Here is a 137,466-nt window from a genome sequence, read left to right as displayed (position 1 = left end):
TTCGGCTCAGGTTATGATCCCAGGGTCCTAGGACTGAGCCCCACATCAGGCTCTCTGCTTCACGGGGAGCCTGCTTCTCCCTCTGCCTGCCACTCCCCCTGCTTGTGCTCTCTCTGACAAATAAATAAATAAAATCTTTAAAAAAAATGTCCAGCAAGAGGTTGAAACTCAAGGAGAGGAGTCATGTTCCATTCAAATTCACGTTTCTTTACTAAATCATTGAGTTCTGTGTGAAGCCCATTAACAAAGTGGGCACACAGGACAAAACTAGTCCCAGGGTCTTTGTGACCAGTGTGTTGTCTAAATACTAACTCTAAATGAATTCAGAAATCTGCCACTGGCTCACCCATTTTTGTTTACAGGGTTACATCACAGCCCAGTATATTCTCATAGGAAAAACTTTGGGATTTACTTCAAGAAGCAGTTGACTTTTTTTTTTTTTCTCTTTCTATTTATCTCTAGATAAATAGTGGGCTTCTTAAAATTTTTAGGTAGGGACTTCCCAATATATTTCTTGAAGGCATTTTTTTAAAGATTTTCATTTATTTATTTGAAAGAGAGAGCACGAGCTGGGGGAGGGGCAGTGGTAGAGGGAGAGGGACAAATAGACTCCCCTCTGAGCACAGAGCCCAGGGTGGGGCTGATCCCAGAACCCTGAGATCTTGACCTGAGAGAAAGTCAGATGCCCAATCGACTGAGCCACCCAGGCACCCCTTGAAGCCATTTTTGAGCATCTTCTGGGGTCACTATCATGTTAACAAACCAGTAAAAATCAGGTAGTCTAGGTACACAGTCACCAAGGAAAATTTTAAGTTCTTCTATAATTTTAATTTTGTCCTTTTCAGGGTGTGGAAAATCATTTATAATAGCTCAAAGTTTGGTTTGAGACCAGAGTTTAAATTCTGCTGGGGCTAGGATCCCTGGTTCACTAGAAGGTCTTATCTTAAAGGACAGCTGATATTTAGGGGGTTTGGAGGGAAAGGGCAAAAAATCAAAGTGGTTAGTGGTTTGGAATAATCAGGTAGAGAGGATAAAGAGGAGCAGAGGGACTAGCTGGAAGTTGCTTAAGTCACTCACGTCAGAGGTTTGGCCTTCAGTTTTTCACTGGCTTGTTGTAATGATTCCTCTAGAGAGGCTATTTTAGAGTTGTTTTGTCTTTTGGAGGCCTCTATACCAAACAAGAAATATATTCCATTGTTTTTCCAAGGTCCAGGAACATCTCTTTCGGGGTACCCCAAGGTGGACCGTCTTATTTAAGTTAAAGTTTCCCCAAAGTGGCTACTGAAATTCCACGTTATCCTATGTAGGGTGCACCCATTTTTCCAAAAAGGGACAAGATCCTGGCTGTTAAGTAGATATACATATAGGAAGCGAGAGTTTTTGAAAGAAGTGGGTAAAGAGTTTTAGACCACTTGGAACGAATCTCTGCCTTAGATTCTCTAAAATAGCTGTTAATCTATAGAGATCCTGAGAATTTTACTGCTGTCTAGAAACACAGGTAGTCATGGGTTTTTCTCCTCTTACAAACAGAAGGGTAACCAAGGAGGTTGAACAAAACACAGATATACACAATAAAGTCAGAGAGCTCAAAACAGAAAGAGAATGGAGCTCGGATCTAGGAGAGACTTGGCCTGGAACTCCATAGTCAGTGAGAAAGCAGTGAACCCAATGGGCTCATTAGGTATTGGCACCTGGTTCCTCACCCACCTGGGGGCTCTCTAGGGGTCTTCTTCATATCCCATTTCTGACACCAAAAACTGTCAAAACTAAAATCAGATCAAATTAAAATGTTGAGTTTATTATACACAAAAGAACAGTTTGCAAGCTGGGAGACTTCACACCAAAAATGGCAAGAAGTTCAAAGGTGTGTCATTACAAGATGGCTTTTAACAGGAGACTAACTTTGCAACGATGCATTATTACAACGGGTGTTTCACGATGCCAGGGAATTGGTTAAAAGTGATTAAATTAGGCGCACCTGGGTGGCTCAGTTGGTTAAGTGTCCGACTCTTGGTATTGGCTCAGGTCATGATCTCAGGGTTGTGGGATGGAGTCCCGCATGCAGCTAGTGCTCAGCTCAGAGTCTGCTTAGGATTCACTCTCTCCCTCTCCCTCTGCTCCTCCTATTGCTTGCATGTGTGCACTCCCTCTCTCTAAAATAATAAAAATAAAAAAAGTCATTATCTTACACCGTTTTAATAAAACAATTTAAGTTTTGTTTATGATTATCAGAGGCATTTACAGGACAGAACCTAAACTAAATTTTGCTCACATTCATGAAATAAGCGAGGTTTTGCTTACATGGCTTACCTGGTTTTGTCTGCCTGGGGGATTTTTAAGCCTAGTCTCCATTTTATTTCAACAGACCCAATCTGACCTACAAAGCCCTTCCTCATCCCCTCAGCCAAAAGTAATTATTTGGTGGTTCTTTTTAGCAAAAGATAATTGGTACCATAGTGAGGGAAAATCTCAAAGAGAATCTACTTAACACAGGAACCAAAATTCCATAGTTGAGAAGGATAAAAGGACTGACTGTAGGGACAGCCAATTCAGGACAAAGCCAAAACAAACTGAAAAACATACACACACACCATGATATAATGGAAAATAATTATACGGTAAGTATTATTATTTAACATAAAAATATGAAAGACAGGTGTTTGCTTGAAAATACATATTCCATTATTTATCTTTAAGTTACATATATGCCATTATTTAAATAGGACTAGTTAACACTGACAATTAGTAATAATAGGACTAATCAAATAATGTATGAGAAATATATAATATTTTTATGCCTTTGTCTCCTCTGATACAATAGCTAACTTTTTTTAAACAATTATTTAAATTTTAAAGGCTGTATTAATTTTTACTCTTAAGATGCAAAATATGTGACTTTTTTTTTAAAAGATTTATTTATTTATTTATCCTAGAGAGAAAGACAGAGCATGTGAGCAAGGGAAGGGTAGAGGGAGAGACAGAGAGAATCCCAAGCAGATTCTGCTCTGAGTGTAGACCCCAACTCCAGGCTTGATCCCACAACCCGTGAGATCACGACCAGAGCCGAAACCAAGAGTTGGACAGTTAACCAACTGAGTCACCCAGGCACCCTCAAAATATGTGACTTTTTAAAAGGAGAACATAAATACAATAAGATGAACTAAACAGATGTTGCTGTATTTCTTAAAAATGACAATGGCATGTTTCTTTCTGTCTCATAATACAGGATATTTTTACTCTTTCTGTTTCCTTTTCCAATACTTCTGTGAACTGCCTGCAGCCTTTAGGACATCCTTCTTCTCTTTTATGTAGTGGTAAAACTGAATACGGTCAAGTATAAAATTCTCTTTGACTTGCAACTGTGCTCTTACCAAGCCTGCATTACATCGATTGCTGGTGTCAGTCCAATGTGATAACATCCACTGAAACGGCCTCTTGACAAAAACATCTGAGCATGGAATACTCTGGATTTTACTTATGAGCAACAGCAGGTTTTTAGACTTGTAGGAAATTTGTTTCCAGCTCTCCAAAAACGGCCATCCATTTTTTTTATCTATAGGCTTCTTTTGGGAGACCAGCTGTTTATCAATCAGGTCTAAATTCTATAAATCATCAGAGAGGTTGGCCGTGTCTCAAATGTCCATCATTTTTTTAAAGATTTTATTTATTTGAGAGACAGCGAGAGAGGGAACACAAGCAAGGGGAGTGTGAGAGGGAGAAGCAGGCTTCCCGCCGAACAGGGAGCCTGATGTGGGGCTCAATCCCAGAACCCTGGGATCATGACTTGAGCAGAAGGCAGACGCTTAACGGCTGAGCCACCCAGGCACCCCTCAAATGTCCATCATTTTTAAACATTCTGAAGTACACTGGATGTCACTGTAAGTTAAACCTTCTTTCTCAGGGAAAATGGTTTTCAAACACAGACATAATTTGATTGTGAAACTGAAATTGGATTCCAAATAAGTTACCGTTCTAGGAAAGAAATGGAGAAAGTCTTGTTTAATTTAATTTGGTTGCCCTTTTCTGGTGACATCTGATTCAGTTCTGAAGCAGTCTTCTTTCCAAAAAAACCGAGTCATTTCTTCACTGTATGAGTTTTTGTTGCAACTTATACATAACATCAAATAACTTGGGTGCAGGCAGTTTATCTTTTTCTAGGCTCCTGATGGCTTCTTCAAAGATCAGCGGGCAGGTCTGGAGAAACAGCATATAGATTTCTGTCGTATCCTAATCCTTTTCTCCATTCTCATCTTCAATGTATTTCCAAATTAGAGAAGGACCTTCATCTTTTCCCACACTTTGAAAATAGGATGTTATGGTTGGCCAACATTTTAACATCTTTTCTATGGCTGGCAACAGTGACACCATTTTGTAGGCATAAGTCTGAGGTGTCTATCTCCTTCCATTTCTAAAAGTAAAAAATCTCATTAAGTGCTTCTTTTTTTTTTAAAGATTTTATTTATTTATTTGACAGAGATAGAGACAGCCAGCGAGACAGAGAACACAAGCAGGGGGAGTGGGAGAGGAAGAAGCAGGCTCATAGCGGAGCAGGGAGCCTGATGTGCGGCTCGATCCCATAACGCCGGGATCACGCCCTGAGCCGAAGGCAGACGCTTAACCGCTGTGCCACCCAGGCACCCCTCATTAAGTGCTTCTGCATGTTTTGGGGAAACTGAAGTCACCAAAAATTTTCATCATGAAAGCCTCACTGTCACAAGAAAGCAAATCACACCCCTTTTTAGCAGTCTGTGGTGTACAAGGTGTGCAGGATGTTTAACAGATGAGATGTTTTCATTTTCTTTGGTAAGAAGTTTATAGACTGAATGGAATTTGCTGAAATTTACATCTGTATATCTGCTGAATATGCAGATAAGTGAGCCAAATCTAATTTGTATTGCTACTGTATTGTTTGTTTGATCTTTTGTTTAATGTTTTCTAAGGTTTCATTTAAAATCTTCATAGCCAATAAGAAGAGGATCCGAAACTTCATTTTTCAAATCAAAGTACCTAAGAGCTAGGGGGGACATTTTTTTTTTTTTAAAGATTTTATTTATTTATTCGACAGAGATAGAGACAGCCAGCGAGAGAGGGAACACAAGCAGGGGGAGTGGGAGAGGAAGAAGCAGGCTCCTAGCGGAGGAGCCTGATGTGGGGCTCGATCCCATAACTCTGGGATCATGCCCTGAGCCAAAGGCAGACGCTCAACCGCTGTGCCACCCAGGCGCCCCGGGACATTTTTAAACACATCACTTGATATACTGTACAAGGCATGATGATCTGACAGAATCAGCCAATACAACTGTGATCAAAATTTCTCCTTTTGTTTGCCCACAGGACATTTTAGTTGCAACCTCTGAATCAAGAAATCTACCTTTACTCAGTTTCATAGAGCAATCAAGGGAGCGAAAAGATAAGGCATGTTTATTCATGTGGTATGTCCATGCTAATTCAGCAGCTGGTTGTTTTTTTGTTTTTGTTTTTTTAAGAGAGAGAGAGCACCTGTGAGGTATGGGGGTGGGCAGAGAGGTAATCTTAAGCAGGCTCCACACCCAGAGCAGAACCCAACTCATGGCCTGGTCCTGAGATCCTGACCTGAGCCGAAATCAAGTGTGATCCTTAACCGACTGAGCCACCCAGGTTCCCTGTGGCTGCTATTTTTGATTGAACACTGGTGTCTTTTTGGGAGAAGACACTTTTCATTGATTCGAAAAGTACTTGCTTGTCTCCTTCCAGACTTGTGGTACTCAGTCTCTACATGTTTCCATATCCCCTTCTCCACCATGTCCAACCCCAAATTCTTTTCTGCAAATTGTGCGGTATGCTCTCTTTGGATCATGTGCCTCCCCAATCCAGTTGTATGTGTCCTTCCATCTGTCATTAAAATAACACAGCCATTGAGTCTTCTTTTTTTGGTACTGTCTGGGTCATGCTGGCACTGCTTTCATACTCACTCTCATTTTCATTAGCTCAATTCTTAGAAAACATAGTCACAATATTTACAAAGTTAAAAGTTAAACTAGCACTATCTCCTTCCAAAGCACAAGAGTTAACACTCATGATTAGACTGTTAACACTCACGATGAGAATTTAAGTTGCTCTGAGAGAATGGTACAGTAGACACATTATCGTGAACCACAAATCATGGCTGCCAATGTCAGCGGTCAACAGAAGGCGGATAATCACCCGATTCATTTGTCACTAAAAACGGTGTTGTCTTCTTTTTGGCGGGGGGTAGCATAATGTGGGTTTTGTATCTCTTCCCCTCCCCCAATCTATGGCACTCATTGCTAAAATCAGGACTTTTTACATCCAGGAAGGGTTTCTTGGAGCATAGGACTTCCAGGGCTAGTCCCAATCTGGCATGGTTGGTCACCACAAATAGAGTAGATTACTCTCCCATTTCCATGAGTCAGAGCTTGTCTAGGATTTTCAAATCTGCTATTTTGACATGAACAAATTATATTTAGCTAGACTTTCTGAGATGTGTAGTCTAAGGTAAATTAAATAAAAACGGTTAACCAGATCTTTCCGGCAATAGTTTTTTTGGAAGGTTCTGTTTGGATAAATGGCTTATTTAGAACTTTGTATTATTTGGTATAGTTGTTCCAAAATTCCATTCTTTAGCTACAAGAACAGTTCTGAGACTGGGTGGCAAGTCAAGGTTGGCTATTCCCGAAGAGTCAGCTGTGCTAGCTTTTGCTATTTCTAATGGCTCCACTGTACGCAGAAAAGATAAAAACAAGCACTCATTAATTCTACAACATATTCCAAAAAGGCTAAGGATGACAAATTAAGCATGTACTTCATTATAAAAGCAACATAAATGTGCTTACTTATGTTTATAAACAGCTGACAATCATTGTTAACTCCTGTAAATGTAAAAAAAGGGTGGAGACAAAAAAAAAAAAAAAAGAGAAAGGAAAAGTTAATACCATTCCTCCCAGTCATTAGTTAACTTACTACAAGCTAAAGGCAAGGGGGCCCGGGGGGCTCGGTCGTTAAGGGTCTGCCTTGGACTCAGGGTCCTGCTCCTTCTCCCTCTCCCGCACCCCCTGCTTGTGTTCCCTCTCTCGCTGTCTCTCTCTCTCTCTCAAATAAATAAATAAAATCTTAGCTTAAAAAGCTGAAGGCAAGATCTGTTAGCAGCTGCTCAGAGCTGCTAAACTAACCTTAAGTCATTAACAAGCATTAAAAAGGTTCTACTAAGAACTGCCAGCAGATTCCCCCACCCCGAGCCATTTAACAGTCACAATTAATCTTTAATCCTGAGGGGTAAGAACGATGTTCATTTAAAAATAGGCTATATGGATTATATTGTCCAGTTCTGCCTACTAATCAGCTAATGCCCCCTCCCCGCCCCAAACCACAAAGCTACAGATGTCATGCATCAAAGGAAGTCAAAGAAATTAAACGACACAACCTTGGTTCCTAGCTTACTCATATACTGTAGCCTCACGTGTAAAACCTTGCGCCCCTCTTCACGACAAATGACCCATGCAACCTTTAACTTAAGCAAAACGGGGTTCTGCTCTGCGACCTCTTCCTGGGATCTCTTCCTCCAGCCGCTGCTTTCTCTCGGGTTCCCGGGCCGGCCCCGACTCCGGGACCACGCCCGACTCCAGCAGCTGGAGCCGGACCGAGAACTTCTGAGCGGGCAAGCCGGGCCACAAGTCGTTCACGTAGGCAAGACTTCATTGCTTCCGGCCTTTGAAAAGGGTCACTTCTCCAAAACCCAGATTGTCTCTTTAAAGCGGCTCCAACATGGATGACTTTCCCCCAGAACGGGATATTTGGCCTCCTGAGACATTTGTGCCTGTCCCAACAGCCGGAATGACCCTAGCATTCGGTGGGCAGAAGCCGGGGATACAGATAAACACCCTACAATGCACAACTGGACAAGCCCCCATAAACAGAATTATCTGGCCCAAAATGTCAGCAGTGCCTTTTTCCCCAACGGGAAAAAAAGTCAAGTCCTAGAAGAGGGTCAGCGAAAGGCGATTAGAAGCGCACAGCACCCCGGACGCTCACGCGCGACCTCCCCGCCTCCCGGGAGTGACTCCACCCCTCTGGAGGCGGAGCTACAGGGAGGGCGGGGCCAGGCGCTGGGAAAATAAAAAAGACTTAAAAAGTTGGAGCTCGGAGGCCATGAACCCAGAACCACTTTTTGCACCACACGGCACTTTTCCTGCCACCTACGCCTGAGAAAACTGCGGGGGCGACCGCAGCACTAGAAAACTTACCACCTCACACTGGACGGATACAAAAGCCCAACAGACGCCTTCCTTTCAAAGGAAGAGCGACTTCTCACACCTCCCCTTGGCAGGTGCACTCAGACTACCACTCCTGACGTGCAGACGCGAACTGACCGCCGCGCAGAGCTCCAGCCGCCAGCGCCGCAAGCTCCCGCAGACTTTGGCGCGGTGGGCGTGGCTCCCTCTGGCCCTCCTTCCGTTCGTCCCCTCCTCGCGCCGCTTCCTCAGCCCCGCTCCCCGCATGCGCAACCGAGCTCCGGGGGCGGTGCTGTTTCATCCGGGTACCCGGTGGCCGGTGGCTGTTTTGTTTTCTTGGTTAAAAACTAGGAGAAAGTGAGGCGGCCCCGCGCTGCGCGACACCGGGCTCGGGACCGACTGCAAGGGCGGGGCTGGACGTAAGTGCCGGGCGGGAGTGGGAGAGGGGGTCGCCGCCACAGGCCGAGAGGGCTCGGGCCCGGGGCTCTCTGCCGGGCTGGTGCTGACAGGGTCGTGATCTCCACCTTCTGGGAAGCTGCGGGCTCGGTCGGTGTCTCCCTGGACCCTTCCCGGCCGCTTCCTCCGGACTGCCGCGTGCGGACTCCGCCGGGCTGCCGGACAGCGTCTCTCCCCGGGACGTCCCAGGATCCCTGGAAATTACCGTGGTCTCCTCCTTGAGGGTTGGAGAAACAGCCCCCGAGAGGGAGTCACCCGCGGGTTCACGGCGGGCGGGTGGCCGAGCTAGAAGGAGTTCCCACATCCTCTCAGCCCGCGTCCACTCCAGACCTGGAATCCCGGGTCTGGGGGCGGGGTTTGCGCAGCAGGGTGCCGGTAATAAACCCGAGGAAAATGGACTCGGATGGGTTGGGGCGGGGGCACAGAGATGAACCGAAAGTAACACACCCTGGATTGCGCTTCCTCCCAGGGAAAATTAAAGGGGAATTTTCAAAACTGGGCTTGTCTCCAAAGCATATTAGCCCTGGTTATACTCACAGATGTTAATATTTAATGTTTAAAAGAGATGTTACGATTGGACTCCTTGCTCTTCTTTAGAATATCATGGTTTTGGGCAATCAGGATTGCTGACTACAGAGTAGTTTAACAGACGGATTCAGATTCTCTGTAGGAGTTTGGGTGTGTCTTGATAATTAGCAAGGTACACGTAATCCAGGCTTTTTCAGTACTCTGAAATAGCGATAGTCCGGATATGTTTTAGCCCAGGTCTGCATAGCTGGGCTCCGAGGAATGTTTTATGTAATTTGTTAGGTCGGCTGTGGTAATTCATCTATGGTAATTAAGCAGTGGATTTTTTTTTTTTTTGGTCTGAATTAATATTAGCTTCAATTTTGTGCTTTTTTTTTTTTGGCTGGAAGACATCTGTTAGAATCAGAGACAGATATTAAAATGAAATGGGTGTTCTTTACGTAGAAATGACACCAAAACTCAGGATTGTTTCTGGAAAAAATAATGAAGTGAAAGGAAGTGATGTGAGTAGAAGACCTGCAGTGCAGTGTTTAATTTCCTAATCTGAGTGTGAAGAAACACATGTTCTGTGATAAAATGTGTAAATTCCCAAGACAAATATTTTTTCATCTGAGTGCATGCTTTAACTGAGAGCCAAAGTTTATCTTTTGTCTCACCACCGTGTTAGTGCTCCTGGATTGTAAATGTTAAAATCACATAATTTAGTTTGGAATTAAAATTAATAACCACTATAAAATTTTTTCCATATTTGGATACCCACTTTTGTTCATATTTCTTAAGTATATCCAAAACCACCTTTTAAATTAAATTAAAAGGCTAAATTCCAAATTTTGTTTTCCAAGGTTTTAATGTAGAAACTGATCAAAAATTAAATATTCTGAAGAAGTATACGTAGCCAAGATAAAGTATTTCACTTTTATTAAATTATTCCTGAACTGTTAATTATTTTCTAGGAACATAACTCATGTTTGAAGCAAGTATATAGAAGTACTTTAATGGAGTTGACTTTTTTTTTTTTTTTTTTTAAGTGACCTGAAAAAAATGTCTGGATTTCTAGAAGGCTTGAGATGCTCAGAATGTATTGACTGGGGGGAAAAGCGCAATACTATCGCTTCCATTGCTGCTGGTGTTCTAGTAAGTGTCATGGATAGTTTGGGCCTTCATTATTTTGTTGTGTTTGTTTTTATGTGTTTTGAATTCTGTATGATGTTTTTAAATATGTACTATTTATCTTTGACCACTAAATTTATTTTAATAAATGTTGATATTTTGTTTACGAGGCAGTTGAGTTACTCCATTTTATGAGTTGACATTATGGTTTGAAAAATGATTAGTAGAGTGATCAGTTTTCTTTAAATGCATGTTAGAAGTGGTATATAAGATAGTATGCTTTATACATTTATTCATTATATGGATAATGCCTCCTTTTTGTGAGTACATTAAGATACTAGGAAGTGTTTAAGAAAGAAACAGGTCAAAACCAGTGGAGAGATACGGTTGTATTTTTTCATAATCCAGAGATAGCTTTCTTCTCAATCTCATTAAAAAGCAAAACAAAAGAAAAAAAACACACAGGAAGCTCATTAAAGTGTATTGCCTAGAAGTAATTTATAGTATAAGATTTTTATTTACATTGCAAATCCCTCAAGGCATCTGACACTTGTGTTTTATGCTCTTATGTTGTCATATGCTCTAAATAGTGGATTTTAAATAAACAAACAAAAATCTAAGATTAGGGCCTCCTGGCTGTCTCAGTCAGTGGACCATGCAACTCTTGATCTCTGGGTTGTAAGTTCAAGTCCCAAGATGGGTGTAGAGGTTACTTAAAAATAAAATCGTAAAAAAAAAAAAATCAAAGTTTAAATGTCTCCTCTTTGCTTAGTCTCTGACATTTATAATCTATGAAAAAAAAATTTTCCTAAAGTAAAGGGAAAATATAAAACTACCATAGAGGGGCGCCTGGCTGGCTAGCCCATGGAGTGTGGGATTCTTGATCTTGGCATCATGAGTTCGAGCCCCACGTTGGGCATAGAGATTAGTTAAAAAGAAGATTTTAAAAAGAAAGAACAAAACTACTATAGAAATTCTGTTCTTACAAACATCCAAAAAAAAAAAAAAAGCTTTAAATTTTAGTCTATGAGGAAATATCTTGGATATATTGAGGTGAGGGTTTAAAAAAAAAAAGGAGTACTCATGCTAGCCAGTAAAAATGTCATTAATAGAGTATGGAACTGTCTGTAACCTGATAAAAATAATTTGATTAGCCTAAAGTAGTTATTTTTAAAGAATTGCCAGAAGCTGGCAGTTCCCAGAGCTAACTGGGTCATGGTTGGGAGTGGGGGTAGGGCAGGAGGTTACTTGTATTTGTTTTTTTTAAAGGGTTTATTTTATTGATTTGTCAGAGAAAGAGAGAATGGGAGAGAGCACAAGCAGGGGGAGCAGCAGGCAGAGGGAGAAGCAAATGCCCTGCTGAGTGGAGAGCCTGATGTGGGACTCGATCCTAGGACCTGGGATCATGACCTGAGCCGAAGGCAGACCCTTAACCCACTGAGCCACTCAGGCGTCTCCAGGGGGTTACTTTTTTTTAAAAATTTCTAAGCTACTTACCAGAATTTGGTTAATACCTTACTCTAAGCTTGTGGTCAGATGGTATTTGTGCAGTTTTAATGTTTTTTCATTATATATTTGCCCTTGATGACATCCAGAACCAAATTCAATTAAGATAAATTATAATTTAGTGTTTAAATTGAATTTAGCATCATACCTAAAACCATCTGTAAACTGCACTGTAATCCATCAAAAGGCAAAGCAAAACTGCACAGCCATTACTTGTTTGACAACACCAAGAGAATAGCTAAAATTCTGTCAACAGTAACTATTTCCACTATTATTTTGAATACTTTTTTTTTTTTTTCATTTTCAGTGGTAACCTCTTTCTGGAGGCTTATGTCAGCAACAAGCCACTCTCGTCAGTCGGAATCTGAATCCCTTTTTTCCTTTCTCCTGCCATGAGAAAATAGAACTTATTTCTAGTTCACAAAATAAGTTGACAGACTTTATTACAACAATATAAAATAATGATTGAAGTGAATTTAGAAAAGAAGTTCATCTTAAATAGTGATTACTGGCAGGCTTAAGAGTATCTAATATTTACGCACATATTAAGCCATGTTCAAATTATATGCAAGAAACTGCTAGAACATTTAAGAGAAGTTTGAAATTCATTAGAAGGGATCTCTTCACTTAGATACCTTGCTTTCTTTTTAGCTAGTAAGATATGAAATTGCTGTAACTTCTCATTAGTGTTGCTTTTTTCTGTCTGTTTTAGTTTTTTACAGGCTGGTGGATTATTATAGATGCAGCTGTCATTTATCCCACTATGGAAGAGTTCAACCACTCATACCATGCCTGTGGTGTTATAGCAACCATAGCCTTCCTGATGTAAGCATCATTGTTCAGACACTACTTAACATAGATTGCCACAAAATAAAAATGTCTTCCATATAGTTGAGTAGAGTTCATATTTTTCAATGTCAATAATGTTCTAGACATGGTTTAAAAGTCAGCTTGCAGAGAAGGACTTATAAAGAAAAGCAACAGTTCTCTTTTCTAGTCTCCCTTCCAGCTCTCCTGTCCCACTTCCATCCCCCAGCTCCTCTATTTATTTATCTCAGCTCTCCTTTTATTGCTACACTGCTCATGTTGCAACTTTACTTTTAGATCAGAAACCATGTACTTTGTCTAAGTGTTCGTTTATTCATTTATCCAACAAATACTCATTAAGCTTTTATATTCCCAGGCTTTGCTCTAGGTACAGGAAATATAGTAGTGAATAAAACAGGGAAACATCCATGCACTACAGAATTTATACTCGAGTGAGACAGATAGTAAGCAAGGAGAAATAAATTATGTATATAGCATGCTAGATATCAATAAGTATTACAGAGAAGGGAGAGAGTTAATGTCAGCAGGAGGTACAAAAATTTTAAGTAGAGTCAAGGAAGGCCTCATGAAGAAGGCACTGTTGTAGTAAAGACTTGGAGAAATGAAGGAGCTGACCATGGGCGTATGTAAGAGAAGATCATTCCAGACCTATGAAACAGCAAGGACAGAGGCTCCATGACAAAGGAGACCAGGATGGCTGGAGTAAAGGGTCAAGGTCATAAAAGCCAGAGAAGACTGAGAGGACTAGAGAGTCATGAGAACAAAATGTACCTCATAATTCTGCTTCTTTGCATGAGCGGATGCTTTTGTTAAGAGCATTATTGGGCCAACCGAGGAACTTGAATGAGGTCTGAAGAGTAGATGGTGGTAATGGATCATTGTTAACTTCCCAGTCTCGGTGGTTGTATTGTAGTTCTGTGGAACTGTCTTGTTTGTAGGAAACACATACACATTTCTGGGGTTACAGGGCATCAGTTTGGCAACTTCCAAATGTTTCAGAAAAAAAAATTTTATTTGAACTATACTTGATAATTTTTCTGTAAGTTTGAGATTATATACAAAACTAGTAATGCTAGAGAACAAATAGAGATTGTTCGTTTCAGAATGTGCCTGATAGTGGAGGCTGACAGGACAGGCCATGGCTGTTTGACAGAGGGCTAGAAAGTCTACTCAGAGGGCTCAGCAAGGAAAAAACAGGAGCAAAGAACAACTAACCTAAGAACATCTGCATTTTTTTTTTAAATACGAATCTTGTTTTAAAATGTATTTATTTTGTGTACCAAATAATGTGGTTGATACAGAGAAAACTGAACATAATTATGAGTATTTTGATCATTCTAAAACTTATATTTGAATGAATAAATTAAGACTTCATATTATTATTTAAAAAGTCCGGGTGCATGTAGTCAGCATGTTTATTGGGCACCTGCTATGTGCTAGGCACTGCAAATAAAAATGGGAAACAAGATAGACACAGCCCTTGCCCTCACGAAGCTCCCAGTGTAGTGGTAGGTGCACGCACATACACACACAATTGAATGGATAGATATATATATGTATGTATGGTATGTATGAAGTTCTGTAACTTTTTAACTTAATATATTGTGAACATTTTCCTGTGATATTTAAATTTTTGAAAAGGTACTTCTAAAGAAAGGCTATTCAATTAGAATGGTACTCTGTGAGAGTCAGCGAAAGACTCCCTATGTTTGGAACCTGTGTTAGGGATCGAAAAACAAGCTTTTACCACTTGAATCACTTTGATAATGTCTTCAGAGCAAAAAGTTACTGTTTTGCTTAATATTTAATCATTTCTCCAAACATTGGACATTGGTACAGAATTATCACGAAAAGTTCATTCCAAAGCCAATTTTAAGTAGTTTTTGGATTGTCCAGGGACCTTTTCCTGTGTTTTGTCATGCATGCATATTACATGTTGAGTATGTCCCATGTGTACAAATGGAAAGTGAGGTAGGACCAAGCTAAAGATTGTTCCATCTCAGCAAGACGTAATTTTGAGAATTACACTCTCAAATTTTAACAAGCGAGACATCATTTTGAAAAATTATCTCTCAAATGCTACCAAGCATCAGAATCACCCGAAGGACTTGTTAAAAGTCAAATTGCTGGGCCCCATACCCAGAGTTTCTACCTTAGTAAGTCTAGGTTGGGGCTGGGGAGCTTTCTTTCTAATCGGTGCCCAGGTGATGATTCTGCTGCTCTGGGGACTATCACCACTGCTTAGAGGGTGTCTAGTTGAAGGGACTTGCTTAAGTTTACATGAATCCGTTACTCAAGACTCTTGAGGCCTAACCTTAAGTTTGAGGAACTCTGGGTTATTGTATCTGGTAATTTGATGTCATGGGTATTTTCTCTTGGAGTCAAAGACCGTGATATCTTGGCTTTATTTTATTCATACAGGATTAATGCAGTTTCAAATGGACAAGTCCGAGGTGATAGTTACAGTGAAGGTTGCCTGGGTCAAACAGGTAAATAGGTGTAAACAACATCTTACTATGCATCCTTAAAAGTGAGAATTATACATGGAAGGGCCACCTGTCGAACTCCTCCGGATCAGAGATAGGGTGGAAGTATATCTAGAGCAGAGGTTCTAGGTTTCAAGGCATAAGGTACAAGTCACGTGTAATCTCGGCTGGCCGTAGAGCGCAGTGTACGCAGTCCTGAGTTTATAGCCCTGTGCAGTAAGACGTAGGTATAAGTGTGTACAGTATACAGCACAGGACAGTGTGTAACAAAGAGTACATGTGCAAAATAGACTTTAGAGTACTTCAAGCTTTACCATATAAATTATTTTCTTCTCTTTTTTGCCAACTTTATTTGATTGGATTGGCATCTTGAAATAGCTTAGAATCATAGTCATTTGGGTGTGTCTTGAAATATACAACATAAAATTTACCATCTTAACCATTTTTAAGTGTATATACAGTTCAGTGGTGTTAAATACATTCACATTACGGTGTAACCAGCCTCCAGAATTCTTTTCATCTTGCAAAATCAAATAGAATAATAGAATTTTGGCGCCTAGGTTCACCGAGTCCCTTCCTCCTCAGCTGAGCATCTCCCGTCCCCTGGCCTCCATTGCCATGTCCCTGAGTGACGTGGGCTGAGTACAGGAGGCCTGGGGCAAGCTTCCTCGAGGGTCCAGCTTACACAAAGACTTGAGGGGACGTTGATTAAGCAACTTAAATGGTAAACTTACATTACACCCGTAGAAAAAATAAATAGGCAAAATTCAAGTGACTTTTTTTTTCTTTTTCTTTCTTTTTTTTTTTTTAATGAAACGGGAGAAACTTCAGTAGTCAGCCCTGAGCTACACTTTCGGACTCTTCGGTTCACTCTCTTTGTAGATGAACTGAAGTAGAAGAGATACAGAAACACTGATCTGCCGTGATCGTAAACTATAAACAAATAGACAAATGTTAGCAGTTGGTGTTGACAGCAATAAGCCAGTAATAGCGAGGGCGAGGACTAGAATATGGCCATCACATCTCTAACTAAAATTTGTTAGCTAGCACAGCATTGGGGTTCCAGAGCCACTTGTATTTAATACCACCTCGATGACTGTCAACTTATTATTTCATAACTATTGTTTTGTTTTCTGTTTTGGAGATGAAATCAGAAATTAAATATAGTATTCTCTTTGCTTTGCTTTAGTGAACAAGGCAGTGTTTTTATTAAAATATATTTGTGCTAATTAAACTCACCTCAATTCATTTTAGGCAGTCTAAGGGACTGTTCATTTTATAGCAGATCTTCATAAATATTCTATAAATGTGATTTAAAATTTGTCCTCCTCTGTTAACATAATTTTAATGTAGCTTTCCCAAGTGCCAGTCACAATAAGTTTGAATTTATGTCGCTGCCTGACTTACCTGAAAGTGAAGTATGGATTCACTTTCAGTGTGTGTTTGGATTCACATATCACTGAATATGAATTTCTTGTTAGCTATACCTGTGTTATTGCTTGGAAGTTCTCTTGGAGAAGTTTAAGTTTTGGAGTACACTTTCTAAAAATATATGGAGAATCAGCCTGTAAATATGTTGAAACATATTTTGTGAGATTTTTATAGGATGGTTGAGGAATTTTTCACAGTATACATATTTAAGGAGATTAATTATAGGCACTTAGAATGTACAGACCAGCCAACAAGAAAAAGGCCAACGTCTGCACTGATGAAGATACTCAACATATCTTCCATTCTTATTTTAGACTTTAAATGGCAACTACACATTTTTTTCTGTTTTGGTTTTTGCTTTCCTTTTGAAAAGTTAATTAAACTGCTGCCATATGAGAAACAATTCTGGTAAAATGTTATTTCTTTGAAGGTGCTCGCATTTGGCTGTTCATTGGTTTCATGCTGGCCTTTGGGTCTCTGATTGCATCTATGTGGATTCTCTTTGGAGGTTATGTTGCTAAAGGTAAGAGAGAACAGTTTACATTGTACTTCGGTGGAATACCGAGGTTGTGCGTTAGAGTGGGTTATTCTAGAGTAAAGCTTTTTTTCATGTAGATGGGTCCGCTACTAGCTGCTAGCATGTATGCCTAGGAGCTCCCTTCACCCTGTCAGTATTTGGTTTTGTTTGTTTGGTATGTTTTTACTATTCTTTTCTTCTGTATTTTTTCTTCTAATCTAGAGCCTGGAAGTACTGGCACATAGTTCCAAACCTTGCTTCTCTTTGGCTCCCAAAAGCCACAAAAGCAGAATATGTATGTTCTCTAGCTATTTGGCAAGTTTTGACTTGGTGAATGATATCCATGCAAAACTCTAACATCCTAGAATTGAAATGTATTGAGGTACTAGGACATCACCTGCGTTTAGATAGAAAGTGAATTAACACTCCCTGTGCATCTGCTGTATAAGGCCTGTGCGTCCAGCAAGGCCTGCAGGACAAGGCCTGCTCTTCGATCCCTGTTTGAAATTTCACCTTTAGGGACCCCAGAAAAATACGAAGACGCCTTACTGTTCCAGGTGAAATTAAGTTATGGTTCTTACAGTAAAAATATGATATTAATGATTTGCAAAAACTAAACCAGCAGAGATCTAATCTAGCCCATATTTTAACCCTTTATTTCTCTGAACAAAATGTAATTCTTGGATTAAAATCACGGGTTTCCTGAATTTTTATTAAGATCATTTAAGTCTTATAGACAGGAATGATAGGCATTTTAAATATGTGTTATTGTTGTTTATGTAATTTATTACTAAAGCCATGTTCCCAAAAATGTAGAAGAAACTGTAATTACTGCTTTTAAATGTTTGGTGTATTTCCTCTGGTCTCTTATGTTTTTGTGTAGTTACAGTATGAATACAATTTTGAACCTAGGCTTTTGCATTTTACATGATACCCTAAGTAGTTCTTTTGCTGCTACAAAATCTTTATCACCATCATATTTTAAAAACAAAAATGTTACTTTTTATCATGTGAATTCCATACTTGTTCATTGTAGAATACTGAAAATATAAAAGAGCTCAAAGAAAAAAATAAAATTATTGATAATTCTCCTCGCCCAGATGCAACTGTTACTACAGAGCCCCTTTTTGTAGAAATGTGTTTATCTCACAGAATTTTTAGTTATTTTCCTAAAGACTTCTAGAGCCAGGTTATGCTTCGAGAATTATTAGCAGGAGATCTGTAATTTTAAAAGTTGCCTTTCTAGTGGTAGTAGTTACCACTAATGTGGAATATTTAATGTGGCCTTGTAGTAGTGAAGCCTGTGCAAACCAGTTGTTACGGTAATCAGATTAATTTAAAACTATTTTGAGAAAAAGTTGATAATTCATCTACTTATCATGCTTGGTTTGTCAATTAATGAGTACTCATTGACAGCTCCGATAGTAGAAATTTATGAGGATATCAACTTCAATCTGGGATAAATTGGAACAAAATGTTCCTCTGGCAGTCTTTCCCATCCTAGCTAGCGGCTTCTCTGTCCCTCCAAATGTTCAGGTCAAAAACTGGGTGATTAAGGCCTGTCAAAGGTGATACTTCTCTTTCTCTCATACCCTACGTTCAGTGCATCAGCAAACCTGTAGATTCTGCTGCTAAAATACATCCTGAATCCCACCCCTTTTTTTGAGAGAGAGAGAGAGGGCATGCGCGCACTTGGCGCTTGTACGGGAAAATATGGGGGTAGAGGGGCAAGGAGGAGGAGCAGAGGGACAAGAGAATCTTAAGCGGGCTCCACACTCAGTGCAGAGCCTGATGTGGGCTTCGCTCTCACTACCCTGAGATCATGAGCCGACATCAAGAGTTGGACGCTTAACCGACTGAGCCACCCAGGTGTCCCCCCACCACTTTCTTTAATATATATATATATATATTTTTAAGTAATCTCTACACCCAATGTGGGGCTCAAACTTACAACCCCTAGATCAAGGGTTACATGCTGTACTGACTGAGCCAGCCAGGAACCCCCTGAATCCCACCACTTTTTACCATCTCCATTGCCACCACCCTGGTTCTGTTAGTCTCTTGTCTGATTTCCTGGAACAGCCCCCCTCACTGGTTTCCGTTTCTCCCCTGACCCCCTTTTGTCTTCTCCCCTTGGCAGCCAGGGGAATCCTGGTAAAACATGTCATTACTTTTCTGGTCAGAACCAGTGGCTTCTCATTTCCCTCAGAGTGAAAAAGCCCTCACCGTGACTGCGAGACTCCATATGCTCTTCACCCCCCCCTTCTCTGATCAGTGTGCTGTTTTTCTCTCTTTGGCCCACGCGGCCATTCCTCTCCTGTGCCAGCCCGCCCCCACCTCCAGGCTCACCGCGCTCGCTCTTCTGCTGCTTCTCCGTGGTCCTGCCCTCACTGCCTTCCTGTCCTTTCACCACGGTCACCTTCTCATGCGGTCTTCCTGGCCACTTGGATAAAATGTCATCATTCACTGCACTTCCCTTGCCTTTTCTTTATTTTTTCTCCTCACTTATTCTCTACGTTGTTTGGCTTCATGAAGATGAGAAATATTTTGCCTGTTTTGTTTAACTGCCATATTCTCAGCACATTACAGTGCTGAACATGGTATGCACTTGCTAACTATTTGTTAAAGGAAGGAAGGGAGCTATCACTTACTAAACCAGTGCTGGACCCTGTCACACGTAGTGTGTCATTTAATACTCAAACCAACCATGGGTACCGGAAAATTCAAGTATGTAAGGCAGGAAACCTGTTCACCAGTATATCAGAAACTAAATGTTTTGGGACCATAAACCTCTAAATATTACAACTATTTTTTTACAGAAAAAGCCATTGTATACCCTGGAATTGCTGTATTTTTCCAAAATGCCTTCATCTTTTTTGGGTAAGTTTCTTTTGCATTCCTTATCCTATTTTTTTTAATTCTTTTTTTTTTTTTTTTTAAGATTTTATTGAGAGAGAGTGAGAGAGAACATGAGCAGAGGGGAGGGGCAGATGAGGGGAGGGACAGACAGAGAGGGAAAAGCAGACTCCCCACTGAGCAGGGAGCCCAATTCAGTGCACGATCCCAGGACCCTGGGATCATGACCTGAGCCAAAGGCAGCCGCTTAACCGACTGAGCCACCCAGGCGGCCCTGAATGCTTTTTTTTTAATAATTGTTGATGTTACTTACTATATTTAGTTGATTGATTTACCCTGTCCAGTGCCCCTCCCCCATGTTATGTCATAAAATATGAAGAATGAGACTGAGAAAGATATTTTAATACACGGGTTGGTTGTTACCAACCTTGGGAACATACGCTAATTTTTTTAAACTGCCACCACCTCCCCTTTGATGAAGAAATGTGATTCATGTAGTGTAGTTACATAATACAGTGTTCATTTTAAATCTGTATTTCTAACAGTTGCTTTCAGTGAAAGCCTGCTTAAAACCTTTTCTCCTTAAAATTTTGTTTCTAAGTGCATTTTATAGTTTTTTCTACCCTTGGTGTTGGAACCTATGCATGAGATTTGAAGTGTGGTGGAGAAGCCCTAATATTTTTTATTCTTCTGATGCAATGACAAATTAAAAGATTACTAAAACCCCTAAAAACCTTAATACTTTTATCAATAATCATCTCTAATGTTCATTCTTCCCTGGATACTAAGGGCCTGCCCTTTTCCCTACCCTTAGCCTTCCACCCTTGCCACTGCCCCCCGCACCCCAAATCTTCTCTTTATCCTCTGCATTAGGGATTCTTTTTTTTTTTTTTAAGATTTTATGTATTTATTGAAAGAGAGAGTGGGGGCGGGTGGGCAGAGGGAGAGAGAATCCCAGGCAGACTCCACCCTGAGTGTGAAGCTCGAGCCCAGGACCCTGAGGTCATGACCTGAGCCGAAACCAAGAGTCAGACGCTTAACCACCTGCACCACCCAGGCGCCCCTGAATCAGGGATTCTTAACCGTCATCCTATGGGTAGGGTTCTGAAGATGGGGAAGCACCAGACATTTCTCTTTGCAAGACACTGGTGTTTCTGCTTGTTTCTAGGAAAAGAGTCTATAGCTTTCATGATTTTCAAGTCCCTAATGCAGAAAAAGGTTAAAAAACTGCTCTGCATTCTAGGACAGTCTGTTGTAGGACTTCTCCTTTTCTATCCCTTCCTACTGACCCCCCAAAACAAAATCGAAGCCCCATATCTACTTGAGCCACTCATGAAATGCTGAAAGTTGCCCTTCAGTAACATTCAGCAGTGGTATTCAAACTTCTTCCTCCACCAGGAATTCTTATAGTTTTTTAAAATCAGTTTGGAAATAAGAAAAAAGTGAACTTAGGTGTGGCAAGATGCACAACGTCTTTGGGTCTTTCCTTGTGTCCTGAAACTAGTGGAGGAAACCAATAGAGTTTAAGCAGCAGCAACAAAAAGTTAAGCCACTGATTTTATGCAGAAAACAATAATGACCAGAGTTTATTGAGCAATTACTGTGTGCGAGGCACCGTTCTTAGTATTTTACCTGTATGCTCTCAGTCAATTCCCGTAACAACTCTGAAGGTGGTCCCATTATTATCTCCATTTTATACGTGAGGAAGCAAGCACAGAAAAAAGAGGCCCCTTGTTTGAGATCACGTGGCTAACACTGAGGCTGTCTGACTCCAGAGTTCAGTCTCTAGCTACTAGGCTGATGATGTTCCGGATCTGGGGTGAATTTAGTCGATGTTTTCTCCTTTTGCTGTCCTCAGCCAGTTGTTTAGTGTGAGTTCTCTCCCCCCCCCTTTTTTGGGAGTATAACACTGTACTTCAAAAATACAGCAGGAGTCAACCTCATTCCTCAGCTTATGTAATAAAATTCGGGTGCATTTGTGATTTTGTAGGGTAGTATAGCATGCGTCTGAGAAGGACAGTGTGGACGGGGAGGATTTCTTTTCCTTCCAAGCTGCAGTGCTGAGGCTTGGGCATCTGTACAGAAGGCCCCCTGAGCTCCCCGCTCCAGTGTCTCCACGGGGTGGGAGGTACTCGGGGCACTCAGGGCCCCACAACTTCAGCCACGGGAAGGTAGCGTGAGGTGTAAGAAAAGCTTCAGGATGCAGTTGGGGAGGGGATCTACAGAGAAGCAGCCAGGGAGGGGCAGACAGCAGCCTTCTTTATCATTAGTTACTCTGGCTGAGAGAAACGATAAAGCACGGTCCACCTGGAGATGCTGCTGTGGCAGAGAAGTCGCTGTGTCACAGGAGGGAGGAACAGAGGGTAGAGGGGGCAGATTTGCGGGCAACGTGTATCTCTTCCAGTGAGGGAAGAAACACATGAGTTCACGTAGCAGTTTTCCTATGTCACAAAACCTTGGAAACCGATCATTGACTTCTTGTCTCTAATTAGTTACGATAAATTCCTTGTATATGGAATGAGTTTGGTTAGTTTCTCATTTGGTACTGTTGTCCCTATTAAGACTAAAAACTATGTTTTTTGAAAATATAAGCAAAGTGAAATTAAATTCAACTAATAAACACTGTTACTAGAATAGTTGTAGCAGATTGCCTGCCGTTCTGATTCTAACAGAATAATACTTAGCAGCAGCTGACAAATTACTGTTCCAGAAATCGGACACAGATGACGGTACCAAAGGTGACCATCTGACAGTGTAGGAGGGACTGGCTTTTGCCCAAGAAACTCTTCAGATTACAATTTACATCTGTTGACTAGTATTCTGAAGTATGTCTCATCCAAGCTATCTGGAGGGTAAAGGCCTGCTATTAACCAAAAGGTCAGAGGTCAAATCACTTTTTGGAGCTTTATGAAATCCTTTATAAAGAGAAATTAACATACTTGCAGGAGGGAGGACAATTTCCTGGTTGCATTTTTGTTTTCATCAAGAAACACTCAAGTGTTTACCTCTAGAAAGGTTTATGAAAGCCGTTTTAAATTGATCATTACCATTGCAGGCTTAACCTTGAGTAGACACTGGGGCCTGAAAAACAGACGAGAAAACAAACGCAAACCAGCCCATGCCACTGCCTACCGCCATCTTCAGGTTCTCCCTCACACTTTGCCCCCCACACCCAAGGCCTCTTGAACGGCCTCTGAGGGGTCTCAGACTTGTTCTCTTTCTGTCTGTTTCTATCGTTGGGCCCCCATCATCCCTTCCTGAGCACTTCACATCCCTGATGGTTCCTCCCTTGGATCCAGTTTTCCTGTGTCACTTTTTCTTCTACAACGTGGCCCTAGTCCTGTCATTTCCCGTCTTAAAATTTTTCAAAACTTGGAGCTGTCTACAGAAGAACTCAACAGTAGTAGCCATCCAGCCAAATTCTGTCCACAGTTCTGTTTTATTAATTCTGTACAGTATTTTCTGTTTTATTGAGCCAACACTTAAAATTCAAGAGACTTAATATTAAAATCTGAATTTTTGGCTTTTCCTCAAAAACTGGAAGATCTGACCATCCTGAGCCTTGCATAGAGCAACAATCACCTGTTCCTTTTAAATAGGGGGTGCATCTCTGTGTAACCCCATTTCACAAATTGCCTGGGGTTGACTATCAGGTGCCCCGTAGTAGAGCACCCAGGCTGGCACCTGCCCTCTTGATTCATGTAGGCATGTAAGGCCCCCGTGGGCAATTAGCCACCCTGGTCAGTTGGTTTACCAAATATTGGCCGCCTCCAATCCCTATCTTCCTTGTCTCTTAGGCTATAATCTAGCCGTATCGGACTCCTCCCTGTTCTAACGCACGTCAGGTATCTTTACGCGTATCTGGAGATCTAGATCTAGACAGACCGGTGTGGCCTTATGCACGTAATTGGCGTCTTGCCCTCTTAAGTTGAAACCATGAGAACAGCCGTCGACAGCTGCCCACCTAAACCCTGGATTGTAAGTTCTTTGTGGGCATGTTCCTGACACAACAGTCTCTTGGGCTTTTCCTGAGGCCCTGTGGTCTTTATTCCTCTTTGCCTTTCGATATGTTGATTCCTCTCTCTGAAACCTCTTCCTTCGTCACACTAGCTCCTGTTCCTATCATTGAAACTCCTGCTTATCCTTCAAAGCCCATTCCAAATATTACCACCTCTGTAGCTTCTTTTCTAACACATTCAGGCAGAATAAATTCTATGTTTCCATGTTCTCTTGTTACGTGGTAACTATACCTCTTCCCCCCGCCTTCACGCCCCCTCCGCCATTACCACATTGTGTCACCAACAATGTGAAACGTGAGCAGCTTGAGGGCAGGAGCGCCGTACCTTACGTAGTTTTATAGCCCACGCATCTAGCACGCTATATTCAGAAAAGGTTTGTGGAATGACTATGATAAAATTAGACATACAACGGCTACATACTAAACATTGGTTAACTTTTTAAGAGTGGCATAGGTCTCCAGTCCCCAGAAGTCAAGGACGTGGGAAGCACGTGATCAGTTTCTGTTCTGATATATTCCGTGTTTTTTTTTTATACAAGTCATCAATCCTTTGTTGCTAGTTTCCCACTATTCTCCCAATCTCACATACTCTTTCCCCCCCCCCAACTCAACTAGATGTGATGTTTCTTATTATATTTGCAGAGGACTGGTTTTTAAGTTTGGCCGCACTGAAGACTTGTGGCAGTGAAAACATCCGGTTTGCTTCCGCACAGCAGCCCAGCATGGGTTTTTACTACTCACTCCCAGTTTTTTGTAATGCCATTTTCTAAACTCATTTTTGAGTGTAGTCTCAGCCTCAATTTCTGTAATACTGAAATCATGAGAACTTCCTATGTAAACAACAACAAAAATCTGTTGTGGTGTGCATTGGATTAACTTATAAAATGTTAAAAATATGCCACATGAGTAATTTGTATTAAGTTTTATCATGATGTAATTTGTAAAAATAAATTACAAAAGGAATTATGGATGCATCTTATACGGGCATTTGTCATATCCAAGGTCCAAAACTACAAATTAAAGTGCTCTGAAGAGTTCATGTGTCTAAGTGTGGCCTCTTCTGTGTCAAATGTTAAGTGAAATATAAACATTTTCTTGTTTTTAAATCGAGGCAATGGTCAGAATTCTTTCTCGTGATACTCTGTGTTTGGTTTATACAGTTTTGCCAAAAATTCTGCAAACATTTCAGTGTAAGTAGCCGGTGAGGGTCTCCCAAGGGGTGAGTGACCGTGTCGGAAGAGAGAAGCTTCTGATTCAGCCACCAGGCTGCTCAACAGTGTCCCTTCGGTGCCCCTGATGGGGGTGTGGGGAGTGGCAATCACTCAACCATGACACGTGATCCTGGTGGGTTGCTGACAGTCACTCTACATCCACCATTGAAGGAAAGAGGAAAAGGATAGAGACTTGACACTAGGCTTTACTCAGGCAACAAATTTTTGTTGTTGGTTTGACAATAAATTGGATTCCAAGTTTCTTTTTTTTTTTTTTTAAAGATTTTATTTATTTATTCGACAGAGATAGAGACAGCCAGCGAGAGAGGGAACACAAGCAGGGGGAGTGGGAGAGGAAGAAGCTCATAGCAGAGGAGGCTGATGTGGGGCTTGATCCCGCAGTGCCGGGATCACGCCCTGAGCCGAAGGCAGACGCTTAACCGCTGTGCCACCCAGGTGCCCCAATGGATTCCAAGTTTCATTGTATCTCTGTACCAAACCACTAACCTCAAAATAGACCAGCAAGGTCAATTAAAATTACAAACATTAACTATGAGAATTCTTATAGTCTGTTCCTTTCGGAACCCTGCTATCTGTCAGGAACCCTGCTATCTGTCAGGACCCCCCGCCAACCTTGGCAGAATGGGAATCTTTTTTTAAATGAGCTAGCTATGGGGTACATGTTCTTTAGAAATATAGCTTGAAATGTTTTCTTTCATAAAACTTGCTACGTTAGCCCTTCCTGAAACACAGAATATCTCCTAGATGATTTAAATTCGTGGTGCTCTTGTCCACACCAGCCACCTGGTCTTTCACCGTGTACATCTGGAATATCGCCTGGGCGTTCAGACACACCCAAAGAAATGGCCATTTTGCTGCCATCCCACAGCCAATCACTCACGGTGGGTTTTCAGAGAATTTGAGGGCATCTGAAAGGTTGAAGGTCCACCTTCTCTTTTTACAGATGACGGAACCCACACTGTGGAAATGTAAATGGTTTTCTCAAGGTCATAGAACTAGTTTTTTAATCTTGAGACACTGTATCGCCACAATTGACCGTAATGTCTTTCTCTACAGTTAAATCCAGAATGCACCCAGGGTATAAGAACTACTTTGTGAAACTGCTGGAATAGAAACGCAGTGTCACATTATAGGACTAAATATAAGTGAATCCTTAATTTTTTCCTATTTTATACTCTGCTGATGTAGACAAGAGTTCACTGGTTAGCATAGCACACTTTGTTAAGCATGAGAAAGAATCTAAGAATTGTCAATAAAATTGAACCAATACTTTAATTACATGTCTGCACCAAGAAAATACTGATAGCATCGTCTTTAATGAAACCAAACATTTATTTTAAACTATTAGGAAATTACCATTCAAATAAATTCTTAATCTTATTTTTTAATATCAAATTCATCTCTTTGTTCCATTGTATATAAGGAGACTTTGCTGTAACGAGTGTCTGTCATCCACAAAAAAAAGGGAGGCAACAGTGAAAGGAAGTTGTCTCATTTTCAGACAGGCCTTGTTTTTCTTGGATGCTTTTGCTTAAAATCCAATAGCCAAATGAGGAAACTGTGAAAGCAAAGCAAACATTTTTATTACAGATGAACCCTGATAGTCTTAAAATTTGGACACATATTGACTCTGGCTTGAGCTCTGGAAACTGACATGTTGACCAAAATGTGGTCTCATCACAAAGGTCTTAGAGGGTCTTTCACAAAATCTGAATTGGAAAACTCTTAGATCTCATTTCTTACAGTTCCTTACATGAGTCATTGATAAATAGTGATCTGGTTTTTGTTTGAATGCCCCCAGTGACAGAGGACGTACTACCATTTGAAGTAATTCATTCCATTTTGCAGACGAGTTCAAACTGTTAGCAATTTATACAGCCTCGCCCACTGGGCCTAGTTACATTCTTTGGAGAAGCATGGGAACACACATTTGTCCTTCTCTACATGACAATCTTTCAAGTATTTGAGGATCGTTCTTAGGTCTCCTTTGGTGTTCTGTTCTGCAAGCTAAGCATATCCTAAATTCTTGGGTGGTGTCACGTCACACCCTGCCATAAATCACTGCGCCTCGAGTAGCATGGACCACAGAATTGTAGAAGTGGAAATCAGAGTGGCTCACATTTATGGGGTGTTTTCTGAGGATCACTGTGCTATCATTTCACATGATCTTTAAGCCCTTACAACAACCTGCTGAGATATTACTGTTCCTCTCTCCACGGAGATGGGAACAATGAGGCTCTGAGAGATCACAGAACAAGGGCTGGTAGAACTCAGATCCGTCTGACTCCACAATGTGGAATTTGATCTCATTTTACAAATGAAGAAACAGCCCCAGGTAAGTAATGTGACGGGCCTGAAGGTACTAGCTTGCCAGTGGGTGAACTAGGGCTCGAATTCAGATCCGCTTTCCGTAACAAGGCTCTTTTCAGGGGCCTCTCCAAGAGGGGAGGAGTCAGTTGGTAGGCTCCTAATCTGTTTTCCTACTTTGCTTTAGAAACCCACTCTCCTCATTTTTGTTGAACAAGCATTTGCTGGATCCTTACTGTGTGTCTAGAACGTGCATCTTAAATCAGAAGCAGGGTGATACCAGTGGGACGAGGCTAGGTTTTCAGAATTTTGCCCAGCACGGCAGGAGGGACGTCACACATTCTGAGGAATTTATATGCTAAAACAGTGGTGGTGTTTATGTTTCTTGGCAATAAAATCATTTTTAAAATAAACTGCAAATACTTGTTCAGAAGCCAGTGGGTGATCTGCAGCGTACTGCACTCGTTCCAGAATCCATCCTCCGAGCTTGGTCTGACTCTACCCAACTCCCAGCCATTATCCTTTCGTTTCCCCACTTAAACTTTTGGGAGCTTCCAGTGGCCTGGAGGATGAGTCAAGTGGCTCCCGCCTGCCTTTCCTCCTTCCCTTCACCAACCATCCCGCTGAGCCAAGTTGCCTCCTGCTTCTCTGGTTCTTGCTCACAACCTTCCCCTTGCTTGGAATGTCTTTCACTTCCGGCCACTTAGCCAAATCCAGCACAGCTCCAAGTTCTGTGTTCCCTGACCTCCCCAAACTCAGGATCTTTCCCTTCTCTCGTCTGTCCAGCAGCTACTGCCAGGATGACTCACTCAGTGCTTAATGATAGAGCTGTGCACATATAAAGACCCAGTCCTTCTACATGGTGAAAGCCCTAGTTTCTCTGAACCCCCACACAGTACCCAAGACAGGGGCTTGTCTGCGATAGACTTGCAAAAAAGCTATTTTCTTCAGAAAGGTTAACTGTGGAATTAGTTTTAATAAGTGGATGCCAGTGAGTTCTTGTGCTTTGGAAAGCATTAAATAAAATCCATGGGTTATTAAATTGAAATAAAAAGCGGAAGGAAGGAATTTATGAAAAATTGTGTCAGGTAGGATCGTTGTAATGTACAGGAAGACAGAGGGTTAGTACGTGCAGTTCCTTGAGATCTGGAAATTCATTTCGTTTAGATTTGTCTTCACGCAAGAGCTCTGTCATATATTAGGTAATACATTAAGTGGAATTAGTGAGTGAATGATTAATTAGTAATAGAACCATCCAAGGATGACATGGGTACGTTTGGGGAGTGGTGAATGCCCCATCCCAAGAACTGCCAGGTATGGTTTGGGCAACCAGTGAGGGAATGTCCTTTCCAACCCCCAGGCGTCTGGTTCCCTGAAGTGCGTTAGGACATTTGAGGATGATTAAAATGTTTTTTCGGGTGGTTTGCCAAAAAAAAAATTTAAAAAAAATTACCCCTGGATTTATCAGATTTGGAAGTCTGAATTCTTGCCTCTTTAATGGATATTTGGCTTTTCAAATGAGAGCTGTGTTCCGCTGCTGAATAAAATGTTCTGCTCAGCTATAAGAGGAGAAATCAGAAGGGCGGGGGGAGTAACTGTCCTCCAGGAGCGTCTGTGTCTTTGGAGCCAAATAGACACCAGTTCAAATTCCTCCTTTTCCATTTACTAGCTTTATCATTTTGGCCAAGTTACTCTTCAACTTTTTTTTTTTTTTAAGACTCATTCATTTTAGAAAGAGAAAGAGTGCAGTGGGAGGGGCAGAGAGAGAGCGAGAGAGAGAGAGAGAATCTTAGGCAGACTCTGTGCTGAGCCCGGAGCCGACGTGGGGCTCAATCTCACAACCCCAAGATCATGACCTGAACTGAAACCAAGAGTCAGATGCTTAACTGACTGTGCCACCAAGGTGCCCCCATTCTTCATCTTTAAGACAGGGATGCTTACTCTTGTGCGGGGTTGTTGTAAGGATAAAATCAGATAATGCCGAAAAGCATCTAGCACAAAATCGGAAACCATCGGCTTACGATAAATGATAACTATCATGCTTACGCATTCCTTCATGGTTGGCTACGCCCCCGGTAATAAGCTCTCCTGTTCACGTGGTGCTTTGCATTCCATAGTTTACAGAATGTAGTTACAGCCATTATTACCTTGTTTGGTCTTCGAAACAACCCAGAGAGGTAGAACAAAGATTACCATTCTTATTTTACCAGTAAGAGAGGTCAAGGAACTTGCCTCCATGAGACCCTGCAGAACGGTGACTGGAATTCAGGTCTTCCCGTTCTAGGTCCGTCCCCATGGTTCCACTTCACCCGCTGCTGCAGTGCCCAGCGTTAGGTGGGGTTCCTCACATCTCCTTCATTCATTCAGCAAGTATTTACTGCAACTCAAATAATTGAGCTGGATATTGGTCCGTTTGTGGCATCCCTGGCTGATTAGCAGAATGCTTGGCATGTAGGGGTTACCCAAGAAATACTTGAGGGATGAATTAAAAGTTTTCTGAGTCCTTTCACTAGATTAGCCTGCTTACCACTGAAGGGGCAAGAATGCTCGCAGGGACTGAGAGAAACTGGCTGTAGGGAGAAGCTGGTAGAAGATGAGACCGTTTATAAGCAACAACGTGGATGACTCTCAGAATAATTATGCTGAGTAAAAGAAGCCGGAAAAAGAACGTACTGTATGATTCATTTATACAAAATTATAGAAAATGTAAACCAATCTATTGGACAGGAGGCAGTTCAGTGGTTGCCTGGGGATGGAACGGGGTGGAGTAGGGAGGGAATAGCTTCAAAAAGGCACAAGGAAACATGGTGGCCGCGGATATGTTCATTATCTTGACTGTGGGGATGGTTTCATAGGCATATAAATATGTTTAAATGTATCAAATTGTGTATTTTAAATATGTGTGTTGTAGTCAGTTATACCTCCATAAAGCTCTTTGACATGGAAAAGGAAGAAACGGAGTTAAGAGAAGAGGTAAAAGGAGGAGGCAAAGGAGAAGAAGAGGCAGGTTCTCTCTACAAACACTATTGCCAAGGCCCATAATGAGGCTGGGTCTCTGTCCCCTTAGTGATCGGTATCTAGGCATGCCAGGTGGAGAAAGGATTGGCTTGGGAGGTCTAGTTCCTGGTCTTAATCTCTGCCACTCGCAAAGGTCTGATGCTGGGCATTAGCCTGACCTCTGTCAGCCTCCACTTCCCATTTATAATTTCACAATTTTGCCCAGCCAACCTCAGCATCATATGGAAGTTACGTACGGTGACGCATCAGAGTACGTGGTGAACTATGAGTGTTGGTCAAAGGGAAGAGGGCAGTGGGGTGACAGGGAACGAGCCCTGAGCCTCTCTCTAGACTAGTCTTGACAACAAACACTACAGGGAAACAGAGACCCTCAGCAGCAGCCGCGTGGTTCAAGCTCTCTGTCCTTTGGCTAAAGGATCCCAGATTCCTACAGTACAAGTGGTCTTACGACCACTAGCTACTGTTGATCGAGAGTTGTGTTCTAGATCCGGCTCGGCTGCACACTCACTGTGAGAACTCAGACGGTCATGGCTCTGCTCAGTGTGTCTGTCAAATGAGACTGCACTTGCTGGCTTGTGCTGTCCTTCCAGCTTGTGCACTGCAGGATTCCATCACCTTTACGCCAAACACTTTGCCCACGTTGATGACCCCAGATGGGGAAAGTGTGGCCAGCAGCCGTTCTCACATCTCTGATGCTCAGTGACTTTGAGGCATCAGGGGAATGGTAACCTTTACCACTTCCCCAGCCCTCACCAACACACACACACAGACACACACACACACACACACACACAGACACGCACACACACTGTTTTTATTTTGTTCTCACAAACACCAAGTCAACATATATACAGACATAACATATCTTTTTAAGTTCAGTCACTCAGCATCAATGACATTAGGTTAAAAATCTTACCTCCCAGAAAGCCTGGTCATCAAAATATTTAGCCGCATGAGGTGCCTTACATATTTTGAGGTTTAAGACCAAACCTGTTAAAATTCATAATTACATGTTAAACCTTTAGAGCACAGCATTTGTTATCTCAAAGTTCATCAAAATATCATAACCATATCAACTACGGTTATCTGAACAAAAATCCCTTTTTTTTAAAGCCAGGAGACAGACAAATTGAAGCTTTGGCCTTCCTGGACCAGCTTTATTAATTCTATGGACATCTTTTAAAAGAAACTGGCAAGAGCAATTATCTCCAAAGGGTTTAGATGATCTTGAGAGGTGTACGGTAGCCACCGATCTGACATGCTTCCCGAGGTGGAGTAGAAGAGCCCAGTCAGACGGCGCTCCTACTTAAAAGCCAATCTATTTAGACCACAAGAGCTACCATGGACAGCAACTCCAATTAGGGGCTCCAGTCAGGTGTCACTGGCTCCAGTAAACTCTGTGACCTCAGCTCAAGACTCCACTTGTGTAGTTACGAAAGTAATTTATAATAACTTGCTTTCGTGCCTATTGTTCTTTTCACCCAACCAGCCTCTGCCCAGAGAGCTTGGCCCTGTGTATTCCTCCAGCTGCCCAAAGTAGGCTGAATTTCCCAGGACACATAAAGGGATGGCTCGCCTTTCATATGAACCAGGGAAATGCCGTTGATAGATTTATCTGCGTTATTTTTAGTGGTGATCGGTCCCCATGTATTAAGTAGTAAGATTAACAAGAGTAGGCGTGTACTTATTCACATTTTCCTTTTGTAATGCACACCTTTAACTGATATTGACATATAGGGTGTAACCAGCATACCTCTTTTAGCTAGAATTATTCAGAAATGATCTCTAACACCTACACGAAACTTTCCAGATACCTGAGGCTTACTCACCACTGACAAAAATCCATCCAAAATATACTATATTTTCTTGTCTTATGAGACAACACTAAACACATTTAGACTGGTTTTTTTTCTATCAGAACCATTGCTAGGAACATCCACTTATGAAACGCGCTATATAATGCAGAGGAAGTATGAAGCTGTCGAGGGCTGTTGGCTTCACTTGGCAGCCCAAGCTTTCATGTTCTAGCGTCTGGCTTTAAGAATTTCTTTTCTTCCGTTAGGCTGTCTCCTTTCACCTCTCACTTCTACTAGTGTGCCTTAACTCTAGAAACCTGTCCCACTTCTTACCTGCCATTTCTAATCTGCCGGAACTGGGAAACCCAATAACCATACTTGACAGGATTGTTTCTTATGTAAGTGTAGACAGGCCCCAAACTGGGGGGCCTCTTGGCAAGGAAAATGCTCAGCTTTAGGGGGTCAATTTAGTGCTATTTTGGCTGCTTCGTGGCCTCTTTACCCCTTCCATGTTCATGTTCGGTTTATTCACCAGTGTTCTTATGTTCAAAGCCACATGTAGAGAGGAACGCTCGTCGGTCTTACCTCTTAAAGGAACAATATTCTGTTCTCCTTCTCGACTCCAGGAAAGCATTAAAAAAGCCCTCCCAGGTGCTTTACAAGACCATGCAAATCAGTGTCACTTTGTGAATGCTAGTGACAATGGTGAATGGTGTCACAGTCTGGGGGAGGGTTGCTAGATAAAATACAGATGCTCAGTTAATGTTGAACTTAAAAAACGGGCACCTTGTATTTCCACTTGCTATTCTGGTAAACCTACTCAGGATTAGACCGCCACCACGAATAGAACGTAAACTTACGGAGGGAGGCATTTGTCTCATCTGGTAACCCTACTCAGGATTAGACCGCCACCACGAATAGAATGTAAACTTACGGAGGGAGGCACTTGTCTCATCTGGTAACCCTACTCAGGATTAGACCGCCACCACGAATAGAACGTAAACTTACGGAGGGAGGCACTTGTCTCATCTGGTAACCCTACTCAGGATTAGACCGCCACCACGAATAGAACGTAAACTTACGGAGGGAGGCACTGTCTCATCTGGTAACCCTACTCAGGATTAGACCGCCACCACGAATAGAATGTAAACTTACGGAGGGAGGCATTTGTCTCATCTGGTAACCCTACTCAGGATTAGACCGCCACCACGAATAGAACGTAAACTTACGGAGGGAGGCATTTGTCTCATCTGGTAACCCTACTCAGGATTAGACCGCCACCACGAATAGAACGTAAACTTACGGAGGGAGGCACTTGTCTCATCTATATCTAATCAATCACCTCGACTCTGCTGAAGGCTGAGGCCAATGGGTATATTAGAGCAATTCTAGTCAGTCTTGCTCTCTAAAATCACCCAGGCAATTCCAAAAAGTACCTTCCTGCATGTTTTGAAGCATAAAAGAAGCCAAATGATTAGTTACCATCATCCTTTCATTTTATAGCGAAGCCACCCAAGGCTCAGAGACAGTAAACTGATGTGCCCAACGCCATACAACTCCTTTATGTCTCTTAATTGGCATTCATTCCCTGCTTAGGGACACAGTATATGAATGTCTAACCAATAAAGCTGTTTGCCTATAGAATAAAGGTGAGCAGTTCTGGACAGAAATCATATTTTTGCCTAGCATATAAATAAGACTGGCAAATTAGTAACTCCCTAAGGGTCTTTGCTGTTCTGTCATATTGCAGGAGCAAAAGCATACTTCAATCCTCTGTTTAAAGATTTCCAGTGGCTTCCCATCTCTCAGAATGATCTGGCTCCTTGTTACCACTCTGTTCTCAACCCCCGCCACTCTCCCTTTCACTCTATCCATATCAGCCACACTGAGCATGCTTTGCTCCTGCCTCAGGGCCTTTGCACTTGCTATCCCTTTTCATGGAATGCTCTTCTGCCAAATAAACACATGGTATGTCTCCTTCCCTCTCTCCTTTCAGGTTTCTGCTTAAAGGTCAACTTATTAGATAGGCCTTCCCTTCCCACACTTCTACAAGAGCACCCCACCCCCACACTGACTGACTCTGTGTTCCTCTACCCTGAGTTATTTCTCTTCACAGCACTTACCATCTCTGACATAGTAAATACTCTACTTATCTGTTTATTTATTGTCCCCTTCCCTCCACTAGGATATCAGCTCCATGAGATCAGGGAACGTGTTTTGTTCACCGCTGTGTCCCTAGGGCCTAAGAATAGTGTCCTGACTTGTAGAAGATATTGAATAAATACTTGCTGAACAAAATAATAGTATGGGTATTCTCAGGGAGTGAAGGTAAAATTTTTGGCATAAGGGCTTCCTTGGCTCACTGTACAAAATTGGGTGAAATCATCAGCCCTGAGCTCAAGAGGCTGCAATGTTGTCCCTCACTGCTACTTGTAAGCTCCAGAAAGTCTCTTACTTTCTCTGGCCCTCAGAGTCCATACCTCCAGCAGGTGACCTCTGAGGGCCTTTCTAATGCTGAAATCATGTGACTCTGTTTTTGTTGTTAATCAAGGTCTGAGCCCCTTTGCATCATTTGGCTCGAGCTGCGGGGGTTCGCAGGGAAGGGGATGGGCACAGACACGTGCAGCCATGGGCCAGATGCCCTCTGGCCTCAGGTCCTGTGTCCTGGGCCATGGGGGAAGGAGGGTGATCTCACACTTACCTGTCAAAACACCAGCTATCAGACCCGAAGCCACGGCCAAGCTGAGTGTCCCGGTGCCAACGAACAACTGGTAACTGATCCTAGAAACAAAGCAGGCTGTAGTCACGATCAGGCATCAGACTCCAGAGGCCATCGGAGTCAAGAAGGACTGTCTGCAACAGCAGTGATGCTGTCAGGAAGGGCTATCAGAAGAACAAGCATCCTCTCCCCAGGTAACCCATTCCCCTGTCGTGTTCCTGCAAAGCCACCCAGACATGGAGGAGAGAAAGGGGGGTTCCAAGATCCTATTTAGCTGACTTCAATTCTCAGAAACCATGGATGATGAACGTGACTGGGAGGCAGAAAACCCAGGTTCACGTCCAAGGACTGTCGCTAGCTGCATGATCCCCGGCAAGTCACTTAACCTCTCTGAGCCCCAAGTTCCCTCATGAGGCAATTACAGATGAAAGTTCTATTTCCATCAGGGCAAGGTGGAGTAGAGCGTGGCTGTCAGGCTCAACTCCCTGTTGAACATACTTCCCTGTCCTCTCTCCTTCTAGGCAACCACAGGACCTCACTTTAAACTATGAAGTGGTCTGGGAGGTCATCTACATGACCTTGCAGTAGGCGAAGATTTCTTAAACGGGACCCACACACATGAAGGGAACAATGATGAAGTGAACTGTGTTAAAATTAAGAACTTCTGTTCATCAAAAGATACCATTAAGACGGTGAAAGATAACCCACAAAATGGGAGAAGATATTCATGACACATTTACATGACAAAGGCTCTATATCCAGAATTCCTACAAATCTATAAGAAAAAGGCAGAACAACACAACAGAAAAATGGGCAAAAGAATTTGGACGGATATTTACAAGAGGAGATGTTCAAATATCCAGAAAGCACATGAAAAGTGCTGCACTTCATCGGTCATCAGGGACATTAAAATTAAAATGATGTTTGATGCCTAAGCGGATAAACTTAAAAGGAAGGAAAATATGGGGTGTTGGAGAATATATGGGGTAAAGGGAACTCTTGGGTGCCACGGGTGACTGGACTGGCACAAACTACAGTGGAAAACTGGTCATATCCTCTAAATGGATCCTATGAATGCCGTGATCCAACAATTCTGCTTCTAGGCATCTTCTCAACAGAAGAGCATTTGTATGTTCTAAAAAAAAAAAAAAAGTGCTAGAATGTTCATAGCAGCGATCCTAGAATCTTCATAATAGCTCCAAACGGGAAAGAACGCAATGCTCATCAGTAGTGGATAAATTGTTTTGTATTCGCACAATGGAACGCTTGTTTTAACTGTGTTTCTTAGATTCTGTATTTGTCTACACGGCACTCATTTATCACGGGGCCCAACTAATGGCCGAAATTGTTTACCGCGCTCTCTCCAGCAAGTCAGCTTTCAAGGGACGGCAAAATTCATATGATCAACCCCCTGACCATAAACTCTAACATATGCTTTCAGTTCCTGCCCAATAAGGGACTCCCGCCCCTCACCTCCATCACCCCACTGCCACCCACCTGAAGGCATAGTCTCAGTTCCTCTCTCTCTGCTGCCCGGTCCCTGGGTGGGATAAGGTTTTGTGGGGCCCTACATGGTGTGCGGAGCCTTTCATTTCCAGGAGAACCGTAACAGTAACCTTTTCCTTCAATGACATTGACCTCTCCGTGTCACCACTCAGTCACTTTGGAAGTAAATCCCAAGCACAATTCTACACCCTACCCCAATGAAAATGAACAATCTACAGAGATGCTCGACATTGTGGGAGAGCCTCCCCACTGCAGGGCAGAGTCAAAGCCAGGCACACAAGAGCTGCATGAAGCACAAAAGCAGGCAAAACCGACCAGTGGGGTTAGAAGTCAGGTTTGTGGCTGCCCTGGAATAGGACACAAAGGAGTTCTGGGTGCTGGTCACATGGGCGTGTCAGAAAAATCCATGCAGTGGTGCCCTGATGATATTTCTACTTCTCTAGATGTACACTGCACTACAAAAACGGGTTTTTTTAAAAGTAATATTTGGTGGTAGCACAGAAGCTAGCCCTGTATCAGCTAACTGCCAACCACCACCCAGTTCGCTCTATCCTGATGTGATGTGAAAGCTGAAATGGATGGCACAGACCTAGCCATAATGAGACCCCACGCAGGGTGGGCTCCCCTGCACCACGGCCTCCGCTCCCCAGTTTACCGTCTGATTTCACATGATGCTGGAGCAGCCCTCTGAGCGAGCTGTTAACGTCCCTGTTCCACAAATGGGGAGATCCAGGTTAGGAAAGTGAGCCAGGGTCTCCAACGTCACATGGCTTGGCATGGGTGGCTCTTGGGATTCAAACCCTATCTACCCACAAAGGCCAGACAGATCTTTCCCGTTTGTGGGTTACCTTCACAAATTCGGCCATATTGGCATTCCAAGGATACTATTTTTTAAAACATTTTTCTTTAAATTGACTTTTTTTTTTAACATTTAAATAAATGTATTTAAAAGGAAACTTTGAGTCACCTATGTAAATGGAAGAGAAATGGGAGGTAAGTGTAAAAAGACAGAGTGCAAACAGAGTGTTGCGAAAGTCTCCCCCAGATGCAGCCTGAGCACATGTCTCAGCCGGAGGCTGCCTCACGGGCCTTCACACCTGATGTCAGCGTGCATCAGAAGCGCAGAGACGCTTAGCACCTGAGTGCTGGCTTTCTCCCTGATGCAATCGAAGGACTGAACTATTGAAAAACAGCATCTGCCCTGCAGGAGTCAATGTTATTTAAGTGTCTCTGCAGCACTTCACTCCCACGGCTTGGGGAACCCAGCCCCATCCCAGCGGCAAGCGCAGCACGGGACCTGTTCCCATTTGCTCCCCGGAACAGGAGCTCGGCAAGCACTGTGGACTGAATGAGAAGCCAACCGTGTTGTCCAATGACACCAAGCTAATAAACCGTTGCTCCACGTGTCACACTAAGTGCTCTGACTCCCAGCTCGTCCTCTGTCCCTCTTTCCATACGCAGAGGTGCTTCTCCTGTAGAAGCAGCAGTAGCAAGAATCCTGGACAAGAGGGTGTCCACTCCATGCTGAATCTTCACAGCAGACCTGGGACGCAGATCTTATTAGCCCATCGTGCAATCAAAACTGAGGCTTGAAGAGAGTTTGAGTATACTGTGCCTGAGGTCACACGGCAGGTAAATGGGACCCTGGTCTGTCCCTCCCTGAAGCCTGTGCCCTTGACTTCCGGCTGACCAGAGGCCTCTCTAAGAGAGGTCCTTGCTGTCGCTATCCCCTTCCCTTTGCTGGGTTCCTACAGAGGAGAGAGGACTACGTGGTCCTCCACTGTCCCATCCTGGTGAGACTGACTCACAGAGGTGTGCGAGAGCCCGCTCCCAGGGGCAGGTTGACCGGCCTCTGTTCTCAACCCTTGCCAACTCCCAGTTCAGTGATAGTCCCTCGATGGTTGCTGTTGGCCACAGACGGGAGTATCTGTACCACTGCGATCAGGGCTTGGTTTCCCTGGAGAGCAGCTTGTTTAGTAGCCACCATAGGTTGGCTGGCCTTTGTTTTGTGTTCTATTGTTCTTTGCTGTTGTTTGCTCCAGGCTAGTAGTCTCAAACTGCTTTGCAGGAGAATCCCCTAGAGGGCTGGTTGACACACGGATTACTGTGCCCCATCACAGATTTCTAACAGTGCAGGTCTGGGTGAGGGTAGCATTCGCATTTCTAGCAAGTTCCAGGTGATGCTAGTGCTGATGAGAACCACTGCTCTAGGAGAGCCACAGAAGCACAGAGTAGGGAGCTAGAAGGGAGGTGGTTCAGAAGTCACAGGCTGGCCGCCCAGGAGCAGAATTTGGCCCACATGATGTTTCTAATGATTCTAAATCTTTTGTCAATGCTTGGGAGCGCAGGTGCGCCACTCTAGATTTCTGGCTTCTCTTGAAAAGTCATTAGATCTGGGGACACTGAGCCTGGGTCCTGGCACAGTCATGGTTGCCCAGGGCCAAAGAGCAACTGCCCGCGATTTCCCAGCCTCCTCTCGCTGCTCTCATCTTGTAACCTCACCTGCCTGGCCCCTACAGGCCCCTGAGCTCCACAGAGAGGGACTTCGGGGCTCAGACAGAGGAAAGGATTTGCTGAGTTGCGCAACTGTTAAAACAGCGCAGACACATCACTGGAGCCCATCACTGCGGTGTCTTGCTTCACACAGACCGTCTCCTCCCCACCTGGAGGTGGGATCCCCCTTACCCAAGCAGTTCAAGGAGGGACGTCTCACACGCTGTATGTGATCCCTATAACGTGGGGCTGTGGCCATCTCTGTTGTCAGAGCTCCAAGGGACCCAGCCCTCCATGATTTCTCCGAGATGCCTCCAAACACGATGAGCTCCTCGTCACCTGCTTCAGGTGCTCATCGCCTTTACAGCCACATTCCAGCCGAGTGACTGGGGGCGGATAACTCCCCATACGTATCATCTCTTAGAGTATGATAATAATACCTCTCGGAGGATGTGAGGATTAAATGAGGTGATGCACGTGAGGCTTTCAGCATAGGGCCTAGCGCCTAGAAAGCGGTCAATAAACAGTGGTGATTGTTACCAGTACCAGTACCATTATTATTGTTATCACTGTTATCAGTTCCTCTGGAAAAATCTATTCCTGTATCATGCCCAAGTCACTTTCATTTTATGTGAGCCCATAATAGTAATAATCACACAAACTCCTGGGGCGGGGCGGCAGTGCGCGGTGATGGCCAGGGCTCAGGTATGTCAAACCAGTCACTGGCGTCTGTTGTCTGGAGGACATAGGATCTGACCCTAGTCCCGAGGCCCACGTTCCTGCCACACAGTGAGAACTTAGCCAAGCTCCTTCTCTCTCTGGGCCTCAGGGATGATCTGTGCCTAGCATTTTCCTACATTAAAGTATTAAAGCCTTTTAACCACAAGGTGCCTGGCCTCAAGCAGCCTCCAAGGACGCCCTGTTATTATCTGTGTTTACACCAGGCAATGAGGCTCAGAGAGGTTAGGCAGCACACTCAGCTAGTAAGAGGTCAAGATGAATCTGACTCCATGACACACTCTTCACCATGACCTAAACCACCAGGGGTTAAACAATGGACCCAACTGGCTCGGGCCCGATGGACAGGCTCTGTCTCCGTTTGGGGGGGGCTCACAACTGTCTGCCTTTGCCCGGCACCTAAGCTGCCCTTTTCGGAAAGAAAACACGGCCTGGAGAGATAGAGGCGAGGCAGAATGTATTAAGAAATCTGCCAACAAATATTTGCTAAGGCTGCTGAGTGCCTGGCTCTGAACGCATGCACCTCGGCGGAGGGCTCTGGGCACATTTCTTCCTGCGTTGGATGGGGTGCGAAGGGGATAAGCCAAGTCACCTACACAGACTTCTTGATCCAGCTGACCTCATAGATGATCAGCAGAATGTAGGCGATCCCTCCGAGCAGACCTGGCAAGCCAAAGGTGTAGTGCACGCCGCAGGTGTCGTGGATCCCCAGCACGTGGTTAAAATTTGCCTGGAACAAACGACAGATAAGCGGATGTACATGGAAGCCTGATATCCCCTCTCCAGGCTTTCCACAGATCCTTGGCATCCAGGGAAACCCACAGGGGATAGGTTTGGGGCTCACCTCCACCAGGGCTCCTTAGGCCTCAATGTGTACTTGCATCTCGTGGGGAGCTTGAGAAACTGCAGAGTCAGATTTAGTGGGCCTGGGGCGTGAGATTCTGCATTTCTCACCAACTTCCAGGTGATGCCGACGCTACTCGCCCCCTGACCACCCTTCGAGAAGCAAGTAGGTCTAGCCCAGGCCCGACTCACACGTTGGGCTGATACTTCTGTGTTGTGAAAAGGCCATCCCAAGCATTGTAGGATGTTTAACAGTGTCCCTGGGCTCCACCCTCGAGATGCCAGGAACAACCCCCGCACCGTGTGTTAACCAAAAAATGCCTGCAGATATTGTCAAACGTCCCCAGGGGGTAATTGAGACTCGCTGGTCTAGCCCAAACGTAATTGTCATCCCAAAGACAACATGACTAATGAGAAGAATCCGACCACCCCCTCTCTGGACTAGCCTTCAGCATTCTTTCCCCTCCACCACTTAGCCTCCCAGAGGACCATGAGCCAACCAATGTGACTTTCCCCCATGGGATCCCCCACTGTCTTTAGAGTAAAACCCCAGATTCCTCAAGCTGCCCAGGAGCCACACCTGAGTATCTCCCATGTCTCAAGACTGTGGTCCCACCACACTCCCAGGGGAACCCAGTGCTTCAGCGTCTGTTTCCTGGCTGGGCCGTCTGCTCTTCTCACCACTGAGCCTTTGAACACACTGTTCCTTCTGTCCAGGATACACTTCCCTTCACTTTGCCTGGCTAATATTAGTCATCGGTCAACACGCGGCTGAGACATCCTCTGCTCCAGGAAGCATTTCCTGATCCAGCTCAGGCTGGCGTAGGTGTGTGGCGTTATGCTGATTTGGCCACTGCCCTCACCACACTATAGCTCAGGAAGCAGGACTCGTGTTAGAGCATATGTGCTGAATGGACCAAGGGATGGATGGACGGATGGATGGATGGATGAGTGAGTGAGTGAATCATCTCTGAATCGTTCCCCCAGTGATGGAGTCAAGGAAACAGGCACAGAGAAAGCAACGGACACCCAGCCTGATGAGAATTTATGCAGGTTTCCCTGCGCACTTCTGCCTTTCGTCACAGGACCTCAAAGCAGAGGAGATAAAAGACATTCATCGCAATTTCGAAGATGAAAAGCAGACTGCCCCATGGCTGGTCAGATGAGACTGTTGGTACATCTTCCCCTATTCTGGATTGAAACTGCCTCCCTGCATATCCATTGTTCATCCAAACTCAGCTTCTGGAGCCATCCAAAAGTCTACTCCTTTCTCCTCCACCAAGGCTTCAAACCCACAAAGAGTTGCTGCTCCGAAATTATTTCCTTTAGAAGTGTACTGTTAACCAATTGGCTATCGCGGGGTATTCTGGTATTATCACTACCTGCCAGATGTTGAAGGAAGGAAAGTCCATCCACTTAGAAGAACTAAACAATCAGAAGTGGACACGGCCTGGGTTAGCCCAACATCCCTGCTCTGGCTGCTGCCCCTCCCACCCTCGTTCACATGGCTCATGGGCAACAGCCATCTGTGTTATGCTCCAGGCCCCCACGCTCCCAGCCAAAGATAAGCGCACTGTCCAAACTAAACCCGTGAGTCCCTTCTCCGAAGCACCCGGGAATGGGGCCAAGAAATTCCACCTAGCTGCTTTCCTGAAAAGCAGGACTACATTCCACCACGTAAGAGCAGGAGAAGGAGAAGGGGAAGGAGGTCTACAGAGTGAGAATAAAGCAGATACTCAGGGAAAGCAAAGAAAGAAGAGTGGGGACTTCTTGGGCTCCCCACAACACTCCTGTCCCTGGTGTCGGCCATTCCTGGGTTCCCAGCAGCAGCCCTGTCCTTGGGTTCTGTGACACCCCAGTAGCCTTCCAATATTCCCTCCAATGCCTGAGCAAACTTGAATGGGTTCTGTTACTTGCTCCCCAGATCCTAACAGATACGTAATACAACCTGGGTGGGTCCCTCACCCAAGCTTTGCAGCCTGCCTGAGAAGGTGCCGATGGCCGTCTACTGCAGCCCAGGGCACCACATGATGGCCCACCATGCTCCCAGGGCCCTGCTGGTCCAAGCCAAACCAGGTGTCGGTTGCCCAACTCCTTACCGGCAGGCACAGGGCTCCCCCGATGGAGATCAGTCCAGCCATAAAGCCCAGCAGCATGGCGAGCCAAGGAGTAGTGATCAGATGACATGAAGGGCCCACAGCCACACCTCCAGCCAGTATCGCATTGTGGATATGTGTCTGCAAAGAAATAGCTTGTGGGTGCATGAAGTGGGGTACAGAGAGGACAGCATCTTGCCTAGAGTTACTCGGGAAGCTGGGAGCAAGCAACACTGTAATGTCTTCCCTGCTTCACTGACCCTGAAACCATCCCCTCCTCTCTGCTAAGACTATGTGACCTTCATCAGTGGTCACATCCTACTCCACTTCTCAGGCTCAGGGAGCAGTCACCCTGATTGGCAGGCACTGAGCTTGGAAGTGTATCCTAGCCACGCTCACACTTATTAGTGATGTGTCCTTGGGCACTGAGCCATGGATGCTTCAACTTTTCCACCAGAAGAATGGGGTTTTTATTGTACCTTCTTAACATGGTTATTTTAAGACTAAATGAGTTACCTCATGGAAGACTTTGAGCGCAGGGCTCAAGAAACACAAGCCATTATTATCGTTTTTACTATTTTCATTGTTATTATTGGCTCTTGGGTGTTTATGCCGTCCTACACCACTGGATCCAGCTTTAACCAGCTAGCTCTTGCTCCTGGGTCACATCTCCCATACATCCTTTGTTCCACTAGAACTGGGGCCTTGCTTTGCTCTCACGCTACTTCCCTCTGCCCTCTCAACTCTAACCAGGTCTCGGAGCTCTGGGGCCCGGGACCAGCTTCTGGGCTTCCCTGACCTTCTGGCCACACCTGCCTCCCTAGATGTCCCCACCTTGTCTGATCCTAGACTCCTTGTCACCATGGAGCTCCCCCAGAAAGACACCCACTCCCTTTAGTGCTTAACCTGTCATGCATGGCCACACTCTGTCCACTCTAGGCCCTGCTGTCTCTCTAGACTTTTTCCCACCACCTCTGGCTGGCTGACCCCATACCTGTCATCATGGAAACTTGTTTCATCTTTAGCTCTACCCTTTCACCCATCTCTGTCTCCCCTCAAAACACACACACAGTCTCCTGGCTACATTGGTAACATGGCTAATGTTTGCCCAGCACTATTTCCCCCACAGAGCACTTTATGTGCATTGTCTCTTAATTCCCACTTTGCATATGAACCAGTTGTGGCTCCAAACGTTTAAGTGGCTTGACCAGGGTCACACGGCTAGGGTAATAACATCCTTCTTTACCTCCAATTCTATTCACCCCGTTCTTGAAATTTCTTAGGGGAATGGGAGAGGCTGACTGATTCTATTCTAGCTCTCCTCTGCTGACACTTGCTCATGGTGGCTGGCTTCAGTAACTAGCAGAAACAGGGTTCAGACTTGGGTCTGTTTGGTGTCAACACTAATAGACTTAATCACTCCCCTCAGAAAGCCTCTGATCATTTCATAGTCTCCAAATTCCAGTTCCCAGTTTGATAAGCCAGTGCCCTTCCCGATGCTCCGTGACACAGCAGACAAGGCTGTCACCCGGCATATTTCTCCCACCCTGCGGGGCTGGTTCTAGAACAGGGGACATGAATATGTGTCCAGCCTCGAAGACCTGAGTGCTGCCCGAGGGGCAGCCCCCTCCTCACCATGTTGATCTTCCCTCGGGGGCGAGCCAAGGCCGACATCGAGATGGCTGTCACCGCACTGGCCGCGAGAGCATAGTAGGTGTTGAACACGGCATTCTTCCTTTCCTTTGGAACATCCAGCAGAGCGGAGTTGAAACTCGGCCAGAACATCCACAAGAAGAGGGTTCCTGGGGGCCAGAGAGATCATTGGCCAGAGCCAGGACTCCTGCTCCAAAGCCTGAGCCTGCGGGGGCTTCCTGGGGTGGGCAAGTCTCAGCTTTGCTCCTTTTTAGCTACATGACTTTGGGCAAGTCATGTCTCCTCTGAATTCCCAAGTTGAACGGCCCAGCTAACATACTTCACGGCCAAAAAAACGAAGGCCCAGAGAGGTGAAATCACCAACCCCCAGGTCTCCTGAGCCCGGCTTGTGATGGCCGAATGCTTATTCTGAAAATGTAATGTGCCACTTTGATTTGGCCTCACGGCTGGCTGTTGGGTCATCTACTGCCCATCTCACTGCCCGATTTCCTCTCGGCCTCCTCCACGGTCGGGCTCCTGCATTTCCACTGCGGCTTTGCCAGATACGCCAGTATTACCGTTCTCTTCCCTGCCCTGTCCCTCTCTCCCCTGCTGGCCTCTGCTTTCTCCACTTGTCCAGTTCCTTCCCTTAGCTTGAAGACAAAAGGAGCAGGCAAATTGATTTAAACTCAAGGGTCACAAGTCTCCCCCCTCCTTCGGATCTTAATGAAGAGCGTTGCCCTAGAAGGGATCGTGAATCCATGCAACGCTACTTGGGCAGCCGAGTCATCATGGAGAGGCTCCGAGCACGCTGGGCAGGTTAGTAAAGGAGGGAAATTTTTCCACAGAGCCATTTGAGAGCCTCTCGCTCACTCCAGGGGTGCGACCCTCCCCCAACACCTCCCCCCACCTTGTCCTCACCCAGCATGGCAAACAAACTGGAGCTCTTTGCTGTCTGATTTTTCTCCTCCATCACCCTCTCATTCAGACACCTCGAGAGGGACCAGGCCACCATCAGCCCGAAATAGGTTGCAAACACATGGATGTGCATCATGCTTAAGTGGCCGTCCATCTGCAACACAGCCAGCGAGGTGGTGAGTGCCCACAGGCCCCTCCCACAGCCAACCCCCCGTTCCCCGGAGCCAGGTCCAAACCTCACCTAAGTTCAGAAGGTGTGACTTGGAGTCATGAGACCGGTGTTTGGAGCTTCCCCAGCCCAGCGGTTCCCCTTTCAGAGGACACCCAGGAGCAGCCATGTATTTACTCCAGGGAAGCTGCTGGTTGGCCTTATCAATAGCTCGTAAATGCTTCTGAGATCTACTTAGGCGAGGCAAAAAGTCACACAGACACGCACCCCCGCTGCTTCCTACTTTTCAGCAGAATTTACGGAGTGATGAGTGGTGTAAACTTGGCAGCAGGAAGTAGCCAGACTTCTTATAATACCAAACTAAAGTCTTAAGTAAATTCTAGACATATGCTAATTTTGCTTTATGAATATCAAAGTCAGGAATCCTTAATAACTCACTTAGTGGACTATTGGTAAGTCCTGTCAACTCTGCCTTCAAAAAATATCCAGAATCGGCAGGATTTTAACCACCATGCTTCACTGACCCCCACCTTGATATAGGCCCTACGTGGCATCACCCCTACCCCAAATTATTGCAGTAACCTTCTAACCGGTCTCCCCATTTCCACCGTCGTGCCCCTACTGACTACCCTCCACACAGCAGCCAGAGTGACCCTACGAACATCTAAGTCAGTTCGTGGCCATCTCTGCTCAGAATCTTCCAGTGGTTCCCTCTTGCTCAATTCAGAGTCCGTGTTCTTGCTATGACCTGTAGAAGCCTGTGTGATGGGCTCTCCCCTAACCTCCCTGACTTCTTTTCCTGCTCCACTCCGGACACACTCTCCTCGCTCTTCCTCAAACCCACAGGCATGCTCCCACATCAGTCCCACTTCACTCTGGCTTTTCCAATGTCTGGAATGCAAGGTGGAGGGAGTGGCCCACCCTGGGTGCAAGCAGTAAGGGGGTACATTGTCTAGAGAGAATTTAAAACAATAATAAAAGTGATTAAAAGTCTGTCTGCTTTTTATTATCACCACGTGCCAACAATTCTAAACAGGGTGGGTGATAAAATACTCCTGGAAAAGGCAGACCACTCCCACAACCCTGCCCTTGACCTGCCACTGTGCTCCAACACCCACGTGGCTTGTGCACTCGCTGCCTTCATGTCTCTACTCAAAATTATTTACTCGGAGAAGCCTTCACTGGCCACCTTATCTAACATTTTATCCTCCTCTCAACTCTTCATATCTCCTTTCTCATTTTATTTTTTCTCTATGGTACTTAATACTATCTATCGTTTGCCTATGTAGTTGCTTATTGGCAGTCTTTCCTTCTGGAATGGAAGGTCCACTACTTCAGCATTTTTCTACTGCCGAAAAGACGCCTGGTACATCATAGGCACGGAATAAATATTTGTAAAAGGAATGAGTGAATGGGAAGGATACAGTCACACATTTCAGTCATTCATGAAAACGAAGTCGCCTGTAAGACTGAAAAGAGGTCTTGCGTTTTTAATGTTCGAGGTCCCCCAGAAATCCAGGAGCCACACGTGGGGATGACTGGCGTGGAACCCTGCACTCATTTCTGGAGCTGCCGCCACCAAAACAGCCCTGGTTGGGGTCTCCGGTTTCCCCCGAGCCTTTCCCCTCAATGAAGCCAGGCTGAACTGACGTTTTGAGGTGAAGCGGCCAACTTTCAAAATCAGTGCTAAACCCCCCTCTGCACCAACTAGAGAGTCAAAGCCGCAGAGAAGAGAGGAGATAGGTGGCTTCGAATCACTGTGGCCTTTTAAAGTAGGAAAACATTTACCCCACACTGCCCGCAGTTCATGTTTCCTCGCTGGGAATTTCTCTCTTTTTCTGGACTAGCCACGTGGTCACTGTGTGACCCGCCCTCCTTACTGGCTGCAGCTGATTGGACCAAAGTGGCCACGTGGCCACGTGAGCCAATCAGGTTCTTTCTTACTGGATCATAGACCTGGGACCAGCTGAGAGAGAAGCGCCTTGTTTCCTGCAGGATGTGGGACTTAGAATCCTGGAAACGAAAGGGTTTGGAGAGAGCCTGTTCTCCACTGAAGAGAATGCTGATGTGACAGAAGTTAGCTGTACAGAGAGGAACAGAACCAAAAGATGGAGAGCATGAACTACCTGGGGTCTTAAAGGCTTCTCATATCCAGTTCCAGTCCTGAGTCCGGCTGCTACTCCTGCCCTTGGTGGCCCTTATATTAAATTCCCCTCTTTCTGCCTGAAAAAGCTCCAGTGCAGTTTTCTTCCTTGAAACCAAGGAGTTGCAGTTAGTCCTTATGGTAAGCGCAAAGGAAAAGCAGAAAATGAAGTATGTCTAGGTGACACCGTGAGCCCATAGTGAAATAAATAAATAAATAAATAAATAAATAAATAAATAAATAAATAAATAAATAAATGCCTGAATGGAGGAGAAAAGAAAGTTCTTTCTTACAGCAGAATGCTATCTAATTAATGGTCGTGGAAGGGAAGATGGGATTAGAAAAACAATATTGGGTGTGCCTGGGTGGCTCAATCCTAGAGCATGCGAGTATTGATCTGGTGGTTGTAGGGGTGAGCCCCACATTGGGTATAGAGACTAATTTAAAATAACATCTTTTTTTTTAAAGATTTTATTTATTTGTTTGAGAGAAAGAGAGAGAGAGAGACAGAGAGAGCACAAGCAGGGGGAGGGGCAGAGGGAGAGGAAGAAGCAGGCCAATGCTGTTGGATCCCAGGCCCCTGAGATCATGATTGAGCCAAAGTCAGATGCTTAACCGACTGAGTCACGCAGGTGCCCCCAAAATAAAATCTTTAAGAAGAAAAAGAAAGAAAGAAAGAAAACCAATATTTGACAATCATCATAGTACTAATTGATTCAGGCAAAAAAAAAAAAAAAAAAAAAAAGAATGAACAGATGCTAAAACCAGTGAGTGAAAGTTTGATAAGAAACAGGATTTTAAAAAAAGAAAAAAGAAACAGGATTTTACAGAATATTATCTCCCCCACAAGATGCTTATTAATTACAAAGGGGAAAATAGTAACTTTACAGTGGAAGAGCCTGGAAGACAACATCTTAACAGGTGACCAGAGTTAACATCCTCAGTAATGAGCAAACTGACAGCATGTGTCTCTTGCTATGATGCACTGAGAAGAACACAACATCACTTCTGTGTAATTCCTGCCAAAAACGCATACCCTCCGACTACATGAGGAAACGGTGGACAAACCCACATTCTACAAAATAACTGGCTTGTAACCTCAAAACATGTCAAGTTCTTGGAATATGAAGAAAAACTAAGAAACTGTTCCAGATTGAAAAAGTTTAAGGAGACATGAGCACTGAAAGCAAAGTGTGACCCTGGACCACAAAGAAATACACATGTATAGGTATAGGTGTAGTTGTGGGAATAGATATATGTACATATACATATGTGTGTGTGTGTGTGTGTGTGTGTGTGTGTGTGTGTGTGTATTGCTGTAATAGGATATTACTGGGAAAATTGGTGAAATTTGAATAAGATAATATTATGTCAATGTTAATTTCCACAGTTTGTTAACTGAACAATGATATGTAAAAGAATGCCCTTGTTTATAAGAAACATACGCTAAAGTAGTTAGGGGTTAAAATAAAGTCATATAGATAGATGAAGAGAATGAAAATTTAGTAAATAATAAGAGCTTCATATCTAACTTCTAGACCATTGTTCCTTTTCCCTCCCCAAATATCTCCAGCTGCCTGGAAGGACGCACTGGCAGACTCTACACTCCTTGCTGATTATCCACCTGCCTTTTGGTCTGTAAGGATTTCAGCACCTGCCTTACCATCTTTCTCTCCGTCACCCCTCCAGGTCACCATCTGGATCCATCCAACTCCCTCTCTCTGTTCCTTGACCCTTTTTCTTCTAATAACTTTCCTACATTACACTTCTCCTTTTTTTTTTTTTTTAATATTTTACTTATTTGTCAGAGGAAGAGAGAGAGCACAAGCAGGGGGAGCAGCAGGCAGAGGGAGAAGCAGGCTCCCCACTGAGCAAGAAGCCCGATGCGGGACTCAATCCCAGGACCCTGGGACCATGACCCGAGCCGAAGGCAAACGCTTAACCAACTGAGCCACCCAGGCGTCCCCTACATTACACTTCTGCCACGGATATGCCCCGTCAAACCTTAGACCTTGTTATCACCAGTGACTGCACCACCTCCAGTTAAAACCATTAGGTTGCTATGTTTAAACATTTAGCATAGATCACAATTTTGGAGCCCCATTTGGGCCTGTCTTTATAATTTTTAAATCCCAGAAACTCCATCAAATGGAGGCAGTATCACTCCCCTCCACCTCGACCCCCCTCCTCCCCAAAGTCCCCTCCTCACAGCACCGTGACTCACACTGAGGTGCTGCCTGTCAATCATCCTCATGGTGACAAAGACCGTCACCTCCACCAGTGCCATCAATGTCAGCTGCAACAGGTTGGCCTTCCCCAGCACGGCACCCGCTGAGATGAGCACAGACATAGCACTCATGGTGGCCAGCTTAATACTGGGGAGAGAGAGAGAGAGAGACAGGGATGACTGAAAAGGATCCTCTCATTCGTTATTCACTCGTTCACTCACTCAACAAGCTCAGCACTGTCCAAGAAGCTAGGGACAAGCAGGAGAACAAGGAGACAAGATTCCACCTTCATGGGAACTGATGCTGCCCCGTTTGGGGTGTCTGTGGGCTCCTTCTTCCATCAGGGTGGCTTCAGGGCAAGAAATTGATCTGCATATACTCATTCATACTGAGGCCACTCTGAATTTCTCATAGGAATGTCGTGGTGAGGCTGATTGTTGCCTCAGGACCCCCTTCTAGGGTCTGACAACTGGGGTTCTGCCCATCGCTTCTCTTCTGCCAGCATCTCACAAAGACGCTCAATAGAGGGCGCTCTTCACCTGCTGGCCGGCCTGTCATTCAGCCGCCCGCCACCGTCTCTGTGGTAGTGGAAAGAGACGGTTTAGAAGTAGGACAAGCCTGCTTCCAGTCCCAGCTTTTCCACTTGAGCAGCTATTTAATCTCACTGAGCCTGTTTCTTCATCTGTAAAATAAGAGTGATGATAATATTTATCTCGCGGTAGTGCTGTGGGGATTAGAAGGAGTATCTGTGCCTGTGTGTCCAGCACCATGATTGGCGCAAAGAACTAACTCAGGAGTAGAGCCCCACGTGAGTAGCACTACTAACTGATTCCTTCCTTCTCTTGACAAATGAGCTAGCTCAGTGTGGAGAGTCAGGAGAATACAATTTGTTTTCAAGGCACTTATGATCCAGCTGGGGAGACGGGGCTGACATCGTGAGTCTGCGTACTAAGACTATCCATGATATTACATGGCTGGAGGAGGGGTTCACTGGAGGGACATTGGACTGTATGGACTGGACTCATCAGGGAGGGCTTCCTGGGGGAGGTGGCAATGAGCGGAATAATCCATGGTGGTTAAACCAACCCACCCTCTCCAGACACCTTGCTCTGAGACCCCCTCCCCTCCCTGATGCTACAACCGCCACCACCACTACAAAATAATGATAATTTATTAAGCAGTATGTATAACAGGCTTATAACTACATTACGTCATTTAAATTTTAATCTTCTAAGCGGCCCTCTAGAAATGGGACTAGGGTACCGTTCAGTACCTCTATCTTACAGAAAAGGACACTGAGACTAGAAGAGGCGACGCTTTTGGCCATAAAGTTAGTTAATGACCATGTGAGGTTCAAACCCAGGTGGCCAGGATCTAAAGCCTGTGCTCTGAAGTTTGGACTCAGCCTCCGCAGCATTTGCTGCCAGTGCAGTGCCTTGCTTAAGGCTCAAGGACTTCCCTTCTTCAGACGGAAGATCAGAAGAAGGCCAAGGGCCTGGGGAAGGAGTCTCACAGGGACTGGGAACTACTTAGAATAGGAGTTACTCAAAGTTTCACTGGGACTGGCCATGTCATGCCGTTTTGGTGAGTGTTTACTTAACTGGCAAGGGCCGAATTCAAGGGGAGGCGTGCCAGTGGTGGGATGTCAGGCCCCAGGGGCCAGTTGGCGCTGGGGAGGCGTTGAGACAGGGAAGTGCAGTGTGCAGGAGTGCAGCCTCCAGTCCAGCCAACCTGGGTCAGAATCCTGGCTCGGCCCCTTCCTGGCTGTGTGACTTTGGGCAAATTACTGAACCACTCTGTGCCTCAGTGTCCTCATCCATAAGGTGGGGGCAAGGCCTGTGAAGTGGTCATTCAAGGTAAAGTGAGTTAATATGTATCAAGCGCAATACGAGGGTGGTTATCGCTACTATCCTCCAGGGAAGCCCTCCTGAGCCTCTCAAAACACAGCGCTAAAATATCCCAACTTTCGGGGTTCCTTTTATTTTCATTTTGGTTCCAATAACCATTTCTTAAGTCTTTACTACAGGAGGAAAACAAAGGACAAAGCCGAGCAGGACAGGCCCCTGCCCCGAAGGGACTGGTCATTGGTGACTCAAGACAATGCAGTGCCAAGTCAGGCTGCACAGTGTGGGTGAGGCCGAGGGAGAAGGGGAGGACCCTGTCCGGGAGGCAGGCCTGGGCACCGCCCCCTGAACCAGCCCGGCCCTTGGAAAGGTCGGGAAGGAGCTCATTGTTCCAATCTGTGAAGCCAGTTCCAGCGGGGGTCACAGCTGGGAGGATCCAGGCTGTCAGAGGTGGGGCAGGGGAGTTCACTCAGGCTGCAAATGACCTCTTCTTGTCTTCCTGGATTGAGTCAAGAACAAGTTGGTCCCTGTGGGCGTGGTACCTTAAAAGGAGCAGCCCAGAGATGAGGCCAAAACACTAAGGGGCAGGAGGCTGAAAGTTTGTGTGACCTTAAAGCCAAGGCAGCAGAAATGCCAGACCAGGGCCACCACTCTCAGAATTCTTCCAGAGAGTACCCTTTGCCTCTTCCCAGGTGTTTCTTGGGGGACGGGGCGGGGGGGGGGGGTATCGAATCCATGGGGATTAACTCTAAAACTTGTTAGAAGAAAAAATGTGGAGGGTTATTTCAGGGCCAATAGGGAACTGACTGGGCTTTGGTTCATGTCATAACCACCCTGGACGGTGTGGGAAGGGTTGCAGTTACTAAAAAGCTAAAGCCATTGCCACCACGTAGCTGTGTGACCCTTGGCAAATGCCTTATGGTCTCCGAGCCTCTATTTCCTTGCCTGTACACTAGTTAGACCCCTACTGGAAGGGTTAAACAAAATAATGTTTGTGCACTGCCTGGCACCGTGCCTGGCTCATGGGGAGATGGTCAACAGCAGTGCCCGGAGATTTAGCAGGGTTTTGGAGGGGAGGATGGAGTGGCCTGGAGAGGTGACCAGTTCCCCAAGATGCCTAAGATGGGATTTACCATTATCTGGGCAGGACAGAGATTCAGAGTTGGATAAGAGCAAAAAACAATGTACAAGGTAAATTTTACTGAGTTTCTCCTGTCAATGCCTTTTTTATTATTGTTTTTTAAATGTTTTGTCTTCTTCTTTTTAAAGTAGGCTCCATGCCCAACATGCGGCTTGAACTCACGCCCATGAGATCAAGGGTTGCATGCTCCACCAACTGAGCCGGCCAGGTGCCCCGTGCCTTTTGTAAAAAAGTGTACAGCTTGATGGATATATATGTCTACCCCCTCGTGTATCCATTACCAGGAAACACAGAGAACATTCACTGGGCCTCATAAGGTTCTTTTGTGCTCCTTCCTAATCCATAACCATCACCTTTCTCTTGTAAACATTAGTCTGACTTCTAGCAACGTGGGTAATTTTGCTAGTTTTTAAAGAACTTCATATACACTCATCTAAATGGATCAAAGGTAATTAAAAGGCGTGGCTATTTCTTGTTCACTGACATTTGAGAATTAAGAGTACTTCTTTGTTTTCCAGAGACTGTGACATTTCTATTTCTTTTCTGTAATCTCTATGAATTTTTCTTTGAACCCATATTGCTTGTGTAACTTTGTAAAGTCATACTCAATAATAACGAAAGAACTTGGGAAAGGCTGCAGATCTGGGCTCAGGGTTGTCAGATAAAACATAGGATTTCCAATGCAATTTGAATTTTAGATAAACAGTAAATAATTTGTTAGTGGATATCCTCAATATTGCATGGCTTCAAGGGGACATCCCAGCTCTTCTAGAATCAGTCCTCTTAGGCCCCCATACCCTCAAGGACCCAAAAAAGGATCCAGCTGCCGTCAGGTTACCTGGACAGTTTGATGACCACCTTCTTACGGAAGGACTGTTCCAGGAAGCCATCCATCAGGACTGCCCACTGCACCCCCAGGGCCAGCAGAAAGAGGTTGAAGGCCACGCTGCTCCAGCCGTATCTCCGCAAAGATGAGTTGAGGAAGCCAAAGCCAAGGGCCACCATGATGGTCACATCTTGGAGGACTGACCAGGAGCAGTTATGGAGAAGGAGCAAGAGAAGCAGACAAAATGGAAAGTTAGAAATTTGAAATTAGAATTTACAGAGTTCACAGAATTAGAATTTACATACGTTCTGTATGAATTTACTGGATGGCAGCTGGAGGGGATCATGAAAGGGTGCTTGGGCAAGTTACTTTGCCTCTTCGAGCCTCAGTCTTCTCACCTGAATAATGGGAACAATACATACCAGGCAGGGTTGAGGTAAGGCTACGATGAGCTAATGCTGGTGAAGCACGAAGGCGGGGCCTGGCCCACAGTGAGTGCTCAGTAACTGTGGCAATTACTCTTATTATTAAACTTAATGGTATGAACATGTGTAAAGCACCTGGACCAGCGCTTGGCACACAGCAACATCCAGTAAAGGTAGTCACCCCTGCTGCGAGGGGCCGGTTCAACCTCCTGATCATGTGCATGGACAGTAAGAGCACCGAAGCCAATGACCTGGCCCAGAAAAGAGGGACGGAAGGAGGCTCAGAGGTTCTGTGGGTAAGAACCAAATTGTCTTTGCAGAAAGCAGTTCTCTTCCTTTGTCACTGGCTGGGAGACCCAGCGGGCCGGCAGGAAGCACCAGGGCCATCTGAGGGACCCTCACCTTCTCGAGCCTCAGACCCTGTTCAGGGGCTGCGGTGGCAGGTGAGTGCGAGACACTTGCCTGCTGGCAGGGAGAGGTCCAGCAAAAGGAAAAGGGCGGACACTTTTTTCTAATTCCAGGTTGGAAAAATGGGTAGCGGCTTGACACGCTTGGGTTCAAAATCAGGAATCTGGAACTTTCTAGCTGTGTGGCGTCATCTAGTTATTTAATGTCTCTGAGTTTTAGTAACAGCCTACATTTATTGAGTGTTTCCCCTGTAGCCACACTGTTGTTGTTGTTGTTGTTGTTTTTTAAGTAATCTTGACACCCATTGCGGGGCTTGAACTCACCACCCCGAGATCAAGAGTCACATGCTCTCCAGACTGAGCCACCAGATGCCCCTGTGACATGGTTTAATCACATCACACACACCAGCCCGCTTCCTTCTCCCAACCACACTTCAAGGTGGGGGCCATTATCACCATTTCACAGATGTGAAAACTGAGCCCCAGAGGAGTTAAGCAACTTGCCCCAGCTCTTCCAGCCAGATTTAAACCTAGATGATCTGCTCGGAAGCCTGTGCCTTCAACTACCACACTGTTTTTCGTTTGCTCATCTGTTAAATGGGGAAAATGATCACATTCTTGGTCTGGTGGCCAGAATCCAATGCTGTAACGAACCCAATCGCTCAGAGTAGGAAGACGGTTTTATCAACAAACACCAACTCTTTCCCACGTATAAATGCCTGGGGAGAGCACTTGAAAGAATTCATCCCCCCATGGAAATTATCTCTGGGTTTGGGAGGGTTTTGCTTGTTTTTTCTTGGTGTTCAAATTTTCTACAACCAGCATGCAGACAGTAACCAAACACAAAACAAAACACACACACAGACCCACAGACGAAAACCAGCACCGACTTCAATTTTAGACAGTTCTGTTTGATCCCAGCTAGGTTAAACCCATTAGGTTAAACCCTATTAAGATCGCCAACATTTGACCATTTTTTGACCGATAAAAATGGCACGTTATACGCTTTAACCTCACAGCCGTGTGGCCGTGTATGTTGCTTGCTTTCCTGATCCGCTAAATAAGGGCAATCGTGCCCCCTCAGAGGGGGCCGGGAGAGCTGAAGGAGGTGAGGTTTTGTTCAAGGGCTTGGCACATGCCTGGCGCAGGGAGGGCGCTCAGGAAATGGTGCCCCTCCCCCCGCGTCACCACCATCTTCACCATCACAGTAATAAGAACCCACCGGGTCTCCGCTGGCCTCCAGCCCTGGCTCTGATAGCAACTAGGAAGCACTTGTTTCCAGAACTCTCCAAAGTCTCAGAGAGCCCCTTCAAGTCATTTAAATTCACCTTCGTTGAGAAACACACAGGGTCTTGCCTGTGAGACGTGGGTGGGTATTGATGCTCTGAGCAATCTGGTCACACTAGGATGTGGGAGACCCCTGAGGACCTCCAAAGGGCCTGGGAACTTGGGGAGTGGGTGAGAAATGGCATTGACTCAGCTTCTTGCCCCTTCTCCTCTGCCAAGGGGAGAGGGAGGTGCAGGCGATGTTTCTGTCTCCTGCTTACATCGTCTTAGGAGTGGGGATGACGGGGCACAGTTTGTATAGGGAGTTCTTCTTGGGATTGCTCAAATTCCTTCGGGAAACTATGCGTATGAAGGGCGCAATGCGTATGTGGGAGTGGTAAGGCCTGTGGCCAACTGGAGACTGCACACCCAGGGATCGTACTCCAGTTCAACCTTGTATTAACTCCTGCTGTTAAACCAAACACCTGCCATCCAGCAGCAACGCCGTATGCGTAGGCTCTGGGCGTATTGAAGCTCCCGTGAGCAGGGAGAACCTTTCATTTTCCTCCCATTTTACAGAAGCAGACCAGAGAGAGCCGGTGACTTCCTCAAGGCCACACAGCATGCTAGCTGCAGAGCCACGCTCTGAGCTCCAGGTACAGTGCTCTTCCACCAGGCTAGGCTGTTTCTTGCTCTCGTTTGCCCCCATCTCACTAAGGGACCCCAAGCAGGTCCCCTGCCCTCTTTGGGCCTCAATTTCTCTCTCTGTAAACACGTGGGAGTTGGACTTGGTACTCCCTAAGGTCCTTATGGCTCTGGCATATTCTGAGAAGAGAATCAATGGGTGGGGAGAGGGGGGTAACCAGGATAGGGCAGAGGTGGGGCCCTAAAGATTAGCGAGTCGGAGGATCTTGGGCGGGGGGCTTTATCAGGTACAGCTGCCATCCCTGTTGCGGCTGCCAGGTGTGGGAGCTCGGAGCCTTCCTCCCCAAGGCCCCACACTGTCCCTGAGGGAGGAGTTGTACTCCACCCGCGGGGTGAAGTCAGGGGGGCAGTTTCTGGGAGCTGTTGACAGAGCCCATTCGCCCCAAATGGGTGGGTTGAGAACATGAGATTTCAGGCCTCTCTTTACTCTCTGCACCCTCCTGCCTCCTCTCCCGGGCTTCCAGAGCTCTAGGCCCCCCTCCAACTCCTCCCAGATCTCACGACTGGGACCCCCGCTTCAGGGCCAGGTCCCAGCCCAGGGCATCCCCAGTGGTGCTAGCCTCCACCTCTCAGATTCTGCGCTGCACCCCCCATCAGCTGCTGGGCTGATAGGCTAGTGGACTGTAAGGTGTTGGGGGGTGATAAGGAGTGGATGTGCTATAGGGGCCCCAATGACTGGGCCCCAGAGCGGAATTCTACAGTCTAAGACAGGACTTCGGGAGAATTTTATGAAAGCCCCATGACTTGCCCAAAGAGTCTAAGCTGAGAGTCCAGTGGTGTGAGAGGGGGCAATGATGACCAGCATTGTAACAGCAGGCACGTGTGTGGTGCCCTCCACGCACCGGGCACCATTCTAAGTACCTTATGGCTTTCACCTACAACAACTTCACGCCGTAGGCACTATTTATTATCCACCTTTTACAGATGGGAAAGGGAGGCCCGGCGAGGCGCTGTAACTAGCCCAGGTCACGTAACTAGTGAATGGTGAGCGATCTGAGTGCTGACCATCTGGGTTTAACCACGATGCATCGTGCCTCTCCACGTAGAGCACAGGGTATAATGCTGAAGACTCTGAGTCAGGTTGTCAGGGCTCAGAGCCTGGCTCTACTGCTGTGTCTCAGCTTCCTAATTTATAAAATGGGTATGAACAATGGCACCTGCTCAGAGGATTGCCGTGCACATTTTCACTGGCTCATGCAAATCACTTAGCCTCGTGTTGGCTACGCAGTTTTAGACACTATTATCCTGTGCCTGCCACTTATTGGTTGTGTGACTTTGGGCAAGACTGTTTCCCCCCCTCTGGCCTGGCTGCTCCTGTGGTTCTAGTTCTGTGTTTCCACCCACTTTTGCTCCTTCCTCTGGCCTGCAGACACTTCAGCACCAACGGCTCTGAAGCCAGAACCAGCTTCTGGCCCTTGGCCTCTAGGCCCGATTTCCACACTGTTCTCCCCACTACTGACTGGGAAGACCTCTGCAGCCCCAGACTGGGACCGTCCATAGAGCCCTAGGCTGATTTCCGCTCCCCAGTATCTTCTACTCCCACCCTACCTTCACCCCTACAGCATTCTGGGAATAGAAAAAGAGATGTCCCAGTCAAAGGGGGCAGCCAAGGCTAAGATGTGGAACATTGTAGCATTTGGGGGTACTGTAAATACGTGTCAGTGGAAAAGCCCCTCTTGTCTTTTGGTAGCTCTCCTCCCTTTGGGGAGTAGGGTGGGGAATCTGGGTAGTATCCACCATGCAGGGTCCAGGATGTTCCCCCATTTGGCAGTCCTAGAGCAGGCTCTGTGTGTGGATTGTTACAGTAATGGCTCCTAATGAATCATGCCTTCCAGTACAGACCCGTCCCGCCTGGGTTGGACCTTGTGATTTGCTTGGGCAAATGTGACATTAGTCAACATGTTAGAAGCAGAGGTTTGAAAAGCACACAGTCATTGGGGCTTACCCTCTTTTACTGCAATAACTCTTCTGCTGAACCACTTAATCACGATCATGAACCAATTAAATGGTTGCTATTTTCAACCATTAAGTTTGGGGGTGCTTTGTTATGCAGCACTAGATAGCTGCTACACTCTGCTTCTCCTAAGCATCTCATAGGCGCCTCAACCCCAAGCCCAGAATGAATATGTCACCGTTCATTTACCCCCCAACTTGCTCCTCCCCTTGTGCGTCCCGTCTCCAGAATTGGCACCTGCATATACCAAAGCGCATGTCGGAAGCCATCCTTAACCCCTCCTTCACTTTCACCAGGGACAGCTCGTTTGATCTCCTAGCTGTCTCGAATATTTTGACTCTTTGCTTCCCCTTCACTGTTCCTGCCCATATGGCCCCACGACTGGCCGTGCGGACCAGTGGTCATCAGCATAGGGAACACACACCTCGGAAGACGCTCCAGACAGTCCATAGGAGCTGCTGGAAGAAGATAAGAGCCCTTCTAGTTTGATTTGTTTTTATAAAAATACCAGAAATTAAAGTTTATTAATAATGAAAGTGAGTACTCTGAATCAGTCTGTATATGTATTCGTTCTTTCAAACCTTTCAACAACAAATTGAAAAAGTACTATCGTCATGTGACGCAGGTTGAAATGGAGGCAGACAGAGGTGGAATAATTTGCCCAAGGCCTCGCAGCTAAGAAGGGGCAGAGGCAGGGTTTGCATCAGTCTGGCTCCCACGCTGCTCAAACTCTTGCGCGTGTCAGAGTCACTTAGAGGGCTTGATAAAGCACGGTTCGCCGGGCCCCACCCTGAACACTTCAAATTGGTGAGTCTGGACTGGGGCCTGGGAATCTGCATTTCTAACGCATTCCCGAGCTGTTAGTGGCTGAGGTGGTAGTCTGGGGACCACACTTTGAGAACCACTGATCTAGGCTATGCTACCTCCAAAGGGCTTTGGTGAAGTTCGCAGCTCTGCAAATATTTAAGTTCCACGTTGACCCAGGAGCCTCCTCTGTTTGCTCAGAATGTCAGACAGTTTCTAGTCTCCTAGCTTTGGAAGGGGTCCTGAGGGAATATTGGGCCACTGGGAAGAGGGTGACATGTTTCTCTGTATTCATCATGTTGCAATGAATGGCAGGGTTTTGTTTCACTTTTTGTTTTAAATGTAATTCTTTTTTTTTTTAAGATTTTTATTTATTTATTTATTTATTTGACAGAGTCAGAGACAGCCAGCGAGAGAGGGAACAGAAGCAGGAGGAGTGGGAGAGGAAGAAGCAGGCTCATAGCAGAGGAGCCTGATGTGGGGCTCAATCCCGTAACGCCGGGATCACGCCCTGAGCCGAAGGCAGACGCTTAACCGCTGTGCCACCCAGGCACCCCTAAATGTAATTCTTTATAATGGAAGACGTTAAGCATATGTAAAAGCAGAGAGAGTTGCACAGTGAATATCACGTACCCATTCCCAGCTTTGATGACTGTCACGCAGGGCCGATCTGGTTTTTATTACCCTTTCCAGTTCTTTCCTTTTTTTTTTTTTCCTGGCATAAAGCAAGCCCCAGGCATTGCTTCATTTCAATATACATCTCTAGCAGATAGGGCCTTTAAAAACAAAACCCACCATGCTATTATCAGACTTAACAAAACCAACAACAATTCCTGTATATCATACAGGTTTCATACTGATTGCCTCAAAAATGTCTTTCTGGAATTGGCTGGTTTGAATAACATTGAGTTCACATGGACTGGATTGGATAAGTGAATTGACAGATGAGGTAACCTAGTTTTAGCTCCACTAACCTTCACAAAATGGACTAATAGCTTGAACAACACCTGCCTGAAACCACAGGATGAAGGCAAAACCATGATGGCAGCCAAGCGTATGAAAAAAAAAAGGACAGAGTGATATTTCTTGTGTAAACTCTTCATCCGTCACATTCAAGGTTAGAAAAAGTCAGTCTAATTAGATCTGACAGGAAGTCAACCAGAATTTGAAGTTATCAAGAAGACTCTAGGAACGGATTGACATCCACTCTCAGTGATGGGAACAGTGGACCTTGCCTTGAGATTGGCGCCATCACGATCAGTAATTTGAAAATATTATGTATTTCATTTGACCTCTTTCAAACTTCCTATTTCATGTGTATGTATTATTATAATGTACCAAATATATTCACGCAGCAGTACTTGATGGTGACATGTAAGTATGGTCCATGCTTGAAAAATGGTGTGCATGATCAGAAGCGTTTGAAGCCCTCTGGTCCGTATTATACACAAGCCCACACGCTGGTCTCCCACCTCAAGTCACGGCCCTGTCCCCTACCCCTACACTAGCCCTGGAATGGCTTTCTCCATAACCTGAACCCAAACTTGGCCACACCCTTGCTTCCTATCAGCTCGGCGGCATGAAGGTCAAGGTCGTTACTCAACCCTGTGGGTCCACCATGCTCCACTGCCTTCATTGGGCTCTGGTGTTGCAGTGTTAAGCCCTAGCCTGGTCCACTCCAAGGAGTGCCCACACCAGCTCTCACTGTCCTCTCATTCTGGATCATGATCCATTTTCACATGGTTAACTTCTACCGAGCCTCCAAGATGTGGTGGTCAGTCACTTTCTTCCAGAAGCCTTCCCTGACACCATCAACTCCCCTTCCAGGGTTGAAGGCCCTCCTCTGTGTTTCCATGCAAAGTGAGTGTCTGAGGACACTTTATTTCTGTGTTAGCAGCACAGCATAGGGGTGAAGCATGTGGACACTGGTGCCAACATACAGAGTTGAAATACTGGCTCCTACACCCACTGGTTATATGACAAGTGACTCAAGCTCACTGTAAAATGGGGTAGTGAAGCATAGCGGTTAAATGCATGGAAACTAAAACCAGGCTGCATAAATCTAAATTTGCTGTGCTGTTACTGGTTGAGTGACTTTGTGCAAATTATTCAACGTCCGTGTGCCTCATTTCCTTATATGAAAAACAGAGATCATATTTGTACCGACTCAAGGGATTGTTGTGAGGGTTCAATATAAAGCATTTAAGTAGTGCCTGGTACATAGTAAGAGTTCAATAAATATTAGCTCTGATTAGCACGTGTCTAGATCCCCCCACAGGGTTGAATGAATACAGGCACAAATGAATGTGTGCATTGAATTACATTGTATTGGACTGAAAAGAAAGGAAACTGAAATGAACTTAAATTGTGCCTGGGCCTCGCTCGTCAGGCACTAAGGGCCCCTCTCTGGGCTAGCCCCTGAAGTGGTGTAGAGGCTTCCCTCCCCAGTCGTCTCTTTGTCCTTCTTACCGCAGAGAGGGCCTAGTGATGTTTTTCCTTTGCTCTCAGCTAACTAGTCAGTTAATATCACTCAGAAAGAAGCGGGCACTTAGCCAGACCGGAACTTCAGCTTTGTCTCAGGGAGGACACTCAAGGAGGCCCATCCATGATCATAGATAAGATATCGGCCCAAGGAGATGCTGGAAACTCATCTCAATTTTTTAAAAAACAAGCAGAAGCCACACCACTGTGGACATCTGTCTTGTTTACAGTTGTTCTCATCACAGTCTGTGAATATTTTTAGCTGCATATAAAATAATAACCATCCTACACTCCTCTTCAGCCGTACCTTATGGCTCTGGATTTGCAGACAGAATGTAGACTTCCCAGCCAATGAGGGAGAAGGAGAAGGCTGGGGTTGAGGAAGGGGCAACAGACTCAAGCTACCAAAAGGAGGATGGTACAGAAATGAGCAAGAGAGACCAAAAAAAAAAAAAAAGGAAACAAAAATGAAAAGCCAAACAACGTGAAATTTCTTGCTGTTCAGGAGAAAGGGGAGAAGAGGACAGAGAAGCAGAGACTTATGAAAACCATTTGGCAAAGGAAATTCTAGAAATACAGAATAGGAGGCCCCCTCACTGCCCTGACAAATCAAGGAAGGCTTCATGGGAGAGGAGATGTCCATGCTGGTCCTAAAGGGGAGCCTATGTTGTTGGCTGGGTCTCTGGGCAACCTATGGGAGAAGGTGTGAGAACCCATTTACTGGAGACTTTGTGGAAAGGAACATCGAGGCCCCTGGAGGACCACAGACCTCCTCCTCCCTTGTTCCTGCTACTTGCCTCTGGGACCACCTCCCTCTGGACACTCACCTCGAAAGGTCCCCGTGAGCTTCTTCGGATCCTGTGAGGAAGTGTCATAGGAAGTGAAAAAGAAGAAGATGACAATGAGGGCCGCCTCCAGCACCAGGGTCCACAGCGGCAGGCAGCACCGCATAGATGGTGGGTACTTAGAGCCCATCCTGTGTCCGTGTCCGTGTGGCACTTCCACCAGCTCCAGGCATCACCCCTCTGCCCCCACCCCCACTCCAGGGAGTGATAGGGGAGACACCCGCCAAAAGCCTTATCTCGGGCTACAAGGCTGGCTTTGCTGGTCTGTTGATGGAGTTAACACGGGAACAGAGGGACTGTGACAGGGAGGGGAGAGAGGCATTTGTTCCAACACTAACTCATTCATTCGCTCATTCACTTATTTGTTCATTCAACAAGTAGTTGAAGCATTCCTACTCCAGGGCGGGCACTGTGCGCAGCTTCAAAGAGCACATCCGTTCCCCGGGCACCGCACAGAAGAACCCCCCTTTGCTCATGACTTCAATTTACCCTCCCCGTAGCCTTGCAAGGCAGAGAGTAGACCGACACTCCTATTTTACAAACGGGGAAACAGAGGCTCAGAGGGGGCTTTGGACAGGCAAAATTTCTCTTTAAAACCTTACCCAGTGAGCTCTTAATCAGAACGTATTGAGTGAGAATGAATGAATGCATGCATGCATGAATGAATGAATGAAAGCCAAGAACGACACTAAGCCTTGAGGAAGATCCAGACAGAGCCCCTGAGGAACAAACTCCTCAGAGTTACATGGCTGAAATTATTTATATCTGAATCTGTATTTAAATCTACTTGTTTGAAGTCTTTGAAGGGTAGGTGGGGGGAAAGAAAGGAGGCTTGGGTCCAGCTCTAGTAAAAACCTGGCAGGGTCCTGCCCGAGCCCTAGGCTATGGTTGTCTCCAGCTCTGGTCACCTCCTCACAGAGCAACGCCGGACTCTGCCTGGGGCATGTGGACTTGTAGCGCATTTGAGGCAGGCCACCAGCTTCAGGACCCCCGTCCCACGGCAGGGGACAGTCCCCTGAAATGGGATTGAGGGAGCCTGGGACCCAGTTCTGACCCTGCAGCTAACTTCTGTAGCCCCCATCCATGTGCCTAGCGGACGTCTGATAAAGAAAGCATAGAAAGAGAGGGAGGAGGGAAGGAAGGGAAGGATTGAAGTTTTCTTACCTTCTACACTGGCCCTAGCCACTGGCCACTGAGCGTAGACTGAATTTATGGGGCCTCGGATAATAAAACTAGACTAGAAGTTGCAGGGAGACAGATTCTGGCCCAGCATGAGTGGATAATTTATTGACCATTACAGCTGTCCAATGAAACAGGCTGCTCATGAGGTAGTGAGCACCCTGTCCCCAGCGGAATGCAAACAGAAGCTGAAGGTTACTTGTCAGCGATGCCTTGGAAGTGATTCATATGTGGTTTGCAGGAGATTTTAATCACTCAGAAGAATCTTGTCATTTTGTTTTTAGATGAAGAAACTCACACCCAGAAGGTCATACCCAAGGTCATACAGTCAGCTGACATCAGTCACTTCTTGCTCAGCGCAGCTTTATTTGCAGAAGGAAAAAAAAATGAAAGTAACCTAAGTGTCCAGTAGTAGGGGACTGGCAAGTAAGCTACAGGACGCACACCTTGCCGCCGACATCGTGGTCATGAACATATGTGGAAAAATCCAGAGGAAAATGCTTTTAAGGTTTATCAAAAGTGACACAGAGGATATACTATTGGATGGAAAAGCAAGTGATAGTACAGTGTGTACAGTATGTTCCCACTTTTATAAAAAATAATAAAAGACCACTATGTTAATGTATGCATGGGGGAATGGCTGCAAACCACTGACAGCGGTTCCTTTTGCTTGAGATGTTTTCTGGGGCAAACGCTTACCGAGCACTTCCAGCGCTTACCGCTGCTAGCCACTGTTCTAGGTGCTTCACATGTGTGAACTCAAGTTAGTGACCCTGGGAGGTGGGTGCTATTAGCCTTTGCTACAAATGAGGCACCCGAGTGCAGAAGGCTTACATGACTTGTCCAAGGTGACGGGACTAGTAAGTGGGAGAACTGGGATTCTACCCAGACCCAAAGCCCGCGTTGAGCAACTGGGTGTTTAACCAGGCAACTGGCCCAGACAACCTCTAAGTCCTCTTCTAAGTCTAGGAACGTAGGATTCCCAGCCCTCTGTCACTGCAACAGCAACAATAGAGAGAAGGTACTCTCACCCCTACAGATCAGAGATAGAAGTCTCCATTCTCTCATGGTCACCCCGTGGTCCTGATTTCTGGCCCTCAGGACTTCTTATGAACTAGTTTTCTGTAAGAAGGGGCTCCCCTGTGTGGCGGATAAATAAACATGACCCTAGCTGGCCTGGGTCCTGTACCAGAGCCTTGTAAACCAGGCAGCTGGACTCACCTGCCCAGGGGCACCAAACGTCAGACAGACGAACACTCAAGATTTTCGATCACTGCCAGCCCCTGGGCCTGGAGCCCCCGATGGTTGTGTTTACCCTCTGGCCAACTCCGTGTGGGTGGCAGCTGGTCCCACAGCCCCAGAAACCCCTGTGCGCCCTGCTCCTGCCCCAGTGAGGGACTGACTGCTTGACAAGAGGGCCAAGCTCCTTGCCAAACAGGCTTTCTTTAATAAAGGGAGGTGTCCCCCACACCTGGCCTCTCCCAACAGATTTGTCAAAAGGGGAATGTTCTTTCTTCCCCTCTGACTCTTGCAAAAGGCCCCTGTTTTCGGACTACCGCCCTAGACATTCTGTCTCCAAATCCTCAAGGCAGCTCACCTGGTACAAGAAAGCGCAAGGGATCTAGGAAGATACGTCACAAAACAAATACAGTTAAATGTTAATTGTCGAATCTAGGTGGGAGGTAAGTGGCTTTTCACTATATAATTCCTTCAACTTCTTTGGCGTCCGTTAGAAACTTCTCATACTAAAATGTTGGGGAAAGCACTGTGTATATCTGCTGCCCCCTCTGCCTGAAATCCCCCTCCTGTCACATAACCGCCCCTGCCCTCTCCATCTCTGAGCCAAGCAGCATAAGAACAGGGTCTTTTGACTATTGTATCTCAGCACCTAGTGCTCCGTCCATAATAGGTGATCAATAAATACTTGCCTTTCTAAAAGATTTTATTTATTTATTTAAGAGAGAGAGAGAGAAAACACACAAAGGGAAAAGGAGAAGCAGACCCCGCACTGAGCAGGAAGCCCAAAGCAGGGCTGGATCCCACAGGCTCGATCCTACGCCCCATGAAATCATGACCTGAGCCAAAGGCAGACACTTAAGTGACGGAGCCACCCAGGTGCCCCTAAATATTTTTTGAATAAATAACAACTGCCATTTCCGGAATGTCAAGCACTGGACCAGGCATTTCGCATACGCTATTGCAACTTTTCCCCTCAAGCCTGTGAGTACAGGCACAGTCATCTCCGCTCAGAGAGGTGATGTGAGTGCTCAACGTCACACAGCTAATAAATGCTAAGGGTGGGACCCGACCCACATCCATTTGACGCCAGGGCTTATGCTGTCAACTGCTGTGGCAGTTCTGCCTTCCATCTGGTAAACCACTCACAGTCTCCATTTCCTCGTGAGTCAAATAAGATGAGCTGCTCCACTTTCCTCACAGAGTTTTACAAACATGAGAACAGAAAGCATGAGTGGCAGTTGGGTTATAGAAAGGAAGGTGGGCAAGGGGTGCCATGCCTGTGGCATTCTGATCTAAGTGACCAGGCTTCCTCCAGATGTGACGAATCAAGTCAGAGAGACTGCAGAATTCACATGTATTCATGCATTTTCTATAAAAACGGGACTCCGTGAGAATACTCACCATGCCATCCTCATCTGAGTCAAGCATGGTAAAGCTCGGTCATGGGCAGCGAGCAAGGACGTAGGTAGGTCCTCCAATCCCCCTCTGGAAGTTTGTCCATACCAAGGGCGTGACCCTGCTCTGGGCATGTCTGGTTAACGTGTGGCTAAGTCAATCATTCATTCATTCAACAAACATGAGCTTTGGAGTCAGGCAATCTGGGTTCAAATCCCGATTCCACAAATTATTAGCTGTGTGAACTTTGGTATGATGCTCGGTATCTCTGTTTCCTCATCTGTGAAAGTAGGGAAAATCAGTGTCAATCTCATAGGGTGGTTGTGAAGATTTTTTTTAAAGATTTATTTATTTGGGGGGGAGGGGCAGAGGGAAAGAATCTTCAAGCAGACTCCCCATCAGTGCAGAGCCTAATGTGGGGTTCGATCCCATGACCCATGAGATCATGAACTGAGCTGAAATCAAAAGTCGGACATCTAACCGACTGAGCCACCCAGGGAACCCCAGCTGTGAAGATTAAATGAGAAAGTGCGCGTAAGTGTCAGATGTGTAGAAAATGCTCCATTAATGTTTATAATCATTATTATGGCACAGGGTTGGCATATTTACTGTAGAAAACTCTGAAAATGCAGACGTGCCTAAAGTTTACATAAAGCACCATGATTTCAACATCTCCAAAAACCAGTTCTACTTCTTTTTGTATATTTTTCAGATTTTTTTTTCTAGTCATGTTAATTTAAGCCTTGTTTTCTCCCCTACAAAAATGGGATTATACAGCACATATTGCTGGGTAATTGATTTTTCCGTGAACAGTATATCATAAGTCATTTCCAAGCCAGGAAAGTCTTTCTACAACACTCTATCAGGGTGGCTAAGAACCACCTGTGATGCCAGAATTTCTGCATTTGAATCCGGGCTCTATCACTTACTGTGTGACCTCAGGCAAAGAACTGACTTGCTCTGTGCCAGCTTTCTCACCTGTAATGTGGCACCAGTAATCATCTCTACCACATAGGGTGGCTGTGAGGATGAGATCAAAGTGCACATGGCAGTCAGAGCATGCCGTACGTGGTAAGCGCTATGGGTCACCATTCTCCATGCTCCACGACTTCCATGGGAAGAATCCGCGTTTGACCAGCCCCCTTTGCGGGAGGATCTGGGCTATTTCTAAACTGTTTCTGTTCTAGACATTACAATGACTATCCTCCATTAACAGGGTTCTCTGTGGGACACAGATACCTGGATAAGAGGTGGCCATCAGGATGCCTGGACTTTTCTGTGACTCCTGCAGCACGGGAACCAAGTTCAAGGCAGCTGGGCCAGCCCTGGCTGGAGGGCGTGAGGGGATTGAGGCTACTGAAAGAGGAGGGATGCAGTTTTCTTGTTTGTGAAATAGGCTGTAATGATCACTCGCCAGACTATTCTGAGCTACTCTGAGCTGTGAAACTCAAGTGTAAATTTCAACCCCTTGCCCAGCAAACAACCCAGGAGAAGAGGAGGGACAGCCCTGAATTCTTGACTGGGAGCTAGTCTTTTGAATGAGAATAAATGATTCCCCTTCCCTGTCTTACTCATTTGTAAAATGGCCACAGATCTCCACTGGTTCTTGACTGCTGATGGAGTGTGCAGAGCTGGGGTCTCTGTAGCCAGCAAGAGGCCTGTCTCATCTCTGCCCAGGTCTGTGCCCTCAGGATCCCAAAGAGCCATTTGAGGTCTCAGAAGGGGAAAGGCTGGCACTTGACTAGAGCCCAAAGGGGCTTGGGCTAGGGTGGGCCAGGAAAAGAGATGGTCTGGCTGGGGCAGGAGGAGTGAGAGAGAACGAAATGGAGAAGGGCAGCCTTACTGTGGGCTCTTGACAAGGGGACCATTCTTGCCATCCCACTCTAGCCAATCACCAGATCAATAAACCTAATCATCAATAACCAACTCTAGGCACCAGATATGGCCTGTAGTATCAAAGGTTGATCTCACTCAGCTGTTCCTTGAGCTAAACTGCTCTACCAAGCCAACTGCATAATTTTATTTTCTCTGAGCCTGTTTTCATCTGTAAAATGGAGCTAATATGAGCTGTTTCTAAACATAGAGCTTGAAGAGTCTCCAGAGGGGATCTTGGCAGAGCTCTGTGCAGGTAACTCAACACCAGGGGGTTGGGACTGGAACACAGACCTCCAGATTTTCTCTGTTCTTTCTCTTTCTCCCCTGTAGCCTTATGCCTGAGGGTAACTCCCAGTCACTCTACACTTCTGACATGGCATGGAATGTCCTTATCAGGATGGTAGGCTAGACAGTGAGCTCTAGCACCTCTGTCATCTTTTCCTGGATTACTCACCTATTTGTCCCACGGTGTGCCATGGCACTGTCCTAGATAACAGGGACATGAGGGGGAGTGGAAAAGACCATGGATATGGCCCTGTTGTAACCTTACTGAGTTGGCTGTTTGTCTCTGGCCCAGGTAATCCGGAACCTTGTAGTCATGGAGATGATGGCTATTCAGATCTGGAGCCCCATGGAGTCGGGAGCCAGGATCTTATCATATAACCTTCCTAATGCATTCAAGCCTCCAGCATATTGATTTAGGTCCTGCTTGTATCCTCCTCCATGATCCAATTCACCTTGGCAGCTGAAGCATTTTTCTGCTGCTCCAAGCAGAGCATTCCATTCACACCCTTTCACAATGATGGGCAGCCTTGGTGGAAGTTTGAGCTCACAGAGTTTGTTATACTTGGCCCCCCAGTGCCACTTTATCAACATGCTGGAGAGAAGTGAGGGATGAAAAACAAGTATACTATTAACAGTAATTGCTTGCACACCTGGCCCCGAAAGTTCATTATCCTGTAAGCCTTAAAACATACCCAAGTGGAAACAGAGGTTCTAAGATTCTGTAACTTGCCCAAGCTAGTAAGTGGCCAAGCTGGAATTTCAGTCCTGGTCTGAGAAGGAAGGTACTCTTGCAATTTTTCAAAACTGCGTCTCTTCAGGGTATGGATCCAATCCCCTAAGAAGCTTTCATCCTTGGTGGATGAACAAGGCTCACCCAAGAAAACACGTCTTAGGAGCAGCACTGCTGGAGATGCTCTGTGTGGGAGCAAAGGCAAGAAGGAGGGAAGATAAGGTTGCAGTGGGTTTGAGGACAGTGAGTAGATAAGGCTTGCTGGCCTGGAGACTGGGTTGCCAGTGTGACAGCTCTGGATGCAACAACAAAGAGAATGGTTTTCATGGGGCGCCTGGGTGGCTCAGTCGTTAAGCGTCTGCTTTTGGCTCAGGTCATGATCCCAGCGTTGGGCTCCCTCTCCCTCTGCTTGTGTCCCCTCTCTCGCTGTCTCTCTCTCTGTCGAATAAATAAAATCTTAAAAAAAGAGAGAGAGAGAGAATGGTTTTCAGGCGTTGGATGATCTTTAAAGATTCGTGAGCAAGATAAAATAAGGGAGGACAAACAGATGAGGATGATGAATTTGATACAAATTACAAGTTCCTCCTTGGGGTGGGTGTTGGTTAAGGGGGTGATTATAGGGCAGGAAGAGGTCCACCCTAACTCAGGACAAAACCAGAAACCATCTACTTCCTGATAGTTTTTAAAATATGCTGGAAGACCACCTCACAGTCCCACTGTTGGTGTGTGGTTAAGTTGGTACAGCCACTTGATAGGAGATTCAGCAACCATCAGAGACGTTTAGGGAGGATGCATAATAACACAGGACAATGTTTACGTTAAAGAGCAGAATACAAAAAGAACAACCCTAAAAGCCCTCAGTGGCAACCCTGTCGGGACCCCTCTCACTTGAGAGCTTTTTCTGTATCTTCACTTAATAAACTTCTATTGATTTACTCTCTCTCTCTCTCTCTCTCTCTCTCTCTCTCTCACACACACACACACACACAAAGAACAGAATACAAAGTTGAACATCTAGTATGATCACTACTCTGTTTAGTAATAATAGCAGTAATAGTAATAATAATATCACCCATGGGGGGAAATAGGAAAGAAAAAAAAATTTAGAATGATGATAGTGGTAGTGTTAAGGTGATGAGATCCATGGGTCTTTCTTCTCCCTTCAGCTACTTTTTGACGGGTTCCAGATTGCTTTAATGACATTCTTTTTTAAAGAATCTTTGCTGTCTTTTCTAAGGTGATTTTGCCATACCTAGGTTGCAAGGGAGTAATAAGGAGTAAATGAGCAAGTAAATGCAAAGCACTCAGTACGGTGCCTGGCCCGAAATCGGTGCTCTAGGAGGGTCCGGTGAGGGGTCGCTGGCCGGTGTCCCAACATCTGAGAAGCCCGGCCGTCGCCGCGGAGCAGCCTCCCTTAGTCCCCGCGGCACCGGCCCCTCGCGCGGCACAGACACGTCCCCGACGCTGACGCTCGCCGCGTCCAGCCGGCGCGGTGCCAGCGGAGCCAGCCGCACAGCCCGCCCTGCGGACGTGGAGCGAGGGTCGCACCGCCCCACACACCCCCGGCAGCCAAGCGCGACGTCGCGCGCACCCACGGCCCCGCCCCCTGTGACGCGCCCTCCAGGGGGCGGGACCGCAGCAGCCCCGCCCCGCACCTCTTCCGATTGGCCGCCGCGCTGTCACCACGTCGCCGGGAGCTGGCAGGGTGTGTGTGTGTGTATGTGGGGTTTGCTTTGTCATTCGTACCCCCGTCGCGCGCTGACGCGGCCCGCCTGGCCGAACGCTCCAGGATCCGCAGAAAGGGCCCCCGGCGCTGACCCCGGAGGCTCCTAGAGGGGGAGGATGCTGCGAGCCCCTTACATAATAACGCGACTGACTGGAGCACATGTCAGCGCAGAAACAGCACATGCCGCAAACCCAGGCCTCCCGATTTCATATAGTGCTAGTGATAGCGGGCAATGAATATACCACGGTATGCTCTAGCATGGGTTATAATACAACGCAATCCAACAGTCATGAAGTGTACCTTCGCAATAAAGCATAATATAGGATGTTATATTTATAGGGCCTATTTATAAGCCTCTATTTAAATCTTTTCTGATAGGCCCAGGCACGCACACAGACACTATAATGATTGGCGCATTCTTCTGTCCTTCAAAGAGGCGGGTTCTCGAGTCCGTTTTGCCTCAGCGGGCCCTTGGATTGGCCGGCAGCGGTATAGCGGCGCCTTCGATTGGCCTCGGGGGCCGTCCGTCGGAGCCGAGGAGGCGGGGCAGGCGGCTGGCTGGTGCTGGGGCGGGCGGGCCCCGGAATTGTCATTTCTTTGTTTCCGAAGGCGGAGGAGGCTCTGAGCCCCCCCTCCCCGTCCCACCCCCCTCCCCCCGGGTGCTGGCTCCATGTCTGTGTGACCGGCCCCAGGGGTAGAGTCCAGGCCCGACGCGGGGCGGGCCGGCGGCGGCGGCGGCTGAGGTGAGAGACGGCGGCGGAGGCGGCGCGGGCACCCGGCCCCCCAGCGGGAGGATGAAGCGGCGGAACGCCGACTGCAGTAAGCTCCGCCGCCCCCTGAAGCGGAATCGGATCACCGAGGGCATCTACGGCAGGTGAGCGGCGGCGCCCCCGCCTCCGCCCGCGTGGGCCCCGCGGCCCCTGGTCCGTTCCGGAGGGGCCCGGCCCCGTTATGTAACCCCGACTAGGCCGCACGCCCGCGCCGGGGGCCTCTCCCAAGGAGCGCGGCCCGGGGGGCTCCGGCCGGCCCGAAGAGGTGCGCCCCGGGGGCGCGGGGCGTGGCGAGGGCCGCCGGCCGGGCGGGGAGGGCGCGGCGGGCGCTGGCCGAGGAAGCCGCCGAGCCGCCGTTGGGAGCTCCCTGGCCCCGCCGGGGGGAGGGGCGGCGAGCCCCCTCCCCTCCCGCGCTCCTAGCCCGCGCCGCCGGGCCCGAGGGCCGCTCCCGGGGCCGCCGGGCCTCCGCTGGCCCCTCAGTTCCGCTCTGGCCTGGGAGTCGCCGGCCTGAGTCGGGAGGCGCGTGGACCATATGCAGTAGGGGGAAAGGCTGACAAAGTTGGGAGTAGACAGTGGCCCCACGGTCCCCGGCAGACTGGGCAGGTGGCCACGTTGCCCCTTCTTTCGCCCTCTACTTCTCTTGCGGGATCTCAGACCTGGCACCGAGGGCTGAAGCCGATACCCCCTAATCATGCCCTGTGGCCCCGCTCCAGACTCAGAAGGAGCTGATGACCATTTTCTCAGCAAACATTATTTTGACCATTCTAAGCAGATAGTTTTCTTCGAACCTTTTAAAAGGGATTTTTTTTTTCCAAACTCACAATTTTCTTTTTCTTCTGGAAAGAAAAAAGCAGTGTCCCTTTAAATAGAAACTGAATTCACTGCTCTGAGGGGGAGAAGGACAACAGGTTCGTGGGGCAACTTAGTGACAATCACAGCTTCTTACGCAGAACTTGTGTACGACCTGTTATTTTCTGTTTCTTAGAATGTTAATTCTGAATGGTACTCGCCTTGATAAATGATTTCGATGGAGAAATAATTAGTTTACAAAAGAGAATTCTCAGCATGTGCGTATTGGCTTAATTGAGTCTTCGTGGCATTTTACAATTTAGCTCTTCCGAGCTGTGGGACTTGGAGAAATATGTGAGGTAGCTGGTAACACCCAAGTTGTCACCAAGCTAATGACCAAGTCTTAGCATAACTGTATACCTTGCACATGCTGTTGTTTACATATATGGAAGATTGCTTTTCACAAGCAGCTGAGTGATGTAAACATCAGGGGTTTTCTTTATTTCAAGTTTAAGCATTAAGAAGTCAAAGTATAAAGTTCATATGTGTATTTATCCTTCTATATAGATATATCCTTATGTAATGAGCCATAGATCATAGGAGTAATTCTTTCATTCATTCAACAAATGTATGTACTATGTGCCAGGCCCTGTTCTAGCTATGAGGGTGCAGCGGTCAGTAAAACAGGTCAAAATCCATGCTGAATCAGTCAAACCTGACCGTTTAAACTGAAAGTGAAAAAGCAAAAACCATTTTCCTACAGATTTAATGGGTGGGGGGAAATGCCTCTTCAAGTTGAAGACACTATGATCCTTTAGGGAGGATTTTTTTCCTGCCCATTGAAAAAGATTTGAACAACTAAATAGTGACACAAGAATAGAAAAAGCATATTAAACAGAATTGTAGACCAAGGACTTTGAATGGCTGCTAGTCACAGTAACATATGATGATATACCTTTATAGAAAGAAGACTGGGGATCCCATATTGTTTACATTTGTTGTATTTGGACATCTCTTTATATTTGAACAAATGACGCCCAGTTTAATAACCTGCCCAGTAGTAACCACTCAATCAATGTGAACAATGTGACTTCATTGTCTAATGAAGATCTATTATTTTAGTGATGATCTTTTGGAATTCAAATGTTCTTATCCTAAAGTAAATATGCTATGCAAGTTATTCAGAGTTTCGCTGTAAAATTTTAAAACCCAACAGCTCTCAAATCTGTTTAACCTTCTCTGTTTGGCATTGTTTAAGTTAGATGTTAATCAAAGACCTACGTATATTTCTACCTGTCTTTCCTTTTGGAGCATAATATATCAAATGAATGTTTTAATTCACTTACCTGTTTCTTAGTTTATAATATGGAGCATTGGACTAAAGAACAAGATCATGGTTTTGTTTTTTTCCAATTCTTTTTTTTTTAAATATTTAGAAATTTTTCCTTAATTTCTAAAGCAAACAGAATCAGTGGGCTAGTTATAAATTATGGTGTTTGAGGATTTGTGAATATCAAATTTCTGTGATCATCGAATTTAACTCTATATTAAGTTGTTTTTCATGCCATCTATTACCCATTTTGTTTCTCAACATCTGGCCAATTTTGGTCTCATTAAACAGAGAGCTTTGTTTTTTTCTGAAGCTCTGTTGACAGTTTTGATAATCACTATCTACTATTTCATAGCATAACCTTTCATGAACATTATTTTCATGTTCTCAGTCTGCACAACTTTTTGAGTGTGGGCATAGCAAGGAGGCAGCTGTGATGAAGAGAGCACTGGACTGCAGGCATCGGGAGGCCTGGGTTCGTACTCAGAATCCCAGCTCTGCCACTTTGAGCCCCATTCTCTCATCTCTCAAATGAGTCTTGAGGACTAAAGGAGCTCATGTTCAGTTTGTGAAACTCTATAAATTCTAGCGGGCTATATAAATATTATTTACCATGTTGTTGTTATCACAGTTCAACATGTTTGGTTTATTCTTTAAGGAGGCAAGAGAGACTATAAGATTTGCTACAGCTATAAACGGAAGTTGAGTAGTCAAAACAAAGGGTCAGTTGCTGCTTGGTCTTGCTGAAAAAAATCCTATTGCTGAGATGCTTTTAATCATGGGCTTCGATCCAGCAACTGTGACTGAGGTGATTGTCAAAAGATATGATTATTGTCAGTATAATGACTGTGATAAAATTATTTCAGCGGCAAGGTAGAAGGAAAATGGAATTTAGACATATCAGGATTATCTACATTTATATGTGTGCCCATTGTTTGAAAATTGAAATGTCCAGGTATGTTATTCCAGTCAAATTAATAATTAAGAGTAAGAGAAAAGAAGCGGGAATGGTGATAATTTTCTCTTATGTTATTAAGAACTAAAATTCAAAACACATTTAAAAACAATCCGAGCCAGCACAGAGCCAGAGTAGGAATTCAGTATTCAATAAATATTGAGTATGTGAGTTAATAATAAATGAATATAAACTAATTCATTCTACTCAGTTAAGAACCTGCATCGTTCAGAAAATTGTGGAGGATACAGGATGAGATACAGTTTCTTGTCTTCAAGGAGTTTACAGTCGAGTAGGTCATCATAATGCTCTCTTAAATTTGGACAGTGGTTTTGAGGTTCCAAAGAACTTTTCGTTCTGTTCAAGGAAAAATATTTTTGTTGAATTACATTTTAGCTGGCTATTTTAGTTGTTCATCTGATGCATTAACAGCTTTATTTTGCCCTGTGCTATTTTATGATGAAGTAGCCGCCACTAAGTGAGGGAGTATTTTCTAACTCAAATGAGATAGATGTGGAAGTACTTTGGAAATGATAAGGAACGGTTATTAATAAAAGAAAGTAAAATAACCCCACTTAACGATGACGTTTCAGAAATGATAAGGAACGGTTATTAATAAAAGAAAGTAAAATAACCCCACTTAACGATGACGTTTCAGAGGTCCTCGGGTTTTTATGGCAGTGATTCTCTGTCCATTGTCTGCCTTCACACATGTACCAGACACTCCCAACAGTAACGTCTAATTACATGCAGTGATTCTCCAGGTGAGGTGGGGTTGGAGTGCTATGTAGTTTTTAAAAGCCTTAAGGGGATCTCGTGTGGTTTACCCACCTGTCACTTTGCCATGTTCCCCACTTCCTTCCCCCTGAGAATTACTGACTTTATAATGGGAAGATGAGATGAGGTGTGGTAAGTAGCAGACAGGGGCAGAGACGTTTATGTTGAAAGCCTCTGCAGTTAAAATTGTTACTTGCCCAAGTAGGCATAATAAGCATTTTAAGTAAGGCACATGTGTTAAGCTTCAGGAAACTATTTTATATCTCTGTTACTGGTGGTTGAAGGAAGTGCCCCTTCCCTCGTGAGTTTATGAATACTTCCTGTCCTCGTGCGCCGGGTTCTGCATGTAGCATGCTGCCGGCAGCTTGGGCAGCGCAGGACTGTGCCTGACTCTAGACTTTGACAGCTTCACGCCTTCAAACTGGAGCTGAGGACTTGGGACATCCCTGTTTCACAGAATACCTTGTCCCATCTTTGTTTCAGAAGAGAGTTTCCTGGCCTTTGACTTTTGAAATGATCAAAGTTTGCATCCTTCTCAGCTTCTTAATTTCCTTTTTCAGACTCTAGTCTAAATAATCTGCTCTCCAGAGATTTCACTTTCTTGCTTTTCCTGCCTCTTTAATTAATGATGTTTCCTAAGCCTAGTTTTAGCCTCCTTTGGGCTAGGCTTATTAAAGCCACTAGAGGCTGGCATGACCCTTGGCTGCCTCGATTGTGCGTGTGTTCTGCAACCGAAACCCCAGACACCAGTGTTGCAACCTCACAGCCTAAAAGCATTTTGGTAATCTTGGGAGGCTTTAACTTCAGCCACACTGGACCTGACGTGAAAGTGATAGATTCTGTATTGTTTTTGAGGGCTGTTGGGAAAGGGGGTAAGTTTTGACTAATCTTTCCAGTGAGGTGTTTACCTAATCCTTATATTTGCAGTTTCCATGAAGTGCATTTAAAGAAATCTGCCACACTGGAGTTTTGTACTTCATTTTTGCCAGGAGTGTATTACCTTAAAAGAAAGGTACTTTCCTCCAACTTTGTTTATGATTCTTCTTGTCCGAGTACTCTTGGCAGTTTAGTTTCATTAGATGTTTTGAAAATCCCTTTAAATTTCTGCTACAAGTTGAGGCAGGGGAAGGGGGAACGTGATCGAGTTCAGATTATTTGCTTTAAAGCTTCCTGTTTTATTAGTGATAGTCTCCTTTTTCTTTGATTCCTCATGGCTTTTCTTGAACCTCACTAGATTTGGAGGTTGATTTTAATGGTAGACTTAATAACTTACAATTTTCACTTTCTTGTTAGTTATTTGCCAGATATTCTGGAGCCAGTTCCTGTTCTATAGGCACTTATATTTCCAGAGTCTTTTTCTTTGGCCATTTCTCCCAGATCTTCCCACTGATATTAACCCTTTGGGGTTTTGTGTGTATATATATATATATGTTTTGTTTTGTTTTGTCATTTTCTAGGCTACCATCCAGGTGATACTTAAGGGGATATTATAAAATATAACATATACCTTGTGGAGTCTGGAGGGTCAGATAGAAATTTTATTTCACTTTGAAATACTGTATTTAGGTTTCCTTCCTTCCCTCCTTCCTTCCTTCCTATTATGGGGCTCGAACTCATAACCCTGAGATTGAGAGCCGCATGCTCTACCAACTGAGCCAGCCAGGCACCTCTGGGTTACTTTTCTTGATGAAATTTAGTGTGCTCTTCAAAGATACTGATTACTTTTATTCTCTAGGCTTACTAGATTTGAGTGTAATTATTTTACTTGGATCGTTTTCAAGAAATAGGTCCGGAAGAAAAAAGTTGTTTGCTCGACAAGCTACATAAGTATGGTGGTACAGACCAACAGTGGAAACACATATCCTTTGCTAGATGTTTTTTTTTTTTCCATCATGAATTTCTTCAAATACCCAAGGAGTGACTATTTCCTTAAGGTCTTTCACCTTTAGGCACGTGGATCCTGGTAATGGAAACTTAAAAGACGTAATCAGCTGTTAGAATGTTATTCTTTGAAGCTTTATATCTTTACTTTGACATTTAACTTAACTGATATCAAGTTGGCCTCTGCTCATCAACGTTCCAAAATGCCTATCATCCCCAGACTTTGAAGCCCCTTCATAGCCCTGACTTTCATTTCTTTGTTTTCCTCTGCTGCTTTTAAGGACAATGTACTCACATTGAGTCATGGGATTGTGACATCAGAAATAATTTACCCCTCATCCATCTCTTCTGTTGCCTTTTCTTTTGTAGAGGCTTTGCGTTTAGTGGGTTGGAATGGTGCAACTAGTCTGCTTGAGGTGTATCTGTAGATGTCACTAGTGGATTTACACTGTTGGAGGTCTCTTTCCTTACCTAGCACAGGGGAGGTGGCTAGAAACAGTCTAGCTCTGTTTTTAAATTATATTATTACTTTGTTCATCTTTAAAGCACTTCTAAAAACCGAGTAAGTTGCTCAGTACTAAAGTCAGTATTTTGCCTATCTTGTAGTGAGGGCACTTGAGTTATAGAGAGAATGAATGCCATGTTCATGGTCAAACAAAAATTCCTGTCTCATATGAGAGAAATACTAAGGCTAGAGTCTTCTTTCTCAGATGTAATAAGCATTGTTTTCTTGCCTTGCTCTGGGCTCGACAAACTATATACCTCATGGTTTATTGAAATTATGACTTTTTAAAAAATGAATTATATTTTTATTTTTGAATTCCATGTTTCTCTATCACAATGATCATTCTAGGAGTGTGAATTTCACTAGAAAGCAGTCTTGAGTTGTCCCATCTTTTGTGCCATAGTTATTTCTGTAAAGAATATTTGACTTTAGGGGGTGCCTGGGTGGCTCAGTCGGTTAAGCGTCTGCCTCTGGCTCAGGTCAGATCCCAGGGTCCTGGGATCGAGCCCCACATCCGGCTCCCTGCTCAGTGGGGAGTCTGCTTCTTCCTCTACCTCTCCCCTTGCCCCCCCGCTCCTGCTCTCTCTATCTCTCTCTCTCAAATAAATAAAATCTTTAAAAAAAAGAAAGAGTGTTTGACTTTAATTTTTTTTTCTGCAGAGCTTCATAGTGTGTTTACAAATTAAGTTTATAAATTCATAGTTTATGAATGAGATACTGAGGGTTTATTCTTTCATAAAGTACATCAGCTCATTTTTTAAAAACTTGGTTCTGTTGGAGAATTAAAGAATTATATAAGTTGAATGTGTATATAGGAAAGGATATAAAGAAGGAAAATGATATTTATTGAATATCTAATGTGAGATGAGAAAGTCCCATGTGATGAATAAACATACGGGCTTTAAAGTCCTTTGAATTTGACTTCAGAGAATGTCCCTGACACTGGTTGTGTGACCTTGAACAAGTCACTTACTTGCTTTAGCCCTCAGTTTTCTCCTCTGTAAAATGAGGATGGTAAATATACCACCTACTTTATAGGACTGCTAAAAGGGTAAAAACTTAGCATCGTGTCTGACACGGATAATTGCTCATAAAGTTATTTGCTTTTACTACTATTATTATTTTTTCTTCATTGTTTTGTTTTGTTCCAGTAAGGGTGCTAGCTTCAGTTTCATTTGTGAGGAAACCATGGTTGTCCCAGGTTTAGTTACTTGATAGAGGCTCATATCTGTCTAACCCCAAAGTCTGTCCTCTTTCTGTTGTACAGTATTGTGCCACTTCGTTTCTGAGTGGTGTTTATGTGTAAGAATTCACATTATATGTAAGAGAATCTCTATTACATAAATTTTAAAAAACCAGTATAGATACAACAACAGTGCAAAATGTGATGGGACCAGGATCTATTGATTTATCGAGCTCTACCTATCTGTTTATCTGTTGCTTTAAAAGACATTAGTGAGGGGTGCCTGGGTGGCTCAGTCAGTTGAATGTCTGACTCTTGGTTTTGGCTCAGGTCATGATCTCAGGGTCATGAGATCAAGCCCTGCGTCAGTCTCCATGCTCGGCAGGGAGTCGGCTTGAGATTTTCCCTCCTTCCCCCACCCCAGCTAAAATAAATAAATCTTTAAAGAAAATAAAGGATGTTAGTGAGATAATTACTGAATAAGGTGTCTAGATCAGATAATAGTAACGTGTCAATGTTAATTTCCTGACTTTGACTTAAAAAAACCCAATAAAACATATATAGGGAGATAATGATAACAAGAACGTGATAAAATGTTTTATCATTTGTGGATTCTGAGTGAAAGATATAAGGGAACTCTGTACTGTTCATGGAACTTTTCTGTAAGTCCAAAGTTATTTCAGAATGAAGAGTTAAAAAAATAAGAGTAACACATACTTGTTATGGAAAAGTGAACATGATAGTGTATTAGCATAATGCAGCAGACCTTAGTACTCCTGCTCTGGGATGATCACTCTTATATAATTTTTAAGTATCATTTTTCTCTTTTTTTCTGTATAAGCAAACGTGTATATTTCTTCCTTAACAAAAATAGGATTCCATTTTACAGAAAAGTTTCTTGGCTTTTCTCCTCACTTAATCTCTTCTCCATTTCTTTCCATGGAAATGTATTCATCTATTTTTTTAGCCGCAGCACAGCATTCCACGTAGAATTCACCTCTCTGTGGTCTCCAGACTCCTGTTTCTGTGCTCTTTCAACAGTGCCCCACAGCTTCTCAGTTCCTGGTTCCTCAGGTTTCTTTCCTATGAAAGGGTAATAACTACCCTGCCTATTTCACAGTTGTAAGGCTAAAATGAGATAATTAATATGAAAGCATTTGGAAAAATTACCCATGTGATGTAAGTGTAAGGTGTGATTAGGTAGCTGATTGCTACTGCTGAAGATACGAAGTGTAATCCTCTGGGTGGTTCTCGTTCTCCTCATGCGCTTCTGCACCCCCCATCCCAAACCTCACGGAGTCCACACTGTTGAAAGTGGTGTGGTTTGCTTTTTTGTTGTTTTTTTTTTAGGTGAAAGTGTTTTTGAAGCAGAATTTCTAAAACTCTAAATTCTCCAGTTGTGTTAAGTTACAATACCTATCCTTGCTATCTCTGCAGTCTCTATAATCCTTCGTAAAAACGCTATACCACACAATTCTCTTTTTCTTTTTAAGAATTATTTATTTATTTTAGAGAGAGTGTGCACGTGGCGGGGGTGGGGGTTGGAAGGGGCAAAGGGAGAGAGAATCCTAAGCAGTCTTCGCACGGAGACCGGTACCGGGCTTGATTTCACAAGCACCAGCTCATGAACCCAGCCGAAACCAAGAGTCCGTCGCTTCGCCAACTGCGCCACCCAGGCACCCCACCACACAATTCTTAAAAGCTTTTAAAAGTGATTTCTATTCTAGGTTTTCTTTATTCTTTCTAAACTGGGCACTTTTTACACTAGATTTGTCATTGCAGTGGCTGTGTGTGTGTGTGTGTGTGTGTGTGTGTAATTGACACTCGAAAGGTTCTCTTGGCAGTCTATAGGAGGCCTAGAATAGAAAAGAAAAATAAGGAGTAGCTTAGGTGTTCTCAGACATCCTCCTGTCTGGATTGCACGTCGGGAGGCAGGTGCAGCACATAGCAGCGGGGGCTAGGCCGTTTTATCTTGATGCTCTGCACAACTTTCTGTAGTCCACCACATTTCTTAATTATTTTTGTCTCAGGACCTCTTTCCACTCTTGGTTTATATAGGTTGTATCTATCAATATTTACTGCATTAGAAATTAAGACAGACACATTTTAAATAATTATAAGCTGATATAAAAATCATAAGTCCATGAGAAGAGTAGTGTGGCTTTACATTTTTGTAGATTTCTTTAATGTTAGGCTAACAGAAGACACTTTGAGAGCCCCCGCTGTAGGCCGAGCCAGTGGCAGGCAGGCCAAATGGAGTGCTAGTCTGGTTCGCAGAGCAAGGCTGATTAGATTAATTTGTTCCTATTGAAGACCAGAACAGATTGGGAGCAAGTACATAGTAATCTTTGGAGCAGAATCTGTATTTGTTACCTTTGTTGATGTTGCTTTGTTCAGATACCCTTCCCAGTCACCTGTGCATGATTTCTCTGTCTACCTTCATTTTAAGTGTGTACTTTGGTAAAGGCCTTACCGTCAATCCTAAACACTCTTGTGCGTTGTAGGCCATTCATTCAGCAAATACTGGTTGGATTTCTTTAGTGTGCAGGGTGCTCTGCTGGGCACTGAGGATAAAGCAGGGAACAAAATAGGCAACTCTTTTGTTCTTGTGGACTTTACATTTAAACAGTTAATTAAATAAAATACTATTTATTTATAACTGTGATTAAATGTTCTTATGGTACAGAATCCTATGTGAGCATATAATGGGGTAACAGTCTTTACTTTGGGATCAGGGGGGGCCTTTTTTTAATGAAATGATATTTGTGTTGTGTGCTGAAGGATGAGTATAGTAATAGAATTGCTTCGTTTGGTTAAATTGTACTTAGGTGGGGATCTTGTCTGTGACTCAGAAAGAAAAGTAAGAAAATGGAAGAATCAACCCTGAACAGTGTTCCCAGTTGAGGGAAAGAGAGCTAAGGGTTTGGAGATAAGTACTGATTATCTAAGTAGATAGTTGTTTTCTTTCTGAGACATTGTGGAATTCAGTGGAAGTTCCATGACAATGAGAAGTTTATACCATGGGCCAGTACTTCTCAAGTTTTAATGTACACACAAATAGTCTAGGGACCGAGTGAAAATGTAGGCTTAGATGAAATAGGTCTGGGATGGGCCCTGAAATACTGTTGTTCTAAAAAGCTCATAGTGATGCTGATGATGCTGATGATGCTGGTCCGTGGACCACACTTTGAGTAGCAGGACTATAATTACACTTACTCAGGTTGCAGTAGGAATATCAGCTGGACAAGAGGCTGGATGAATATTCTAGAGGTGATGTGGAGTAGGGAGAGGTATTTGATGACAGAGAAGACAGCAGTTTGGTGTAAGAAGTATCATGCTACATACTGAAAGCTAAAAGCAATTCACAGTTGCTATTACAGAAATGACAGGAAAGCCAGGGATTGAGATAGATGGCCACTAGCACAGCCAGTGAAATATTCTACAGTCATTTCTGCGGTGAGGACCAAGTGAACTAAATGGCCATTAGTCTGCCTAGGGAAAAGGTCAGGTACTGAGGATTGATGGCCACACCATGGTAATTATGTGGGCTCTAGAAAATGACCTAAGTGACAGCAGCTGGTGGTACTAGAAAGAAGGTGCACTTTACTTGGAAAAAGAAAAATGTTCAGTACTGCTTCTCATTAATCATAGATGATTAATCCATAGGTGAAGAGTACTGCCAAATAGATTCAGGTTAAAAATGGTTGTCAATGGCAAGGGTAGGAATAGAATGGGGGAGGGGAAAGAAACTTATAGTTAATAACCACTTTGAAAGAATCACCACCATTAAGCCTAATAATTGCACATGTCTCTTCTTAATTTCACTGGCATCCAGAACAGAAGCTTGTAAGACTATCAAAAGACATTATTGGTCTGCCCTTGTTTCATTATATCATTATGGAAAATATCTTTTCATTGTAGTTATGCTTTAAATTTTTGTTCAAGATATTTTATAGTTATTCATAAACATGTTTGGATCAGAGAAAGTAACATCAAGTTATGAACCATGTTGTGAACTGTATGTATAAACATATTTTATATTTAATCACATTCTCTTCATGGTTTAAAAGAAATATTTTAGAATTCTCTAATGGCTTAAAAACTAACTTTCTCTCCCCATTAGAATGTCATCTCTTTGGATTTGGCAAAATCTTATGACCTTCAGAACATGGAAGGAAAAGAATTAGGGTTTTTACACTGATAAGCAGTCATTTTAGATCACTTGTTCTTTAACTTTTCTACATGTACCTGTAGAAGGATTAGTAAGCATAATTTACTGATACAGAGGACTAAGTGAATACTGACTCAGGCAATTGTCTTAAACTTTCTAAAACCCTGAAGGCAGAAATGAATCAGTAGAATTCAGTACTAGTCGTAAAGTAAAGTCAACTTTTTTTTTTTAAAGATGAGTAAAGAATTACTTATTTATATATATTTAAAAGTGTGGCCAAACGCAATGTAAAATTCAGCATCTTAACTGTTTCTAAGTGTACAGTTCAGTAACAATATATATATTCACATGATCGTGTAACTAAACTCTAGAACTCTCTTTGCAAAACTTGTAAAATCTGATTTGTTAATTAGATCGCCTCTTGAGTTTTAGAGGCGGGCCCACCTAAAAGGGGAGCCTGAGGAAAGTTGAGGGTATGGCATATGTTTGTGAAAGGTCAAGTTTCCTTAGATATCTGTACTTCTAAACTGTGACTCAGGAAGAGCTGGGTGTCAAGGAACATGAAAGTACGAAAGCAGTTTTTTTGAAAAGAAATGAAATATATAAAAAGGAACTCTCTTGAAGTCACAGACTTGAAAAAGAGTAGTCATGGTTGCAAAGATGATCATTTCTGTATTCCCTTCGGTTTAAATGATTGGGTTATTAGAAAGTATTCAATAGGCTGTCATTCTTTGGATAATGCTATGTAAATAGTGCAACGGAATGTTGCCTGCTAGACTGGGATCCTGCCATGCCTTGGGAGCATTTGGGACAGAGACAGTTGGTAGTACTCTACCTTTTCCACTTGGGGAGTGGTGATGACTACACTCAATGGTGTACTCAGCGCATCTCATTCACCTCATCCAGAGGCAGCCCCATGGGAAAAAGTGTTCATTGGAGAGATAAAAACATTTCCATGTGTGCCATTTCTTAAATGCCTTAGAAACAGGGATGAGAGGCTATTATCACTTATTTACAACCTAGAAACAGTTCTAGAGACAAGGAAAAACCTTTCAGTTTTAAAGCCAGGCAGCTTGGAAATCTAGTTTGAAACTAGATTTGTGTTCCCAAATGCCTACATGACTCAATTGTTCCTTCTAGTAAAATACGCCTTGCTCTCCACTGTGATCAGTGATGGATTTTTTTTAAAGATTTTATTTAATTATTTGATAGAGAGAGAGCGCACAAGCAGGGGTAGGAGCCGAGGGAGAAGCGGGCTCCCCGCTGAACAGGAAGCCCAATGTGGGACTCGATCCCAGGACCCTGGGATCATGACCTGAGCTGAAGGCAGACACTTAATCGACTAAGCCACCCAGATGCCCAGATCAGTGATGGGTTTTTAATGGGTGAGAATGAGGGCTCCTTCTTCATCTGGCTAATATGATTCTAGTGAAATGAAACTAAAAGGTGGGACTTAGAGTGCAAGCCTGTTTTCTTCTGGTTTGCCTTGGGTTCCTTGATTGTATAGCAAACCTCTTAGTCGAAACTTACTGTCAAGCCCTAAGAAGTTCTACCAAGAGTTAGTATTAGAAATTGCCCCTAGTTGCACATAATGTCTCATTATGCTACCGTATCATTGAGGGTCATACCTGTCTGTCCTTGACATCTTTTTACCCTTGTGGCTTCAGAGGGCACAGAAAGAATCCTCAGTGCTGGATCTTGCTTTTGTTGTCTACCACCCCCCAAGTTTATAAGTTTTTCTGTAGTTTATTTTAATATACTTGAAAATAATTTATTAAAGTCTTGATTTTGTTGTTGGTGGTGTATATTCAAACAGCTAATGTAATCACATCAATATCGGAATGTTTGTATTACAAAGCAGCATACAAGGCTCTGGCCCAAATCAAAGTGAATTTTAGGTATTTCCAATCTATATCTAAGAAAATCTTTTTTTTTTTTTTTTAAGTGCCTAAACTTACCCTGCTCCAGAATCGATTGGGTTAAGGACATAGAATTAGGGGCTTATTAGTAAGGGGCTTATTAATCTAAAGGCTTCTGCTATCTGTTGTACAACTCATGAACCAGAAGATGGACTTTGAGATTTTAATCCATGTCCTTGCCTTGTTTTGAGCTGCCGCAGTGGTTGAATATGTGTCCTGCCTGGCATATGGAAATCTGCTTCTACTTAAATAAATCCGGAGGGAGCTGGAAGCACGCATGTTACGTCTTAGCTACAGCAAGGCTGGGGTACTTTAGGATTTTTTTCTTTAATGTACGTTTTGTGTTCTCACAACCCACAGTAGTAATTGGCAACTGCTCCCTAAGTTAGTTTCTATCTGGGGAAGTCATTTGGTGTTTGTTTGGTTAATGCAGGTGAATACTACATAGAAAGGCAAGAGGAGAAAAGAGGGGAAAAGACAGAATCCTTCAGGCGTGTAGGGATGTGCATTAAGAATTTCAAAGACTCTTCAAACAGATGTAGAGGGGTGGGGAAACAGCAAATTCGAAGCCTTTCAACCGTGACATTTTCTTCTAATGAAGGATAGCTGGAAAGCTGTAATTTTGAGAGTGTTGCAGTATTTTAAATAAGACACTTAGCACATTTTAAAATAGTGGTGAAATGTAAAAATTTTTTTCCATCTTAAATAGAATTAGGCATTTTGGGTCACCATCCTACTTTGATAGTTGTGGGTCTCAAAGTGAATGCCAAAGCTTTTAAACTTTAGGTGGGTTGTAGCAACATCTCTCTCTGTCCTTTATCGCCGTTGTTTACATGATATGTGAAGATATTTTTTGTCTCGTAAAGAAAACAGTGCATTTTCTTTTTCTAGTGCTTCACCAGCAACCTTGAATTAATTCTTTATTTTTATGCTTTGCAGTACATTTTTATACCTGAAATTTCTGGTAGTGTGGGCACTTGTCCTCCTGGCAGATTTTGTCCTGGAGTTCAGATTTGAATACCTGTGGCCATTTTGGCTTTTCATCAGGAGCGTCTATGATTCCTTCAGATACCAGGGACTGGTATGTTTATTAATATATTTTTCAAGTGCAAGGGGTTTAATTTTCTAAGAAAATCTTCAGAAACTGATGATAAAAAAAACCTATGATCAAATCATTTTACCCCCTCCTCTGCCATTTCAGTGAAAAGAAGGGGAGGGACAAAGACCTTGGGAGGGAGACAGAGTAGTGAAGGAGCAATGATTACCCAGTCTTACTCCGAAGTACTTCTGCAGCCCTATCACCGTGTTAGTGATTGGGTTAGAGTTAGAGCAGTGGTTCTCCAACTGTGTGGTCTCAGGGTCCCATTAAACTCTTAAAAACTACATAGGATTCTAAGAAGCTTTTATTTATCTGGATTAGATCTATCCATATTTACTCTATTAGAAATCAGAACTGAAAATGAATTTAAATGTTTATTAATTCACTTAAAAATAATAACAAACCCATTACATGTTAATGTAAATTACATTTTTAAATGAAAAATAACTATATTTTCCAAAACAAAAAAATTAGAAGATTGACTACATTTTTGCAAATGTCTTTAATGTCTGGCTTAATGGAAGACAGCTGCATTTTCATATTTGCTTCTGAACTCAGTGAATTGCAATATCACATATTATGTAGCTTCTCAAAAAAGCCACCTTAGTCCCGAGTGAATGAGCATGGAAAAGGCGGATGACATCTTAATATTGTTATGAAAGTGGTGTTGACCTGGAAGATCCACTGAAAGGATCTCAGAGACACCCCCAATCCCCCCACCGACCCTGGGAATCCCCAGGCTGTGTTTTAAAAACTACTGGATTTTAGAGCAAGGGCACAGGCTTGGGCTTGTTCCCTTGGTTGATCTTCAGTTCTCTTGTGTTCCGTGACTACACCTTAAACCTGGAACTCTTCTACTCAGAAATCCAGAGCCTCAAAAAGATGGCTTTGGGCTCATGTCCTCTTGGGAATACCTAGTGGTGTGTCCAGAGAAAGGCTGCATTATTAAAATCCTCGACATCAGCGTAATTCTTACTATCATGGTTCATTTGTGCTCCAGCAGGCTGTTCTTCAAGAATGAGGTTCTTTAGAAATGTTTTAGGAGGCGAGAGGAGACTTTTCTGTGTTAAAATGCTAGTTGTTTTAGGTAACCCGCCTGTGAAATCCAAATGAACTCCCTGGGACCCAACCTCAGCTTGTTCTGGTCCCGTTCTTCATGATTTGAGGACATAAATAGGATTACTTTTTAATATTGAATTAACCTCTGCTTTTTATATGGTGGGTTTTAAATGTTTACAATTTCTTGTTGTCACTTGTTCTATAGTTCTAGCATGCCAGTTTCAGAGGTTTTGTCCAACATGCTTTTAGTAATCTGTTTGAAAATAACAAGTTCTAAGATGTGTTTTTAATTTTGTTTTGTTTTTTTCCTTTAGGCCTTCTCAGTATTTTTTGTTTGTGTAGCATTCACGTCAAATATAATATGTCTGCTGTTCATCCCCATACAATGGCTTTTTTTTGCTGCTAGCACATATGTATGGGTTCAGTACGTATGGCACACAGGTAAGTCTCAATGGCTTCTTAGATGGATAGAAATCTTAGATTCAAACTTTTTTAATGTAATGATTTGAGTACCTTATTTAGAGTTGAGTTTAATGTGGGCATTTTTTAAAAGATTTATTTATTTTTGCGTCCATGTGTGTGCCCGAGAGAGAGAGAGAGAGAGGGGGGGGGGGGGGATTGCATATGAGTAGGGGGAGGGGCAGAGGGAGATGAAGACCCCCGCTGAGCAGGGAGCCTGATGCGGGACTCAGTCCCAGGACCCTGGGATCATGACCTGAGCTTAAGGCAGATGCTTAACGGACTGAGCCACCCAGGTCCCCATGTGGACACTTTTAAGTGGCCTAATAGTTTGTACCTCCAAACAGATTGTACCTTCCTAATAGATTGTACCTCTAAAATATATTTTATATTTTTTAAATTATTGAATGAAAAGTTTAAGCCTTTATGATTTGACATCTCAATTGTAGGCATTTCAATGACCAGTTCTCATTATGAAGTTTTTTTGTTTTTTTGTTTTTTTCTAAGTTGAAGTGATTTCTATTTAGGTAGACTCTAAGACAGCCATGTTCCACATAGGAAAAATGTTTCTGGAGTTTCAGCTTTGAAAGGAATGTTTGAGGTCATTTAGTTGAACCCTTATTTGGTATAAGAATCCCCACAGCATCCCTGACACATAGTGGTTTAGTCTCTGATTGAAAGGCTACAGTGACAAGGAACTCAGCTTTTGGGGCAGCTGTAATAGAAAGTTCTTCCTGGTACTGAGCCAGAATTTTCCTCCTTATGCTTTTGACCCAGTACATCTTGACTGTTTGGGGTCTTGTTTATCCCTTAGAGGATATAAGGAGGCTTTCCCCCACAGGTATAGGGAAGTGTACAGAACTTTTCCTTCAGATTCAAGGGGTCTGCAGACCATCCCCTTAAGCCCCAACACAGCATCCCTGCATTATAGCCACACCAAAGGAGTGTGGTCTCCCATCCAAGGTTAACATTTCTGTAGAGACTTAAAGATACTGTCATCTCCTCTCAGGCCTTCTTGTCTGTAGGCACAACATCTCTGGGTTTATCAGCTTTTCCTTTTATATTATTTGAAGCACTTTCACCATCCTGATCTCCCTAGTTTTTAGTGGTTCTCCTCACCGAAATATGCTGTTTCTGGTATGTTCTGACTGGAGTGGAGCCACACAGTCCTCTTGCTTCTTCCTAAAGCTGTACTTCTACTGTCTCAAACTAAGATGAGATGAGATGTTTTATAGCTCCAGTCCACTGTGAAAGCCTAAGTGGGTTGCATGGGGATGTAAGGATTGGCTCTCAGAGTGTTACACTTGTCTGCAAAGCTGCATGAAACTTGATTCTTAAGCCTGGCCACAACCTGTTGGATTTTGACCACTGAGGGAGTGCCAGTTCATAAAAGCTTTCTGGAGCAGCATTCATCCTCTTCTCAGAGGTGCTAAGAGGATGATGTTGGCCCATGTAGAAGGCACGGGTCAGCTCTGTTATTTGAAGTATCCACTGTGAGCATGGGTTTCTCCATCTTTAGCACTCTGTCATATCTGACTTGATTTATAAGCTAATACAACAGTTCCTGAGTCTGCTTGCCTCTAATTAAAGTGATTTTTTCATACTTTAATTTTTCCTTGTATTTTCTTGTCCTAGGTCTTAGTTTCAAGTGAGTTGCCATTTACACTTGTCATTCTGTCTAGGTCTCAGTTCCTCCTCCTCCTCCTCCCCCTCCCCCTCCCCCTCCCCCTCCTCCTCCTCCTCCTCCTTCTTCTTCTTCCTTTTTTTTTTAAGATTTATTTATTTATTCAGGGGTGAGGGGCAGAGGGAGAGAGAGAATCTCCAGCAGAGTCCCTGCTGAGCAAGGAGCCCAACATGGGGCTGGATCCCATGACCCTGAGATCATGACCTGAGCCCAAATCAAGAGTCACCTGCTTAACCTACTGAGCTGCCCAGGCACCCCATCAGTTTCTTCTTTGTCATAAGAAGGTGAAATAATTTAGATAGTGTCTAGGGGAGCCTTGTAGCTCAACAATCTGTGACTCTGGTGAACTATAATGATTTCCTAAATTACTTTAATAACGTCTTAGTAGTTTGGAAAAAACAGCTCCTATAACTGTTAACAGAACTTATTGGGAATGAGTTCAGTGGGTGACCCACAGGGCAGCAATGAAGCTAATATCGTAAGTGATACTGGCCTTTCTTGAGCCCTAGGCTGGGAAATGTTGGAATAGCTAAGTTGTGAAGTATGTTTTAATTTGGAATGATTAGTGCTCAAATAAACAAAACAAAGCAAACTTGGTGTTCTTATTGGGCTGGACAGATATAAGTACAGTTTACATAATTTGGGATTAATTTCACTTATCACTTGTTAACATTTAAAATTCTTAAGTTTATTAGGAATCATTGATGAAATTATATATTGCCACAAAAGAAGGATTATATCATGAACCTCCTTGCTGTTAAGAGGGAAAAAAACAGAATACAAAACTGTATATATAACATGACTCATTTGCTCAAAAATATTTTCAACATGATTTTATTTTCTTATTTGGTAAGTGTAGAAATACAGGTATTTCGTCCAAAAATTTTTTTTTCTGTAATATGCTTATTACATATATGATAACTTTAGAAATTAATACAGGGAGTTAGAGAACATAAATTTTTGAAAATGCATTTTATTTTTTTATTTTTTATTTATTTTTTTGTGTAATAATTTTCTATTATGTTATGTTAGTCACCATACAGTATATCCCTAGTTTTTGATATAGTGTTCCATGATTCATTACTTGCGTATAACACCCAGTGCACCATGCAATATGTGCCCTCCTTAATACCCATCAACGGCCTTTCCCGATCCCCCACCCTCCTCCTCTCTGAAGCCCTCAGTTTGTTTCCCAGTGTCCACAGTCTGTCCTGGTTCATTCCCCCTTCTATTTGTCCCCCCTTCATTCTTCCTTTTCTTCTCCTACCAATCTTCCTATTTCTTATGTTCCATAAATGAGTGAAACCATATGATAATTGTCTTTCTCTGCTTGACTTATTTCACTTAGCATTATCTCCTCCAGTTCTGTCTGTGTTGCTGCAAATGTTGTGAAATCGTTCTTTTTGATGGCTGAGTAATATTCGGTTGTACATATGGACCACATCTTCTTAATCCAGTGATCTGTTGAAGGGCATCTCGGCTCCTTCCACAAAATGCATTTTAAAATTAATTTGAAAATACATTATCCAAGGGGTTGCTGTTTGTCTTCGTACACTGTGAAAATGCCCCTTTTTTTGTATGTTAAATCTATAAGAATGGTTGAGGCCATTTGCTGCCTTCACAGAGCTTTTAGCATTTTCTTACTGCACAGACAGGTCTAAGGGGATTTAAGTTCTCCTTAGGAGCAGACCCAGTATTATCTCTGTGAACTTGGACCCAATTTGTATAAACTTCGGGCCTTACTTTACTCTTCAGTATGACAAGGAGGTTGGACTAAATGATCTTTGTAGTTCCAAAATGCTGTGATTTTTCTTTTGTTTCATACCAAAGATCCTTAGTAAAAAGCCATTTTGTCCTTCAGATCACTGATTTCCCTCCCCTGACTCCCTATTCTCTCTTCTATAACTCGCTTGCCTTAAATAGTCTCAAAGGAGCTCTTTCCAGAGTTTCTGGACCTCATGCCTATGTAGTACATCTTCATTAAAAAAAAAAAAAAAAAAAAGAATCCCATTATTAATCATGTCCTGAGATAGACCTAGCCTACAGATTTGACTCTAAAAATCAATGAAAATTACCTCATTATTTGTATCTTATTTATTCTGTTGCAAGTTGCTTTTTCCTCCCTTGAAAATTGTTTTTATTTTTTATTTATTTTTTTAAAAAGATTTTATTTATTTGTCAGAGAGAGAGAGGACGCGCACAAGCAGGGGGAACAACAGGCAGAGAGAGAAGCAGCCTGCTTGCTGAGCAGGGAGCCCAGTGCCGGGCTCGATCCCAGGACCCTGGGATCATGACCTGAGCTGAAGGCAGACACTTAACTGGCTGAACCACCCAGGCACTCCTGTAAATTGTTTTTAATTATAAAATAAATATAAGCTTATAGTTAAGAAAAAAAATTTGTAGAACAGGTGTGCCTGGGTGGCTCAGATGGTTAAGCGTCTGCCTTTGGCTCAGGTCAGGATCTCCAGGTCTTGGGATTGAGCCCCTCGTCTGTCCCTCCAGCTGGCTCCCAGCTCAGTGGGGAGTCTGCTTCTCCCTCTCCCTCTGCCTCTCCCCCTGCTCGTGCTCTCTCTGTCTCTCTCAAATGGATAAATAAAATCTTTAAAAAAAATTGTAGGACAGAACTTAGTGTTAGAAACATTTCTTTGTGTATTAACTCATTCTTCAGAATTTTTTTTAACATATAATGTTAGTACAGATCATTCTTTTGAAAAGCTGCATCATATTTCATTATACAGATTCATCATAAATAGTTCTCTATTGATACACATTTAAAATGATTCTACATTTTTGCTATTGCAAATAATAATACAGTGAATATTCTTATACATTTATTCCAGGGCTTTTATTTCTATAGGGCATATTCCTGGAATTTGGAATTTCTGGGTCAAATGTATATTTTAAATTTATACTGACAAACTGCCTTCTAAAAATGTTGCCCCGATTTATATTTCTGCCAAGTATGAGAATGATACCCTTTGCCTTACCCTCCCTATATTACCTGTCTTTTAAATTTTTGCTTATCTGGCAGGTTAAAAAAAATGGAATCTCATTTTTGAAACATTTGTATCTCCCTAGTCAGTGGTGAAGTTGAACATCTTTTCATATGTTTTTTAGCCATCTATATTTTTCTTTTATAACTTGCAAATTCTTTTCTTCAGTTGCCTTTTTATTGATTTGTGGGAGCTCTTTGTATGATAGGGCTGTGACTCCTTTCTTTTACATATTGTAAATATTTTTTGCCAAAATGTTTCTTTTATTTTTATCTGTGATTCCATTGTATCTTTTGTCATATAAAAGCTTTCAGTTTGGATTATATTCCTTTTTTTTTTTTAAGTTATATTTATTTATTTTTAGAGAGAGAGAGAATGTGAGTTAGAGTACGGGTAGTGAGTAGAGGCGGGTAGAGGAATAGGGAGAGAAAATCTCAGTCAGACTCTCTCTGCTCAGCACAGAGCCCGACATGGGGTTTGATCTCACAGCCCTGAGATCATTACCTGAGACAAAATCAAGAGTTGGACGCTTAACCGCCTGAGCCACCCACGTGCCCCTGGATCATATTGCTTTTTAACTAGTTTGAAAGCCTTCGTGAAAGTTACTGTAGTTGAGATAACAAAGTGATGGTTGCCAGAGGGAAGGAGCATAGGGGGAGGGGCAAAATGGGTGAAGGGGAGTGGGAGCTACAGGATTCCAGTTATGGAGTGAGTAAGTCACAGGAGTAAAAGGCGCGGCATAGGGAATACAGCCAGTGATATTGTAATAGGGTTGTGTGGTGACAGATGGTAACTACACTGTGGTGAGCACAGCATAACATATAGGGAAGTTGAATCACTATGTTGTACACATGAAACGAATGTAACGTTGTGTGTCAACTGTACTCAAAAAAAAAATAAAAAGAAAGTTACTGTAGTTGAACTAGTCTCCCAGACAACCCATCTGTTATGTTGGTTTAATGTATCACTGATGCTTGTCTCTCTGCTGCTTTCCCACAGAAAGGGGAGTGTGTTTGCCCACAGTGTCCCTCTGGATACTCTTTGTTTATATTGAAGCAGCAATTAGATTTAAAGATCTCAAAAATTTTCATGTAGACCTTTGTCGTCCATTTGCTGCGCACTGGTGAGTATTACGTGTATTCTTAACCTATAATTCAGTTCAGTGTGTTCAGTGTAGAATGGTAAGTCCAATTAGAAATTTTGTTCTTAGAGATTTTACACGAACCCGGAAGACAACATAACATAGTGGTGAAGAGCTTGAGCCCTCTGTTCAGGCAGATGAGTGTTTGAACCCTGGCTCTTTCCCCTAACAGCATTGTTGCCCTGGACGTGTCACCCTCTGAACCTTAGCTCTCCCACCCTTGTTTTAGGGACCTGTCTTGTGGGTCATGGGAAAGATGAAATGAGGGATATATGTGAACTATTTAACTTAATTTCAAGCACAAAGGTGTCTGATAAATGTTATCTATTTTTATTATAATCAGATAATGATTCTAAAATGCTTAGATGAAATGTATGGCTGTTTCTTAAAGCTTAAATGAACTGACTTAATTTTTGCTAATATTTATGACAGAAACCAAAATAAACAGCGATCAACTAAAAAGATACAGTTTCCAATGTTTTAAAGTCTTTTCACAAGCAAGTGAATTAAATAAACTTGGTCAATAAAACTTGTCACTTAAATATCTAGTGAGATCACATTTAGACTAATTATAATTTGTAGTTTGAATATTAATGAAGCTTAATATGAGTTTTGACAGTGCAGAGGCTTTGAAATGATATTAGACAGATTGATGAGTTGAATGAAAATATTTCAACTTTTTGTTCCAGAAGTTAGAGTTATAAGTGCAGCTGGTTTAACTTGGTAGTACAAAACAAATATTGGCACTGGTAATGTCAATACTTACCTAAATGATTCTTGAATTTATGTATGACAGAGTATTTATGAACTGATTTTTCAGGAGCAGCTGCTTGAAAATACCCCTCAGGCAGCAAGAATAAAGTAGTCACCTGGATTTCACCCTGGCTGTGGTATTAAAAATGAATATGTGTCCCTTTTGATTTTCTAACACTTACGATGTTTACTTATGCCCACTCATAAAATCTCCACCCTGTTAGTTCTTAAAAGCATACAGATGCCCAAGTTCTAGAAATGCACAGGGGAGTTCGGTGTTAATCAGAGACAGTAGCCACTATATCCAGCAGTCACTGGGTTAAGTTCTTGAGTTGGTTTGAAGAATGCCAGAGTGTGGTGGGCAGCCTCTGTGGCCTAGCAGTCCTGCTGCTCCCTGAGGGTGTGTTCTGTGTGCCGGCTGCCTCTCATTTCCACAGCAGACATCACATATATTTCTGTGTTTACTAAGCGCTCTAATACCATCATCAGCTAGAATTTCTTTCTTAATTTCAGTCCGAGGTGACCTCATGGGCTCGATGCGTGTGTTTGTTTTTTACTGGCAATTACTGGCTAGATTTTCTTCTTTCTAGTATTGGGTACCCTGTGGTGACTTTGGGCTTTGGCTTCAAAAGTTATGTAAGCTACAAAATGCGGTTAAGGAAGCAGAAGGAAGTGCAAAAAGAGAACGAATTTTACATGCAGCTTCTTCAGCAAGCTCTCCCGCCAGAGCAGCAGATGCTGCAGAAGCAAGAAAAAGAGGCCGAGGAAGGTAGGTCTTTACCCTGAAGTTGTGTTGGCTCAGTAGATTAGTCATAATTTTGTCTATCAGTAGACTTTTTTTTTCCGCTGGCAGAGTTGGTAGGACTTTGGAAAATGACCAAGGATTTTCCTGTTTTCTGGTGTTCCCTTTCAGGGCCATTGCTTTGTTTGGTCATGAAATACAGGGTGTGGGGGTTTTCTACCTGGTGTCTGAAGACCATGTGCTTTTACTGCGTTTATTTTATTTTATTATTTTTATATATCTTATTTTTATAGCTTATTTTATTTTTCAATATTTTATCTGTTATAAATATTTTAAAATGTTTATTCTCAGTAGCAAGGATATATAACTCTGTGAGTTTGTAATTGAGGCAAGCCAAGAACCAAAGTATAAGCAAGATCGAGAGGTAGACAGAAACAATTGTTTTATAAGTTAAAATTCTCCTGAATAGACCTGGTGGGTCCAGGTCCCATTCTAAATAGCTCATATAATGCAATGTAGATCTTCAAGTGAACTTTTTCTAACAGGATCTCTCTAATGAGCATATATCCAATTCAGGAGATGAATTGACAGCAGTATCAGTTTTCTTTGGTTTGAGAGTTGGAAGTTTGGAGTCATGTTTTTAGTTGATAATATACCAAAATCTTATTCTCTGGTATGGTGCAAAAAATCTCTCTTCAAGTAGACTTGGACACACTGAAATGTGCAGACCTCATATAGGAAATTCTTTTTGAGTGGTCTAGTAAATGACACAGATTTCTTACCTTAATGCTAGAGTCAAGAAAAGGATAATGCCCTATATCCTAACATCACACCTCCTATTTTGTTTCATTTAATCGCTGTCTTTTCAGTAAAGTTATTAACAGTTTGGTTAGCGTCTCTTAAATGGCCTCTTAAGAGTCTGACCTGCCTGTGTCCTCTTTATCCCAGCGATAGACACATTTGATTTGACTGATAAGTATGATTTAATTATAAAATCCTCATCTTCTTTTCAAGGCCAAAACTATAGGCTTGGTGCTTATAAATGGTGGTGATTTTCTAAATGTGCAGCTTCTCAAATTTACCTGGATTTGCTTCTTGAAGTTAGCATGATGTTGGTGTGGTTTTTGCTTCTCAGTGAGTTTGCAAATTGATATAGTGAGTTTCTAAGCATAGATAATGCAGTCTGTTGAATCGATCTGTGCTGTGTTTTTATACAACTAAATATTCCGGTGTGGGTTTTTTTGTTTGTTGGTTTGTTTTTGGTATTGTAGCAGCCAAAGGATTGCCTGATATGGATTCCTCGATCCTTATACACCACAACGGAGGTATCCCAGCCAACAAAAAACTCTCCACAACTTTGCCAGAGATAGAATACCGAGAAAAAGGGAAAGAAAAGGACAAGGATGCCAAAAAACACAACCTTGGAATAAATAACAACAATATTCTACAACCTGTAGACTCGAAAATACAAGAAATTGAGTATATGGAAAACCATATCAATAGTAAAAGATTAAATAATGATCTTGTGGGAAGTACAGAAAATCTCTTGAAAGAGGACTCATGCACTGCTTCCTCAAAAAATTACAAAAACGCCAGTGGAGTTGTGAACTCCTCACCTCGCAGTCATAGCGCCACAAATGGGAGCATTCCTTCCTCATCTAGTAAAAACGAGAAGAAGCAAAAATGCACGAGCAAGAGCCCAAGTACACACAAGGACTTAATGGAAAACTGTATTCCTAATAACCAGCTAAGCAAACCAGATGCACTGGTAAGGTAAGTGCGTGCTGTGTCCTCACCACCACTTTCCAGTAAAGCTGACTTAGGTCTTGAAAAACAGACACTTCCATATGGGCCTGTGGGCCTTGTTTGTGATCAGATACTGTGACTATGAACTCTGTGGGATTTGGCATTTTAGTGTTTATCTCATGTGGCTTGGTTGGCTCCCTGGTGCCATTGTCCTGAACCATTGACTCCAGCTCTTTCCAGTGTCCGGAGTAAGAGGTGACAGTGGTATCTTTGCACGTTTGACCAATTTCCATGTAACTTGATTCTTCCTGTGGTGTTGAGAGACATACCTGTAGTCCTGGTGCTTTTCTTTTTTTCTTTTTTCTTTTATTTTTTTTAAAGATTTTATTTATTTATTTGACAGAGAGAGAGGCAGCGAGAGAGGGAACACAAGCAGGGGGAGTGGGAGAGGGAGAAGCAGGCTTCCCGCTGAGCAGGGAGCCCGATGCAGGGCTCAATCCCAGAATGCTGGGATCATGACCTGAGCTGAAGGCAGACGCTTAACGACTGAGCCACCCAGGCGCCCCATCCTGGTCCTTTTCTGTTTGCATATCCAAAGTTCTTATGGCATAGACACAGAGCAAAGAGTCCATGTCCTGTTCGTGCACAGCTCTTTGTCAGAAAGTTACAAAAGGTGGGGTGCACTGGGTGTGGAGAAAGTTGTCCTTACCACCTTGTGCTTTTTTTTGTTATTCCACTAAAAATGTGAATTAGGCCCCAGATAACTCTGGGAAAATTAGGTTTGAAAAGTAATTTCTAAAAATCTCATAGGTAAATACAACGTTAGACTTAAATTTTAATCAGAAAGCTTCCTTTTCCCATCTTTAGGTAAAAGAAAAACATTGTTGGATTACCTTAACTAGCTCAGCCTTAATTTTTCTGTTTTTTTTTTTTTATATTTTCTAAAATACACATATGTTCATCTTACCTTGGATCTTTCAATTTGGAAACTGGGATCTGAACTGGAGCTTTTTTTCTCTGTAACTCAAGAGGACAGTTGTAACTCCCTCCCTCCGCTAAGTTAGCTTATATCCCCCTTCCTTTGGCTTAATTCAGAGCGATTTATTCTAGGAGGGAAGGTTTCTAGCATTATAAATTATATGAACTAGATTATTAATTTGTCTTAATTTTCTGGCTGGCAGCTAGATTAAGGGAAACATGCTTGGGTTCTACCACTAAAGGCTCTAGAGGTTTCAGAGCCCCTGGCCACTTTTAGAAGCTGCCAGGCTGGCATCCACATCTGTCCATTATGACATTCTGTCCATGATGCCCTGCAGAGAAAACGCTCAGCAGAGAACCCTCCTCCAGGTACCCACAGGAGAAAGACCAATTAGTTGACCTTCTATTTCAAAGGAAATGTCCCACAAATTTACTATATGCTGTAAACAAAACATGTGCCCCAAGCTTTTTAATATCCTTTCTCCTACACAGTTTTAATAATAACAGTCAAGGCAAAACAATTTTCCTCTGTTGGTTATTTCAGAGAGAGCAGACGAGGCTCAGTCTTATGACGGCATCTCACGTGGGCCACAGTTACAATGTTGATTGCCTCTACCACCTAATCTGCCTTTAGTAAAGAAGTTCAGGGACTCAGATGGCCAGTTCTCCTGTGCGTGGGTCCAGTGCCCCCACGTCTCATCCTGGGTTGTATGCCTCTTCCTGTGGTCACTAACGTGTACTCTGATGTGCCTTGATCTGGAAGGCCCAAGATAGTAATTCTGTTTTAGGGACTACCTGTTGTCAAATACATAAGTAGAAAATATTATATTTAAGTAGTTTTATAAGCTTCCATAGAATTATTTTCAACTTCTAACGTATTCTAAAAAATAAGGAGATGATATAAATATCTGACAACAGGGGAGAAGTTTAAATAAAATATGGTCCATCCATTTGATGGACTTTTAATATAGACATTACAAAGTCACATTTTTGAACCATAATATTAAACAATATAGGGAAGGGCTCATGACATAATAATGAAGAAAGGAGAAAGCAATTTTATCAACATCTTTTTTTTTCCTAATAGACACAGAAAAATAATTTAGAGTGAAAGGAACTAAAATGATAACAATAGTTATTACCTCATGATAGTATTGGGGCTTTAATTTTTCTTTTTACATTCATGCATTTTCCAGTTTTTCTAAGATGAACGACAATGGAAGTTTATAAAAAGAAGAGTATGTGAGCAAATTATTCAGCTTGGTTGTAGGAGGCCTTATCACATTTCCTCTCGCCCTTCTTGGCTATCTCGCGTTTCCTCTTGTTTGACTTCATGTATGTTTTGATGGATATTTGTAAGACTGTAACTGGTCCAAACCTGACATGTTCGAGTTGTTAGCTTGAGAATGGGGTTGTTATCTTAAGATGGAGAGGGGCTGGATGCAGCGCCTGGTAAGGCTCCTTCTGATGCAGGCGTTCGAGGGCTGACAGTGTGTATGCGAGCCCTTTGCTACTGCAGACACACCCAGGATTGTGTATGAGCCAGGCTGGCTGTTGGGAGAAGACTGATCTAATGCTTCCTGTTTTATAAATGTTTTTTTTAAAAAATCATTTGAAAAACCAGTACTGTATTATTAATAGTTAATTAATTGCAAAACATTCTATAGGTATCATTCTGTAGGTATCGTGGTTGAGAGCTGCTATATTTGAGGAACCAATTCTGTGACTTCTGGGGGAAGAATTCATCAGTACCACTTTCAGGTAGAATTCTTGTAAATCGGTGTGGCTGTGAAAAGGTTTGACAGCCATTCCTTACAAGGAGCAAGCAGTCCTTCAGGTCTTTTCTCCATCCCTCCGAGCCCCGTGGATGCTCTCCAGTGTGCTGTAGACCACAGGTTGGCAAATGACTGCACACAGGCCACATCTGGCCTACTGCCTGTTTTTGTAAAAAATAGTTTTAGTGGAACACAGCCACGTTCATTCATTTATGTAGCGTCTGTGACCGCCTTTTTTTTTTAAGATTTATTTATTTATTTATTAGAGAGCACATGTGCATGCGGGGCAAGGGGGGAGGGGCAGTGGGCGAGGGAGAGAGAGAATCTCATGTGGACTCCCCACTGAGCTCTGAGGCCGAAGTGGGGCTGGATCTCACAACCCTGAGATCATGACCTGAGCCGAAACCGGGAGTTGGAGGTTTACCTGACTGAGCCTCCCAGGCGCCCCACATCTGTGGCTGCTTCTGTGCTGCAGTGGCAGTTGAACAGCGGGGACAGGCTGCATGGCCGATAAAGGCGAAGATATTAACTGTCTAGCCTATAGAGAAAAAGGACGCCGATAGCTTGCTAAGGTTAAGGACGGCGGGGGGAGGTGGGAACTTGGAATAAGTGCTGCCCGCAGGATCCTGCCCCAGAAGAGTTTGGGAACTCGTGAAAGCCAGTCCCAAGTCCTCTTTTCGTTTGAAAAATACATCTTACAGAATGACCTGATTTCTGCCAGCTTGATTTTTGAGCTCTTTACCCAAGATATTTAGAAACAGGTGTGTAATGTGGGTAGCCAAAATATTTTTAATTCTGACCTGAGAAAAATTCTAGCTAAAAACAGAAAAAGTAACGAGGAAGATCAATTATTTTACTAAGTGCTGGGAATAATGTGAATTAGAATGAGATTTGCTTACATTTTTTCTTCAGTGGTCAATTTTTAAACACTTTAAATGTCAAAAAAAATTACAGAAAATTTAGGCAGAGAAAAGGGGGAATAGTCCCACCACGTGACACGAATCACTATTAAAATTTTGTTGTTTGTTCTTTTCATCAACTAAACGTATATAGCTGTGGCCATAGCATTTGTGTAGTTTTTGTATCCAGCTTTTTTCACTTCAGTTATATTGAGGGCCGCGTGAGTGGTGCAATTGGTTAAGTGTCTGACTCTTCGTTTCGGCTCAGGTCGTGATTCGCAGCGGTCTTGGGATCCAACCCGAGCCCGGTGCCCTGCTCCGCGCTCATTGCTCATTGCGGAGTCTCCTTTGATTCTTTCTCCCTCCCCCTCAGCCCCTCCTCGCCTGCGCGCTCTCTCTCTCTCTCTCTCTCTCTAAAAGAAAGAAAATCTTAAAAAGAATTATATCTAAATCATTTTGCCAACTTAGCCTCACTCTCTTTTTCCCTTGATGTGGAATATTCCATGGCAGTTCCTCAGCCATCACTCCAAGATTGGGCAGGTCAGGGTGACATCTGAGCCGCTTTCCCGCAGTTTCAGGGCCTGCAAGCACACGAGGCGGCGGTTCCCTGTGCACTTGGCACGAAGCTCCCTCTCAAATACAGCCCAAGATTGGAGGGGCTCTTCTGCTGATTGTTACTTGTTTCAGTGTCCTGGTCAAGGAAGGGAGTTTAAAACTGACTACAAGATGTAAAGTAATCCATATTCTTTAGAAATCTTGAAACAAAAGTCTCTTCTTGGTTCTTTCCTAGTCTCTCTTTTTTTTTTGTACCCAAGACAGAAGATTCATCTTTTTATTTTTAGTGCTTGTTCTTAATGAGAGATCACCTTTGACTTTAATATAGTTAAATAGCATCTGGTATGAAGATTCACGAAGGAAAAGTATCCACAGTTTGCAGAGCAGAGATGCATTTAACAAAACTGAGTAGAATATAGAATGGTGATTTTTTTTTTTTTTGGAGCTGGAAGAGTTATCAGAGGCATCTCGACCAGCCTTCCCACCCTTGTCTGTTTATCAGTGAAATAAATGAGCCCTGGAAGATTAAATGGCTAGTCTAGGTGACCAAGCTACAGTAGCAGTGCCAGGACCAGACCGAAGTTTCTTGACTTGTGCCTTTTTTGTTCTAACCACGCTGCTTTAAAAAGGTTTATCAACCTGCTTTATTTTTCTACTTTATATTTTTGTTCTTGTGTTTTTATTTGTTTTAAATGTACATACACTTAAAGCTGGCTCAAGGATTGGCACCAGACCTGCATTTTAAGCTCTCATGGCTCAAATCTATGGAAGAAATGCTTAGAACTTCAGAATTCATTTATTATTAATTCATGAATTATTCAGAATTCATTCATTTCCTTTTTCATAGAGAGATGCTGTTCTAAGTGTTTTTAAAATTCTTGCTCTTGCCTAAAGATACAGGGCATACTTAATCTCTGAACGTAAAGGGACCATCCACTCATACCCTTGAAAGCTTACAGGGTCTCTGAGAATTCAGTTCTGGTTAGGGCTAGCTTGGGAGTTACTCTGGTTCAGACAGCCCAAAACCACCCAGCATGGAATTTGCCCTTTCGGGAGGAATAATTCTGAAGTAGGCTTAACTTGTCACCTGCAGACCTGAACTGGAGACCGGGGAAGTAGCTAACCCTCACCTTACCCTGAGGAGAGGCCACCAGTGGCAGCTTGGAAGGGCTGGGATTCTGGGGTTTGGGCATTGCCACGAGAGGAAGTTCTGGAGAAAGTTTGAAGCAAGGGAGCTGGGGGAGCCCTCTCTTCAGGGAAACATGGAAGTCTGGGGAAAGCTGTACTATATTGAATACTCACTCTTTCATTCCTCTAAATCTATTTGGTTATTTTAAGCACAGGAAAACGTAGTCACTTATACCTTAATTTGTTCATATAATTTTGCTTATTTGGAGACTTGAAATCGGGGGGGGGGCGGATAGAGGAGAAAATGTTTATCAGGATTTTTCAGATAATCCCCAAGCAGGTAGTGGCCCTGCCTCAGAGGGAAAGGAGGAGAGGGCAGGGATAGAGAAGCACTTTAAGAAATTCTAACTCATTCACTTATACTGAGGAGTGTTGAACATTCATGCCCAGGGACTAACTTATATTTCCAGATCTGGATCTTAGAGAATTCTTTTTGGAGCATATAGATTAATGACAACATATTTTATTAAATAGGCTATATAATGTTTTAGTCCGTCAATGAGTATATCGATTAGTATTGTGTTTTAGCAGGCTGTCATGTGTTTGTGACTCCTCTCTTTCTGGTTTAAGCTGGTGGGTGAGCAGAATGTCATTGCTCTCCATTCCACTTTCTAGTCCAAATAAACCTGTATTTGTATTTATGATTTTAGTTTTCTCTTAAAAACGGGGGGATGAAAGTAGCCAAAGCTAAAAACAGCCAGCTTTCCCCTTTGACTGGACTTGCTGGTGGCACAGATTGCCCAAATGTGGTTTGACTAGCAGTTCACAGTCTTTTGTATTTCTGAATTTAATCTTATCTTCCAAATACTATCATTTGAGATTATTGTATAACCTCTGACTTACATAAGCCTCCTTAGCATGGTCTTGCTCTTTGGCGAAAAACAACAGAAGACGGTTTTTTATTTGTTTGTTTTTTAAAGATTTTATTTATTTATTTGAGAGAGAGAGAGAGAGAGCAGGAGCTGGGGGGGAGAGGGGCAGAGTGAGAAGCAGACTCCCCACCAAGCAGGGAGCCCAACTTGGGGCTCGATCCCAGGACTGGGATCACAACCTGAGACCAAGGCAGAGGCTTAACCAACTGAGCTACCCAGGTGCCCTGACAACAGGAGACAGTGTATATAGTACTTCCTATTTTACATTTCCCCACATTTCAAGATGTCTATGCACAACTAAAAATTATATATCCTTTGAAAAGAAAGGGCCATATTTTTGCATACTGATTTTTAATAATCCGTGGATTCAGTATGACTTGGTGTGAGTAACTAAAAAAGACCTATGTGAAGAGAGAATCCGAGAAACTCCTATTTTGTCATCTTAGAAAAGCTTTTCAAAGCAACAAGGAAAATTAGGGGCAGATGCTATACACCAGAAGAACAAAGAGACACCAGTTCTTCTTTCAACTATCCATCTTTCCTGTCCCTTGTAGGAAGCTATCCAGGTACTTGCCCATCTTAGGGTTAGGAGTGGGCGGGACTGGCGTCTAGCTCCAGGGGCAAGGAAGGGCAAGGAACTTGCTGGTGCCAAGTGGCATCAGAAGGCGGGGAAGAGATTCAGTGCATGAAACCCAGGATTGTAGACACAAAGCAAGAATACAGGCCAAAGCTGAGACCTGACTATGGGGAAGAAACAAGACAGAGCAGTCAATTCAGGAGGTAGAGCCTATGAGCAGTCCCTGGGACAGGTGTCCTAGGGGAGATGGCATTTTTGTGGACTGTTCCAGCCCTCCCTCAAGTCCTGAAGAGTCCTAAGTGGGGAATCACAGTGGTGTGAATGGGAAAGGTTACAAAGGATTCTCTTAAAAGATGGAAACCCATCTTAAAAGAAGGTAATGGAAAGATTCCAAGATTGATTGTTAAAGGGGAGGAAGTAGCAAAACAGATTATTTATTATGGGACCATTACAAAATATGGGTGGATGTCGTTCTCAGGTACACAGAAAATTATTTGAAATGGTGTATACCAGATGGTCAGTTGTAGTTGATTATAGAGGATGTTTGCTTCTTACATTGTCTGTCGCTCTACAGTGTGGATTTTTACACAGGCTTGTTATATCCGTAATAGAATGTAAGCTCACTGGGGTCAGGGACATCCTTTTCTCTTATCTGCCATGGTACACAGAGTAGATACTCAATAAGTACTTATTGAATGAATATTAGCTTTGTGCAGGGAAATCTTTAAAAAGATTCTAATTAGCATTAGAAAGAGAGGGAGAAAAAGATGAGCCTCAGTAAGTGCAGTGCGGTGTAGTTTGGAGTTGAGTTGCAGTGCAGCTCAGAGAGGCTTCTGAGGTTAGACAAGCTGGCCAAGCACCAAAGTGCAGTGTCCCGCTATTTGTTGCTCTTGAGTGGGTTGTTACCAGTCTTACTTCTAAAAAATAGAATACTTTCCACTCTAAGCCCCTTTCCTCGGTATTTCCTAGGAAGTTTTGAAATTTAGTACTCTGTCGGTACTCTTCTCTTTTTAAAAAAATTATTTATTTTTTATTATCTCTGAGTATTTTATTAGAGAGAATGGGGTGGGGGTTGGGAGGGCAGAGACAGAGAGAGAATCTCAAGCAGGCTCCCCACTGAGCTCAGAACCCCACATGGGGCTCGATCTCACAACCCTTCGATCCTGACCTGAGCCAAAATCAAGAGTCGACACTTAACCGACTGAGCCACCCAGGCGCCCAATACTATTTTCTAAGGCTGTGCAGGAGGTTCAAGAATTTCTGGAAGTTACAAGGGACAAAGAGAGAAAACTCCTCTGAGGAACTGCGCTCAGAAAGAAGCCATTTGCTCTGGCAGTGGGGTGGTTGTGCTTCAGGGCCAGGGAATCTAGGCACAATCCACACCTCGGCCAAGAACTTGGAGGAAATCTCCGTTTGCTTGTCGTATTCATCTCTCCTGGTGAGTCTTGCCCTCTCTCTCCCCACCCGCAGCCCTGGCCATTCTCCTTGTCTTTGTGGTAGCTGGAGAGGGAGCTCAGATCCCATGGTTCTGCTCCAAGGAAATCCCCCAGGTTAGAAAGGGTGTCGACTGCGTATGTATCATTTCTGGTGCTAGAGGTTGGTGGTTCTCTTTTGTATTTGTATGCAGTTTGCCGTGTGTCAGAAATAGCGTGCTGGAGAAAATCTGACCTTGGGAGACAGGGACTGGGCTCTGGGGCTTTACCCTGGCTGTTCCCCCTGCCTGTGCCACCCGCACACCACAGCGCCGACAAACTACGGCTACCGCATGACTTGCTTGATACCCGCCCCAGCGAGTGGGGGCTGCCAGGGCAGGCCTCCCTGCTCCTGCAGGTGCACAGAGTAACTCAGCTCTGATGGTGTTATTCTTAGCTGAAATTTTATTTTTTTTATTTATTTTTATTTTTTTTTCTGATTTTTTTATTATATTATGTTAGTCACCATACAGTACATCCCCGGTTTCCAATGTAAAGTTCGATGATTCATTAGTTGCGTATAACACCCAGTGCACCATGCAATACGTGCCCTCCTTACCACCCATCACCGGTCTATCCCATTCCCCCACCCTTAGCTGAAATTTTAGAATGAAGGTGATGGAAACTGGACAGTGGGAGGTTCTAACTAAATTACATACGTTGGATACAGCTGCTATCAGATTATCTGGAAATTATTAAGTGGAAAAAATAAGTAGTAGAGCCATAGTTCTATTTAGTATGTTTAGCGTGTTTGTTTTCTGTCTCTGTGGAAAATGTTTTTAATTCATGTTTGCGTAGCGTTGCCTCTGAGCAGACATGATTTATTTCCATTTCTGCCATGCTCACCATATTTACGACACCTGTAGGTTTTACTTGGTTGGCTCTGTTTATGTTAATTCACAATAGATTCCGAGTTTATTTTAACCACTGCAATGATTTAAAACTGTAATATTTTGAGATATAAATGTGGTAATAGAAGCATGATAATTTTATACTTAAACAGGGCTAGTTTGTGACTTGAAAACCATGTAGCTCTTGAGAAACTAGGCATCAATGAATTTAAGCCAGCAGTTTACCTAATGTCTTCATATTCAGGTGATCAAAGAAGATAATTACATTGTATGGATAACTATATTATGAAATAACACAAATTACTTGGGGCAGGGAGTCCACATTAGAAACATTTTTATGTTGAGTACTAAGAGTTTATTCTAACAAAGCAGGGCTTTCTAGTTAAATAATTGGAAAGTTTCCTCCCTAGAATTTAGAAGGAACTACTATAAAACTTTGTGTTAAATTCTGAGTCAGTACCCCTGCTGGCACATAGTGAATTGAGATTTCCAGCTAAGGGGATTAGCGGTGGATTCCCTGAAGGGGAGGTACTCCAAGGAAAAGGAACTATATTCTTTAAATGTTACTCACGCTATCATTTAGAAACTAGCTGTTTGAATCCTTTGACAGCCAGTGTGGGCATTCAGTCTTTGCAAGTCTCAGACCTTTTTCCTAGCCAGCCGGGACTCTCAGGACTAGAACAAGTTTTAGTTTCTCTTTTATGGGAAGAATGACAGCTCTTCTGTTTCATAAGGTTCATTTCACCTCTCTTGGTAGAGTGTTGTAACAAATTGGAAAATGAAACACAGAATAATGCACTGGAAAAGACTCTTGCCCTTATTACACCCCCCACCACCCTAGAGCTGGTGTTATAGACTAACACCTGTAGGAGCAAGACAGGGCACAGACATGAGAGGGGCAGGCCAGGGGTGCCATCATTTGTATTCACTTCTGTGCCTGGCCCCTGGGAGTCTGGGAGCGCATACCCTTCCAGTGGGACGGCCAGTCGTCGCCATGGGGAATGGCAGGCCTAGTGTTGCTAAATCTTCTGAGATTCTGAAGAGATGCCAAAGATAGATATCTATGTCAAATATCCCAGTTATAAAGTCAAGGAGGGTCAAACAAAACATGTTTCTGGGCCAGATTGACTTACCAGTTTGGAACCTCTGCACCTGACCCTTCCTGTTGTTCTTGTATTTTGTTCCCTCCCATCCCCTGGCCCCACCAATCAAAACTTGACTTCTAAAGGAAGGACTTTAATGTTAGCAAATATCTGGTAAATCCCATGAAGCTGAGCATAATCCTCCAGGTATTAATGGGACCTTTTTGCCTTCTCCATTTCTTCAGTTCATGGCATTCCTGGAAAACATGCACCTGTTGATGATGGCCCCGCACCCCCACCCCATTCAAAGACCACCCCCTATCTAGTTGAATGCTCACACCTGACTATGAGGTTTTCAGAGCACTTAGAAGGAGAAGGGACAGCAAGCCTTGTGACGAGAAGGGTAGTTTGGGTCTCTGGTATTCCTCAAACCATACAGTACAAAGAGCTGCCTAGCCCTCCTGTGCCTAGGACTGGTAACTTCTTCCACACCAAGGTGTTCCTCTCCTGTGTTCTTGGAGCATAAAATACACCAAAATTTGGGACCTGGATGCTGGTTATTCAGACTTCACAGGCCAGATGGTTTAGAATCTGACCTCCCATCCATCCCTTATGATGTGTGTATACCGTGAAGCCTGATGTCAGAACAATGTCTGCTCTCCCCTTTCCAGAGGGAGCCAGACCAGGGCAATAAATTATAGCTCAGGAGTCTAGATTTAGAAAAACTATTGTTTTGATAGGAACTGATGAATGGGAAGTAGTTGATGTAGATTCAGGAAGTGAGGCATTCTGTACTCCAGAACGTTAAATTCCCCCTTTTCTGGAGTGACCTAAAAAGTTCATAAAGTAAAAGAGTTGGACTTTCCCTAAGGCTTTCAGATTATTCTGAAACTGACCTATGACATGGGCAAATCTTTTTTTTTTTTTTTAAGATTTTATTTATTTATTTGACAGAGACAGACAGTCAGCGAGAGAGAGAACACAAGCAGGGGAGTAGGAGAGGAAGAAGCAGGCTCCTAGCAGAGGAGCCTGATGTGGGGCTCGATCCCAGAACGCTGGGATCACGCCCTGAGCCAAAGGCAGACGCTTAAGGACTGCGCCACCCAGGTGCCCCGACATGGGCAAATCTAAGAGTAACAGTGAACATTGAAAAGCCATGGAAAGCAGATTAACAGCCTCCTCTTTTATTTTTTTTAAGTTTTTATTTAAATTCCAGTTAGTTAACATACAGTGTAGTATTAGTTTCAGGTATACAATATAGCAATTCAACACATCCATACAAGACCCAGTGCTCATCATGACTAGTGCAGCCCTTGATCCCCATCACCTATTGAGCCCATCCCCCAACCCCTTCCCTCTGGTAACCATCACTTTGTTCTCTTATAACGAAGAGTCTGATTCTTGGTTTGCCTCTCTCATTCCCCCCCTCTTTTCTCATTTGTTTTGTTTCTTAAATTCCACATATGAGTGAAATCATATAGTATTTGTCTTTCTCTGGCTTACTTTGCTTAGCATAATACTCTCTAGCTCCAACCATGTGGTTGCAGATTTCATTCTTTTTGTGGCTCAGTAATATTCCATTGTGTGTATGTGTCTCTCTCTGTATATGTATACCACATCTTTATCCATTCATCGGTCGATGGACACATGGGCCATTTCCGTGATTTGGCTGTTGTAGATAATGCTGCTGTAAACATCAGGGTGCATGTACCTCTTTGAATTCGTATTTTTTTATTCTTTGAGTAGATACCTAGTAGTGCAATTGCTGGGTCAGAAGATAGTTCCATTTTTAACTTTTGAGGAACCTCCATACTGTTCTCCAGAGTGGCTGCACCAGTTTGCATTCCCACCAGCAGTGCAAGAGGGTTCCCCTTTCTCCATATCCTCGCCAACACCTGTTGTTTCTTGTGTTGTTGATTTTAGCCATTCTGACTGGTGGGAGGTGATATGTCATTGTAGCCTCCTCCTTTAAAATAACTTTCCTCCCATGGGGCGCCTGGGTGGCACAGCGGTTAAGCGTCTGCCTTCGGCTCAGGGCGTGATCCCGGCGTTATGGGATCGGGCCCCACATCAGGCTCCTCCGCTATGAGCCTGCTTCTTCCTCTCCCACTCCCCCTGCTTGTGTTCCCTCTCTCGCTGGCTGTCTCTCTCTCTGTCAAATAAATAAATAAAATCTTTAAAAAAAAAAATAGCTTTCCTCCCAATTTTAAAATAATAAAATGTTGGGGTGCCTGGGTGGCTCAGTCGTTAAGCGTCTGCCTTCGGCTCAGGGCGTGATCCTGGCGATCTGGGATCGAGCCCCACATCAGGCTCCTCTGCTAGGAGCCTGCTTCTTCCTCTCCCTCTCCCCCTGCTTGTGTTCCCTCTCTCGCTGGCTGTCTCTCTCTGTCAAATAAATAAATAAAATCTTTAAATAAATAAATAAATAAAATAATAAAATGTTAAAAGTAATTTCTACATGTTGATGACATCCAATTTTGAAGATCAAGAAGAGATAGCCACTATCTTAATATATATCCTGTCAGTCTTTTTTCTCTTTATACATACATATTCTTTTTACAAATGGAGCTCATACTATGTATAATGTTTTATAACTTGTCTTTTTCACTGACTATCATGAGCATTCTCCTGTGTCGTCAAATACTCTTCCTTAATGGTTTCTTAATGGTTGTATGTTAGTCAGACACATGAATATACAATTAGCCAGTCTTCTGTTGAATGTTTAAGTGTTTCTGATTTCTTTCTTATTAGAAATAATGCTGCAACAAACACACTGTTACATAAGTCTTTGTGTGTGTCTCCAGTTCCCTGAATGAATGTCAGGGAGTGGGATGCTACATCAACAGATATGAATATTTTAAAGACTTTTGATATAAACTATCAAATCTGACCACATTCTTGAAGGACCTTATTAAAAATACTAGTCATAGCACTCACAGCTTTATTCTTGAAGGGTTTTAAGAAGTCAGTTTCCCTGTTTCCCTATATGACCAGTTATGTGAAGGCCTCTGGGATTCCTTTTCCCTCGCTGTATTCTTGATGAAAATGATTGTGTTTACTTTTTGTGTTTGACAGATTAGGGAGCAGAGACGTAAGGTACTTTGTAATATGGTTTTACTTAGTAATCATCAAGCTGTTGCTTAGTTTTTGATATTTGTGCCTAGTAAGCAATGGTAGTGACCACAGTGAGACCTGAGGCAACTTCATTTCGCTGTTTCCAAAGATGAGGTCTGTAGAACATGCTGGAGCAGCTTTAGGTTAGTGTAAGCCTCACCGAGGATGAAGTGCATTCCGGTTTTTATGTGCATGCCCCGTGCTGCCTGTCCTGCCAGTGGAAATGACCTGGAAAGGGGGAGGGGAAGAAGTTGATGGAGAGGGTAAACACTATTTCTTCTGGGGATAGAACTTTAATGATGAGCTCGATGTTCTGCATAGACAGCTGCGTGGTCCTAAACAAGTCTTGTCTTATATGATTAATGTATACCAGGGGATCTCCTAATGGAATTAGGTCCTTACCAAGGTGAAGCAGTTGCTCTTCATTCATTCTTTTCATGTACACCTGCCTTCATGATAAGCAGACACCCATTAACCCTGTCTCCTTCAGCCACTATTGAACTGAGAATCTGACAGGCTGCTGTAGGTAGACGTGACCTATTTTAGCACTGGGGAGATGAACAAAGAGTGAGGGTTAGAGACAGTGGCCTATAAGGATTGAAAGAAACTTCAGAAATACAGTTCCAGCTTCTGATTTTATTAGCACAGTCAATCCCTAGCTTCAAAGAATGTATAGTGTTTGAAGAAATAAGATACATACACAGGAAAAGATTAAAAACCAAAACAAATTAAAAAACAGCCCAGGGCCGTGGTTTAGTGCCAAACAAGAAGCACCAATAGTAAGGGCTTTCAGATTTCAGAGGGAGAGAGAACTTTGGGCCCCAGAGATCAGCACCTCATGGTGGAGAGTGTGTTTAATTTTTGTTTTTATTTTTTAACTGGGCCTTGAAGAGTGGGATTTGAAAATTGGAGGCCATTCCTCCCCCACGGGGTGGTATAATTAAAGTCAGAAGATGTCTGGAAACAAGGAGTAGGTAATTTTGGGTGGTGCGACGGGTTTGTTAGAAGCATCCATCTTTCGGTCACTTGGCTGTATAATTTGGAGACGATCTCCCAAAGCTCCTTTTCTTCCAAAGCCCCTTTTCTTACAGAGCAAGCAGCATTGTAAGTTGTATTTTTTATAAGATTTTATTTATTTATTTATTTATTAGAGAGAGAGAAAGGGAGAAACTAGAGGGAGAGTAAGAGGGAGAAGCAGACTCCATGCTGAGCAGAGAGCCCGATGTGGGACTCGATCCCAAGACCCTGGGATCATGACCTGAGCTGAAGGCAGACACTGAACGACTGAGCCACCCAGGCGTCCCAAGTTGTATTTTTTTTTTTAATTAAAGTATAGTTGACACTAATCTCAGGTGCGCTACATAGTGATTCAACAATTATATACATTATGAAATGCTCACTGTGATAAGTGTGCTGTGATATTATTGAGTATATTCCCTATGCTATACTTTTTATCCCCGCGACTTATTTATTTTATAACTGGAAGCGTGTACCTCTTAATCCCCTTCACCTATTTCACCCTCCTTCTCCCCTTTGGCAACCACCAGTTTGTTCTCTATATTATGAATCTGTTTCTCTTTTTTGTTGTTTTTTGTTTGTTCATTTGTTTTTCTTAGATTCCACATATAAGTGAAATCATATGGTATTTGTCTTTCTCTGGCTTATTGCACTTAGAATAATACCTTCTAGGTCTATCCATGTTGTCGAGAATGGCAAGGTGGATGAATGTCTTTTTTTATGGCTGATTAGTATTCCATTGTGTATATCTTTATCCTTTCATCTATCGATAGACATTTAGATTGCTTCCATAGCTTGGCTGTTGTTAATAACACTGCAGTAAACATAGGGTGCGTTTATCTTTTCAAATTAGCGTTTTCGTTCTCTTTAGATGAATACCCGAAGTGGAATTACTGGATCCTATGGTACTTCTGTTGTTGGTTTTTTGAGGAGCCTCCATACTGTTTTCCAGAGTCGCTGCACCAGTTTACATTCCCAGCAACAGTGCATGAGGGTTCCCTTTTCTCCATATCCTTGCTGACGCTTGTTGTTTCCAGTTCTGTGTTGTCTTGCAGAGCCTAGAGCCTCTCTGTCAGTAGCTCTTTAGGGTTCAGAGATAACCAGCAGAGCCGAGGCTTCTCATCTTTCTGATGGGTTCACGGGGTCAAACCAGCAGCCCTAGAAATATACACTTAGGTAGTTTTCTGGAGTGGGTATAGAGTGTGACTCATAGAGTATTTGGGGAATCTAGTCATCTCTAGGTGAAGTCCTGGCTGAAAAAAAGATCTCCTTCTTTTTTGCAGGGCTTAACTTCCTAGGGAAATTTACTACCCCAAAGCCTTAAAGTTCTCTGAGCTGTCAGTCAAGCCTCATAAAGCCTCAGGGTTTATAAAACCCTGAAGTTATTGGCAGTACCCATTGGAGACTTTTACACCTTCAATGAAATCGTAGTACTGTGGGCTGTAATTCAAGTAATTCACAGAAGATAAAGATTACAAACATTTAGATACAAATATCTCCCTACCTTTTCAGATACTTAAAAACAATACCCCTTTCAACTAAAAGCTGACACTTGAATCCTGTAGTTTTACTACCAGGTGTATGTACTTTTAGATGCTCAGAAATATTTTTCCTACTTAGCCCGCCTTGAAGACTACTGTTTAAGCTTCATTCTTTTGGTCAGCTAGGAGATTACCCCTTATTAAAATGTAAATCTTTCCTCTTAATATTAAATAATTATCAAACATTCATATGATAGCTTATCCTAGTTGAGTGGGATGAGGGAGAAGATGAGATAGATTTTGGGTTTGGAGCAGGTAAGAGGGATCCTCACCTTGGCCGTTCATTGGGCTTTGAAGGCTGCTTGCTGGTGGGAGTGACGCCCTGAAGGAGGGCTGCTCTGAATGACCCCACCTCGGGCTATGAGTGAGGTAGTCTGCTGGGGGGTCAGAGGTCACTTCACAGGTTACAAGTTGGGTGCTGTCTTTTAAAATTATTAATACAAGTGGCTAGGAAAGGTGTCTGGACCTAATAGGTAACATTTTGGGTTGGTTAGAACCTTGGATTGTATCATTGGGCACTAGGGGACATATTTATTAGGCACACAGGCTCTAGCTTTGCCAGGGGCCCTGTCTGAATCCCAAGTGGTGACAGCATTGGGCAGACTTTGTAAGGGTGAAAACCGGTGCTGCAGGAGTTGGGCAAGCAGGAAGTGCATTTACTTCCTGCCTGAGCCTTACCAAGTTTGTTAAGATCTGTTTGGCCCAAATTCTTTTTTCTTTTCTTTTCTTTTCTTTTCTTTTCTTTTCTTTTCTTTTCTTTTCTTTTCTTTTCTTTTTTGGGGATGAGATTGCAGTTCTTCTTGAGTAAAGTTCCCTTTTATATCTTAATCTTTTGTGTAGGGAAGAGAGTAGGATTTAGCTCTGATAAAAGGGGTCTGAGCTTGTGGATGCATTTTCTTTCCTCCTTCCTTTTGATCCCTATTTACAGTAATCGGTTTTAAGGGTTATAAACTGTTACTTCTGCCTCATTTTCTTCCTGACCACTTGCTTCTAAATCAGATTACAGCTATTGACATTTTAATAAAATCCCATGAATATGTTTGAAGATTTTGCATTAACCTCTAACACCATTTAATCAGTACTTCTTGGTGCTTCAAACCAGTAAATTATATATCTGCATTTTATCTAGGAAGTATTGACCTTTGGCACCGAAGGGTTAAGTATACCATTAAGACAAGTAGTAGTTATTTGTCTAATAAATGTCCCTGGCCCTTTGACTGTCTTGGTTCAATTCAATTTACTAATTCCCGTAATTCTTTTTTAAAACTTGTGTACATTTTTCTGTTGAGCATATGCAAAAATTGAAGTATAGCTTAGAAAATAGGATTGTATAGTGCATCCATACAGTGGAATATTATGCAGCAATTAAATTGTTTATGAAAATTTTCTAGGGGCGCCTGGCTGGCTCAGTTGGTAGAGCACGTGGCTCTTGATCTCAGGGTCGTGAGTTGAAGCCCCACATTGGGCGTGGAGCCTACTTAAGAAAACAAAACAAAAGCAAACCAAAACAGAACAATTTCCGATGGTGTGGAAAGGTGCGTACGATATGCAAACTGCATGTGTGGTACTTTCTCACCAATATTAAAAAATACTGACATGTATGAAGAAAGAGAAAGAAGACACATGCAGAACAGAAAGAAGTAAACCCAATGTGAATAGTGAGTGCTTCTGTCTGGATGAGAGGATTAAGAATTACTGACATTTTTATTCTGTATTTTTACTTTTCTGTTGTTGCATGCAGTGTTTAACCTGGACTGGGTGTCACTTTTGCAATTAAAAATAGATCTAATAAGGGATTATAAATCATTTTGGCACCTACCTCAGTAAAGATTTAAAGTGTAGTGAACATGCAAGGTTAAATTAATGCTTTCTCTGAGAGACAATGCATTGTTGCTGCTTATACGTTTTTATAATTCCTGAGAGTTTTCCACTTAGCACTTGAAGTTACCTTGTGTGTCACATGCAGTGTTCCCCCAGATCGGTGTTTCTTCAACTGGGAATGCTGGTGTTAGCTCACAGGGTTGCCGCAGCTGCTTGGAGAACAGTAATTCAGAGTCTTACAAAATTCATGGCAGTTATGAAAATCCTGAAGCATTTTAATTTTACTTCTGTCTTGTGAAATTAGGTTAGTTTATTTTAAAAATAAGCTTTTTATTGAAGTATAACACACATTCACGAAAGGGCAGAAATCTTACGAATTTTCATAACCCTGGTAACCACTTCGTCCTATGTTTGTTATATTGTCTTTGACAAAATTTCATAATTCTACATAAGAAAATATATTTTTGTTCAGGGTTCTGCGGTCTCCAGAAGTTACACTCAAGATATTTTGTACTTTTTGTTCTCATAATTGCATTAAGTCTTTGAGTTTTTACATTTTTCGAGGACCTCTAAAGTTTCATTCAGAATATTGTCATTATTCTTAGTTGAGGGTAGGGAAATTGGCCCTTATAGATTAAAGATGCAAAATAATAACTGCAAAATTATTGACCTCTAGCCTCCGCAGATTTCACTTTTCTTCCATTTCCAACTGTGGCAGTGCTTTGCCCCAGTCAGCTGGTTGCGTGGAACTTGATTCCCGGGCTTGATTCCTGGAACTTGATTCCTAGGTTGCTAATCTGGAGAGGCAGATCAGCAGCCAGCAGTAAGTGTGTCAGGCCTAGAAACCCTACACTGAGCTGGGAGGAACTTTAGAGGTCATTAGCCTACAGTGGGGAAACTGAGTCCTGGAAGGTTCTATGCCCTGCCCAGGGTCACGGACTTGGCACCAGAGCTGAATCTAGAATCCTGGTCCTAAGCCCCGTTAGGAAACCATGCTAAGCCCCTATTCTCATCTTAAAACTCACCCTTTCTACGAAAAATGCAGTCCTCAGACTGAAGTCGACTTCTCCAGAAAGATAAATAACCTAACACGTTTTTCAGCCAAACTTCTTAAACAGGGATAACCTGATAGCATCGACCTGTTTTGGAAAGTATCCCATGGGTTACTTCAGGTGAACGAGGGACGGTGTGGGGATGGTAGAAATGCCGGTCTGTAATTGTTTAGGGCAGTTCTGGGAGTACGTCCAACTGGAATAACCCTGGCAATAGGGAAAGTGTGGCGTGGTGTCGGCGTGTGACCCTTCCCTGGGGAGTGAGCTGTGTCAGGAAACGTGGCAGTGCTTCTGGAATACCGGGTCTTGTGTCTGTTCCTGGGCACTGGACAGGGGGACAGGCCACGGTGCCTGGGAAATGGCCATTGATGTGTTATGATTTTTCGTTTTTGAGATTTTGTTTCAGTTGCCTAAAGATAGATAAGTAAATAAAGCCACTCTTTGGTTTTCCAAGGGAGGCCAGGCAACATATATTTAGTAAGTGTTGTTCACTGTGGTGGGCCCTGGGGACTTGGTGCTTAATAAAACATGTCTGTAAGGACTTACGTCTGTGGGGCTGGCAGTTCCAAGGAGAGGCCACCACTGCCCTCCAGAAATCTCGGTTCTGTTGGTATGTTGGATTCGCGACATGCATAAGGGTCTCACCAGAGCAGACTGACCTTTGCCTGCCTGTTAGTTTGTCAGCTTCCTCAGAGGCCAGGCTGATTGTTCCGTGCCCAAATGTCTATGGCTGTCCTTACTTTTGAGCTTTTGAGCATGTTTTCCCCTTGTTTAGACTGTCCCCTCCTCCCCTTCTTCTTCAAATCCTGCCCAGCCTTTGAGGCCCAACCTAATTCCCACCTTCTCTCCTCAGAAGTCCTGTGGCACTTCTCCCCATCCCCCGCTCAGCCAGCTGGAGGAGAGAGCGAGCTCTGCAGCCTGTGTCACCCGGGGCTGGAGCCTTTCCTGAATCTAGACCCCTTCATCTGTACGAATGGGAATAACAGATTGTCCTTGGCCCACAGTTGTGCCGACGAAATGAGTTCATACCATTAAAGCCAATGGAACAGTGTGTGGCACATGAGTTCTCATTAAGTATTAGATACTGTTATTCCTTCTCACGTGTCGTTAATCCGGCCTTCCTTGTGCTACTGTCTCACCACTTTAAGTCGTCATTTGTTGGCCTCTAGTGAAATTATAAAGCCCTCTCATGCAGAGAGTCTGGATTTTATACTTTTTTTTGGACACTTTTCAGTCCTACCTGCTCATATAATCGTTCCCCAGAACATATTGTGTAAAATGAAGCTGTTACTGTATTAAAAGAAAATAGATGGAACAGAGGTTAAGGAACGGAGGAGAAAAATAGGCTTCAGTTCACAGAGGGAGTGTTCTTACGATTCTCAGAGCATGTCATTTGTTCCCGTTTGCTCTGTTGTTGAGTCCAATGAGCTCTTCCGTCACAGTCACTAGAAGTGTGAATATCATGTAGCAAGGATGCTAGCAGTTTCAGAGGTTGCCTTAGACGCTCTTCTCCGGGCCCACGGTGGAAGGGAATCTGAGACTGTAGATTCTCTTGTATCAGAGTATCTCAGAGCCAGTGGGGCATGGGCTGGCCATTACCAGTACATCTCCCCTGCTGGGGGGCATAGGAAATTCGTGTGTGTGTGTGTGTGTGTGTGTGTGTGTGTGTGTGTGTGTGTGTGTGTGTGGGGGATCCAAGCCTTCAGCTACCATCTCTCTGCCTTTCCCTCCTCCTATTAGCCGCTCAGGAATTCACAAGCACCTCGGCTGTCAGTGCTCCAACATGTGGAGGAAATCAGGTTATTCTCTGGCAGTGGGAAGGGGTGGGGATCCAGGCAGAAAGAAGCACACAGTGAAAAGCCAGTTGCAGATGGGAAGATGGGAGCCATGGTATTGGCAGGAGCTGCCAGAGGGGTCTTCTGCCCCCCACCCCACCCCACGGGGCGTCTGGGCCTTCAGCCAGGGTCTCCCACAGAGCCCTGTGGGTGTCCTTTCCCTGATGAAAATGCACATTTCTCCTTCTCCTAGGCTGGAACAAGACATTAAAAAGTTAAAGGCTGACCTGCAGGCCAGCAGACAAGTGGAACAGGAGCTCCGCAGTCAGATCAGCTCCCTCTCCAGCGCCGAGCGGGGCGTCCGCTCCGAGATGGGCCAGCTCCGGCAGGAGAATGAGCTGCTGCAGAACAAGTACGTGCGCCTGGCGGGCCTTCGGTCGAGAGCCGAGTGGCCGCACTGATTCTGTGGTTTCCAGAGGCCAGAGCAAAAGACGAGTGATGACAAAGAGGCCTGGCAGAGGGGGGTTTAAATGAAATGTCTAAAATATTTAGTGTACCAGATATTCAACATGTTATAAAATCCATAAAAACTTGTTTCATCACAACAGAGGTTTATTAATATTACTGTTCTTCTTTCATTGAATAAGTTCTTCTCTTAGTTGAAAATAGTCATTGAGCTTTTGTGATAATATAAGTAAAATTTTGTGATAATATAAGTAAAAAGTCGTTCTGCCACAATTTGAAAATCCTGCTCCTTTGAATGAAAGTTTCCAGAGGAATAGACTCTATTTACTTTGATATCTGGAACTAAAAAATGACATTGAACTTTGATTTTATTTGAAGAGGCAAGCAAAAAGCCAGCTCTTCGGTGTGAATTTGTGTATGCTTCCCATTGATTCATCCTGGAATTACTTCTTGACTCCATATCGATCTGTCCTTTTTTTTTTTTTAATCTCTCAGCAATGTGTGCCTGGGGTAATGCTTACTATGGTAGGCTCTGGGCTTTCCCCATTGAAAGAGGAGTCCTTCAACATTCTTGAGGAACATAACTCAAAAGCTAGAGCATTGTAAGCACATAACTGCTCCGTTGCTTCTGACCCACCTACATGATGGCTCTCGCACTGATAGCATCTCGCCTTACGCTGTTACACTGAGATTAACTCACCTTGTACTGATGTGGAAAGCTGGGGCTGGTAATAGGCGGGAAGGGAATATGGCTGAAATTTCTATCTGAAATCAAGCACCCTGTGACTCTAAGTCCGGGATCTATTTTGGGATACTTTGAGAAAACATCTCACAGCTGGAAAAGGAAAGGCTGTAGCATAATTGTATGCAGGCAAAGAAGAACCTTCCCCCTCCCACCCTTTACCTCCGCTTCCGTGGGCCTGGTTCCATCGGTAGTTCTTTGATCAACCAAAGTTCTCTCAAGGTGCTTTGGGGCACAACTAGAATTAGCTGTACAGCTGTCTTTCCCTCTAATAGAAACTTGTTTTATCCTTTTTTCTGGATCGCCTTCTGTAGATCGCTTACCATAGTAGAGCAAAGGCTGGGTCTCATTCTGTATCTGGTTAGGCAGCTTGTTTGTTGATGTCTAGGGCTTGTTAAAGAACAATGACAACATGTTTTTCCCGGGCACTCTGGAAGCTGACATTTATGGTTTGCCGTTCAAAAGAGGAGCCATGTTTCTCCAGGGTTTCTAGTGGGCATTTCTAATGACAAAACTCTGTATGGCAATTGTTTCCATATAGATTACATAATGCTGTGCAAATGAAGCAAAAAGACAAACAAAATATCAGCCAGTTGGAGAAAAAGCTAAAAGCTGAGCAGGAAGCCCGAAGTTTTGTAGAAAAGCAATTAATGGAGGAGAAAAAAAGGAAGAAGTTGGAAGAAGCTACTGCTGCCCGGGCTGTTGCATTTGCTGCCGCGTCTAGGTATGTCCATGCCGCTCCCCCCACTTCCCCCGCCCGGCACCTGCCTCCCTGCCCCGGTGCTTCATTCGAGGTAGGCCTGCCTTGCACCAAGACAAAGACCGGCATGGGAGTTTGAGGCCTCGGGCAGGGCTGAAATAGAATCATCACACACCAGTAGGTTGCCACCAAGTACCGTTTCCTGAGCTGGCTAAGCCCCATCTGTGCAACTTGCGCTGTCTTGTAACAGCTTCGACCCCCAGCAACCTCATCTAGGGAGCGGGATGAGGGCATCACCATGCCTCCCACACCCAGGAGGCAAAGCGTTGCTCCTAAAAGGGTTTCCGGTCACTTTCTGTGTGGCCAAGAACTACTAAACTCTTGGAGAGTGTCCAGTCTAGAATTTTATTTCCTTTATAGAACTGTCATTACTCTCTACTCTCAGGTATATGTGTTTCTGAAGTTTTTATCTTAAAATAGAAGAAAAGAAAATCTTGGTCGCCCAAGTCCTTTGTACTGACTGCTCCCGTCTTTGTTGGATATCAGTAAACTGTCACATGAGCTGGAAAAGATGAAAAAAAAAACCAAAAAACATAAGTCACTATTAGATATCATTGAATTTGTGGAGTGTTGAGAATTGGGGACTACTTCTATACCATTGAAAAGTATACAAGTATTCCAGAAACTGAATTCCCGCAAGGAGGGAAGATCCTTAAGAGCCTTTTGGTGGGCGGGGGTGGGGGTGGGGCGCTTTTACTTCACTTTGGGGCTCTTTCTTTTCTTTGTTTTTCTTTTTTGACTAGCGAAGTCCATCTGTGTGGTGGGAGTCAGTTATGGGTTTACAATTGCAGAGTGAGGGTACATTATTATTGATTTTATTTTAAATTTTTATCGTAATTTTTATCAATATAATTCTACTGTAATTCTTCCTTAAGTTTTTCTTTTTTGTATGTGGCACGTTAAAAGCCTTCTTTTGGGTTCTGGCTTTTGTAGAAGAACTGACGGATCATCATTTCACGTTTAAGGAAATAATTGCCAGAGGGAACTCTTCCCCCCTCTGTGCTCCTGCCTCCCCCGGCCGCTCTAGTGCAGATGGCTGAACTCACTTGGCCCATCAGCATCTAGACAGACTCACAAGACACTTCACTAGCCTGCCTAGGATGTGGGGGTTTTGTGTGTTCATCCGTTTAAAGCTTTGTAAGCATGGACCTCTGTAAAAAGCACACGTCTCTGAAGCTCTTAGGCTTGCAGGAGATTTTTCTGAACAGTCATCAGTGTGGCTTGTGCTGTCCTTAATTCAGCCAGCAGCTCCTACCCTGAAAAAAAAGTCCGCTGAGGAGGCTATGACAGTTCCTTAACCATACTGTTTGGTATCTTACGCCTGAGAATCAGTACAGCGGTTTCAGTCTCTTCCCTGATGCCCTTTTGCTTCCAGTCAAGCTTACTTGCTTTGATCTTATCCTTAGGTGGTCCTCGTTTGCCATCACTTAGGTAGAGGCTGTTTTTATTCTCAAGTAAATCTCGAGGTGTCAGTCTCTCACCGGACCTTCCTTTTTGGTAGGCAGAGGACACCTACTTTCTCCATCCAGCTGTTTCTGAAACCTAAACGGTTCGTCAGCTTTGGACTGGCGGTTGCCATCATCTTTTTTAGTTTATTCTTCTTAACAGCCCTGAGAAGCAACCTAATGCTCTGGAGACTTCATGACTCAAGAAAGGTGAACTTTCCCAGGCAGAGACCCTCCAAAGTGAACATTGCTTTAGCTCACTGCCCTCTGCTGGAGATAGTACGCGTCCACTTCTCTCTGGCTGAGCTCACAGGCACTGTCTCAGGTCACACAGCCTGGGGGGAGGTTGCCGCACTGGGAAGCTGCAACACCTCAGTTCTTATCCCTGGAGTTCTGTGACCTACCAGCTAGGTGAGGGTGGACTGGCATTATATCTGTGTAGTCTTGGTTTTCTTATCTGGAAAGTGGGACAGTATATCCTACCCTTGCAAAGAAAGCAGAATGGGTAAAGTACCTCACTTGGTGTCTGGCTCATATTAGATACCCAATTAATTATTTTAGATCATTGTTGAAATTATCAAAGAACAGAGAATGAGCAGACTGAGCCAAAAACTGAAACCTGACAGACTCTGGAGTATAAGAGAAATATCAATCTTGCAGCATAAGTGAACCTCTAGTCTTTTAAATCCCTGTCTTTCCTTCTCATCTTTTTCAAAAGGGGGGAGTGCACCGAAACCTTACGGAATCGGATCAGAGAATTAGAAGCAGAGGGCAAGAAGCTCACGATGGACATGAAGGTGAAAGAAGACCAGATCAGAGAACTAGAGCTGAAAGTTCAGGTATGGGGAGCACAGAAGACTCTCTCCTGCTTGGCTTCTTCCGTGTTAGCTGTGTGCTCTGCATTGCAAAGTGCAGATGGTGCCTTTTTGTTTTTTGAAGATTTTATTTTATTTATGTGAGAAAGAGAGAGAGAGCCTGAGCGCACAGAGGGAGGGGGAGAAGCAGACCCCCCTTGAGCAGGGAGCCCAACACAGGGCTCAATCCCAGGACTCCAAGATCATGACCTGAGCCGAAGGCAGATGCTTAATGGACTGAGCCACCCAGGTGCCTCGAGATGGTGCCTTTAGATGATAGGCCAAATGCCACTGCATCTGAAAATCTCTGTACGACAAAAAAAGCTCTAGCCTTGTCCAGCTCATTCAAGTCATATTTAATTAGTCAGATTCTAATACAATCAGAAATGTTGACCGTGTTTTGACACGGTTTATACCAGAATTTGACCTACTGTAGATTGATTTCGCTTTTTTAGGTTATAGGCTAGATTAGTGTGCTTTGGAGCTTTTGCACCTCTTCTTAGCCCTAACCCTCTGTCTGTCGCCAGGGAATTGACTGTTCTGAATGGCTCTCAGCCTTGTAGATTGCAGTTCTGAGCAGTGTATGATGGGGAAAGCTGCCAGTGCTGTGGACACAACCGGTTTCCTGGGCGGTGTGTACCTTAGCCAGGTATTTGGCATTGGTTCTCCAAAGAGACATTTAAAAATAACGTCGCATACTGGGAAGTTACAGTAATTTGAATCACATGGAACCGGTAGGAAATTATGGCCAAGTCAGTGGAGTAGGATAGACGCCCTAGAGACAGAGCCTAAAGTGTGCAGTAAAAGTAGCAGCAGAAATGGATGGGAACAGTGAGGACTGGTCAGAAAAAGGCTTTGGTAAAGTTAGATAACTAGGAAAAAAAAATAAAATTAGAAGCTCATTTCTTGGGGCGCCTGTGTGACTCAGTTGGTTAAACATCTGCCTTCAGCTCAGGTCATGATCCCAGGGTCCTGGGATTGAGCCCCACGTTGGTCCTCTGCTCAGCAGGGAGTCTGCTTCTCCCTTTCCCTCCTGCTTATGCTCTCTCGCTCTTTCTCTCTCTCAAGTAAATAAATAAATCTTAAAAAAAAAAAAAAAAAGCAGCTCATCTCATACCGTGACAAAAAGAAATTTCAGATGGAGTTGAATATAGGCAGAAAGCATTTGGTTTTAAACTAGAATTTGATCTTGAAACCAGGAGAGACTTTCTACACAAAAATAATGGAAGAAATCACAAAGAAAAAAAAATCAGTTGCATAGAGTACAGATATTACAACAAATATAAGGAATTAATATTCTTGATATGTAGGTAGCTCATAAAATTTGTTAAGTAAAGCTCAGATATTTGGAAAAATAGGTAAAAGATATGAACAAATAATTCACAGAAGGGGGCGCCTGGGTGGCATAGCGGTTAAGCGTCTGCCTTCGGCTCAGGGCGTGATCCTGGTGTTGCGGGATCGAGCCCCACATCAGGCTCCTCCGCTATGAGCCTGCTTCTTCCTCTCCCACTCCTCCTGCTTCTGTTCCCTCTCTCGCTGGCTGTCTCTATCTCTGTCAAATAAATAAATAAAATCTTTAAAAAAAAATAATAATTCACAGAAGACAAATAAATGGCTTATAAGAATATATCCTCATCAATCACCAAAGACCTGCAGATTAAAACTAGATATCATTTATCTCCTGTGAAATTTCTGTTTCTTTTTTTTAATTGCAATACATTTGGCACACAATGTTACATTAGTTGCAAGTGTACAACGTAGTAATTCCACAACTCTGTGTGTCATGCTGTGCTCCATGCAAGCGTAGCTGCTAGCTACCATCTGTCACCATACAACACTATGATGTTACAGTGCCATTGACTCTACGCCCTGTTCTGTACCTTTTATCCCCTTATGTATTCTGTAACCGGAAGCCTGGACCTCCCACTCCCCCTCATCCATTTTGCCCACACCAACTCTCTGTATCTATGGGTCTGTTTTTGCTTTTGTTTGTTTGTTCATTTGTTTTGTTTTGTAGATTCCTCATATCAGTGAAATCATGTATTTTTTTTCTCTGTCGGGCTTATTTCACTTAGCATAGTGTCTTCTAGGTCCATCCATATTGTCACAAATGGCAAGATCTTATTCTTTTTTATGGCTGAGTAATATTCTTCCGTGTGCGTGTGTGTGTGTGCGTGTGTGTGTGTGTGTGTGTGTGTGTGCACGTGTACATCTTTATCCATTCATCTCTCAGTGGACACTTCGGTTGCTTCCATGTGTTGGAAATAATGCTGCAGTAAACACAGGGGTGCATATCTCTGTTGGAATTAGTGTTTTTGTTCTCTTCGGAAATACCCCATAGTGGAATTACTGGATCATATGGTATTCCTACTTTTGATAGAAAAGTAGAAAGTTTGCATTCCACCAGTAGTGCACAAGGGTTCCCTTTTCTCCACATCCTCGCCAACACTTGTTATTTGCCTTTTTAATAGTAGTTATTCTAACAGATGTGAGATGATTTTGTGGTTTTGATTTGCATTTTTCTGATGATTAGTGTTGTTGAACATCTTTTCACGTGTTGGCCATCTTATGTCTTCTTTGGGAAAATGTCTGTTCAGATCCTCTGCCCATTTTTAATCAGATTATTTGGTTTTGGTGTTGGGTCGTTTAAGTTCTTTATATATTTTGGATATTAGCCCTTTATAGAATATATCATTTGCAGTTATCTTCTTCCATTCAGTAGGTTGCCTTTCTGTTTAGCCAAAGTTTTTTATTTTGGTGTAGTTCCAGTAGCTTATTTTTGCTTTTGTTTACCTTATCTCTTGTGAAATTAGCAAAGAATTTTTAAATAATAATATCAGCCTGGGTGAGGATGAATGAAACAGGCCTCATAATTGCTGGTGGAGGTATAACTTTCTGGAAAAGGTCATATACTTTTTAAGTATTTCCCATTTTACAACTTCTTCTCAAGATAAATATTTCAAAATCTCATCAATGATTGATATATGAAGATGTTCATCATAGTGGTATATAAATGAAAAAAATCTTAACAAAGGGAGATTTGTTTCATAAATTATGGTACATATAAGTAGGAATATTACACAGCCATTAAAAATTACATTTCCAAAGAACATTTGAGACTATATAAGTTTTTTAAAAACTGTACACAAAACTACATATAGTATGATTTCATTTATGCTAAAAGATACACATATGCTTATAAAATACTAAAGGGAAGTATATAAAGTTTTTCACAGTGTTGGGATATTAAGTGATTTTCATTTTCTTCCTTGAACTTTAACATATTTCTAAATTTCTGTAATATGTTTGGATTTCTCTCTTAAAATGAATAAAATTAAAATACCTGTATGTGTGTGTACATATATATACACACATGCACACACGTATAAATAATATATATTGTATTCTATATTAAATATATTATATATATTTATGTTAAATAAATATATCATTATATAATATATTGCTATATATTACATAAATATATAATATATATTAAATATGGTAATATTTATATTAACATATATTAAATATGTTTATATATATATATAGGCTACATTACCAGATGTTTTAAGTGGGCTTATTCTGCAGTATGTCCTGTCAAAATAATGAACACTTCTATATTTTTAGTGGAAGTTGAGAGTAGAGTTTTGGCAAATTTGGTTACAGCATTACAACAACATTTGCAACTGGCAGCAAGGAAAAAGTTCTTTGTAGTTCCTCTGAATTTGGCTTGTTTCATTTGGAGACAGAGTCTATTGTTACTAGAAACAGCCCAACACAGTCAAATTTATCTACCAAAATATTTTCGTATGTCATATCATCATATAAATACATCTTGTACTCCCTCTAAGAGGTGAGGTCTTAACCCATGAAACACCAGGATTCTGTATTCTAGGGGCCAGGTCAGTAATAGCGGGATTTTATTTGTGATTTCAGGCTAATTTGTAGACATCGATGCCAAAACTATCTTGTAACATCTTGCTGCTTTGATGATGTTGATAGGAGCTTCGGAAGTATAAGGAAAACGAGAAGGACACTGAGGTGTTAATGTCAGCCCTCTCGGCCATGCAAGATAAAACACAGCACCTGGAGAACAGTCTGAGTGCAGAGACGAGGATCAAGCTGGACCTGTTTTCTGCACTGGGGGATGCAAAGCGACAGCTCGAGATCGCCCAAGGTAGGAGAGCAGCGGGCCCCAGATGAAGTGGTATGGCTGAGAATGCACAGGGACGCAGAAAGCAGAGGTCCCTTAGAGCTCAGAACCAAAGGCATTCAGTTTTCTTTTCAAGTGGTTTGAGAAGTGCCCAGCATTTAGGAATCATCACATTAGTTCATTCTGCAGACGTATTTTGAGGTGAGAATATGTCAAGTGCAGGGCATCCAGAGAAGAGTACGAGTTTCTGCGCTCAAGGAGCTCACGGTGTTGAAGAAATAGAGAACTGCAGAGCCACCAAAAAGTGTTGGTGCCACGGTATGTACAGGTTGTGGGAACAGAGGGAGAGGCAGGGGACCAAGCCCGTGTGGGAGTTCAACAGGGCTGTTCCCAGGGGAACTGATGTCCGAGCTGGGTTTTGAATGACGAGCAGGGGTTAACCCAGTGAAGAAGCAGTGTAGGGGGTGGGGGGCAGAGAGGCATCGAAACAGAAGAAACCGCTTGGGCCAGGCCAGGGAAGCTAGGAGGGCCTGGTGTGTTCTGAGCCACAGCCAGCTCTGCATGGTTACAAACGAGGGAGCGGTGGGAGCAGCCTCTGGGGGGCAGGCTGTTCACTCAGCAGGGATTTCCTGAGGCCTACTGTGTGCCAGGCACCGTGAGGCTCCCCAGGGGGACAGGCAGTCACAAGCAAGCACAGAGCAGAGCACATGCTGAGGGGTGCAGGGATAGAAGTGAAGCGGTGTCGGGCAGGATGCGTGAGTGTGTCCCCGTATGTGGGGCCGTGGGTCCCACATGGTGGTCGTGGAAGATCGGAGCATTTGAGCAGAGGCTGAAAGTACAAGAGTGAGTGAGCCGTGTCAGTCTGCGGTGGGGGGAGTGCATTTCAGGGGGAAGGAGCATGTGTGGCAGCCAGTGGGGCTGCAGCCTGAGGGATGGGCAGGGTTGTTGGAGTCAACAAGTCAAGACTGGCAGGAACCACTTTGTAGCCCGTGGAAGGAACTTTGGACTTTACTCTGAGTGACACAGAAGGCTTTGGAAGGTTTCTGAACAGAGGCATGACATAGCCTGATGAAAAGCAATTTGGATTTTGTCCAAGAAATTGATTAGCCCGCCATAGATTACTGAAAAAAATTTTCAAACACTTGGACTTGGTAGAAGGAGAAGAATATTTCAACAGATACTTAAAGAGCATTTGAAGCACTGTACTAGAAGCTAAAAAGGAGACAAAGATGAACAAGACACAGTCTAGTGGGGGCATCTACTGGGGCAGTGGTGCTCAAACTTTTTGGTCTTAGAGACCTCTTTACACTCTTAAAATTACCAAGTTCCCCAAGGAGTTTTTTTCCAAGTGGGTTATATCTAGCAATATTTACCTATTAGAAATTAAAAACTTTGAAACATGTATCAATTCATTTTTAAAATAACATAATAAACATATAACCTGTTAACATATTTTTATGAAAAATTAACTGTATTTTCCAAAACCAAAAAAATAATAATAATAATGAGAAAAATGGTGTTGTTTTACATTGAGCGCCTCTCTTTAATTTCTGGCTCAATAGAAGATACATTCTCATCTCGGTTTCTACATTTGGCCTCTTGTAATTTTACTTGCGTGTTTTTTTGGAAGACTCCACTTACCCCCAGGAGGGAATGAGTGTGAAGAAGGCATATGATATGTTAGTATTATCATGAAGATGGTTTGGACCCTGCAGACCCTGTGAGAATTACTGCACTTGGGCAAGCCAAGCCGAAAGGCCTGCTTCCATTAGGTAGAGGTAGAGGGCTTGAAGGGCCAGAGCAGAGATCAAGGGTGGCTTCCTGAGGGAGGTGACATGGAGTGGGCTTTGAAGGATGAATTTGGAGAACAGAGAATGGCAGGGAAAACGTCGTTACCTGAGGGAAGTGTGTAAGCCAAGGCAAGAAGTGCTGGGAGTGTCCAGGTGAGCAGTCCAGTGGCCTCCAGCTGGAGGACGCGGAAGATTAGGAAGACCATAAATGAAGGCATACTAGAGAATGTATTCCCTGGATTTTCAGAAGGAAGGAGGTGACGTGTTCTGGCGTTTGGAATAACAGTGTGAAAGATGGATTTGGAAGGTGAGATTGGGTGGAGACAGAGGGGCCTGTGAGGAAGCTGTCGCTGTCTTTGTCTAAGAGGTGAGGTGTGGGGGGAGGGGGGCATGGTCCAGGCAGGGAGTGAGGGAAACTGGAGGCGCCCAAGGGGCGTGGGAGGATAAAGTTCGCGGGAGCAAAGGAAAAAGAGCAGAACAGATTCGAAGGAGGAGAAGAGAGACTGAGTTTGGTTGGAGACGTTCTGATTTGGGGTGGCTTCCTTATAGCCAGGTGGAAGATTGTCATCAGTCAGTGGGAATTTGGGGTCTAAACCCCAGAGAGAGGCCCACACGCCGGGAGTGAGGAAGGAATATAGAAGTTGTAAGAAGCCAACAGAGCCATAGGAGTGGCTCGGGACGGCGCAGGTGGTAGAGCGAGAAGAGGAGCAGGCTGAGGGTCAGGCGTATTACGCTGGACCCGGGAAAGCATTTAAAAAGAAGGTTCCTGGGAATTCTGCTTTCAAGCTGAACTTCTGACCATGTACTGGCTTTTTTGCCCTCCTGGCTCAGCTCGCTGAGAAGCGGCCACCCCTCTCTGACTCGTTCATTGACTTGGATTCGTCCACTTGGAGGAGCTAGCCCCCGGAGTGGAGCAGCACCTGGTCTCAGAGTAGCCAAGGGGAGTCTGTGCTTCCGTGTCAGCCCAGGAGCTCCTGTAAAGTGACAAAATGCAAAGAGAACTGCCTTTTCCAAAGCTCCGGGAATGTTTGCATGTTGCTGATTTTTAAAAAATCAAACTTAAATCTGCCTGGAAAAAAAAAGATACGGTGGCTCATCTGTCAGATGCTGTTAGGCTCTTTATCCGTCTGAGGCTTGTTTTGTTCAGAGGGGAGGAGGCTATTTGATGCTTCCTTGGAGCCGAGGGGACACGAAGGGAGTCAGAGGGAGCAGTTCCTTTCTACGGCTCTGCTGCCTTCCCCATTACTTCCCTCCACTGTCAAGCTCAGAATATTCTAGTAAGGATCCAACTTTGTAATTCAAATCAAAGCCCTTGTTGTTTTTCTGCTTCCTACTTTCGATATTTGCTTCATCCCAGTTCCAAAATGATGTTCATCTCTCCTACATCCTTTTTAAAAACGTGCCACCGTGCTCTCTTAACATTTCAGATACATTTCCGTCTTCTGTAGGACTCAAAATGAGTGCAACTCAAATGCAGCCTCTTTTTTTTTTTTTTGTAAGCATTTAAATTTCTGAGGGGCTACTCCTAAGTGCGCTTCCCCGAGTAGACCAGGAACTTCAAAGCATGATGGAAATTACACAGACTTTGGAACACTGGTGCTGGGTTTAAATCTTGCTCTACCTCTTAATAACTGAATGACTTCGGGCAAGATACGTAACTTGCAGAGCCTCAGCTTTCTGCTGGGCTGGGCACGAGGGATCTAGCGGTGAATAAAGTTGTGAAGGCGGTTTCTGCCCTCACGGAGCTCATGGGCCACTGGAGAGGTGATGGATACTAGTCATCACCAGATGAATAGTTACAAGAGATGGAAGAAGGCCGTGCACAGGAGTGCGGACTCTGGAGCCAGACCGCTAGAGCCGGGTCCTGGCACTGTCATTCAGCCACTCTCTGCCTCAGTTTCCTCATCCATAAAATGGATGATGATGATGATGATGATGATGATGATGATGATGATGATAATTCCCACGTCATAGGGTCATTGTGATAAATAAGTCTATGTAAGCACTTAGAACAGTACCTGGCACGTGTGTTAGCTACGGTAATTATTATCCTTATTAGAAGAAAGTGACAAAAAGGCAGGTGTAGGGTGTGTTGAGAATCTAGGAATTGGGGGGCAGGGTCGGGTCTGATTTAGAAGGGTCAGGGAAAGCCTTGTAAGGAAGTGGAAACTTCAAGAGGAAACACAGAGCAGGAGAGGCATGGAAAGGGAAGTGGCCCAAGGCAGGCAAGAGTTGGTCGGATCTAGAAACTAAGCATAGTGAGGGAGGGTGTGCTGCAATGTTGTGCAAACGTCCAGCCGGGCACAGAGCAGGCCCACAGGCTGAGAGGCACGATGCCAAGAGGCAGGGGTGAGCACGCTGAGTCATGTGGGAGCCCCCAGTGCAGCCGCTGCAGAGCTTCGTGTATCTTCTGTCAGAGAACCTGGAGCCTGAGGGTGCCGAGACTGGCTCTGCGGCCTCCGTTGTTCTTTGTGCCTTGGGCGGACACTCAGATATCCAGCCTCCCAGAAAAATAGTCCAGCTCAAGAGGGTGCAAAATTTGTACCCTCTCAGGCTGCCGTAGGCCGCTTCTGTGCTTAGAAAGTGGCTTCTGGAAGTGACCTCTTTGCTTGTCACACCTGCATTAACAGAATCCCTTTTCAAAAACCTGTAAAACCGTGGCCCACATGCCAAATGTGGCCTGATGCCTGTTCTTGCACCACCCTTGGGCCAAGAATGGTTTTTATATTTCTCCATGTTAAAAAAAGGAAAAAAAAGAAAACAACAAAGACAGTCTGTGGCTCATAATGCCTAAAATATTTACTTGGCCCTTAACAGGAAAAGTTCCTACCCTTACAGACCGCGTCAGAGCTGGAGCAGAATGCACTTGGGATTGGCCTGCAACAAGGGCACCGCGTTAGAGGGGCCCTCCCTTCTCACTAATGGTGGGTCTTTGATCTTCCAGGACAAATTCTTCAGAAAGACCAGGAAATCAAGGACCTTAAACAGAAGATAGCTGAAGTCATGGCCGTCATGCCCAGCATCACTTACAGTGCCGCCACCAGCCCCCTGAGCCCCGTTTCCCCCCACTACTCTTCCAAATTTGTGGAGACCAGCCCCTCTGGACTCGATCCCAATGCCTCTGTTTACCAGCCTCTGAAGAAATGAAGACCAGCTGTGGGTTTTGCCCAACCATTTGGTTACCAGAAGGCATCACAAAGGAGCATCTCTGGCAGTCAAGATAAAAAAAAAAAAAAAAAAAAAAAAAGTTTATATTGTATTTTGTGGGACTGTATATGTTGTCGTTTTTAAAAAGGGGGGGAAGATAACATCCAAGTCTGATTAGAACTGCCCATCAGTTTTTCTTGTAAATTTTTAGAAGACCTCACAGAACTTTGCAGTTTATTTTTCTCGGCCAATACATTAAAACCACTCTTGGATTTCAAGTAGCCAATTTTGCCTTTTATGTATTCTTACAGTTTCCTCTTGAAGAAAAAAAAAAAGCAGGGTTTTTGCTTCTCAATCCTTTCTTTTGGTTTTGTTCTTAAATAAGTCAGCAAAACCTGCCCATTGGATTCACACGGGTTGCTAATGACAACGTTGCATTTCTAGAGCGGAAGGGTTAATAACCTCACACGGCTTTGATTTTCGAGCTGCGTTACAGAAGATGGTTCTTGATATTACAGAAAACAGAACTTGATTACCCCTCCAAGGACCAAACAAATTCCGGGAGTGTCATTTAAGGCGAGGGGGGCGAGGTGATGAGCCTAGCTATGAGAGCGGCACTGGGGTTGTGTCTGAGACAGTCCTGTTCCCCTCGGGTGTTCAGTCCTAGAAAATTGCTAGCAGTGCCTTGGGAAAAGACATTTCAAGAGGAAACTTGATGATTTTAAACAGTTTTCCCCCTTTGCCATCATGTGTCTTCTATCTGTGTCGAGCTCACTGCGGACCCTGCTATAAACTGGTGGGTAGCCGGGCTCTTCGTGGCCACCGTGGCTCCGGCCCATGTCCTTTCAGAGAAAGCACCACGGTGTTCTGGACTCGTCTCGAGGCAAGCACCTGGGGGCGGGGAGCTGGCCGGTGTTTCTGTGCCAGAGACTGCGATGACAGCTAATAAAAAGCTGCCGTTCTAAGTTTGGGTTGGTTTTTTTTTTTTTTTTTTTTCCATTTCATTTAACTGCTTTCCTCTCTTCATCATCTTGTGTTTGATGATTTAAAAGAAACTTGACTATTCCTCAGCTCTTGTGCCAAGGAGGGTTTGTTTGTTTTTTTTTTTTAAGAGTTTTAAACTCAAAACTCTGCACAAAGATTTCAGTTTCAAGTGTATATTAGACACTTGTAGAAAAGTGTTTGGCAACTTTTGGAAGTGTTTAAGAATCAGGGTGGGGGCGGGGGGAGGGGCTGGGAGAGGGAGGGGCAAAGCAAAAATTGTATTGGGAAACTAGGAAAATTAAGAAACCAAATAGATTGGTTTTGCTTCCTTGCCATGGATTCTGGAAGGACATAGTTCTTCTCAAATTTCCTGTTAATTGGCATGTGCGTCATATTTAAAGCAGATTAAGTAGGACAAGCAAGTCAGCAAACTAGAAGTATTAAAAAGAACCATCCTTTTAATCACAGATCTTATTTTGGGGTTAAAAAAAACTTCTAGCTTTAGCCAGGTGTGCATGTTGCTGCCATTTTGCATTTTTGAATCATCGTGTGTAATCGTCGCCATGGAAGTGTTACTCAGAATTGTCATAGGTTTTTTTCATCTTTGTGCAAAAACATGGAAAATTGTCCCTGACTTTGTGTTGAGGTTTCCCCCATTTTGCTGCCTTTTGGGACACTATTTCGTTAAACACGTGGTCTTGGCTGCATTCTCTTTTTTTTTTTTTCCCTGTGGGGTTCAAAAGAATAAACATTTTCTTACAGATAAAACTAGTTTTCTGCCTTTTTAAACTTTGCAGGAGGGACAACAAGGTAGATTGTTCTGAACGGGCCCTTGATGGTCGCTCTTGCTCTCTCCTCATCTCCGCACCCTCTCGGGGCAGTGCCCTGTGGGGGGCAGAAACAGGGTTTGGGATGAATCCATGCAGGGTCTCAAGTTGGTTTTAGTTCTAGTCCAACTTAAGACATATGCATTCTCATTCTCTCTCCCTCATGCTTCCCTCCCCCCCCTCCTTTCTCTCCCTACCCCGCCCCCCCCCCACTTTCTTTCTCCCTCACATATGGTTAGAAACATGGCTGACTTGTTTTCTGGTACAACCCTCTTTTCCCGAAAAAGCAAGTTAGGGGTGGGGTTGGAAGGTAGTTGGCAAGAAAATCCTTTGAGAGCAAATTTCCTTCCCATTTTCCAGAATCTTTGGGGGCCACATTGTGACCAGTAGCCTGTTGGGTTTCCTATCTGCTCTAGATCCTGAACTGACCTCCAAGATAGCCACTTGTAAGTCCTCCTGTGTTTCTAGAGGCTTTGCCTGTTTTCATCTTCTGAGAAGCCAGCTGCCTCTCTTGGTCCCTGCTTTCCTCTCTTGGCCATTGTTACAATTGATCTTGGCTCCGGTTCTGGAAAATTCTGCTCTTGGCACCTCACCCTCTGTCCCTGTTGCTGGATAGCCTTCCCAAGTCTCAGACACTTCGGCTCTTGCAGACTTAATACCATGAGCAGAGCCCCGCCCCACCCCCATCCAGGGGAAGCACCTTGGCTTGGCTTTTGCCTTCCCTTCCCCAGAGGAATGTGTCTGCCTACAGGATTCTCACTGGCATGTTCTTTTCCCCCAAGAAAATCTCCAGTTATTGTCTTTGTTGTTTTAGGCCCATAACGAAGGGGTTCCACTTCTTAGTACACTATAATTTATGACCTGCCATAAGGCCGTGTTTGCCGTTCTGTATGGTTAAATATTTACAGAAGGGGCGGGCTGGGTGTGTTTTCACTGGCTGAATAACCTCTTTATTGACATCCTCAACTTGACAAGGAAATAGCTGTCGTGTGTCCATTCTCTGTGCTAATCTTTCCTATAAAGTGAGAATGAACAAGTCCTCATGGCTCTGGGCCTGAAGTAAGGGAATAGTCCTTTTTCCTACCGTCCCAGCTCGCCGTGCTCACCTGGCTCTGTTCAGGGGGCAATGCCGGCCACCCCGGAGGGCTGAACGTTGTCAAGGCTCCTATTAGATGCTTCTTGCGAAATTCCCATCACACTAGAGGGAGCCAAAGAGGGAGACTGGAAGCCCTACCCAGAAGCCAATTCAGTGAAGCCCTTCTAGTAAAGTGTTGTCAGGCGGGCTCGGTTGTGGCAGCTAGACCCAGCCGGGTAAGTGCCTGGTCTTGTTTCTCTCAGGGCCTACCCCGCTGAGCAGGCTTCCTCACAGGCCTGCGGCCCGTGCCCACGGGCACCCTGCTCTAAGGGCTGTGGTCTGCTCCTGGTCATGCGAAGCCTGGGGGCTGGGGCAAGGCCTCTAGACACGGATGGGAGTCTGCTCCCAGCTTTGCAGCCACCAGCTCCGTGACCTCCCTTCACCTCTCTGGGGTGGGTGTGGTTTCCTCACCTTGAAGGAGTGCTGTTCCTTGCTGCCCTGCCTCCTGGAAGGAGTTGCTATGGGAATTGGGTGAGCTGACACAAAAGAGTGTTCTGCAAACTATCCAGGGCCTCCCAGATGCAAGTCCAGAACTGTAGCAAGGAGTCATGGTGGGGCAGGGACCTGGCTGAATTCCTGTTCCTGGGGCTAGCTCCCTCCCGCACGGCCTGACTCCCCTGAGAACTCTCCCTAGCAGCCCCCCATCTAAATCTGCATTTTAACAAGATCCCCAGATGGTTCCGTTGCTTTGCAGTGTTAATTGTTGGAAACCTCATCCCGAGCCGACTTTCCTAACCTGAAGATTAAACACTGTCACTCTCTCTCTTCTAGGTCAGAAAGAGCCAATGCTCAGGCCTTGAAAATTCAGAGTTAAGAGTGTGGTAGATGAGGGGGCAAGCTGGAGGTGAAGAGCCCTAAGCTCTATACGTTTTGCTTATTTTATTATCCCTCTCCCCCATCGGAGTGCAAGCTCTGTGAGGGCAGGGGTGTCTGTTTATTTACTGCTCGAACCCTGGAACCCAGGACAGTGACTGGTACAGAGTAGGTGCTCCGGAAACATTTACTGAGTGAATAAGGTTAATAGGTTAGACATGTCATCTGAACTACCGTGTCTTACCAGAGCCCCTCTGCAACAGTACTGTTAGAATAACAGTATGCACAGAACTGTTTCTAGAAGGAGATGGGGAAATTTGAAGTGGCATATTTACCATGACAACTTCCATCTGCCTGTCTCTGGTTTCTGCCAAAACTTTGTTTTCTTGTCAGATTTTCTCTACAAACGCCTGCTTGACTTAGCCAGGTGCAAAGATTTCCTAAACATCTGGATGCACAGAGAACACTCGCTTCTCTGTCAGGGAAACCTCGCCACAGGGAACCTGCTGGGCCCATCCATCCATCCATCCATCACCCAGTTGGAGCCTTAGACCCGATTTCCCCAAGTGCTGGCCCCACTGCATCTTGAGTCAGTGTGGGGATTTTTCATTTTGACAGTAATCGAATTACAAAGCATTTCCTCCAGGAAGGTTAAATGAATGTCTCGAAGATCTCCTTCCATCTGACTATGGACGCCACACTTCTCTTCTTGCCTCCCTCCTTCCTTGGGCTTATTCTGTTCCTGCTTTATTCCTGTCTCAATGCTTGCTTTTCACTGCTCTGCCTTTGCCCGAGGTTCAAATCTGACATCCCCTCAGGATGGGCTTCACAGGGTTCTGGAATCACCCTGCCAGTGTGCCTCCGACCTCTGTCCTAAGAATCCCAGGCTTAGCTTCACACAATGTGCTGTGGCCTTTTAAGCCCCACCAGAGAAGCCTGACGGGTCTGTTTACTCTGGAGACGGCCCAGCCTACCCCTCTTCCCTAGCTCTGCAGCCCCAGGTGCCTTAGGGTCGAGAGGGAGGCCAGACTGCGTGCCAGTGACCTCGATGAGATGCATCTGGCCTCCCTCTTGTCCTTGGAAGCCTGTGCTGTTGTGACGCACTATCTGGGACCAGGCCCGTACTTACCTAGAACAGTGGTTCTCAAACTTAGGGGTTTATCAGAACCACTGGAATGGCTTGTTAAAGCCCAAATTGCCAGGTCCCACCCCCACTGGTTCTGATTCAGAAAGTCTAGGATGGCGCCCGGGAAAATGTGTTTCTTACAAGTTCCCAAGTGAGGCTGGGTCCCGGGACCCCACTCTGGGAACCAAGGCCCTGGGGTCCAACCCTGCCTGAAGCCGTCCCCTCCAGCTGCCACCAGAGGGCACCTGTGGCCTTAGCCAGGGGTCTTTTCTCGCCTCCTGCGGCCACACCCCTGGACAACAGAGGTTCTTCTCTAAAGATTTCTTCCTAATTGTAATCTTTGTTATTATGTATTAGGAAGAAGAAGTGTTGATCCAAAACATGAGGTAGGTTCTCAGAATCTGTCTCTGACAAGTATCAAAGGTCTGATGGACAAGCCTTTGGAAGGTGTTTTCGAGAAATGGAACTCTGTGCCCCTGAGAGGGGACCCTCCTCAGCGCACTGACATAGGGACTTGCTTTCAGAACATCCAGAAATCATTCCGTATCCAGAACGCAAGAGGTAGATAAGATTATAGGTGATTTTCATTTTTTTCTTCATGCTTTATATTCCAAATTTTCTACAATAAATTTACTATTACTTTTATAATAAAAAGCAATACTTATTTTAAAAATACATTTTAAATGTAATTAAAAGCCAAAAAACAACTCAAAAAAAAAAAAAAGCCAACAACAACCCAAAGGGGATCTTGGGGTGAGCAGCTTAGGGTCAAGAGAACCCCCAACTGTGACTTGCCCCCCTCCTGGTTGGTTCTGCCCAACCTGAGTCTACCTGAGTGTGTGTGGGGGGGAGGGTGGAACCCAGTAGGCCACGTGCTCAGGGGGGCCCAGCTGGGACCAAGGGATGATGACGTGTGAGGGCTCTGTCACCTCTGTAGTTCACCTGCTGCCAGAGCTTGTGGCCTGACGCCCAACCCAGGCACAGCCCCGCGTCCCGTTCAGTGCTGCTGTTCTCAGGCTCCGGGGCCTCCGGAGCAGATGGGAGTGGGTCAGAGATGTTAAACTTACAGACTTTATGGTCCAGAGGTTCCCATTTAGTGGCCTGCAGACATCTTTTGTTTGTCCTGCATAGAAGTGACGAAGGTTGAGCTAGCATTTAAAAATTGGGAGGTTTCATACTATCCAGATTTTTTTGTTTTCTGCTGAAATAGCAGTGGATCTGAAATCCCACGCTGTGGAGCTTGGGAGAAGTAGGCCTCGGGTCTCAACCCTGGTTGTTCGTTACAGTCACCCGGGAGCTCTTAACAAAGCCCATCTCCGGGGCTGGCTCCGAGGAGCCTGACTTAACAGGGCGGGGCTGGGGAGCAACAACTTTGGGGTGGTGGTGGCTGTGGTTGAACTGCCCAGAGATTTCCAAGGTGCCGCAAAGGTTGAGAGACAGGGAACCCGAATGTAACAAGAGGAAGCCTCGGTCCTGGCTGGGACCTGGGGCCTCAGAGGCATCTGTGGGCCAGGAGCTGGGGCCAGGACCTCATGTATTTCGCTGACCAAACTGAGATGTGAGAGGAGGGGGTCTGTCTTCCCACCTTCCTTGTGGAGACCCTCGTCAGCTCTCTTCATCCTTGTGACGCCTGGACTTCCCTCCAGGCCCTTGTCCCGAGTCCCCTTGCCAACCACATTTATCCCACTGATCTTTACCAATTTAGATTGTTGGCCCTCGGGTTTCCAAAAGGAACGTCTGCTAGCATCATTCCAAATTTGTTGTTATT

At 44.0% G+C, this 137,466-nt stretch overlaps 3 protein-coding genes and 1 long non-coding RNA gene across 5 annotated transcripts; 2 read left to right on the top strand and 2 right to left on the bottom strand.

Moving 5' to 3' along the window:
• Positions 1-1,777: 1,777 nt before the first annotated feature.
• On the bottom strand, positions 1,778-8,357 carry LOC123782248 (uncharacterized). The gene is made up of 3 exons (XR_015722732.1): positions 7,421-8,357; positions 6,834-6,869; positions 1,778-4,408 (listed from the first exon to the last, which is right to left on the bottom strand). It is a non-coding gene; the product is annotated as an uncharacterized LOC123782248 (long non-coding RNA).
• Positions 8,358-8,496: 139 nt separating this feature from the next.
• On the top strand, positions 8,497-25,001 carry TMEM50A (transmembrane protein 50A). Its single transcript, XM_045782317.2, has 7 exons — positions 8,497-8,647; positions 10,241-10,346; positions 12,541-12,653; positions 15,078-15,145; positions 17,004-17,096; positions 19,910-19,970; positions 24,607-25,001. The coding sequence occupies exons 2-7, from the start codon at positions 10,254-10,256 to the stop codon at positions 24,650-24,652; spliced, it is 474 nt and encodes a 157-aa protein (XP_045638273.1). The 5' UTR covers positions 8,497-8,647; positions 10,241-10,253; the 3' UTR covers positions 24,653-25,001.
• Positions 25,002-26,509: 1,508 nt separating this feature from the next.
• On the bottom strand, positions 26,510-62,687 carry LOC123782325 (RH-like protein). Of its 2 annotated transcripts, none has more exons than XM_087858429.1 (10): positions 62,483-62,687; positions 53,626-53,812; positions 49,799-49,949; positions 45,266-45,416; positions 44,348-44,514; positions 42,716-42,853; positions 40,393-40,503; positions 35,019-35,098; positions 31,438-31,511; positions 26,510-26,754 (listed from the first exon to the last, which is right to left on the bottom strand). In XM_087858429.1, the coding sequence occupies exons 1-9, from the start codon at positions 62,628-62,630 to the stop codon at positions 31,484-31,486; spliced, it is 1,161 nt and encodes a 386-aa protein (XP_087714555.1). In that variant the 5' UTR covers positions 62,631-62,687; the 3' UTR covers positions 26,510-26,754; positions 31,438-31,483. The 2 variants fall into 2 exon arrangements, with proteins under 2 accessions (XP_087714555.1, XP_045638412.1); XM_045782456.2 differs by having other exon boundaries at positions 40,370-40,503; positions 62,483-62,686.
• An 8,883-nt stretch (positions 62,688-71,570) lies between these two features.
• Positions 71,571-131,163, top strand: MACO1 (macoilin 1). The gene is made up of 11 exons (XM_045782100.2): positions 71,571-71,803; positions 86,149-86,290; positions 87,682-87,808; positions 93,503-93,626; positions 94,988-95,166; positions 96,411-96,912; positions 117,708-117,866; positions 119,203-119,385; positions 121,585-121,705; positions 125,726-125,900; positions 130,611-131,163. Exons 1-11 carry the CDS (start codon positions 71,724-71,726, stop codon positions 130,811-130,813), a joined length of 1,995 nt encoding a protein of 664 aa, XP_045638056.1. The 5' UTR covers positions 71,571-71,723; the 3' UTR covers positions 130,814-131,163.
• The last annotated feature ends 6,303 nt before the right edge of the window (positions 131,164-137,466 follow it).

Source organism: Ursus americanus, chromosome 33 (assembly GCF_024610735.1).
Source record: "Ursus americanus isolate L20-20 chromosome 33, mUrsAme1.1.p, whole genome shotgun sequence".
Classification (NCBI taxonomy): Eukaryota; Metazoa; Chordata; class Mammalia; order Carnivora; family Ursidae; genus Ursus; species Ursus americanus.
This window is presented reverse-complemented; position numbering and strand designations above follow the sequence as displayed.

Coding starts and splice junctions, on each gene's coding strand:
- TMEM50A (XM_045782317.2), top strand. CDS start 10,254: ATGTCTGGATTTCTAGAAGGCTTGAGATGCTCAGAATGTATTGACTGG. Junction 10,347..12,540: donor CCATTGCTGCTGGTGTTCTA/GTAAGTGTCATG, acceptor TGTCTGTTTTAG/TTTTTTACAGGCTGGTGGAT. Junction 12,654..15,077: donor GCAACCATAGCCTTCCTGAT/GTAAGCATCATT, acceptor TTATTCATACAG/GATTAATGCAGTTTCAAATG.
- LOC123782325 (XM_045782456.2), bottom strand. CDS start 62,630: ATGGGCTCTAAGTACCCACCATCTATGCGGTGCTGCCTGCCGCTGTGG. Junction 44,515..45,265: donor CAGTTTGTTTGCCATGCTGG/GTGAGGACAAGG, acceptor TCTGGCCCCCAG/GAACCCTCTTCTTGTGGATG. Junction 26,755..31,437: donor ATGACCAGGCTTTCTGGGAG/GTAAGATTTTTA, acceptor TTGCTTTCACAG/TTTCCTCATTTGGCTATTGG.
- MACO1 (XM_045782100.2), top strand. CDS start 71,724: ATGAAGCGGCGGAACGCCGACTGCAGTAAGCTCCGCCGCCCCCTGAAG. Junction 96,913..117,707: donor AAACCAGATGCACTGGTAAG/GTAAGTGCGTGC, acceptor TCCTTCTCCTAG/GCTGGAACAAGACATTAAAA. Junction 117,867..119,202: donor AATGAGCTGCTGCAGAACAA/GTACGTGCGCCT, acceptor GTTTCCATATAG/ATTACATAATGCTGTGCAAA.